Source organism: Dermacentor albipictus, chromosome 2 (assembly GCF_038994185.2).
Source record: "Dermacentor albipictus isolate Rhodes 1998 colony chromosome 2, USDA_Dalb.pri_finalv2, whole genome shotgun sequence".
In the NCBI taxonomy this organism is placed as follows: Eukaryota; Metazoa; Arthropoda; class Arachnida; order Ixodida; family Ixodidae; genus Dermacentor; species Dermacentor albipictus.
The window spans coordinates 74628153-74772331 of NC_091822.1; the positions used below are offsets into that span (position 1 = coordinate 74628153).

The 144179-nt window shown below is 47.4% G+C and overlaps 1 protein-coding gene, 1 long non-coding RNA gene, 2 other non-coding genes and 1 pseudogene across 5 annotated transcripts; 3 read left to right on the top strand and 2 right to left on the bottom strand.

Annotated features, from left to right (window-relative positions):
- Positions 1-9172: 9172 nt before the first annotated feature.
- On the top strand, positions 9173-108340 carry LOC135913121 (cholesterol transporter ABCA5-like). 2 transcript variants are annotated; one of them, XM_065445804.2, is made up of 26 exons: positions 9173-9441; positions 13063-13134; positions 50996-51094; positions 59014-59286; positions 60966-61101; positions 61802-61920; positions 62916-63618; positions 66242-66404; positions 68943-69291; positions 70755-70874; positions 76394-76532; positions 78151-78241; positions 79027-79312; positions 88117-88230; positions 91487-91679; positions 93284-93426; positions 95370-95642; positions 97766-98050; positions 98428-98565; positions 100203-100505; positions 101323-101412; positions 103353-103559; positions 104390-104562; positions 105544-106073; positions 106629-106684; positions 108099-108340. In XM_065445804.2, the coding sequence occupies exons 3-26, from the start codon at positions 50996-50998 to the stop codon at positions 108165-108167; spliced, it is 5052 nt and encodes a 1683-aa protein (XP_065301876.1). In that variant the 5' UTR covers positions 9173-9441; positions 13063-13134; the 3' UTR covers positions 108168-108340. The 2 variants fall into 2 exon arrangements, with proteins under 2 accessions (XP_065301876.1, XP_065301877.1); XM_065445805.2 differs by lacking the exon at positions 101323-101412 and having other exon boundaries at positions 9174-9441.
- TRNAE-CUC (transfer RNA glutamic acid (anticodon CUC)) lies at positions 28706-28777 on the bottom strand. Its single transcript has one exon. It is a non-coding gene; the product is annotated as a tRNA-Glu (tRNA).
- Positions 46011-46082, top strand: TRNAE-UUC (transfer RNA glutamic acid (anticodon UUC)). The gene has a single exon. It is a non-coding gene; the product is annotated as a tRNA-Glu (tRNA).
- On the top strand, positions 81165-86199 carry LOC135913123 (uncharacterized). Its single transcript, XR_010567889.2, has 3 exons — positions 81165-81422; positions 82551-82634; positions 86068-86199. It is a non-coding gene; the product is annotated as an uncharacterized lncRNA (long non-coding RNA).
- A 28330-nt stretch (positions 108341-136670) lies between the features above and the next one.
- Positions 136671-136840, bottom strand: LOC135913133 (U2 spliceosomal RNA; annotated as a pseudogene).
- Positions 136841-144179: the final 7339 nt, after the last annotated feature.

A 144179-nucleotide genomic window follows, 5' to 3' on the forward strand; every position in this document is an offset into this window, starting at 1 on the left:
CGCCTTGCTCTTGGATGGAATTGGAAGTGGCTTTTGTAGAAGTGGGAGAGTCCACTTCAGTGCATATATATATATATATATATATATATATATATATATATATATATATATATATATATATATATATATATATAGCAACCACATTGCAAATACAGTAACCGTTGGCTGGAGAACACTTACGTGATCCATAACAACAATGCTGTACCAAACCAAGCATGCTTGGCATTACGTAGTTTTCAACTGTACTTAAGTATGCTTCATTTTCTAGAGCGTTCATTCTTCGTACTCCCACGCGAGAGAATATATGCAATAGAGCTAGTTGCGAGTCGTCACTGGCTCACCGGTCGCTTCCGGAGAATTACGTCAGAGGAAAAAATTCGCCCGGGCCGCGAGCTTGTCCTACCGAGCTGCTGTACCGAAACGCCTACGACTCCGTGTTTGAAGTACGCGCACGCTTAGAAGCAGCGTACGCAAACATCCCGCGTGTGTTCGACATGTTGAAGTCTGGCCGTTGCTTGGGCGTTTGCTCTGTACGTGCGCCCACAACTCGGCTGTGTAGGAGTACATACTTTCGCACCACCTGCCTGAGACGTCGTGGATTTAAACAACGTCTACCCGGGCATTTTTTTCTATATGGCAAATGTAAATGAACTGCACCCTATTCTAGACCAGCAGGGGTCTGAACTTGCAGAATTTCGAGAGCTTTCACCGAACCACAATGGGCCGAAATACTATAGCAAATACTTTGAAATCCCCGACGTTATAGTGAACACGGCCGCTGGTTAAAAAACTTTTTTTTAATCCAGCGGTCGTGTATTGACGTACCAGATACGGCTCGAAAAAGAAAAAAAAAGTTTTTTCATCATTCTCGGTGATACATCAACATTTTTGTTCTGTTTTTATCTTTTCATAACATCTTCTTTTTTTTCTACGGCTCATCTTACTTTCAGTTATGTCTATGTATAACTTGCCGTGTTACTTGTCATGGTACTTTCTTTCTTGTCATGGTACTTGGTAGTTATCGGCCCTCAAACACGTTCCAAAGATATTGGCGTTAGTCTCGCAGCCTTTGATGAAGAAGGAATGGGTCTCAGATTTACTCATGAATTGCCGATTAATAATGAAATTCCATTTTTGGATTTACAATTAATATCAACTGCACTACATATTTCTTGGCGATATAATCCCAGGACAAGCAAACCCAGGACAAGCAAACCAATTCTAAACTACGCGTGGGCACACTCAAAACTAGTGAAAAGAGGCATTGCTTTGACGTGCATGCACTTAGAAAGTCATGTCACCACCTCGCCAATCTGAGTTTTTTGCAACAACTTAATTGTCTAGAGAAGACCCGTTTTCCCAAATCTATTGTATCAATATGTGAAGGGCTAGTGAAGAAAATAAAAAGAAAGGGAAGCACTCCAGACACAGATCGATACGGCAAAATAGTTTGCAGTCATTCCTTACGTACATGAGATGGGGCATGGGTTTAAAAAGACAGCCATGAAAATGGCGTTCAACTCGTCTTTTCAGCTAAAATCTCGCTAAACAAGATTTGCAATCGTGCGAATAGACCTAAACAGGCGTCCAAGTCCATGTGCCGCGTCGAACATATGGGGCAGCTCCTGGCATGCTCGGTAGTAGTGGTCTGCGTTATTCAACTTTCGTGCGGCAAAAAAATACTTTAGAGAGCGCCAAGGTGCTATCAGGAACGCAACAAGCTTGAATCTGGCCGCGCATTATAGAAACTGCTCGTGCAGACCACTGTTTGAAAAAACTGAAATATTGTATAAAAATGGAAGTCAAATCAACCGCCATATTGTGGAAGCCTACTTCATCCATGTCAACTCAGGCGCATGCGTCATCCAGACTTCAATCTCTCTGCATGGTAAAGGAACGGAGCTTTTGAATGGCAAGATAGGCTGACACCCTTTCACTACTTGTAATCTTCACTTCATAAACATGATCACAATCTCTGTATATTTAATCGCTTGTTTGAAAAATAAACCAGTCGTTAGTCTGCGCACGTATCGTTCACTTCCTTTTGTCTTTCGTCAGGGTTGCGGTGCCCACTCCTAGGAAAATGTTCAGTCGCCGACTCGCCCAGCTTGCTGCGTTAATCCACTCTTACACTTTCTCGCTTAAGGTCCTCACTCGTATGTTGCAATTCGTAGCCAGCGTTGCTGAACAGGACAACGTCATCTGCAAAGTGAAGGTTGCTGAGATATTCGCCGTCGATCCTCACTCCTAAGCCTTCCCATTCTAATAGTTTGAATACTTCTTCCAAGCATGCAGTGAATAGCATTGGAGAGATTGTGTCTCCTTGCCTGACCCCTTTCTTGATTGGTAACTGTCTACTTGTCTTGTGGAGAACCATGGTAGCTCTGGAATCTTCATAGATATTTGCCAAGATATTTACATATATCTCCTGTACTCCTTGATTACGCAGTGCATCTATGACTGCTGGTATATCTACTGTATCAAATTCCTTTTCGTAATCTATAAAAGCCATATAGAGAGGTTGATTTTACTCCGCAGATCTCCCAATTACCGGATTGATGACATGGATGTGACCCTTCTGACCTTCTAACATGTGAACCTTCTAACATGATATAGCTAAAACACAATAAATATATATTTTCTAACGCTATAATATATTTGTTTTCAAGCTATGATGCTGGTAGTCATCGTAAGATGGGTTCTGCCGGAATTAGCTTAATAGATACCGATGGGCTAGCTGGTGAGCCATCGTACTGACGAAGCAGCGCGCTTAAGAACGGACAAGTTCACGCACACACGAAAAAGGACAAGCACAGCCGCTGGACTGCAACTCAGCTGCAGTCCAGCGCCTACGTATGGCCGTTAATGTCTTAAGTCTTAAGTCGCTGCTTCAACATTATCATTCTGCCGGAATTTATTTCTCATCGCTTTTGCCCTTTTCCCTTCTGAAGTGTTAGGGTAGCCAACCGAACACGCGCCTGGTTAGCCTCCCGGCCTTTCCCTCTTCGCCTCTCTCTCTCTCTTACCATCGCGCCCGAGCCGACGAGCGTCGACTGGATGGAGGGCGTACGCGCCGAAGACGTCCTTTCGGCAGCAGTGTTTCGAAGTCGACGCCAAGGGAGCGGCGAAGAAGCCGCACGGCCGAGTGGGTTTCGGGGTCACCGGCCCGACGGCGCCAGGCCCCCCTACCCTCGCCTGTCCCAACAGAGCATCCCGCACGTTCCCCGTAGAGGGAGATGTCTGCCCCCACTCTTCTGGCACCCTAAAGGCCGCCCGCACACGAGACGATCGATAAGGTCAGGCGCCGAAAGGGTGAGGAGGCCCCATGGTCGAGGAGAAAGAAAGGGAGGGCGCGAAAACACGGACACATGTACTGCCGCCATTTTCTTTCTTTTTTCCGCGTCGCGTCGCAGTTAACGAATACAATGTAGCATAACATCGCGTTTGTGTATCGACGGTAGGGGTGATCTCGGCGCTGGAATTTTTTAGCGGTTGCCTTTTTAGAAGCGGAGGAGTTTGTCTAAGGCAAGATGCAAACAGTGAAGTGAAAATTTTGCGGTGGTGCTGCCTTCAGTCTATAAACTATAGACAAAGCAAGCGGCGCCAACCACTTTCATCGACTTCAGCGTTTGCTTCTTCTTTCTTTCACAAGTGAGTGTTTGCCGGCCATTTCATTTCTTGTTACTTCTTCTTCCTTATTTATCAATTTAATGTATTTTGAACTATTAAGTTTTCACTTCACGTCTCGCCATAAACCGCCGTGGTTGCTTAGTAGCTATGGGGTTGGGCTGCTAAGCACAAGGTCGCAGGATTGAAACCCGGCCACGGCGGCCGCATTTCGATGGGGGCGAAATGCGAAAACGCTCGTGTACTTAGATTTTGGTGCACGTTAGAGAACACCAGGTGGTCCCAATTTCCGGAGCCCTCCACTACGACGTGCCTAATACTCAGATCCTGGTTTTGGCACGTAAAACCGCATAATTGAAGTTCAATTTTAATGCTTCGCCATAATAATCTGGAATAGTGTGGGAGGCTGTAGGCTAACGAGTCCGCTGCTCTCCATAAATGCTCAATAATGTTAAGGTATTGTTTTTTTCCTCTGTCATCGGTGGATATATATATATATATATATATATATATATATATATATATATATATATATATATATATATATATATATATATATATATATATATATGCATGCTTTCAGAGACGCCCTGCCGCTCCATATTTAGGATGGCTCCGTTCTCTGGCTATACCACTAACCTAAATTTCGACTTGTATCTTCTAGCCACATTTCAGTAAGTACTTACAAACACGGATGAGGGCGATACATGGTTCGCGAACCTCCCAATTGGAGCTTGTACTTCCCAGATCTGCAACGTTACTGTGTTTGCACAAATGGTTTTGCGATCACCGTTCGAATATAATGTCACTTGATATAGGGTGTCCCAGCAACCCTAGCAAAGCTGTTGAAAGAAAAAGAATGATTTAAAAAAGCATAGTTCCAGACACGACTTTAAGGCCTTCGGTGTTCGGTCGTCAAAGGCCTGATGACCGAACGTCACAGCTCCTAATATCGTACCTTGTATTCTGTCTTTTCTTAATTATTTTTTATTTATTACAGCAGCTTGGCTAACGTTATCTGAAACACATGGTATAGTGGCGCGCTTCTTTTGCCTGGGAGTGCAGCCAGAATATTGTTGCATGGCACCAGAAACCATCGTCGCTAGAAATCATGGCACTTTCGTAAACCGACTACACTGACAGAGCAGAGACGCCTTGAAACTCTCAGAGGTTTGTTGGGAAAAGAAAGCTGAAGACCGTATAGCTACGACGAGCGCGATTTGCCAGATGTGTGGCACGAGTATGTCCCTTGTCTTTTTCGTCTATCCTCTATTATTTAAAGCCCAGCTACGCTGTGTTTCAAAGCAGCAGCATGGTTGATGCCTTGTGATACTTGTAAGAGGGGGAGTACTCTAGACCCATTTATTGCGTTTTTGGCTTGGACAGCCAGGAAGACACGTCAATGAGTAGCTGCTGGACGTGATCTTAGCGCCAAGCGGACGTTATAATTTTATAGTTTTTCTTTCTTTTTATTTGAGTTTTACATGATAGCAGCTGATGTGGCGCAAAGAATAAATGACGCGGCTTCAGTTATTGCTCACTTTATCGGGTAATTGAAATTTCATTGAAATCTCATTGAAGAAAACGATACGCTTTGTCGAAGAGCTCTATACGACGATCGGAAACGCGTCGACGGTATGTGTCCCAGTATAGTAACATGTGGCAAGTTGTCTCGTTGTGTTACACTCACCTGCCACCATAACTTGTTTTGTGATTTTTTTTTTGCATTTTAGTGCACGTTTCTGTCTGGTGTAATGGCGAAGTGCTATCTGCACCGACCTTGTAGTCTTTTTGACATTTTGGGCACGATGCTTGTGTTTGTTCGACAGTAGATCTCAGAAGTACATGACTCTCTTTTGACTTTTAATTTTTATAGCAGCTGAGATACTGTTCTTTATGAGAATTCGGCGTTTTAATGTGGATTACTCGCCTCATCTAGAACAAATTCTTTGCCTTGGTTCTTACGCGAACTTAGCTTTCTGCTTCGCATTTCCATTTTGTTTTCGCGACGCACGTTCAACATTTTAAATGCGTAAGCATTTCTATGCCTACCCAACGAGGGAACATGTCCATCCGTCACGTAGGACGAACTGCTATAAAGCAAGTACTGTATAAAACAACAAGATAAATTCGAAAGGAAAAATTCACTGACAATTACGATACTCCTGTAATGCGAAATTTGAGCGCAGCTCTATACGTGTTTTCATTTCGCGGTATATTGAGGCATCGCACCGACTGGCAGAGCCGCGACGGACGGCACTATATACAGGGTGTCCCAACTATCATGCAGCAAGATTTAAAGATATGCAAGCGCCACGTAGCTGGACAGAACCATGGTAACGTTGTTTGCCGTCGCTTAGAGATCCCCATATTTTTTTTTGCATTCCGCCTAATTGTATAATTAGTCTTCTATAATTAATCAACTTCTCAACTATTATAATAAACAAATAAATAATATAAATAAATAAATAAATTACTTAAATGAAAAGTGCCATTTGGAAAAATGTAGAGCAACATGAAAAACACCCGATACAACGTTGTGTCGCTGAGTACGCGTTACATAAATGTGTTTTTCCGAGCGTGATAGGAACCCCGGGAATACATGCAAAGTGCCTTGAGCGGCCAGTCGCGCGGCAATTTTGCGTGTTTAGCCCAGTGTCTTACCCACTGAGCTACGCAACCACGCTTGCAGGAGGTGAATATATCTGAACCATGCGAAAGTGTTGTACCGGCGGTACAAAACAAATGCCAAACGAGGCTGGTTTCTATGAGGGCTGTCTTGAAATATTTGGCGATGACGGAATAAAAGTCATCTGCAGGACCACGTGTGGACCCGACTTAGAGCATCGTAGAGATTTGTGAAATTCCGATCTTGCGAAAATAATATGCCAAACACGCCACATCCCCGATGCGTTTCGGTGGTCGCGTTCCGCTGGGGCGTTCCTTCACCGACCGAAACGCCACCGATCTCTGAGGGCTCATGCGCTTTACGTCGGGCAACACAGACAGACAAGCAGTCAATGAGTTGATAAGGAGCGATGAGGGGTTACACGGGTCTCATTACGGTTGATACTGGTTCGACGCCGATGGACAAAGTTCGAAAGAGCGATAAGGACTTATAATGGTCGGAGCAATTCTGGCAAGGTTGATAAGGACGGATAAAAGTCGATAAGGGTTGGATCACGTCCGTTAAGATTGATAATTGATAAGGACAGATCAAGGGTTGATAAGGATCAGATGGATTAATATGTTTGGATATACTAATATGTTTGCTTTGTATTTTCTACTTTGTGTGCTTGTGTGCCGCGCGTCTTCATTCGTGCCACAAAACTGTGCAGCTGTATAAAAAAATTTCCCACACGCATGGTCCTTCGTGACCGCAGTATATTATAAATAAATAAATAAATAAATAAATAAATAAATAAAAATAATTAGGTTGATAACGACCGATAAGGGCTGATAAGGGTCGGATCGAGTTCGATAAAATTGATGCCAACCGCTAAGGGCCAGTTAAGGGTCGGATGTAGTCCGACTATTTTGATAACGACCGATAAAAGTTGAGTGTCTATACTGGTCGGATCATGTTTGATAACATTGATTATGACACATGGCTACGTGGAGATGAGCAAGTGGCACAATGCTTACGCACACTTACACAAATCCACAAGAGTTTCTGCGTGATTTTTTTTTTTTTTTTGCAAGCGAAATTGAGGGAATCGGAAGTCGAAGTCAAAATACAGCTGTGAACATGACCTAGATTTTCACTACTGACCCAGGGCACATCTTCACATTGTGGAACGCTTTTTTTTTTTTGTGGCACAATTATTCAAATAGGTGTTCGTTAATTTCTGCGCTTCTTTAACTGACCACAACGTCTTGCGTGCATCCGTTTACTGTCACAATTTCACCGGTCAAACCATGTTCTTTAATTCCTGCAGCGTTTTTCTTAAATCGGTTGTTTTAGCTTCGTAGTTATTGACGGGCCTGCTCTCCGTACGGGTAAATGCAGCACAGATTAGGACTATTTGCCGAAACTTTTGCTAGTTTTACAGATGTATGCACCGGCATTTTTTCGGGTTCGGCCAATCGGATTTCGAGCTTTTTTTTGTCGTGAAAGATACCGGATTCAATTTGGATGGAGCCTCTATGTCGTTGGCTATGTCCCTCTATGTCAATAGCACCGGAATCTGCCGCTCTAGTTTCTTCAGGCCTTGTCACACTATTCTCAAATGTATTGAAACATCCTCGAGCTTGCCTATTTTCGGTGACGTGGAGAGATGTAATCTATCATTTTAAATTTACGGCCTCCTCGATGTCTGTGCCGAAGAAGCTCCCTCGTTCGGCTTACCACCTTGGCATTTGTCGCGGAAAGACAATGAAAGAAAACGAAAAGGAAAAGGAAACGCATGAACAACAACATGCGCTCTTTCTAGTCCTTGTACCTTTCGTCGTCTTTTATGCAAAATACCAGCGCAGCAGACTCAGTGATGTCTCAGTAACTGGTCCCAGTTGAAACCTTATTGAAGGAACTGCGCATAAATTTCAGCTGCGCCGTTTTCTGGTCCTCGGTCCATTTTATCGCCTGAGCGTATGCGAGGCAACACCTTCGCCATGGCATAGAAGTCACGCAATGCTGTACTCAGGGCATGGTAGCATCGACGAAATTGGCTCGTCACAAACTTTAAGTGCTAAGAGACGAGCGCTAGCGAGAGTCCATCTTTCTCGTTTTCCTGTGTCACACGTAGGCGTTCTGCGCGTTTCGTGTCCGTCTCCTCCTTGAGAGCGCCTCTGTTTCATCGTCACTTCCAAGAACACGTTGAGAAGTGGTTGCGTAGGGCACCACGACGCTGTCTATATGCTTCGTCACCAGAAGTGTACTTGTTACCCTGCGACAACCCGCTGTATCCTTCCTGGTCGAAAATCTCCCTTCGACTGGACCCTCGCACCTTATAATCCCACTCCCCTTCCGCCCGTGCGTCTACTCCCTCCCCGCAGTCTTTTTCGGCGGCCCTCGAACGTCTCGCCACTTGTTCTTGAGGTCTAATTCCCGGAGACACAGTGAACTGTGCAAAGTGCTTTGCTTCAACGTCCTGAGCCCGTGCTAACGAGCTGCTGGGGCACGGGCTCAGTAATGAGGACAGCACAACCTCGAAAAAGACACGAAGAACAGTGAAGCTAGGACTGAGCGTGCACATATTGCCTGAAGCACAGCTTCTACAAGCCGCTTTCACAGTTATTGCACGAGATGGGCCTTCACCCTTTCAAGTAACTATCCTCGCATGCCGTGTTTCAGCCCTTCGGAATATGCTGAAATACCACGAAATACAAAGGTGTTGATAAGAAGAACGAAGAAGACGCGTCTCCGGAGAACAAGCGAATACTGTTAATGTAGAAGGTCGAAAATCGGTGCACACTGTTACCTCTGCGAACTTTGTCGAATGCCGCCTCGTGGGCACGTGGTATGCTTAAAGATCAACAACAGCCACAGCAACAACGATCATCATCGGCAGTACGAGCATCCCCCCCCAGCGGCTCGGTCAGTGCCCACAGCAAGGAAGACGAGGAGAGTCGCGTGGCGCTCGAGCCCTTGCAGCGACGCAGGATCGGACTGGGCAGCCTTCGAACCGCAAGAGCTCGGGCTCCGGCGGGTTACCCCATCCGCACCCTGCGACCTGAGAGAGGTCAGCGACGAGCACGTTGCGTCCGCCGCCCTTGCGCCATGGCGGCCGCCGTCCTCTGAGGCAGCCGCACGAGCAGCGGTAGGGAGAGCGCGCAACCGTCGACGACCCAAGACCCGGCGACGACCGGGCACAGGTGAGCGCTGCCGCGACGCGAGACGACGGCCGCGGTTTGTGCGGACGCGGCGTGCACTGGGGCGCCAGCGGCTCGGCTCTTGTCCTTTCGAGCCACTCGAGGCCGCGCGCCTTCCAGCGCCCGCAGTCGAGCGTGGTGCTGGGCCTCGGAGTTGTTTGCGAGAACCCGTGGCTGCGGTCCGTTTCAAATGCCGCTGCCCGCTTGCCTGTAGGGCACGTTGGCGACGCGATAAACAGCGGTGAGCACGTTCTTATAGGTATACGTGTCCGCTTTCGTTCCTGCTCGCTATAGTGAATGGTTGTACCACAGCTGACACTGTTCAGTCCGCCAGCACCGTTGTCGCAATGCCATTGTTTCCTGAACGCCATCGCTGAACATCCGAGTATACTGTCCGTTGGCGCGTATTACCTGAATGGAAAGCCGTTTTGATTCAGACGTGGGACATAACTGACCAGTAGTGGTTCCACAAAGTTAACGGCAAAACCCCAATTTGTTGGTTGCAAACAACACCGCGCTTCCGCATTTTTATCGGTAGCACAAGCAGACTTCAGCAAATTAGACGGCAACAGCTTCAAGGTGAAACTGCTACTGCACGTGTGAAAGTGTTCTAGTTTTCAACTGACCAATTGGCCGACGAAAGCGTTACTAGGCTGTACCCTACGTGGATAACTCTCATTCCACTAAGTCACGGGAGAATTTAGTCTTGTAAGATGCGTGTCCTAAATTATAAACGGAGGATCGTAATAGCCCAGCGGGTCATTCTGCCGGGTAACGGTTCCGGTTAAACAGTCCTTTCTTGGGATACCGCTGTGTCTACTTTAGAAGGTGACGTGCAGTATCGTTTTGGCATACCTCGAAGCGGATGCATGCCTTGATCACTGACCGACTTCTAGTCCGCCTAGGTAACGTGCGGTATATGACAAAATATTTATCACAAGAAAAGTGGGCGGGGAATGACGCTTTGGTCTTCTGTTCACAGGTTATGAGCGGGAGGAAGTATATAATTGAGTAAGCTTGCTCCTTCGGAATGTCATCTGCGACCGCGATTCCCCGAGCCAAGAGTTTGTCATAGGCCGCGTGATGGACCTTTAGAGCGCCAGATATCGGTCGGATCCACTGGTGTCTTCTTGCATGCCGCACTGCGGTCCTCGAAGTGCCCAGCGGAGTGATCCGCGGTGTAGGCTGCACGGACTCATCCGTGGTCAGAGCAAGTGTAAGAGTGGCGCCTGTCGTTGGATATTGTCGATCGCCACCGTGTTTCCGATGGCGCGCTGGTACTTTTCCGGAACTTCATTTTTATTGCCTTTGCATGTAATTGGCTTTCGTCTGGCGCATGAACACCAGTCTTCTATGCTCCGTTTCATGTAGATAGCAACGCTACGGAGGCTATAGAGATACTACATTCACGGCACGCATTCGCGACCAAGAAAGCAGTGCGTCACATACGAAAAAAATTGATATGTGTAATATGCGTACAATGTCGTGTAATTCAACCTAACGTTAGGGACCGTGTAACGTAAAACTATTCCAATCTGCATTTCATTCCAGTCTCCGGACGTCGAACTTAACTCACCGCTGACAGAAGCATCGAGCGTTGACCCGCAGCGTTGTTTAAACCTTATAGGAGGTCACTTTTGTATGCTTTCAAGACGAATCGCATTGCCTATTCTGGCAGGTTCTTATCGAATTGGCTGACTAGAGGCGAGGAGCACGCGGCAGTGGAGAGGGTTTCGGTTGGGCCGAGCTCGCGCAGTGAAAGTTGATCACCGGATGAAGAGGGCAATGCCGGCGTCTGCGATTGGCCTGCTTCCCCTGGCTTAGCTTGCTGTGGCTGGTCGAAAATATATCGCCGTAGCGCGCAACGGTAGGTTAGATATTCTGCTAAAGCGCATCTTCAGCGAAGAAGTGTTGGCACAGCGATGTCATAAACGTGCTGAAAGGACTCGACAACGTAACGCGGCCACGCAGTAGCGTGTATTAACAGCAAATAAATCTCCGTCAACTCAGAGTAGCCGATGTCTGAGTGACCGGTAGGCATCTTCTATTTCTTTCGAAACGGGGCAACCTACAGCCATTGCAAAAAAAAAAAGAAAATCAGTTACCTTCGTCATATTAATGCATCTTTATTGCCTATATACGTCACTTTGACGTGGTGAGTTTTCGTGGTTTTTGGAACGTCACGTGACACAAGCGATGTGAGCGCATCTCGAAAATTTTTGACCCATAGATAGAAGAGGGCAAATGGCAAAAAAAAGTGTAGAATCGGAAATAATTATCTTCGCTTTATTTGCTTTAATCATGCATAATCAGAGGGTGCACGTCATATCGCATGGAGAGTTTTAAAAAAACGTGACGTCGCGTGTCAGACAAGCGAAGAGGGGGTGGGCCGAAAACTATTTTTTACCAGTCGTGGAGGGCTGATTGTAGAAATAAAATAAGAACACTTGGAATAGGTTTACGTTATAGCCCCCTATAGATCTGATGCTTTCGTGTGACAATATACGACATAATTAGATTAAAAGCGTCGCAGATATAAGTTCATCAACCAACGAATGAGGGAAGTGACACATTTCTGCGACCAGCGGCTGCAGTGCACAGGTTGCGCACGTTGCCAAAATATATTGTACACCTGTGAGCAAAAGTATACGGACCACAGGGTCGCCGAAAAAACTTAATTTCTTTGTAATTAACATGCGTAAACTCAAATTGACGAGTACACTGGAAAGTTCACAATGCCAAGTTTGGGCTGCAGTCCTCAATTTGAAGTTGCATTCACAGGCAGAGGGAAAAAATGGCTTTATCGGACAATCCTTGGTCCGCATACTTTTGCTCACGGTTGTACGTCGCACACTGGAAGCCCGAAAGTGCGTGCATAAATACGTGGTTTGACGTCACTTTACTTCCACGAGTTATACTTCTATGATAACGAAGAAGTTGTTGCGCAGAAAAGGTCACGGAGCAAGAGCAACTGTGTACTGGGAAACGCGCGGAGTGCGACTTCTATGACCGCACTGTACTTGCTTCCGCTAGCGTTGCCTGCTGCTGTGTGAAACAGAGTGCAGTACGCATGGCATTAGAAGAAAACTTCACTGCATTCTGCAGCAAGAATTGGTCAGCATGTGCCAAAACGTACTGAATATTTGAGTGGAAAATTTGCAGTAGATATTTACCGCGAGACAAGCGGTTAATTGAAGATCACTGAGAAAAGGGCCTTCACCGTGTAGTGGACATAAAACGGGCTTACGAGGATGAACAAGCTGCAAGATAATTAGGCATTTTAGTGTTCTATCGCTCAGAAAGAAGGGAAAAGGAGAAAAAAATTAAACTTATTGCGGCATGCAACGTGTATATAAGATATCTTGAAAATTAAACTTTGGCATGCAACGTGTAGATAAAATATCTTGAAGAGGCCACATTGGGTCGCGCATCCCTATATCCGTGCACCTTCTCTAATGCACCCCTCGCTAATCCCCCTGGTGCGAGTAAATGAGTGCACTGCACAGTACCTTTTACATCATCATCCAGTAAAGCCGAGTCTGCTTATTTGTGCACTGCTGCTGCCTGAAAGCTGTTTGATGCATATAGATGCATAACCACGCGGCAACGCTCGCGACTCCGCAGGACTCTCTCTCTCGCCGGCAGGCCTGCCACACTGAACTACCAGACACGTGAAACCTGCGAGGAAACCCTAAAGTGAGTGGAATGCACCACTACCGCGCAATGCGTGATTATAGTGCAGTATGTGGCAGACAGATGGCGCGCATTTCCGCGGTATAACTTATTTTTCCCTACTCAGTGTGTGTATTGAAATATTTCGAGTAGAAAGGAGACAGTTATATGTGGCCATTTGAGAATGACAACGTAGACCGCAACATTTCCTGGGATATTCTGCAAGGGGAAGGCTTGGGCGATGGTTGTATAGTCTTTGAAAGAGATTTACCTAGAGAGTATCGTTTGCGTTGAATTCGTTACTGTGTTGCAAACACAGTAAATTTGAAGATGCGGGGGGAGGGGGGGGGGGTCACACATTAAACCTATAAAATATGCGATTGGCAAAGTCTTACATCGTTTGCTGTACTTCATACGTATCTATTTCGGTAAGAAGTATTTCCGTGCAATATGACGACCGCGAAAGATTGTTTTATTCAAAACAGGGGCAACAGAAATGATCTCTAACTACTCACCGATGTCAATTCTGGCTGCATTTCCTAAATGATTCGTGAAATTCGTATGAAAGCGCCTGTCATCTTTTATTGACCCATACAATCTCCAGCGCAATGCGAGTTGCAGAACAACACATTGACTGGGCTAGCACTACTTACCCAAAAATAATATATATTAGAAATCTAAAAATATTAGAAAATCTAGAAAACCGGAAGTTAGTCTTGTGCACATTTTTGTACTTCACGAATGCGTTCGATTGTATAAGTCGCCAAATTTTTGCTTTAAAAAAAGTTGACCGTCATGGCAACATCAGGCAACATAGAAGACACTTCGTTCATATCGCCAATTACTGCTCCACTGAAAAGCAGGTCCTTACTGGCATCCCACAACGTAGTGGTCTCTGTCCTTTCCTCTTGATTATTCACGTAAATGAAATAGCGAACATTAATGATTCAGCAAAATACAGTGTCGCCGATGGCACTACAACTTTCTTTTTTACTGGTCATTCAGTCTTAGAAATTTTCAGTCATGCTAATAAACTCTGCCACTAATCAAAGACTGGCCATACAGTAACAATATAAGACCTAATGCTAATAAATGTAAGACGTTATTGTTTCAAGTTGATATTGTTACAGAAGCAAGATATTCACCTAATTTCTAAAGTTTCATACACAACCATGGTTCCGAAGATTTCGTATAGTCAATGTAAAATCACTGCACGATTTTAGACCCTCCCGCCTTTACAAGTTAGGATTAAGTATGAAAGATCCCACTCTCACTGACATAGACAAAGTACCAAAATATAAAACACGCAATATGCTGTGCAAATAGGTCCCGCTACAGTCTTTGACTATGGGACCTCCTCCTGCATACTAAATAATTGTAATGTGACCCAACTTCTCATATTATATTCTAATTCTGATTCTGATTGCCATGTTAGTACTCGCAGCGCATGTTACGGCGCACAACTGCTCCACCTTAGGCTGCCCATTGTTCTGAATGAATTCTCTGAAGAAATATGCAAATAGATACAGAGTTCGTTTCTTTCAGTGTTCTTAGGGAATTGAACTTGTAAACGTGTAAAAAGTTTTGCACTGGTAATTCTCCCTCGGAGAAGCTTGCACATTCATCTTCAGTCCGTTTTCTCTGATTTTGGTTTTGTTTGCTTGCCGTGTTTTCACTGCACGATCATTCAAATTTTAGCTGATCTGCCACCTGTCACTACTGCATATACCTGCTTTTTTTTTTCGTGCCGTGTGCGCATCCGAAAGTGGGCTGCTGCTGTTGCAGTAGCTGATATTCAAATAAATACTGCTGTAAACGCGCGATCAAACCTTGGGGGGCAGCCGCCCCTTCGAGCTGTTGTATGCAGCAGATCTTGTGCGGCTGTTCCTTCTTTTCGACGGAGGAAAATAAACACGGCTTCACTTGACGTCACGTTCGAGCGTCCGGACCTTTTCCTAACTGGGCCTTTCTCGTATGACACGAATACTGTAACACATCCCTACGTACTATTTTTCTGTACAACGAGGCAGTTGTTGCACTGTCCCATCGGAAGAGCGATAACAGCACAAAACCAGAGGTATGCGATTCGCTGCCTCTGTATTGTTTTGCCTGATTAGCACTCTTCCGAAATGATTGTTGTGTGACTTTTTTACTGCTTTTTGCGTTGTCGACGAACGTCCGGTGTCAGTTCCACATAATTTCCGTCACAATAGGGCGTTTAAGGCTAGGTACGACGAACTTTTGGGGAGTCCAGAAAAAAAAATGCCATCGTGTCCACCACGCATGCGCGAGCCGCAAACTACCTTTGGTGTTTGCGTCGGGCGCCCTGTTTTTTCGAATTTGGTTGACCTGCCGAAACTTGACCTCAAGACACTGGGTCGTTGTTTGTAGCGGCACCCACCTAAAGGACGGCTTTCCCTGCTCACGCCGAATTCGAACGGATCACCTGTTGCGCTAGCAATAGTGTTTAGTCACCTCGCGTGCTGCGGGCATCGTTTCCCACAAAAATTGCTAGAGGGAACCCTTGACGCCTACGCGGGAGCTGTAAGTATTGGTTTTGCCAGCGTGACAATTGTAGTTTGTAAAGAAATTTGCCTGAACCTGACTCTTCGGCATGCGGCTTCGACCGGCATTGTATCTTGGCGAACTAATATTTTTCAACAAAAAATTTCCAATTATTATGTCTGTGCGCAGAAACTTACGCTCTTCATGCGTTGAGAAAAACATGACTCCTTGGAAACACAGCAATACAAAGCACAATAAATAATGCCGCACGAATGTCTGTCTGAAGCCGCGGGCACAAAGCTTAGGCAAATCCATGTATAAAAACCATCATCTGTGCAGTGCTAGCCGAACGATCGAAGCGCCAGAGTTTCCTCCGGTGAATTTCGCAGGAAACTATGTGGCTTGGGGCACGGTCTCCGAGAGTGCGTGCGCGCGAAACCTCGGAGGCCAGCACTAGCGTATAGCGTACGCTATAGTTGCGTACGCTAAACTAAAGCTGTCTATTCTTTCGGCTGCGCCACGGGGAGACGGATATTTTTATTGACGCGGTTCCATAAAACCCCCTCCCCACCCCCCTCCACCTCCTGCCCGCTATCCTTTTCACTTATGATGTTCACGTTACGGTGTTCGCTGCTGCCTCCTTCCGAGCTTTTGTGCGAGTGGCTACGGGTGCGTGTTTTTCCTTTCCCCTCGTCGTTTGATCTATTATCGCTCGGCTACCCCTTACCCGCCTGTCGTTAAGATTTCCGTCACCAGCGCGCGCGTTTTTTCCCGGCTGGTGGATATAAGTTTTCTTGCGATACATCGTCGGAATGTATGTACATGATGGTTGGGATGTGCGGTGCGAATAAAGCCCGATGACAGTGCATATTCAAGAGGCCATTGCCCTAAACGCTGGCGAGCTCGCATAAAGCAGCCCCAACATTATGAGCGCATTAGCTCGCGGGACCCGAATTCAAAATATCTTTTTCTTGTTCACTACTGTGTGCATACAAGCCGAGTCGTTGATATGCACGCTGTGGCCAAATGGGACGAATGTGGGATAGAAGAAGGTGCGGGACCGATATGAATTGTGCGCGACCAGACATTGTTTTCCACCACTACGTCTCCTGGACGTTTACCTACAGCCTCTCTTTATAAGGGAAGGTGATAATGTAAGTTCGACGAAAGGATTTCTTTTTTCCTTCGGCAACTTACCACTGGAAGTATAGGGGAAGGTAGTGCACGATACGTTCTAGTGAGTTGTCTGGATAATCAGCACATGTGCGTCGCACACATATACAGACAGCTGCGTTTTCTCCCCTGCATATCATAATAATTAAAAAATATATCCCGCAGAAACCATCTCCCGATGAACGTCGACGCTCATTCGATTAGCATTGAAGCAATGTGTCGACACACCGTATTGGAACAGCCCAAACGCGTCATGTGTATGAGGCGTGTGTGTATGCAGACGGGATGCTCTGTCGCGCTTCTCTCTGAACACGCTGCGCCATCTGGCAGCGCCGCAGCGAAGTCCCCGCGTGCCGCATGTGAGTATATGTACATATTCATAGGGGCCTTATCTGAGTACATGTGACGCCAGTACGACTCCGCCCAACACCGGAAAAATTTAAACGAATTTTTTTTTTTAGTCATTGAAGACCAACCAACGTGACCCGAGTCGGCGTCACAGAAGCTCGCTGAAGAGCGGCACGTTTGACAGTGGCATATACCCCGCGGTACATACCACGGGGGTCGGCCAGCATTGTTATACTGCATTACCTCCGCGACCGTCCCATGAGAACGTCGAGACAGTCGCGAGGCATTTGTTACGGACAGCTGGCATGAAATCGCCAAGAATGCATCGCATCAAAATTTGAATTCGCCCTCGTCTGCGCTCCTCGTGCAAACATATATATATATATATATATATATATATATATATATATATATATATATATATATATATATATATATATATATATATATATATATATATACGTAGTCATAAGAAATTCTCATATTACCCTCAAAGGACCCCATGTATACCAGTAGAGAGCATCGTGTCACGAGTTACAAACGGACGGACATATTACTGAGGGCAGTAATAGACAGTTTTAGTTACACGTACGTAGAGGCTTTGCGTACGTAGAGAGTCTACGTGTGAGCAGTGCGCATGCGTAGAACGTAGCGGGCGCGCGCTTCTCACGGACGTACGTGAGATTCAATTCTTTGCGTGCGTTTACATGAATGTAAACGTTCATGAATGTTTACATGAATGCGACAGTGGCGCATCGCATTTCCAAGCGCATTTGGGAAAGGCGATGCGACGCCGTTTACATGTAGCGCCTTAACGCTCGCGAGAACGTAGCGCCACATAGTGTCGTACAAGGGAAGTGCAACCGACTTCCGGTGCAACTGGTTTCCGGTAGTAGGCCGAGTGCACGTTGGTGGTTGAGTGCCGAGAAATAGACAGCTTTAGTTTAGCGTACGCAACTTATAGCGTACGCTATACGCTATAGTGCAGCGTACGCGAAGCAGCGCACATTTGTTTAGACTTTTCATTGGTCAGCGATATTTTCGGATCTCAGAGGCCATATGCCGTCGTTGCGGCGATTTCCCGACTCTAGCGATAGGTAGCGCTGACATCCCGAACGTTTCTTTCGTTAGGCTTCGACTCATTCGAAAGGAGAAGCGATCTCGAAAACACCACGAGATTATCCATAATACTCTGTCGTCGAAGCAACCTGAGACAAAGCGAAAGCCGTTTACACATTCATTTGCTGCTAACGAAGTGCATTTTACAAAAGCAACGCCAAATTCAATTCGAAGCGGGCAGCGGGGACCGCCGCCATGTTGGAGGCTAATTCCTTCCCATCATTCCTAATGCGACGAACCTGCGTTTACATGCTCCGCGAGAGTCGACTCGCGCTTGTAAATCTACCCTCGCCTGGCGCATTAATGCGATGCGCCTTCCTAGCGCATTACTGCTGTTTACATGAATGTGATGCGCTAGAAATGCGATGCGATGCGACAGTGTGCGACAGTGTGCGACAGTGCGCGGGAGTTCCGCAAGGTCACGAACAAGCGATAGCGGTCCGCGCGCGCGCAAACGGCTCGTATCGAAACACGGCGACAGGATTGAATTGGCTACCGCCGTGTTCTCATTTCACGATAGAAGGGGCTACGGGCTCCCTATGGGCGTGCGTCGCGTACGTGTAGCTAAAAGCGTTTCAGATGGCGTGCACGTAAGGTACGTAGGCTTTTAACGTTTGCGTACGTGAAGCCTCTACCTACGTGTAACTAAAACTGTCTAATAAAATCGCGAAGGTCACCTTTTGCCATATGCGCGCGCACAGTCCTGTCCGGCCGTGGTTCGGCGTATCTGACTTCTAAGGAATCGCGGCGTAGCCGTACGGGTTTCCTTTCTCAGGAAGAAAACTTTTATCTTCATTGTCAGCTGGAAGAACGCGCTAGCTTATCTGTGCGCCGCTGTGTGACTCATGGCGAGCAGCGTGGCGACAGAGTCGTCCTATCGAGGCCAGATGTAACGCAGCAGCTGCAGGCAAACGTGTGTAGGGGTAGGCAAATGAATGCTCTCGCATTTAAGTGGAGATGGGCGACTCTTGGGCGAGAGGGGAAGAAACGTTCAAAGGAGAGGATTAGTTCGGATGGTGAGATCGGGTGGGCCTGGCAGGTGCTTCTTTACAGGTTGTAGCCAGCGGACCAGTAACATCCCAGTTGGGAATCTTCATTCTAGAAAAACTCCGGAAGATCTATTACGTGTGCGTTTGAACACTTGTTCGGTTGCCATTATGCGATCAAAAATTGTACGCAGTACGCATCTGACTTTCGAAGTCTCGCTAACTACGTCAAAGAAAAAAAAAACGAGAAAAAGAACGCCCGTGTACCGTGCATTGGGTGCACGTTAAGGAAACCCAGGTGGTCAAAATAAATCCGCAATCCCTTCACTGCGACGTGCCTCGTAATCGCGTCGTGGTTTCGGCACGTGAAACCCCGCAATTAAAGAACACACACGTATCCTATAGACAGCAAAACGTGTGACGCCACGTAGTTGTAAATGGGCAGGAGCACCGTCACGCCCTGGCGCGCCGACACACATTCTTCTCCTGTCTTATCAGACTCGCTGGCGCTGCCCAAGTTCTCTTGGCTGGCTTTCCGGTCGACGCCAGCATGTAACAATCGCTGGAGCGTTGTAGCGGCATTATTCGGCCAAGGGGCGCGGGAAAGGAGTGTGCGATATGTCCGGCATCAGCGAGTACAGATAAACGCCTGCGAATGTTGCAGCCGCGGCGGTCGGAGAGAACCGTTGCACCGCGAACGGGGCAGCTGCCAAGCGAGCATCAAACCTTATCGCGCTCTCTTTATGAGACTGCGCTTATCTTACTATACTACTGATTTATCGCACAGAAGGAGCAAACGATTGAATTTTTATACGTGCAAGGATAAGAACCTACTGCAAGACCCTCAGAAATATTTCATGTAGCTTTTTACAATACATCGGCTTAAATGAATAAAGCACGCGTCACGCTAGTTTCGGCACGTATATTACTGTCCTCATACCGCCAACATTGGGGAGACGTCGCTCAAAATCGTCACTCGCATGAGGTACGACTTGAAGGCGACGAGCGAACGCGACAGCCGTCTTGTCGCTGTCGCGCGCAAGATCGCTTGCATGGGGTTTATACTTAACAGAGTACTTTCTCTTAACTACGTGCAACATCTTATCAACGAACCGTTCTTTTTATCGTTGCATATTACGATTCTGGGCAAATATATCGCATTGAAGGCACGGTCCGACTATCTACTGAAAAAAAAAATTATTTTATTTGGTACATACTACTAGCCTTAACGAAGGCTTTGGCAGGAAAGGGTACATTCATAAAGGGGAAAATACATCATTCACACAGGGTTTAACGATAATCGTTTACAAGGGGCCTTGGCTTTGGTTTGAAAACAAGCTTATTCATACAGCGCTATAGACAACGCTATACAGCGCTGTAGACAATGCACATTCTTGGTGACAATAAAACACAATCTGAAAACCACATTTCATCCCGTAGCAACAAATATATGGTCAGAAAGTTTAGACAAAAAAGAATCGAGGGTCGTACAATCAACAACCTCATGTAGTAACAGATTCCATTCTCTGATAGCTTGTGGGAAGTATGAATACCTGAAGGTGTCATTGTGAAATCTATACTCAGATAATTCTTTATTGTGCTTTGTTCTTGAAATTCTAGGGTTAGAGGGTACTAAAAACTTGTTTTTTAATCTAGTTTTAGTGTATTAATTATACGTTGTAGACAAACTACTCCTAAATTCATGTTGGTTAGGGTTTATTAAAGAATGACTTTCAATAAAAGTTACGATGTGTTTTAATACTAAATGCTCAAAAATTTTACCCGCTGCACAAGTGAGGGAAATAGGACGGAAGTTTGAAGGATTTGTAGCATCACCTGAATTATGTATAGGAATAATCTGAGCAATTTTCCATTCTTGGGGAACTTACGAAGTTTGCAACGATATTGTAAAAATTAGCAATAAGTATTTGGAAACCCATTCAGTGTACCTTCTGAGAGAAGCATTTGGAATGTTATCTGGGCCGCTGGATGCTTTTATATCAAGATTAAATAATAAAGAAAGAATTCCCGCTTCCGTTATACTTAGCTCACATGGTACCTCACCTACGTCACTTGTCTGTGCGACCTTGTCTGGGATAGTGTTATTGTCAACTGTGAAAACCTATTGAAAAAATTGATTAAATTGGGTAGCCTTGGTTAAGGCTTCTGTTGGCAATAAGTTGCTCTTCTTCGGAACTCTAGATATTAGGTAGTGCCAAAATTTGTGAGGGGATTTTTTATTGAAGTTATTTAAGGTTTCATCTAAGTACTTTTGTTTAGCCGTTATCGCTGCTATCTTCAACGCATGAGAAAGTTCGCTAATTTTGCTTGAACACTCGAAGAAAGAAGTTCTTTTGTTTCCAAGTTTTCTGAGCCTTGAAATTCAGCGTTTTAAATGTATAATCTCTCTTGATATCCATGGGTTCGTTTTGCGTACGGTCTTTATTTTCTTAGGAATGAATTTTGTGAGACAGTGCTCAACCTTGGCCCTGAAAAGCACCCATAGGTTGTCAGTTCGCATGCTTCCGTCGTGGAAACACCGAAGGAATTCGGGGTAAGATTCTTCTAGGAAGTCATCTATTGCATGGTATTGGAGGACATCGATATCGATCATTGGCTTGAAGACTAACGACAGAAAAAAGAAGTTTCAGCCATCTGTAAGGTACATATTAGAGAGTTTTAGCAGAGCGTTTACGGTCCGCTCCGCTCAGACCGGCTTATCACAACAATTGGCACGCAGCCGCTCAGCAAAACACTACCGGGAACTCTGACGCGCGTGCGCACAGCACACATAGCGGCAGCGGAACGTGGGACGCTGACCACGTTCCGCTAGGAACCTGATTTAGCGGTGCGTCAGGGAGCGTGTAGTTGCTTTCGTAATCGTTTTACCGCCAAGCTGAGAGCGCGTCAGTGGCGTCTCTGGGAGACGTGCTTGTTAGATAAGCGAAGTCAATGCATTCTATGCAGCCACCGGTGCGCTGAAACGTGTGCGGAGCGGAGCGCAAGCAAGCGCTCTGCTAAAACTGTCTATTTATATCACTTAAACAACAACATTCCGATACTGTTAACGTGTGTGTGTGAAGTGATTTTTGGAGAGGAAACGGAAGAGATGAGTGCAGCGCCGTAACTGTCTCTCACAGGAGGACACCTCAACAGCACTGCACGGGGAAGGGGGAATGGGAAGAAAAAGATGGAGAGAAGGACAGGACTAACGTGGCAAGGGGGAAAAATGTGAGTGCGGGGCTCAGAGCCGCGCTCCCAAGTGCGTCGCATTGCAGTAGTCTAGCAGTGCCGAAAGAGCGTGCTTCACGATGGACGAGTGGGCTGCAGGGAATAGCAGTGCGGTCGCCGTATCGTAAGTCAGTCCCAGTCGCCGATAGACTGTACACAAGTCCGTGCGCTCCACATCGAAGGCAGGGCAGCGAAGTAGCAAGTGGTCGAGCGTCTCCAAATCGGCGCAGTTACTGATAACAACTTACGCAGCATTTGATACGATGTAATTATTTATAGGCAATTGCCGAAAAAGAACGAAACTTTTTATTCAAGTCAGGGGGAAAAAGTCACCAATGACGATAAGCAAATAAAAGGGTGTGGCTTTCGTTGAATGCTAAAATGTTGCTCGCAAACAACGTTGAATGCTTAAACGCCTAAATGACGGTGAACGACGGTGACGAGATGCGCGTGTTGCAAACGGCTGAATACACTTTCGCGCGTCAAGGCGCCGTGACTCTTCACATTGGTTGTAGAAGAATCTTAACCTTGCGGTTTTTCTTCGTTGATCCAGTGTGGGAATGCTGTTCCTCGCGCATAAGTGTTGGTGGCGAATCAGTTGACCTAAACTTAAAGACGAACAGCACGCCTTTGCACCATTTCGAATTTATGTTTATTGTAAAATGGATCCCACGCACTGCTTCTATATTCTAATTTTGGTAAAATGAAAGTGTTGAAAGCTAGAAGCTTAAGCTCAGGAGGCGCCCATTTCAAATTGTGTCTTAAGAAACTAAGCTGGCGGGTTGCAGACGCGCAAACGTCATCAACATTCCATATTGCATATTCCATATTCCATTCTTCCATATTGCTTATGGTAATTCCCAAATATTTGTAGTCGCTGACTCGTCTTTTTATAGCGTTTATAGTGTAGTTGAAGTGGGAGGATTATTTTCTGTTCGTAACGCGTAGTAGCAATTTTCTCTGAATTTAATTTCATGACCTACTCATAAACTTCATAACTTATTAAATAAGAACACACTAAGCTGCAGTGCTACACATATTAACAGAAAACATTTCCTGAATGCAGCAGTTACACATTTTTGCACTTGTATTGGCTTGTTTTTTACGTGCCGACGCAGCTGAATAAGTAGAGCATCGGAAGTTATTTTTTTTCTCTCACTTTCCCTATTTAATCGCACATTTTCATTTGGAGAACAGACACTGTTAATGTTCCCTGTGTTTTCTTAGATTTCGTTTGGTTGAACTATTGACAATAAATCGAGACCTTTGATTATCTTGGTTTTTCTCCACTTTTTTTATGACTGGTGCAGTTCTACTGCGTTTCTTTCCCCGACGTGCCAATGTCACCGACCGCACCTCCTCCACCCCCCCCCCTTTTTTTTTGCTAACGTTCCGCGCATTGCTTTATTAATTTAACATAGATTCAAATAAATATTTAGGCAGTCGCTGTGCTGACCCTGCGTCTCGCTTTCGGTTCGTTTTTGTGTTCGTTCGCGGCCCATACGAAAAAATCACGAGGTACTGCTACGTTCCCATTGTCCTCCTCTTGCCGTCAATTAGAATGCCTGTTGAGACGCAGCTGAAACATCGCGCATTATTTTGGTGTGTGTGTGTGTGTGAAAACTTTTATTGGAACGAGGTCCGGAGGCTCGACTTCTTAAGCCAAGGAGGGCCGCTCCCACGTTGGCACTGTCAGGCCAAGCCTTTCAGCGACATCATGGGCCCTCTGGACTGCCCTTAGTTGGTCTTGAAACAGTGGGTTTTGAATCCTTTACTCCCACTGTGTCCATTCTTCAACGAGGTTGGGGAGAGTCGCGGGACACCCCGCCAGCATATGTCTGATTTCAATGAAGCCATTACAATCATTCCAGTCCATCTTAATCTCCCTCTCTGGATATATTTTATTAATGCTGTACGGTGTGGGATATGTACCCGTTTGCAATAAGCGCAGTGAGACTGCCTCAGCCCTGTTCAGTTTTGAATTTGGCAATGGGAATTGTCTGCGTCCTAAATAGTAATGTTTGGTAACGTCATTGTATGCTATTAAATGATCTCTAGATTCCCTGGCTTGATGGTGAACGGCTCGATTGTGACTGTCACGGTTAGCAAGTAGAGAGGATGTTCGCAATGTGAATCTTCAAACACGTCTGTAGTTTTCCGCACTTTAATATTAAGCTCTCAGGTTTGCTTTCGGCAAATAAGTAATCTTGTGAGTATGATTTGGCACGGAACGTAGCGGCAAGAATGACTTCCACATCTGTTAAGGGTCCGCGGTCGCTCGATCGCTTTATTGAGATGTTTAGCACTCAGACGCGGGTTTGAGCCTGTATTCCCGCAGCGGCGTTTCAATATTCATTTAAGAGACTGATTGCGTTAATTTCCTTGTTCGGCGCGAACAGTTGTCCATACGGTGGAAACTAATCCGCATACCTCAACGGCAGCTGTTCTCCCAACCGCGGCGACGTATTTAGGAAGTCAAACTAAAGAACCAGTCACTCAACATGTATTTCATTAAATCGTGATGTTTAAAGTCCCGAAACTGCACAGTATATAGGTGACGATGGACGCTGCATATAGTGAACGACACTGGGTTAATTTTTACCATTTAGAATTCTTTAATGCGGCTGAATATAAATAAACCAACTTATCACTAACACAAATAAACTCTCCGTTGAAATACAACTTGAACGCCACGCACGATTTTTTTGCTAAAGGACGCTGCGACGAACATAACGGGCAATAATAATAATAATAAGCAACATCTGGCACGGAACAGATCGCTCACAACGGCGTTTGCGCCTCCCTATACCTGCGCGAGCAGGTTTGAGCTCGCCGAGATCAAGGTGTCGTGGCTCCGGTCCAACCGATACGCTTGCCTTGGGGAGGCAGGATCGTTTCGGGTACGGGAGTTATTTCGAGCGTAAAGACATCCGAGTGCCGCCGCGTCGGCAATGACGTCGGCGCACGCAGCGCTTTAATGCGCTCGCATCAAGTGCCCGCTTTCTTTGCTTCGGTGTCCATTTTGAGGCCGTCTGTCTCCCTTCGCCTCTTCTCTTTTTTCGAGCTTATGCCGCTCAAGGTTGCAGCTGTATGTTGTGGCCGTGTGGCGGCGGGTTATCGTATACCTTTCTAATTTGCGTCAAACTTTGGCAACTTATAACAGCGTGAACGCTCTGCGTGGAAATGGATACACAAAGAAGACGATGGCGCTTTTAGTTATTCAACTCTGCAACGCAGCTACGCTGGCGCGTCATGCAGCATGCTCCAATTCCTGCAGTGAATAAATAATACGTGTCGTTGGTACGTTAATACGCATCAAAAGCCTTCGGTGAAAAACGTTGACACCTGGGTGTCTTATTGGTATCGTAGGCATTGCACGTAATTTACCTCTTACTTTTAAGGCTGATTGTTCGGTTAAGCTACAAGTAGTAGCAGTGTTACCACTCTTACGCGAGGCGAGGTTGGTTTAGTAAGCCATCGAAAGGAAACCCAGTACAGCTATTAAAATGTAGAAGATGCAGGAATGAACCGCGGGTGTTGACGGCGTCCTGAACCTACTCGCACTAGTTTGCCATGACGCCATGAATTTTGTCCACATCTTCTTGGGTGTAGTTAACGCTTTAATAACGGTAAGGAAGGAATGCATAATATGATAACCGAACCAGCAGCTCAGTCCAATGAGTATCGATAACTGTTTTCTTCACGAGGTTTCTTCACATTAGGTTTGAACATACAGCAGTTTGCGAATTGTAGCCGGGTACTTCGCAAGGCGGATTCATTTGGAGCGAATTCTCAGGGTGACCCCAGTTTCGAAGTATGAATTGCCGAACTTTGCGAATAAATGCATAGGCAGCCCAGTAACTTCTATGCTTCCATGCGTAAAACGACGATTTCTTAAGAAAGTAAGTAGAACGGCAGTGCAGTTTTACCGCAAGTTTGATTGCGCATATTTCGAAAATGGTGTCATCCGCACAATTCTTTTCAATTTGATATGCCTTACAATCGAGGAGTCCACACGAACAAAGACGAGACACAAAACACGAATTGCGCAGTACTACAGCGCTTGTTCCAGGTGGTGTTGAGTGTAACTCTAGAACACGGGGAGGGTGTTATTGAGAGAGAGGGGCAAGCGAGTGTTGTGTGGACACAACTGCTACGCGAGCTTCTCACTGTTACTCAACGACTGACACAACAGGTTGCAGAAGGAATTTCACTGACATTCAGTTCACTTTATTTCAACATCAAAATGTTGAGGACCGCGAACAAAAAGCCTTTTTATGACTTGATGAGGTCCGCAGCCCTTCTTTAACAGGCAGTGACAGAGCATAGGGTAAGGTGTTACATATTCAGTTAGAATCACCTAAGTCCCAATAACATGAGTGAGAGACATAATGCATATGCGTGTATATTTAGAGTGAATTTAAGTGAAACAGAAAGTACATGTAGTACATATAGCACTCACGTACAATTGAAATCGAGAGAAAAATAAAAAGAATTAACGCTAATTACTTAATGCACATTATACATATATGAAATCGACAAATGTGTCACACAATACATACTGCAGTGCACAATTTTGCAAATACACCAAAAGCACAATTTCTTCCCTTTTGTGGAAACAAAGAAAAGACAAGAAATGGAAGTTATACAGTGTAGATTTTGTTTAGACAAGACGGTAATTTAAAGCGCAACATTTGGTAGATGTAATTAATCCTTGCCCGTGACATCTCCCAGAGTTCGCAACTGCACGTATTTAGCTTCCTGTCTCTGCGTTCGAAGTTCGAGATATTATTTAACGTGTTATTATTTCTGTTAATACCTGTCTTATACCGGTGAATTAGTGTTTGCTCATAAATATCAGGCATATGAAGTAAATTCAGTTTTTTTGAAAAGTGGGTGCGTATGTGTGTCGTGGGGAACATCCAGAATACTATGCGAATGATGTCGCCGTAAGCTGAGCTAAACATAACAGGGCAAACGCGACACGGTGGTGAGGTGGTGGCAAAATTACCCGCAGAAGGTCCCTCCCGGTACCCTTGCGCTGTCTGTGGGACTTCCTGCATTGTACTCTGTGACACGCGTGAAAAATAAGGCAGTTATTCTACATATTCACAGCGTGACGCGTACCACTGCGCCTTTGATGTTTATGTAGCCCCAACTCGCATCTAGCCATATATCATCGTTAAATGTTGAATCTGTACTTGTGGCACATCGAAGCTCTGCCTTCCGCAACATACTTTCGCGTTTCTCATATCACGGATACCGCAACACCGTTGCGCAGTAGGTCCGGTGTTTGTGCATGTAAACTCCACTTCGCTTGACGCCGTGACGTATCCGTATTATTTGCTTGCTCGGCCGCATCATTATATGAGTGGCTTCTGAGAAACCATCCGTCAAAAGCCATTTGGAATCTAATGCGAATCTCGACGGATTTCCTGTAATATTCAATGCGAGGGATAAGCGATCGCCGCACGACGGACTAGCGTGTAGCCTTGCTCGACGGCATCTCTGCATACATGGTCGGAACCCCAAGCCCCGAGCTGAGCCTAGCTATCCCATCAGTATGGCGTCCGCATTGCTCACGTTCGTCAGAGCCAGCAAGTGGTTACAAGCGCACGCAGACGCATCTGGCACCGTTTTGAAACGTCGACACAATCGGAAGTGGCTGGCGTGCGCGCACGACTGTGGCAGATAAGGAGATTCAATGTGCGCTCACGAAAGAAGCACAGAGATAAAGTTCACGAGGGTTGCAATGTGGGCTTCTTGTTAACGCATCTTGGATAGGTTTACGGAGATGCGATTAAAGGACAGGACAATAGAAGACACGCAGGAACAGACACAGCGCTAACCTTTATTCGCGCTACCATAAACCTATTCAAGAAGCACGGAGATCCGCGAACAGAATATCCACTGCCGGATCACGAGTGGATCCTGGGCGAGATATGCAACCGTCCCTATGACGTCATTAATGACTTTGTCGCGTGCTACAGAAACGTAAGAGTGTATGCGGATCATAAAGGACAATTGATGAGCAAACGATACCTAGCGATTTACGTTGTGTCCCGTGGCACAGCGTATGCCATCAAGACGTTGTGCCGAAAAACTATCGTCGCACAAACAATGAGGCGCACCACGACTTCGTTAAAATGGCGATCACTTATGATGCAATTTGATGTGATGCAAGGTGCGATTAAACTTAATGCTTGAGTTTAAAAAAAAAGACAAAAAAATTGTTCCGACACCGGGAATCGAACCCGGGCCTCCTGGGTGAGAGCCAGGTATCCTAACCACTAGACCATGCCGGAGGACGGAGGGCGGAGGAAAATTGTTCGTACCGGTGCGGGAGCAAGTCCTCGCGACCTGTGCATTTGCTCGAGAGGGGAAAACCGGTCTTGCCCGACCGGCTGGAAGCCTTTTTGGCGCGAAGTTCAATACCGGTTATGGTGTGTGTGGCGCCACTCTTTGCACTACCTTAGGCGCTTGCGCGTACTTGCGTGCACTTGTGGGTACAAGGGTGGGCCACATAGCTCACTTATTGTCGGTTCACGCGTAGCTGGTCGCGCACTCTGAAAAGCAAGGTAAAATAAAAGGCGCTGTCGTCGAGCCACAAAAAGGTTTGATTTCGAACTATTCGTCCCTCTTAGTACGGTCATTTTTCCCTGAACGTGTAAATTATTTATTTATTTATTTATTTATTTATTTATTTATTTATTTATTTATTTATTAGCCCCTAAACCACTTCTGAAGTTGCGAACACTGCTAAATAAACACGCGTAACGAATACTGCGACGAGCATCACTAGCGAATATGGCAGCGCTACGCGCCGCGGAGAAACCGCAAAATCAAAAAAAAAAAAGTAACAATCCGGTGCTTCTCTACGTGCTTTTCCGGTTCCTTCTTCCCACGCTGCGATGCCTGCAGGTATAGTGTACTAGATTCTAGTACACTATACCTGCAGGGTTTTGCGCGTGTGATGTTACCGTGACGGGAGCTGTCGACGGGTCGGTCGATGATGATGAGTTATAGACATCCCCTCTGAAACGGGGCGGTTAAAGATAGTCACCTAACATACGTGAGTTAATCAGGTATGTTCTATACATGATTTTCATTCTCGCAGTGTTGTATAAACCTCCTCAATCTTTTTTTATCTTCTTGTAAACTTCTCTGTGTACCTTGTACCGCTAAACTCCCTGTCTTTCCTCCTCTTTGTCTCTCTCTCTCTCTTGTACCACTACCAATGCATGTAACGGATCCGGTCGTATCGATCTCTTCCCTGCTTTTCTTTTTTTTTCTCACCAATACTCTAAACGTATCTTGTCCATACCGACTGCTAATACTGGTTGGCGCTTCCGTCCACTTTAAATCCAAGCCCTTCTGGAATCTGTACGTTACCTACGGGTCTCACCGGGTGAATACCTTCGCAAAAAGTGTTTCCGACACCGTGGATCGAGCCCGGGCCTCATGGGTGAAAGCCAGGCCGATCCCAGCCACTAGACCACGCCGCAGACCATATAGCAGTGACGCTTCACATGATTATTTTTCTTTATACCCGATTTTCAAGAGACTCCCAGCACATTCCTTTGTCTTTTTTTCTGATGCAAGTGCTCTCGTTGCTTTGATTTGTAAAATTCAGATCGGATAAAAACGTGGTGCTTAGCGTCCCCAAGCAACGCGCAAGCTATATGAGAAACATTGTATTGGAGTGCTCCGGATTAATTTCGCTCACCTGGTGCGCTTTGAACGCGCACCGAAATCTAACCTTACCAGTGACTTTGCATTGCATCCCGATCGGAATGCAGCCGGTAGTCGAACGCGCGACCTCGTGCTCGAAAGAGGAACGCCGTATCCACTGAACCACCGCAGTGGATATTCAATCTGCAGCACCCCGGTCTCTGCTTTTCACGCAGGATCAAAAAAAAAAAAAAATAAGGAGTCGCTCATATTCGGTCCAAATTTAGAATGTTGGGATGAACAGTCATTCATGGCAGTTTTAAGTGTTTCGAAAAAGATGCGACTTGAAACCGCTGCGCACTTGTAACCGAGGAACATTGGAACCTCATAAAAAGCTGGGAGCGACAGCCCCATCATATACGAGTTACGTTTACACTAACCGGATAAGGTCAAGTGGAGTCGGCTTGTCGCGCTGAAATCCGGTTGTCGGATTCACGTGGACACTAGAGGGCCGGATCGAGACAGCGTCGAGACGAGTTCGGTGAAAACCTCCTTTGCAAAGGGTTGGGTTGACTCGCACAACGCGCTTGGCAATGTGCTGTAAACGCGGCCGGGTCCGACTGAGTCAGTTCGACTTCGCGTCGAGCTTATTTTTGCTGAAGGCTAAGCAATACGATTACTGGCATTATGAAACGTGCGTCGTTGTAGCTCTAAGGGAAACGAGACACCAAACTCATAGTGCATAGTGTCACATTCCGTGCTTGTGTTTCGTCTTCATTAGCGTCGTATAACAGTGTTTCACAACGGCGGCCTCGGTCGTTCTCGGCACTCCGTTGCACGCAATTTGGGCGAAATCGGTTTGCGGCGGTGGAAAATGAGGCGCGGTAAATGCGACCGGATTGTAAGCGCCACGATGGGGCGAGGGCTGTCGTGCGTGCAGATCATAAAGCCGCGAAGTCGTTCGCACGCATCGAGAAAAGCAGCAAGGTCACCGACGAGTGTAGGAGGGCCATCGCAGTCGGAGGCTATCGATCGACCGTAAACAATGGCGCGTGTACACCATGGCGTGTTGTCCACCGCAAGTGCGGCGATCGCACATAACGCGCAGAACATCTGCTATAGGCACGGAAGCGGACAGAGATTTCGCTTATTTCTCCTGCTTTCTATAGCACTGTAGTCTTGAGATTGAAAGCGCCTGGCAGCCGCTTTTGTATACAACGCTTGTATATAAATTTGGCACACTCTCTGAAACTGAGAGAGTTTTACAGCGAAGCTGTTTATGGCTAGGGTTCCGCGAAATTTTCATGTGTGCGAGCAAAAACCATCATCGGCAATGGCTCGTGTCACTGTTCGCGCGTTCCTCGTCGTCTTCATCCTCCACTCCGTTGCCGCTTGTCATGCCAGCGTTCCCATACTGCCCCTCTCTCTGCAAAGGCGCTGACGGCACTGGCCTACTGCCAGTAGGTGCGATGATTTCGATCTCAAATTCTTTGACTCAATATATTGCGAAATGAAAATGCGAATGTTGGAGGGTGAATCAGAAAGTCCTTGCGCTTATTTTTTAGCCAAATTACGGCTGTAAGTGCGAAGTGAGCACATCGATTCCCAGCACTGGACCTTTCTTGGACCGGTCCGGCCTTATCTGCCGGTAGCTCCGCGGCACGGCGCTGCTATCAGTTGATGAAGGTGTCGGTTATGCTCCACACGTCCGCGGCCTACGAGCAACGAAGTGTGATTCGTTTTCTTTGGAGCAAGGGGCGAACGCCCATCGAAATCCACAGGGAAATGCAGCCCACATATGGGCAGAGGTGTCCCGCTTTGAGAATTGTGAGGTGGTGGTGTTGTGAGCTCGCAAAAGGCCGTGAAGACTTGCATGCTAATGAGCGTTCGGGGAGGCCCCGCGCGTCGCTGACTGATAGCATTTCACTGGGAGAGTCGCCATATAGTCCGGACCTCGCCCCTAGTGATTTCAACGTTTTCGGCCCGCTGAAGAAATTCCTGGCAGGACAGCGATTCACGTGCAACGATGATGTCAAGACAGCAGTCGGACGGTGGTTCCAGAGTCAGCCGGACGAATTATACCGCAGGGGCTTCTCGTATTCAGTGCTTCGATGGGACAAATTTCTGAACCGGTGTGGAGACTATGGGGAAAAATAGTGTAAGGCACGTAGAACAATACGTATATTTGTAATTACCTGCATGTACCTTATTTTGGCTAATAAAAATTAGGGGCTAGGACATTCTGGTTCGCCCTTGTATATAACGAATGCATAGCACGAATAAAAGCCAATGTATAAAAATAAATGTGTGCGCGTACCTTTCGTCACGATGACAAACCGATCAAGAGAATAAATTTGTTCGTACCTTTGTTCGAAATTCTGTCACCTCTTTGTCGTGTGCTACACAGCTTCGCTGGTCATCCACCTTCACAGAGTGGAATGGTTCATGCTTTGCTTTTTGTTTTTTCGTTCAGTACGAAGTTCGTTAAAGAGAGGAGTACCCACACGGTGGCGTTCTATCGGAGAGTCTGACGATGTAAACAAGTTGCTGAAATGTTTAACGTTCGGTGTCAGGGACCACGACAAATATGAAGTGCACAGGCCCGTGAAGAACTGCGGAATAAGAAAGAAAAAAAAAATGCGGTGCGAACGATTGTCTTCGGGGGTGCGTGTACAGGAAGTAGAATAACCAAGCGCACTGCGCACAATGTCGCCATTTCAAGCGCCCGTGAACGCGTTAATTTTAGAATGAAGGCCATTTTGTCCACCACAGCACGGACGACAGCCTCTCCCGCCTAGCTCCATTTGGCCCCTGTCTTGCGCCAGCTTTCACCATCTTATGCCTGCAAATCTTCTCATTTCAGCACACCACCTGATTCCAAATATACTCGAATATACTCTTTATTCGAAAATACCTTCCGGTCTGCTCATTGCATGTCCAGTTCAGATCGACACTTTCTCTCTTCAATGTCTATCAGAATCTCAACTATACATCAGTATATCAAATACTACCTCAATCCTCATGCAGCTGTTAACGTTACAGACCATTTCTCATTATATACCTCGTTTTAGGTTTCTTCATCCTGCGAGTTTCAGCTCCCGCATAATAACATTGGCAGTGTGCACTGATCCTTTTCCTTTAGTGACATCGGCAAACTGCTGTTCACGACTCTTCCATAGGCGCTCCAACCGTTGTTTATTCGACTAGACTAGTGTACTCTTGCCCGAGAGTGCACTTGCCTAGCTCATGTAATAGCAGATGATCCTAGTCACAAGAAGGAACTTTCTAGCCGAATAATCGAGGGTGCCAACGCAAGGCAGTCCCAAGTCACGAACAGAAGTTATCATTCACAGCTTCGCGAGCCTGTGACAGCCACTCACGAACTTTTTTAAACTTGCCGATCTAAAAAACATTACCTCAAACTAGCGTAGAATAATCCTCAATGCTACCGTTTGACGTGTCCCGTTCCGGTCTTCAATCGTTTGTCGTAAGCCGAAGATTGATGGCGAAGTCGTGTACCACAGGCTGAAGGACAGCAAGAGTGCGCGACCCTTTTCGCGCAGCCGGGCACAGGTGGACGACTTGGGCGAGGCGTTCGCGTTTAAACACGGCACGGACGCTAATTGATGGAGCACGGCGCGGGAACAACAGCGGCAGCATGAGTCATGAGATCCGCGGCACCGGCCTCTTCGACGAGTGACGGGTGCGGTAGTCGGTGGCTCGGGAGACCCAGTGCCAAAGCGCTCTCTCTCTCTCTCTCTCTCTCTCTCTCTCTGTCTCGAAGCCACTGCTGCAGGTCTCCCCAAGGTTGGGTCTTTCCCCCTCCCTCTCTCTCTCCCTTGTACACACGACGCACGCCCACATGCCGTTTTCCTCCCGGAAATAGCGCACGCCCTGGGAGAGCGCACGCTTGAAGGTCGCTGCTGCGGCGGAAGTGCGCCCACGTTTGGAATGCCCTTAGCCGCGCGCGTAAGATGAAAAAAAAAAAAAATTAAACCAAAAAATGGCGGGAAGATGGGGGGAGAGAGAGAGAGAACACAGAGGGGTGTGGCATACCGGCGTCTCTTCTCGGACTAATTTTCATCGTCATCAACTTTTTTTTTAAATGATATTTCCGCCCGGCTTTCGTTGAGATTGTTTTCTATCAAAACACGGGCGAGCTTGCGAGTTCTTTCTGCCACATATTTTTTTTCTCTTTTTTACCTCTTTCGTACTTTTTTAAACCTTCGTCGTGAGGGAATGCTATGCTGGTGCCGGTCGACGCCGCAGTCCGAAGAGAATGGCCTGCCCACCACGTTTATAATACAGACACGCGGGCTCCGCCAGCGAGTGCCTCTCGAAATCGGAATGAGTAAGTGAATTGGGGTTTGTTTTGCATTCCTGAGACCTCGCAGGAAGCGCTTGTGGGCAACTAGGGGGAGGTGGAGGAGCTCGTTTTCTATAAAGGCGCACATCCCTCAAGTTCAGCCGGTGCTCCAGGTATACATCAGGATTCTCTTAATCGATCAACCAGAGCATACTTGTCCACTGTCTCTATTTTTAAGGTGCCATTCATTTTTCAAGAGCTGAAATGCGCCTGGGAGTTAGAGCAACGGCCATCTTGTTCCGTGTGTTCTAGCTCGGCTCGCGGGGGTTTCCTGATTTGATAATATATACCTTAGATGACTAAGTGTTACGGTAACCTGCGTAATTCTGAAGCCACCAGCGACTTATGTGTACCCAGAAAAAGACAATATATGTACGTTTTGTCGCCACTCTTCGATTATTTGTACTACCGTGCCGTAAGGAAACGCGAACGCGGAAAGACTAACTAGACGGCGCATTCTTCTTTTCTTCTTTCTTCGCACTCGCCAGTGTGTGTGTGACACTTATCTGCTTTGTTTGCAGGTAGAGATACTCAGTTACGGGGCTAGAGTAGCATTCTGCTCCATTACCACTTGTGGCAATTTTAATTAAGCAAAATGTGTTTTTCTTTACTTCTTTACTCAGTTTCTTTCTCGTTTATTCGACGGTGACAGTGTTTGCGCAGCTAACCTGACGTGACAGAGCGCCGGCTCCGTTGGCATCGTACAGGCTGTTTAATGGTCCGCGGCGAATTATACAGAAAAGAGGTCCACGATATAGGAAATGCATCCCTCTGCCGGGATATTCGTAGCGTACACGTGAACCGGCTTTCACTTTGACCACTTGGGCTCTGCTCGTTCGCTTGCGTCAGGGCACTATATGCTTTATTGGCTCACATATGTAACGTTATTGTGACATTATTATGACATTATTGTAGTGGGGGTGCATTACAAGCAATATTGAAAAACAGAACAACATATAGCGATACATGTCATAGTGTCAATTGCAATCACACGCGTCAGATAAGCGTGTCAAAACGGTAATGCTTATAAAATGTGCTGGGGCATAGATTAATGGCTGCGAATGTACATAACTGCTCATCATGCTGGCGTCAGTTAAGCTTTCGAATAAAGTGAAAGGGAACCATTCACGGAATCTGCCGGAAGTTGCAAGCCTTCCCCGATCTTGTCACCAGCGCGTCATGTTCCCGTTTCTGTACATTAGATGGGACGGTGGCAGCGTTGGTGGCCGCGGAGCGTAGCAGTAAATAGCGGGAGGAGCGGCGGCGCTGCTGTCGGTACTTAGATCGGCCTGCACTGGCGCGGCGTCCTGTGCGAGCGCGCTGCAAAGGCCGACGCTCGACGTCGTTCTGCAAGAAAGATGGAAGCGACGTCTGCACAGCGTGGGCACATGCAGGCAAAGCGTGCAAGAAATTTTGTAAGAAAAAATGTGTTACGCGCCCGGGACGCGTAGCGATAAAGGAGATGAAGCATCTACTTCGGCTCACGACCGGAAGACAGACAACCCAAGATGGATATTTCATTCATTCATTCATTCATTCATTCATTCATTCATTCATTCATTCATTCATTCATTCATTCATTCATTCATTCATTCATTCATTCATTATTTTTTTTTAAATCTTGAATTGTGTATAGATGGCCCATAAAGTGGCTTAGAAAAAAATGGCCAGGCTTAGCTTGGTTAAGCCAAGAATGCGTTGCATATTGCGCGAGTTGGGCCCCAGCTTTTCCTCCGGCTGTCGTGATGTCACGTCACGTGGTTGCGCTAAAGGTCAATGGTGGCTGCCCGGCCGCGCCCAAGGGCTGAACTGAGTGATTGCAATATGCAACGCATAAAAATGCGGCCGAACGAAGGAGGAATTTACTGTAACATCTACTTTCAACCAGTCAATACAGACTTTCCTAATTTTTTAATGCTTTTGATATGTTTGCGCACGGATGCCACAGTCAATTGGCACTCATTTTGCGTAGAGCTATTCCTTTCACACTGCTTGCACCGCCGTACATAATTTTTTTTATAATTTCACCTTCCTGCACTTGACTGCTCCATTCACAATGTGGGTTTGACGTCGAAGGGTGAACATCGGTTTTGGATGCAGTTCGCACAGAACAGATAATTTATCGACAGCCTTGTACAACTCTAAGGCGTGTAACATATCAAGGAACACTGGTTGATGACAGGGTGCAGGAACTTTTTTTTTGTTTTACCCATTAAACGATACAGGAACACAACAGTATGGATTAGAAACCCAGTTTCGTAGGTATGTAATAGAATACTCAGGAAACATAAAACATAATGCACAATGAGGAAACAAAGCATCACGTCAGAACATATGTCACATGACCAAGCATCAAGTATGTCTAATTCTTCCTCTCGTCTCACAAGAAAATGTAGCCTTGTCTAGAGCCTTGAACTTTACAATTCCTTTAGTTACATCTGTGCTGTGCTTGCTGTAACTGTGCGGGGCCGATTTCTTATGCCTCGTGTCTTCAGGGTGCACCGAAGTTCTAAACAAACTGACACAAAGGAATACGCCGAGAACACAGGAGGCTCCGTGCCGCAACAGCCAGCTACTGCGGTTCCGCCCAAAAGTAGGCATCTGACGATGATGATGATCGGTGTTTGTTGACATCTCATATGAAACGGGGCGAAGACAGATAGCGATCTGGCCTGTTTTATTTATTTCGGTTTTACTGCATTTATCGCCGTCTAGCTTTTTGTCTATCTCATCTTGATTTCAGTCTATCTCACTATTTGGACCACAAAGTATGCCTATAACGGATCCGCGGCTATCAACCGCTTCCCTACTTTTTTTCGGCGCTACTAAATCGTCTCTTGTTTATCTCGACTGCTTATCAGTTGATCCTTCCATCTTGTTCTAATCGCAGCGCTTCCGAAAGGTGGACACTCCCTACGTGCCTAACTGGGTGAATACCTTGGTATTCCATTACGATATTCCGAGTCGCTCCCGGCCTTTGTTTGTTTGTTTTTTTCAGCACACACACATGCCTCATCCTGTGGCACATATTTGCTCCCGTCTGTTTTTGTCCCGACACAGCCCAGCTAGGGCCTGAAAAGAAAAGCAAGGCCCTCCCCTTTGTCTTATCATAGGGGCTTTCCCTCCTGATTTCTTTCATGGCCGTGTTTGTAAATATCTGCGGCCTTCTTTGTTTCGATTATTTGCATCTAATTTACCGCCTCAGTTTCTCTCAATTTCTTTTTTGACGACTCCTGGTTGTCCGTTTACCCTATTCATCTATTTATCTATGACTTCTGGCTATCTGTTATCGGATGATGATGATTTATTGACAGTCCCTTTGAAACGGTGCGGTTACCAATAGTCACGTGGCTGGATTAAGCCAATCGTGTATGCTCTACATGCTTCGTGACGCCATACAAGCCGCGTTAGCGCCCCCTGTCGTCATGAATTGCTCCTAGACTCGGCACTGCGCGCTGCCCACCGCGATGCTCCCACCTCCGCTTTTAGCCACCATAGTTATGTGCAGAGTTTAACGCTAAAGCTGCTAGAAAAAAACAAGAAATGTGGCACTGCAGTCGTTCAGCCACTCTGAAATTCATGGGCAGCGGGTAGACTTCAAATGCTTGCTTGTATCGCGTTGTTCTGCGTGGTACAGTTGCGTCGGGTGCTGGCGGCCCAAATTTCTTTCTGAACCCTTGATTGTTTTACGTTTGTCTCCAATTCGTTCTGCCGCTAAACGTCAAATAAATAAATAAATAAATAAATAAATAAATAAATAAATAAATAAATAAATAAATAAACACGACATTGTTTTGAGCATGCCTGTGTCCAGGTGTATAGTTGGGCACTAATACATCGTCTTGCCAATTTTCAGCGCAAGAGGGACATGGACAAAACAGAAGCACACACGGACATCGCTATCTGCGCATGCTTCATTTATCCTTGTTCATTTTGCGCAGAAAATTCTAAACCTGAATCGCGATTAACTAGCGCGCGACTTATGAGTTATACTTTAACATTATTCGCGAACAATTGCATTGGATGAACAGTTCTTCTTTGTAGGCTTCCGAAAACAAAACGACTGTACGAATTAATGACTAAATAAGGCTGCTCATTGATCTTACCGCGAATATTAGATAACAGATTAGGTCGATATAAGAAGCCAGAAGGTTACTTGAAGTCAAAGGGGGCGAAGTACACGCAAATAATTTTCGTGCTCTGCGGAGCGTGTTGCTTAAAATACACGCGCAAACACTATAATCAGATGTCATATCTCGGCCGTGTAGTTAAGCATCGGCTCCGAGGTTAAGCGGCGCGCGGTGTTTGCCCGCGCCCTGCTCGATCCCGGAGGCGATGAGCGCACGAGAAGGGCTCCTCCAATCTCCGCCTCTGATCGCATTTTGTTTCACGCGGACTGAGTAGGAACTTTGAACAAAGATCAGTGGCGCACAATGGACGATGCCTTCTCCCTCCCGTCAAGTAAGCAGCCTTCTCTCGTTATTGTGTACATGGGTGACATAAGATGCTGTATCAATACCCCAGAACAGACGGGTAAATTTAGTGACACTTCGACCGAAGGACACTTCGCCTTTAGTGCCACTCGCAGGCTATCAGACGGAAAGGTCTAGTGACACACATCCTTGCCAGGGTGTTGTGTGTTCGACAATCTCACTTCGCTGTGCTGAAGTTGGTGGCACAGATAGCTCTGCTTCAAGAATATATACGTAAAGGCTCACGGTAGAGCCGGCCCTGATTGTAAGACCAATTTTTCGCACGTTCAGATGTGTGAGCGTCTTTGCGACATCAGTGAAGCCGAAACGAGCTTGCAACGTTCACGTTTGGCAGATTCCACCATTTTGACCCCGTGGATGTTGGTTATGTTGCTTGCTTTGTATTTGCTTAGAACAACTAGACGTGTTAAGGAGATTACGGCATCTCTATTTCATATTGCGAAGGTTCTTATAAATAAGCTTTTTTTTCCCGTAATGTAACAGTTTCAAACACGCGAATGCCGAGAATCACATCAACCCCTGTGAAACTTCACAAATCATCGTTGTCATCAATGCCGAATGGCATTTCGTTCTGCCGTCTATTGCACCCCGCCGCCGAAGTGACACTCAGCGAGCTGAAGTGCGCTCGCTCGCAGTGTCACTAAATTTGCTCGTCTGTACTGGGGTTATTACAATGATGCGTATGTGCAGGATTCTTAGAGTGAAACTCGGACGCTTTACGTAACGCTCCAGCTGCGTCACTCGGATCGCAGGCAGCATGATCGAGGAACGCGACGTCACCCTCGCGCGCCAGTCGATGCGCAAGCCGCGATTGTTACCGCACGAACGTATAAAATCTCGTGCTTACACCACGCCGTAAACTCGCGGAGGGGAGAATGGGGATGCCCGGGGTGCGCAGCGTTGCGCGTCTTATTTTTATTTATTTATTCCCCGGCAAGGCTGTTACCTCGGGAACGCGGTCGACCCAGTTTCGCATCGACCGACCCGGCGTGTGTGTGTGCGTGCACCGCCCGCGGGTGTGAAACACGGCGCCCTCCGCGCTCTAACCATTGCACTCGTACAGCGCGTGACACGTGGATCTCTGTTTATACGAAAGGACAGATATCTGAGATGGTGGCGACCGCGTCGCCGTTCCTTTAGGCGCCCTGCCGACACGTGTAGACGCCTTGCCGGGGCCGCGGAGCGGAGCCTGTGCAAACAAGGTGAGATCATGCTGTTGTGCATGTATGCGTGTGACGAGAACGCGCACGCTATGGTCAGCCGCTCGGGTGCCCTGCCGGGTGCACCCGACCGGTGCTGACCCGCGGGGCGGGAGCTGTCGAGAACCCGGTCATGGGGATTCAGGGGCATGCGCCGTGCCCTGGCGGTCGAGCACGAGGTCGCGAGTTCGACTTCCAACAGCGGCGACCTCATTTCGGTGGAGCCGGAATGCAAAGACACTCGCGTACTCGGTTTTATCCGCATGCCGAAGTACTCCCAAGTTGTCGAGAGACTTTGATGTGACCTGCATCATATAGCCTTCGCGTTGCTATGAAACGTGAAACCCAACGATTTGATTTTAAAGCGAGGCAACTTTCCTGGCCTCTCCCCGGGATGCGCTGGCAGTCTCATCCTAATACAGTGGTCTCACCTCGGAGATGGTGTAGTCAAAACGGGCGAGATGCACGAGACTGCATTAATCGAGGCTGCTAACTTGGTGGACCGATCGTGGCACTAACCTGCACGATATACGCGTCCTTTAGAGGGTGTTAATGTGGCTTCTGCAACAACGCGGGCCGGCGTTGGTATCAGTGCCATCGAAGGCGTGGAGACCGTTCCCTATAAGCTCGGGTGCGGCACGTTGACCTACGTCCTTTGCCTCTTTCTCCGGATTTGGTTTCGTTGTCTCACCAAGTAGACGCCTCACACAGCTAATAGATGGAGAGATGGAGAAAGCACGAAGAACACTGTGACGTTGGCGTGAAACGGTTCCGAAAGGGAGCACTTGCATATACTGGCGCTGGTTTATAAGTAGGGTGTTTCGTTTTAGGCTTTCATATACACATTTGATTTGATTCGGGAGCTTTATATAGGGTCTGTAATTTAAAGAAGAAAGCTGGGAAGACGTTGGGATTTTTCTTGGCTGGTAGCCCAAAGTTACGCAGGCAATAGGTTCCTTTTGGACATAAACGTTTATTTAAACTAGAGTATGTAATCATTCACATGAACGCATATTGATGGAGAACCGCTCGCAAGTCACGTGGCCAACCTATTTATGAAATATTCGTTGCCAGGCATAATTAGCACATTTATTGCGACAGCAATTATATGGACACTCCAGGCGCATTTTTGCCATCGCCGCTGTCGTGATGTTCCGTATAAAGTCCAAGGGCGATAACACCGTTGGCGCGCGTCGTATGCTGTATGTGCGGTGCGAGTGAAAGCACGCAAGGGAAGCAGACGATCGCAGCTCAATCTGGCGCGCGCGGAGGAGGAAAGCGGAGAGGAAACGTGCCGTCTTCCGTCGCGCGAAAGGCCGCGGGGGCAGCGGGGGTATGGGAGCGAGGGAGGGAGGTAGGAAGGGGGCGGCGATGTGCTCGGGCAGCAACTGCGCATTTCGCGAGCAGAACTGACGATCGCGGTTCAGTATTGCACGCAATACATGGACGAAAGCGGGGAGGCAGCGCGGCAGGGAGAAGGGGGGCGGCTTAGACTCCACCAACAAGTGCTTACGTTGCACGGCCGCGAGCGGTGGCGCGCGCCGTATCTTGAAAGGGGTCTTCAAACGGCTCCACACCTTTGTGCGCGCTGTGTTCTCGCCGCTCTTGCGTTGAAGCCATAGACAGCATGAAGGTCACTTCACTCGCGGCTGCTGCCGCGCTTGCTCACACCAGCGTTTTGATATCGAGTGTCCACGCTCATTGAGTGTGATGTGCTCATGTTTGCTTGTGCGCGCTGACACCGTACTCGTGAAATTGCCACGCGACCGGCCGCTGGAGGCACTTTCACGCTCGGAAAAACACTTTTATGTAGCGCGTATTGAGCAACAGAACGCTGTATCGGGAGTTTGTTTCTCTACAGTTTTCTCATTGACACTTTTCATCCAACAATAGTAATTAAGAAGTAAATTATTTAAAACTAATTATCTAATTAGGCGGAATGCAAAAAATAATCTGGCTATCTCCAAGCGATGGCAAACAACAATACTTTCATTCAGTTGAGCTACGTGGCATTTTAATATTTTTTAAGCTTTGGCTTAAGTTACGTGGGATGCCCTGTTTATATAACTGTGTGTGCGTGAGACAGAAACGCTTCAGGCTAAGCCGAGGACCATGCCACGAACAATAGAACTAAGTGTACGTAACGCTAAGAGACATGAATGCGGGGTATTGACTAGACAACAAACGGGTGTAGCTGATATTCTATAGATTCTATCGATATTCTAAGAGGAAGTCGGGTAATGACCGGTCGTCTATTAGAGGAACAGGCTTCGTAGCAACGGGAAACACAGTAGATAATGACTGAGGATCTGGTGCCAGGATGAAATAAGGTAACTGGCCAGCGTATATAGTGCAGAACTGAAAGAAAGGGGTGATTTAAAGTCGTAATAAGCGATAGAGAAGATCGTCCTTCTGCTGTAAACATTAAACGAAGATTGACGATTAGGATAATGAATATTACTCCCCAAAGCTACAAACTGACTATCAGACAGACCTTAGTGAAATGCTCGGGGTCAGTCACCCTCACATTGGCTCAATTCTGAGCGAAAAATCGACTTATTTATTAATGAAACATGAAAAAAAAACGAGCGTAAATCGCCCATGTGCACAGGATATCGTCGTTTTAATGGTGCCGATACGCATGTTGCCAGACCAACATTCCGGGAAATCGCTAACATTCAGCCATTCTGTAAATGAACTGTCTTCAATTTGTGAAACAGTCCCGAAGGCACGTCGGTAGTTTTGTCACACGTTTGCTACATCTTGCTACATCTACAATGAAGAGGGTAGCAAACCGGATACTCATATCCGGTTAACCTCCCTGCCTTTCCTCTTCATTCTCTCTTGCTACATCTTGGAGCGACGGTCTCTTCATTACTGGACTCTCCCTCCAGCTTGATTCGTCGTGGGACCAACGACTACATCCACAATCGATCGCTTCAGTTGACTAACATGTGCTGAGGCCGAATATAAGCACGGAATAACTTCGGTGACATTTAGTGGTCCTCTGAACTACACCTGAGTCTTTGTTGGAGCAATTGTATGTTCAGGTAACCGTCGTGCCACTACCGCATCACCAACAAAGAGCTTCTCTCCAGCAAAGTGTCTTCGATCAAAGTACTCCTCTGATCTTTCTGGTCCCATCATAGTCACTTCGAACTGCCTCTTGAAGCTGCTCAGGGCAAATTCACTCCTTACTCGCGTTTTCCGTGTTCAGCCATCTAAGGACACCGTCAGGCATTCTGGTTTGGTACCCGTGCAGGACTTTGAGGGGGCTTGTTCCAGTCAACGCATTATGCGCCATGCTAAGGTGGTTTCCCATTTCTCATGTGTGCAGATCCTAGTTCTTGTGAGCTGAGTCATGAATTTTTGCAATAATGCTTGGCAAAAGTGTTCGGTTTACTCATTCTACTTGACCATCTGCCCTTAGGTGAGGCGGTAAGTCACATCTCTTTCACGAGAAAAAGTTCATGCCGTCTTCCTTCGTCCATCGTTTTATTTGGCGCCTTCGTCGTAAACATCCTTTCATGTATATACACGCTCTGGACCGCCCCTCCCCCCCCCCCCCCCGACGCGGTGTGCCAGGCAGCAGCAGCCATAGCAGCCAGCAGCTACAGAAGCGGCAGCAGTGGGAAAGTCGAAGGAAAAGGCAAAGAAAGCTGCTTCGCTTTAAAAGCGTAGTGCTGCGCAAGACGGGCTCTGCGGCGAGGATGGCGACGATATGACGCCAGAATATCGCGCATCGTCTGTTCACCGATGACGCCACCGATACCACACATGGAAACAAAGCGCTGCATGAGCGGAGGCCTGTCTGCGGCTACTGCTGTTACATTACGTTTTTATATATTATTATAAAAGACCTTGTATATTACGTTTACTATATCATTATATAAATATATTATATACATCACGCTGACGATATTAAACTTTCCAATGAAATACAATCAGAGCAGACTTGTGAATTATTACAGAAAGACGTTCATTCTGCTGCGGAGTGGTGTGCTTCCAAAGTTTTGCGCGTTAATCCAACTGAGACACTTTTTGTGTCCTTTAATCGCAATATGTGCCCTTTACTATACGAATACTCATTTGACAACACTCCTTTGAAAAGAGCGAGTTGTAGGCGCGACTTAGGACTATTGGTTGACTCTCGGCTAACTTTCGAAGAACATGCTTCAAGCATCATTAATGCATCCTACAGGAAGTTAGGCCTCGTATCAAGGATGACTAAAACGTTTACGAATGTGAACTGCGTTATTCTCTTGTATTCTTCTTTTGTTCGCTCGAAGTTAGAGTTTAGTTCTGTTGTATGGAACTGTATTAATTTGACCAATGTTGCAAGAATTGAATGTGTTCAGCGACGTTTCATTAGTATCCGGTACGATCGATTTCTTTGACGCCATGTATTTTATGCCTACGAGCGCGTACTGCGCATGTTTAATATTAGACCCCTAGAAATAAGGCGGAAATGCCGTGATTACTTATTTTTGTATAAACTAATTCACAATCACTTCTCCTGTCTGCGGTTACTGTCAGCTGTAACGTTCTGCCTGCCTCGGCCTAACCTGCGTAATCCTAGCATTTTCTGCGTGAATTCCTCTTGCCTTCCAACGCTATAACACGTCTTGCAACACAACAAAATAACTTGCGTGATTATCTTGATATATTCAGTTCTACTGTTTGCTCATTATATGACTTCTGTCTCTGAATAATTCCATATTTTGTTGCACTTTGTACCACTGATGTTTGAGATATTCTGTTTTGTCTTTCAGTTTTATGTTCGTTGTGTAACACAAGCGCACTGATATTAATGCGTAAAGCTGTTCTTCGGCACTTTAAGAAAAATAAATAAATGAAAATAAAAAAAATATAAAACGCTCTGTATATTACGTTTTTATATATAATTATAAAAGGTCCTGTATATTACGTTTTTATATATTATTATAAAAGGCCCTGTATATTACCTTTTTATAGGTTATTACAAAATGCCCTGTATATTACCGTTTTATATATTATTATAAAGGCCCTTTCTATTACGTTTTTTTTGTGTGTGTGTTACTAAAGGCTCTATAAATTACGTTTTCATATAATATTATAAACGACCCTGCATATTACGTTTCTTTGTATATTATTATATAAGCCCCTGTATATTACGCTTTTTATATATTATTATGAAAGGCTCTGTATATTATGTTTTTTTACATCTTATTATAAAAGGCCGTGTTTTACATTTTTGGTAAATGGAATGGTTCATGAGCCCCTATGTGCGGCTGCAACGTAAAACCGAAGGGCCGAAACTGGTCCCAATAAGCGTTTCTCATGGCTCGAAAACGCCTATAGCTGCAGAACTAATACCGCGGCTGCTGAACCCTGTGCAACAGGTAAGCGCAGTCTCACCGTTCGCACACAGTGTTCATGCAGGCGGACTGGTAAAGCTGAAAAAAAAAAATAACTGTAGAGTTTTACGCGCCAAAACCACTATGTGATTATGAGGCACGCCGTTGTGGCGTTCTCCGGAATAATTTTGACCACCTGGGGTTCTTTAACGTGCACCTAAATCTAATTACAGGGGTGTTTTCGCATTTCGGCCCCCACATCCGGGCTGGTAAAGTGGTCCTGTGCAAGTTCTCGTTGTTTGGCATATGCTCACCGAGGAAGCAGAAAATCGACTGTGGAAGGGGACGAGGAAGGAGGAGACATCTGCTTGCTTTCTGGTGAAACGCTCCCTGCCACTTCAGCGATAAATCCGCGATACAAAGGATAAGCGTCCCTCTTCCACATAAACGGCTATCGCAGACTCTGCTCTCGTTCCGGCATGGTCTAGTGGCTAGGATACCTGGCTTTCACCCAGGAGGCCCGGGTTCGATTCCCGGTGTCGGAAGCGTTTTCTTTTTTTCCAATAGTTTTCGCATTTTTGGTACGCTGAATAAGTTGCGAATCTTTTCGTTGGTTTGCGCACGTCTCCTCATTCAATTTGTTATTGACATAATTTGCGAATCATCTGAAAGCAAATGTGCTGGCTGGATAAACGCTTTCCTATTGTCGGAAAATTCCACTGTGTCCGGATTTAACGATATGGCGTAAATGCAAGGACGAAGTGTATAAGCACGAACAATTGAATCGCTTACTGCGTCGTCGCCGTTTATTGATGTCGTAAATCGGCTTGCAAGCATCCCGCAGATTTCCATAAAGATGCGCTGAGACCGCCCGCACAACTCGGGGATTGCCTTTCATGTGTTTGAGCACGGTGGAATCCACGATTTACTTGCTCCGTAAAGAACAGTGCCCCGTATATATTAAGGCCTAATAGTAATGGTGTTTCTGTGTGAATTGTTCTACTGGACGCAGTGTCTGCTGTCTTTTGCGGCGGTCACCAGCACGAAAGCGGTTTACTTAATCTACATCGCCATTTTGTGCGGCAATTTGTCCACACGACTAAGGGCCGCGATGCTTATTTTTCACTAGGAAGCGGCGATGTCTGCGTTGTCGGTGGTTGCAGCTGTACTCTTGGAGCTGATGTGAAAGGTCGGTTAGCGTGAAAGAGAAGCGACGTCTTAACAATTAAAAGTATTGCGGTGGCACACTCGTCCGTGCCCTATAGGTAACAAAAAGTACAATGGAAGTCGTGAACACTGTCCGGTTGTGCATTATTATGATTTTCTAGAAACAGTTCCTGTAAATAAAATCGTTCGTGGGCCTACAAAGTGCGTTTTTGATAACATGATCAGCACCTATACTTAAGAATACCTGTTCAAGTTTTTTCGGGTGGCGTGAGAACGGACAAATAAACGTAAGCTTTTAACATTAAACATTGAACATAAAAGACGGTTGCTTTGTGCTTTCACAGACGGTCGTCTCCTTCATTATTTACCCATTTAAAGTTCCTTTGCAACGGGTATCGGAACGTAGGAATCGCGGCTACCTTTTCACCACCAACTTGTCCCGTTTTAATCACGTTCACCTAGCTTGTAACAAAGCCGCGGAAAAGCTCGGATATTTATAGGCTACTCGTTATTAACAGATAAAATGGAAACAAAGGCGAAACTTAAAAATATCTCTCAGGGCCGAATATTGAGTGGGGTGCCGTCGTGGGAAATCCGTGCACTATTTGGCAGAGTGAAATTCATCCTCAAATACTATTAGGCTCACCTATACAGATGCCACTTTTGGCCATCTCATTTCTCATCTAAACGCCACTTGGTCTTACTTCTCTTTCTAAACCACACAACACTGAGTCCCTTCTTCAGCTGATCCAGATACGCCTTCCCGAAGGATTATATGCCCGACACGTTCTAAATCGTTGTCCGCCAGAAGCTGTCTCGAGCTAAATATATCTGTCTTTCATTCTCGGGCCTGTTACTTTTATACGTACAGCGCTCAGGCGATTCAAACGGGACACTCGAAGCGCATAAGGTAGAATGCATGTATGCATGTTATGAGCGTCCATTTTGGAACGGGACGGTGGTTTGCGCCACCAATCTCTTGTTATTCTACTGCCTAATCTCCTACCTAGGTTAAAAAGAAATGAAAGAAAAGGAAAAAAAAAACACACGATGGATTCTCATAGCCAATGTTTCTGACCTCCTGTTGTGAACTTTGCTTTTGTAGGTCTCCGTTTTTTGTCTTTCCCTACTTTTCTTCCACCAATCTTTAAATCGCCTCTTACTAATCTCTACTGCGGAAATGTTTACTTTCCCCCTGCTCTCGCTCAACCCAAAAGCTTCAAGGAGGCCAGTGATTCCTAAATCGACCGCTGGGCAGATAATCTTCACATTCTAATGAAACATGCTCCCTCGTTTGCCTAGTTTTACCGCAGCAAGCACATGCTTCTTCTTCCTTCTTATATCTCGCTTTATAGGTGCGTGTTCTAAGGCATCCTGATCTCGCTTCGAAAGTAATGAGCTTCCCTTTGAGTTATCATAAATTGTTTCTTTCGTAATTTTGTTTTTTTCCTCTTGAGTAGGTACTCATGGCAAGTTTATTTTTCATTGTCGCCACCCATGAGATTATCTCAGACGCTCTGACTTTCCGCTTGACGTTCTTCGTTGCTGTGTTGCTCACCATACAGGCCTCATACTTGCTGGTAATCTTCCTAGTCCTTTTACTTGACTGTGAATCAATGTTTTTCCTGTACAAATATCTAAACACCCTCCCAGCCCATCAACTTTCTTCCATGTTCCTCAGTCGTTCTTCATAATTTTACTGTGAGCGTCACTCACTTAAAAAATAGTCCAGCCTATATCACCCTGCACAGCTTCATTTGTAGTCTTCGCGCGAGCGCCCAATGCGAGGCGGTACACTGACCTTTGTTTGCATTCGAGTCCCGCTTGTACCCCTGACTTCAAGCAAACAACCGCATTTCCATACGGAAGTCCTGGAACCATTACACCTTTCCACATACCCTGGAGCACCTCGAACCTATTGTATTCCCTAAGCGCTCTGTGTTTCAACATGGCCACATTTCTCTTCCCCTTTAATGTTCTTGTTTTTTCCTGTTTCCGTATTTCTATTGCCTTCGTTTATCCATATACCAAGGTATATATATACTTTTACGCGGGGTAATTACTGTACCTGTATTGTCACTGCTGGTTCACTGTTTTCATTGAACACCATAACACCTGATTTGTTAACGCTAAATTTCAGACCTAAATTGTTGCCTTCCTGCCCCCAGATATTAGCCAGACGTTGCATGTTCATTTGCTTGTTAGCTAGCGACAGAATCTCGTCCGCATAAAACAAAGCTGGAAGCTGCTGCTCTACTACTGTACCCGCCTATTCGTATGAGAGACTAAACCCGACATTACTTTCCTCTAGCGCCCTTTCCATCCTCACCGTGTACATCATAAACAACAGCGGGGATAAAGGGCACCCCTGCCTCAGTCCCTTGTTGATATCGACTTTCTTCTCGCTCCTAATACATTCTCATTCAACGCAAATGGCATTTTCTAGGTAACTCTCTTTTAAAAGCTGTAGACAATCGTCGCCTAAGCCTTCCCCTTCGGGAATATCCCATAAGATGCTGCGGTCTACGTTGTCATACACTCCTGTAATGTCTAAAAAGGCCACATATAACAGTCCACTTTCTACTCTTGATATTTCAATACACTGAGTAAAGACAAATAAGTTGTCATCCATACACCTACCTTTTCTGAAGCATACTAAAATTATCCCAATATGCCATTATTCTCTGCATGCCCATGCTTGCAGCTTTAACTTAATTGCCTGTATTGCTGACCTGTATATTACCGCCGTAATGGTCAATGGTCTATAGGAGTGAATTCTATCTCCCCCTTACCTTTATAAATTCATTCTACTTTGTATTCTTCTATATTTTAGACTTTTCTCTGCTGCTTTCACCAGAGCTTCTTTATTTTTTGGTCCTAGTTGAGTAATGAGCCTAACGGGAATTTCGTCCAGCCCTGTGGCTGTGCGCTTACGAATTTTCTCTTCGGCTTTCTTCCATTTGAAATTTGTCAGCACCAGCTCCTTTTACACCTGGGTCGCCTTCACGCTCTTTTTTTTCTTCAAGTACAACCTCGTCATTGCCTTGGAAAGATTCGGCTGCCATTTTTCGGATGTAATGTTTTGCCGCTTCTCCTTCAGTCTGTTTTCATCTTCGTCTAGGATACCTGCCTAATAATTTTATGTGGCTGAAAAATATTCTAGGTGCGGCCTTCTTTTTCCCACGTATTTCTGACAACTAACGTTCTCTTTCACCTTTTTGTCTTTGCTTGAACCAATATTTGAAGGACAGATGTTTCCTCCCGGTATATTTCCCATTTTCTGGTTACTTCATCTTGCATCAACTGCGCTTTTTCGTTGCCTGTTCATGCATGGCTGCCAGCTCCCACTGGTGAGCGCTAAATGGAGCCAAGTTCAGTTAAATTGCGCCACGAAGGCCCTCGCTTTCTTCGTGCACCAAATTACGTCAGCTCAGTGTCTCCGTAGCGCGACAGGTGGCGCTAATAGCGCCGGCAGCCACGCGCCCGCTCCGAGCGCCGCCACTTGAATCTGAGCGCCGCATGTTTCGCGTGAAAGATATAACTCGGGAATCCAACACCTGGCAACACCTGGTCATACAGTGGCAAGACGGTTTGCAAGTTCTTTGAGTGTTCTTTATTTTTTATGCCTTGAAAATAACTTGGATGCCTATATGCTTATTTGCCATTAGACATGTTTCCTTTATTTTACGTCGTATTCCACATACCGCGATAACGCTGTTACAGGGGCGTAGTACTTGAAAAAATGAAATGGAATAAACGTACACACCATCGCGAGGGGCCTTGAAAAAACCTGGCGCAATCGGACTTGACGGAAACCCCCTCTTTTTATCGTTTCTGCGAAATTAATTGTTCAGTTACTTTTAGTCAGTTATGTTTTCTTTAACCGCCTTAAAGTTGTTGTTGACTTTCTTTTTGTACAGTTCCGCTCTCAAGTGTTCTACGTTCATGACTTCGGTGAAGTTCTCGACATAAAAAAAGAATTCGCTTGTGCATTGTTACCTTGCTAAATTGCCTTATACTGAGGCCACTTTGACGAAGAAGCGTGCAAGACAAACGCGGTGCCACTTACAACTGGCGTAAGTCCCGTCAGCAACGCTATTTAGCAAATGAATGACCAAAGCACCCAAGTTCACACACTATTAATTTTCTGGTTCCCTCCCACTTCGTTATAAAGACGTTTCACTGTATCCGAATGCTGTCGTTGATAAGTGTCGACAGGGCTCTTGTCACATGCGCCCGTGGCGTTCACGCGTCACCCCCCACGTGACCTTTTTTTTTCTTTTTTCTGCAGATGGCGGTGCCACGACGTAACATGTTCTGGACTCAGCTCATGGCCCTGATATGGCGAAACTACTTGCTCAAGAAGACGGAGAAGGCCAAGACCTTCTGGGTGAGCGAACTGGGACTGCTTGACGATAAGCCTCCGATTTTCGTTTTTTTATTTATTTTTTCAAGTATTTCAGCAAAGTTTTCCGAAACGGAGAAGGCCAAGACCTTCTGGGTGAGCGAACTGGGACCGCTTGACGATAAGCCTCCGATTTTCGTTTTTTCTTATTTATTTTTTCAAGTATTTCAGCAAAGTTTTCCGAAACGGAGAAGGCCAAGACCTTCTGGGTGAGCGAACTGGGACTGCTTGACAATAAGCCTGCGATGTTCGTTTATTTATTTATTTTTTCAAGTCTTTGAGCAAAGTTCTCCGAAATTGCGTTTGGGCACTCCACCTGTGAGAAATCCGCTCTTGTTGATGTGACCACGCTGGTGCTGATATCGCGAAGCATTTCGTTCATAAGCGCTCTTAGCGAACGGCCAACCACCTTCGCTAATGTTATGTCCAGCATCAGGATTGGCTGGAATTTTTTCTCTAACGAACAATTATTTTTTTTGCGTGAAGTATATTTTTTAAAATTCCGGCCCTATTTTTTACAGGTGCCCTTGCGCAAGTGCGGCACAAGATACACAGTACAATAACTTCTGGATCAGTAATTTTTATTCACCAATTAGCCGCCTGAATTGACGCCCTAATTTTCGACTCTAGCTTTCGCAAATTAATTAAAGATTACATTTAAAGTTCTCATAAGTACTTTTTAGAAATATTAAAGAACAGATGGTCATAACAAGGTACTCATTTGGGTGACTTGGAATTTATTAATCCATGCCTGGCAGGCTTTCAGCCCTGAATTGTACAGATATCACAGGAACAAAAAGATAGACAAAGCGCCTGTGTTCCATAATTGTTTTCCAGAAACATATGCATATATATTTCCACACTCATTCAAATAGTCCACACACACACACACACACACACACACACACACACACACACATACACACACGCACACACGCACACACACACACATACATACATACATACATACATACATACATACATACATACATACATACATACATACATACATACATACATACATACATACATACATACATACATACATACATACATACATACATACATACATACATACATACATACATACATACATACATACATACATACATACATACATACATACATACTGACACGTGTACTTATCTTTATCGGGCAACTACGTTTCGCCGCTTAACAACTGTAATCGCAGAGCGAGGGACGCGCCTGCATGTATCCGACGTTTCTGGAAAGTTATCGACGCTTCTATCCGCGTGTCTGTTGTCGCCGAACCTTGTGGTATCAGATTTCATCGCGTGACACGAATAGTGTAGAACTTTGTGGAAGACACGCGGGTCCCATCCGTTAATCTGGAACATTCGACGACTGATCTATAAAAGCCGACGCGCTTGACCCGCTGATGAGATTTTCGACGATCGCCGACTGTGTTCGCCGCTATCGTTGTGCTTTAAGTGTAGCCTGTTTTGTGGGCACAGGTTCGCCCAATAAAAGCTAGTTTTGTCTTTCACAGTACTGCTACTGTGTTCTCTCTTTACCGTCACTACCACGTGACATCTGGTGGAGGTGCTTGTGCGTTCATGTACCGAACGCCCCCGCAAAGCCGCGATCCAAGTCCGAAGCCCGAGGACAAAACCAACGTCGACCAAGACCAGCCACCAGCCAACCAAGACCAGCGAGCTAGCCGCCGGCTGCAAGGACTGCCCCCAGAGCACGGACTCCTACCTGAGACGAGCAGGAAGATTGCCACCAAGTCCTCCCCAATGGCAGCCCCAGCATCCCCCGTCGTGCTGCAGCAGCCCAGGGAGCCCCCCACGTTCCGCGGTTCAACATTCGAGGACCCGGAAACCTGGCTCGAGACGTACGAGAGGGTCGCTGCATTTAACAGCTGGAACAGCGACGACAAACTGCGACATGTCTTCTTCGCATTGGAAGACGCTGCCAGGACGTGGTTCGAGAACAGAGAAGCCACGTTAACGACCTGGGACCTTTTCCGAAGCGCCTTCCTGAAGACATTCACAAGCGTCGTTCGCCGAGAACGAGCCCAAGCACTACTGGAAACCCGAGTGCAGCTGCCCAACGAGACCACGGCGATTTTTACAGAAGAAATGAGCCGCCTATTCCGCCACGCCGACCCGGAAATGTCCGAGGAAAAGAAAGTCCGGCTACTAATGCGTGGTGTTAAGGAGGAACTTTTCGCCGGTATGGTACGAAACCCGCCGAAGACTGTCGACGAGTTTCTTCGCGAGGCCACTAGCATCGAGAAGACACTCGAGATGCGAAACCGGCAATTCGACCGCCGCACCAACGCTACAAACTATGCCGTAGTTCAATCACTGGCCTCCGAAGACCTGCGCGAGGCTATCAGGGCAGTCGTACGAGAGGAGCTTCAGAAGATCTTCCTGTCGTCGCAGCCTCAAGTGGCCTCGATCGCTGACATCGTCAAAGATGAGGTTCATCGGTCGCTTGGAGTCTCGGAGGTGCAACCTCAATTACCGCACCCCCAACCCGAAGCGATGACCTACGCCGCCGTCGTACGCCGTCAAGGCCCTCCTCAGCGACCGCGCCAGGGCCCTGTAACGCCGCAATTTCGTCGTCCGCCGCCGCCGCCGCCAGCACGACCACCCGTCGCCCAGCGCACCTACGCGAGGAAGACTGACATTTGGCGTGCTCCTGACCACCGCCCGCTCTGCTACCACTGCGGAGAAGCGGGTCACGTCTACCGACGATGTCCGTACCGGGAGATGGGACTGCGAGGTTTCGCCGTCAACGCGCCGCGTCCACAGCTTGGAGAGCGCCCACGTGACATCGCCGATTACCTCGCCGCTACTCAGTGGAGCCCTCGACGGCCATCCCGTTCGCCGTCACCAGGACGCTACCTGTCGCCGCAGCGCCGACCATACACTGGCCCAGCCCGGGGCCGGTCAGCGAGCCCATATCCGGAAAACTAAAAGCAGCAACCGATGGAGGTGCGGTTGCTGTTCGTCGAACTGACGAAGATACTCCGCCGCCGACGAAGACGACGACGAAACGATCTCGACGACATAACAACGACACGCCGCCGCCCCGACGAAGTCAGGAAGGCAAGACTACACTGACGAATGACGACTTGACGACGCGACGTTCCAACTTCAGTTCAACACGACGCAGCCGTGATCCGACGCCACGACCTAACTGCAACGCCAGACAAAGAACCACCGACCTCGACGTGCTTCTCGACGGCCACGCAGTCACTGCCTTAGTCGACACAGGGGCTGATTACTCCGTCATGAGTGGACACATCGCCGCCCAGTTGAAGAAAGTTAAGACTACGTGGGAAGGCCCTCAAATTCGAACCGCTGGAGGACACCTCATCACCCCGTCTGGAGTCTGCACGGCAAGAATTACCGTTCATGACCGGACTTACCCTGCCACCTTCGTTATCCTCCAACAGTGTTCACGAGACGTCATTCTCGGTATGGACTTCCTGAACCAACACGGCGCAGTCATCGACCTGAAGTCGAAGTCAATAACGCTGTCGGAAGATAAAGCGATACCGCCGGAGAGCCCTCGTAGTCACCACGCCTTGAGTGTGCTCGAAGACCAAGTGAGCATCCCGCCCCGCTCCAGCATTGTTATTTCGGTCGGCACCGAAATACCCGCTGACGTAGAAGGTGTCATCGAAGGCGACCAACGTCTCCTGCTAGACCGTGAAATTTGCGTCGCAAGAGGGATCGCTCGACTGCATGGAGGGAAAACTGAAGTGTTGCTGACAAACTTCAGCCAGGAGTTCAAGCACATCAGCAAGGGCACGACGATCGCGTACATCGAGGAAATTGTGGAAACCGCTAATGCGTTTGTCCTCTCGGATTCCGCCGCATCTACTCCGACGACCATGGTTCCCGAACCAGACTACGACATTAATCCAAGTCTCCCAGTGATTAAGCAACAGCAGCTCAGAAGTCTGCTCCGACGATACAAAGGCTGCTTTTCGACGACATCGAGGATTCGACAAACACCAGTCGCCAAGCATCGCATAATCACCGACGAGTACGCTCGACCACTCCGCCAAAGCCCTTACCGAGTTTCGCTGCGAGAACGCGAAGCTATAAGAGAACAAGTCGACGAAATGCTGCGCGACGACATCATCCAGCCGTCGAAAAGCCCGTGGGCATCCCCTGTTGTCCTGGTGAAGAAAAAGGACGGAACCCTACGTTTCTGCGTCGATTATCGTCGTCTGAAGAAGATCACGAAGAAGGACGTATACCCCCTTCCACGGATAGACGACGCATTGGATCGGCTCTGCAACGCTAAGTACTTCTCGTCGATGGATCTCAAGTCTGGCTACTGGCAAATAGAAGTCGACGAGAGAGATCGCGAAAAGACCGCCTTCATCACGCCAGACGGCCTCTACGAGTTCAAGGTCATGCCATTCGGACTCTGCTCGGCACCTGCAACTTTCCAGCGCGTCATGGACACGGTGTTAGCAGGATTGAAGTGGCAGACCTGCCTTGTTTACTTGGATGACGTCGTCGTCTTCGCCGAAAATTTCGACGATCACCTTAGGCGGCTTACGACAGTACTAGAGGCCATCAAGTCATCAGGGCTCACTCTGAAGCCAGAAAAATGCCGCTTCGCTTACGACGAGCTTCTGTTCCTAGGCCACGTCATCAGTAAATCCGGAGTACGCCCCGACCCCCAGAAAATAGTTGCCATCGCAAAGTTCCCGCAGCCCACCGACAAGAAGGCAGTGCGTAGATTCCTTGGCATGTGTGCCTACTACAGGCGCTTTGTCAAGGACTTTTCACGCATCGCCGAGCCGTTGACACGTCTAACTAAATGTGATGTTGAGTTCAAGTGGGAAACGCCGCAGGCCGACGCATTTGAAGAACTCAAACGACGCATGCAGTCGCCGCCTGTACTTGCGCACTTCGACGAGTACGCCGATACAGAAATCCATACTGACGCCAGTAGCCTAGGCCTCGGTGCCGTTCTAGTCCAGAGGAGAAACGGGGTCGAACAGGTGATAGCTTACGCTAGCCGGTCGCTGTCAAAAGCGGAAGGCAACTATTCTACGACCGAAAAGGAATGCCTCGCCATCGTTTGGGCTACAGCTAAATTTCGCCCTTATCTTTATGGCAGGCCATTCAAAGTCGTCAGTGACCATCACGCGTTGTGTTGGCTAGCGAGTATAAAGGATCCTTCAGGACGACTGGCGCGGTGGAGCCTCAGACTACAAGAATACGACATCACTGTAACCTACAAGTCCGGACGAAAACACTCCGATGCCGATTGCCTATCACGCGCCCCCATTGACCCGCCGCCGCAAGATGACGAAGATGACGACGCCTTCCTTGGCATGATAAGCGCGGAAGACTTCGCTGAACAGCAACGGGCAGACCCGGAGCTAAAAGGCCTGGTGGAATATTTGGAAGGGCACACCGACGTTGTCCCCAGGGCATTTAAGCGCGGATTATCTTCCTTCACGCTTCAAAACAATCTCCTCGTGAAGAAGAACTTTTCACCAGTCCGCGCCAACTACCTTCTTGTTGTCCCGTCAGGACTTCGTCCAGAAGTATTGCACGCCCTACATGACGATCCGACCGCTGGACACCTCGGCTTTTCCCGGACACTATCGAGGATACAAAAAAAGTATTATTGGCCGCGCCTGACCGCCGACGTCGCCCGTTATGTCAGAACATGCCGAGACTGTCAGCGACGCAAGACACCGCCAACAAGGCCAGCCGGATTACTACAGCCAATCGAGCCTCCTTGCCGACCATTCCAGCAGATCGGGATGGACTTGCTGGGACCCTTTCCGACGTCAACAACCGGAAATAAGTGGATCGTCGTGGCGACAGACTACCTTACCCGCTTCGCTGAAACTAAAGCACTGCCGAAAGGTAGCGCAGCCGAAGTGGCAAAATTCTTTGTCGAAAACATCCTGCTTCGACACGGCGCCCCAGAAGTCCTCATCACCGACAGAGGAACGGCCTTTACAGCGGAGCTCACCCAAGCCATTCTGAAATACAGTCAGACAAGGCACAGGAGGACCACGGCCTACCACCCGCAGACGAATGGTCTTACGGAGCGGCTGAATAAGACCCTCGCCGACATGCTAGCGATGTACGTCGACGTCGAACACAAGACCTGGGATGCCGTCCTGCCGTACGTAACATTCGCTTACAACACGGCGGTGCAAGAAACAACACAGATCACGCCGTTTAAGCTGGTTTACGGCAGGAACCCGACGACGACGCTCGACGCCATGCTGCCCCACGTCACTGATGAAGAGAATGTTGACGTCGCTAGCTATTTCCAGCGCGCCGAAGAAGCCCGACAGCTCGCCCGCCTACGGATCAAGACCCAGCAGCGTACCGACAGCCGACACTACAACCTCCGACGACGTTTCGTCGAGTACCAGCCCGGCGACCGTGTTTGGGTATGGACCCCGATACGCCGGCGAGGACTCAGTGAGAAGCTGCTGCGACGCTATTTCGGACCCTACAAGGTCATCCGACGTATTGGCGCACTAGACTATGAGGTCGTGCCAGACGGCATTTCGCACTCACAGCGGCGCCGCGCACGATCTGAAGTGGTCCACGTGGTGCGCCTTAAACCATTTTACGGACGCTGATGAACTTCCTTAGTTTGTTGTTTTCTTTGCTACGAGTGCTTTTCTTTGTTACTTTCGTTTGTTTGCAGCATCGGGTCGATGCTTTTTAAGAGGGGGGTAATGACACGTGTACTTATCTTTATCGGGCAACTACGTTTCGCCGCTTAACAACTGTAATCGCAGAGCGAGGGACGCGCCTGCATGTATCCGACGTTTCTGGAAAGTTATCGACGCTTCTATCCGCGTGTCTGTTGTCGCCGAACCTTGTGGTATCAGATTTCATCGCGTGACACGAATAGTGTAGAACTTTGTGGAAGACACGCGGGTCCCATCCGTTAATCTGGAACATTCGACGACTGATCTATAAAAGCCGACGCGCTTGACCCGCTGATGAGATTTTCGACGATCGCCGACTGTGTTCGCCGCTATCGTTGTGCTTTAAGTGTAGCCTGTTTTGTGGGCACAGGTTCGCCCAATAAAAGCTAGTTTTGTCTTTCACAGTACTGCTACTGTGTTCTCTCTTTACCGTCACTACCACGTGACAATACATACATACATACATACATACATACATACATACATACATACATACATACATACATACATACATACATACATACATACATACATACATACATACATACATACATACATACATACATACATACATACATACATACATACATACATACATACATACATACATACATACATACATACATACATACATACATACATACATACATACATACATACATACATACATACATACATACATACATACATACATACATACATACATACATACATACATACATACATACATATACACGTCGCTCGGGGAGCCAGGTGTTTCTAGCCTAATAGTGCAGCATTTGTTGTTTTAAGAAACAATGAGTAATTATAATGTGCAACGTAATGACAGAAGATCGCTAACGTTGCGAATCCACTAGCACGCCAAAATTTGTTTTATAAAGCGGCCCCTCATTATTCGAAGACTCTTCGAAAAGTACTTCGTAATTGGTATTTTCTTGTATTCGTTTCTGTCGTAACTTACTATTCGCACCCTCGTGCTCGTGATACCAGAGCAAAATTCGAACTCGTTGCCTGGGGAGTTTCGCGCGAAGGAAGAGATTTCCGCGTGGTTGGCCCGTCTAAATGTCGTCACACTATATCCCCAACCACACAGAGCAAACGCGCAAGCGTACAGAAAACGCAAGTTCTTTTCGGCGCAATTTCTTTTCGTTCTTCGGTCGTATAGTCAGGCTCGCCACCTTCGCTCTTCCTCACGCGGTGCCTCCCCCCCGCGCAGGAGGTGGTGATGCCGCTGCTCATGGTGGCCTCCCTGATGAGCATCCGGAGCGGGCTCAAGCCCAGCTCCAAGCCCGCGCACTACACGCCCGTGGGCCACGTGCGGCTGGTGACGCCGTCGCACCTCGCCCAGCTCACCACCGAGATCATGGCGGCGCCCTCGACGCCGCAGACTAGGCAATTCATGCGCGACGTCGTCAACTTCCTCAACGCCAACACGTACACCGTCGGGTTCAACTTCTCCATGTACAACTCCTCCAAGGACATGGAAGCGGTACGTGTTTGGAGATCGACTACGGAGATTCATTTCCCTTACGGTCCAATCCGACTGGTGGCTTTCGATCGTTGTGTATAGCACTCTTGTCGTCTGCTCGCGCTGTTACTCTGTTACCCCGAGTTACCAACTAGCCCTGACCTACACTTTGCTCAGCGACGCGCGGGCGGCACGTTTACATTCTCCCGGTTCAACCAGAGTGCCGCGCTCCGACTGGGAGCGGCGTACTGACCTTTCCCTTTGGCACCGCGACCTTGATCTGATAGAATTGCGGTCACGTGACTGCTCCGATTGCGCTGTAGCATCTGAACGTCAAGCCGAAGTAGGCCTTCTCTGACTCCGGTCGGTAGAGGTCTCCGCATCACTGCTGCGAATCGAGTCGGAATGCGGTATAGGAGCCTGTCGAGTACAGCACCGTCTGTGTACCCTTCCGCCCTCAAACACGCGTACCAGCACGTGACATTTAGGCATGTCAAGTGCAAAAGCAGATTCTATGAAGTCGGCTACTACTTCAAATGCATATTTCTACCCATGGGCTGAATTTAAGAAAGACGTTTCGTTCGTAAGTGCCACTTGGCGCTGGCCGTAAGGTGCCTTCGCGTGTAATACGTCCGACATCACCATTGGATCGCGTTTGCTCCCACGAACAGATTTAATGGATGAATTTATTTGTGGACGCGAGCCCCCGTCCTTTGCATCAGTCTTGAGAAATGTGAAATTACGGATTAAAATGCGTTTTTTTTTTTGCAGTTTCAATTAACATTTTTTGTGATGTATTTTTGGCGCAGTGCGCAAACATATGTTCACTAGAACGGCAGTGCTCTTAGCTAGAGATTTAACGTGTTGCAAGGGACTGAGTTTAATGAGACGGAGTTTCGAGAACGGGGTTACGCTTCGAGTACAATTCTGTCAACGTCTTCCGGTTCATTGGTCAGAAATGGTAATATTAAAGCTTTGTTAGTAACGGGTCGCATCAACAAGTATCGCGCTCTGCTGATATCAGCCACTGGCATGAAGCTTTGAAAAAATTAATACTTTAAATCGAGTCCCCCGTTTTTTCCTTATCAGAAGCATTGCTTAAACACCTGGTCGATCAGTTGTCTAATTGAAGTGGAGAAAGTCGCTAAAGAAGAATGCATCCATACTTGGGACCTAATTCCAGAATTATTGTAAACTGCCGCACTCTTCTGTTGTCTGTCTCTCTGTCTGTCTGTCTGTCTGTCTGTCTGTCTGTCTGTCTGTCTGTCTGTCTGTCTGTCTGTCTGTCTGTCTGTCTGTCTGTCTGTCTGTCTGTCTGTCTGTCTGTCTGTCTGTCTGTCTGTCTGTCTGTCTGTCTGTGTATGTATGTATGTATGTATGTATGTATGTATGTATGTATGTATGTATGTATGTATGTATGTATGTATGTATGTATGTATGTATGTATGTATGTATGTATGTATGTATGTATGTATGTATGTATGTATGTATGTATGTATGTATGTATGTATGTATGTATGTATGTATGTATGTATGTATGTGTGTGTGTGTATGTATGTATGTATGTATGTATGTATGTATGTATGTATGTATGTATGTATGTATGTATGTATGTATGTATGTATGTATGTATGTCCTGTCTTCCGGTTTCCCTTCACCCTCCTGCCTCATGCCTGCGCCGGCTTCCGATACGCACACAGGCATTCCGGCAAAACTCGACGCGGTCCTTAGTGGGCGTGGTCTTCGAAGGCGATGACCTAACCAAAAACGGCTCCTACCAGCTGCGTTTTCCCCTACGGCACCTGCCCTCGCCTGAACTGAAGCACGTCGGCATAGGTAAGAATACGGAGGCTTCGTGCGACTCGGTTTCCACGCGTGGAGTTCGGTTCAGCAAAGCTATAGCGTGTTGTGAAAGTTGGAGCACTTTGAATCGGCGGCCCATATATGTAAAACTAATGTGCCGTTGTCTGTACAGCTTAGGTAATGGGCACGGTGTTACCATTGGCCTGCGCCTATGCGACCCATGCGCCTTTTTTGAATCGCTCTAACATGAATACAGCTCCTGTCCCTCAGAATATTTACAGGCTCGACCAGTATAAGAAGGAGAGCGAGTAAAAGACGCTATGTGGTGTAGCAGCCCTTTAGGGGCCACCGTATGTCTGTGTACCCTATCTCTGCTTTCGTTTTTTCTATTTCGAAACTATACGCTGCCTTCTGTTTCTTCCAATCTACGCATGACTCGTCTGATCGAGAAGTGGTGTCTAACTGTGCTTCCATTTCCAAGTGCCGCGTATTGTACACTGGAGCATTTGCCCTGCTATATTACAAAGCAGTCCTATCCGTAGTCACTACAATTGCTCTGCTACTATCGTTTAAAAAGCTGACTAGTCCTCGAAGGAGCGGCGAAAATTTGACCTTAATGGGTTCGTCTTAGCGGGAGCCCAATTCTTATTCGCATCTTCAGGGTTCAAGGGCCAATGTCGCCCTTGTGAAATGTCTGGGTTTTCTTTTCTCTTTTCTTCCTCCCCAATGGCAGAGATGTGCCGGATAAAACACTTCGTGCACTCGTCTGACACGACGCTGTGCCCTGCCGGGGCCTACTACTCGAGCGGATTCAGCGTTCTACAGGCGGCCGTCGACTACACATTCATCAGGGTGAGTAAGGGTACACGAACGAATAGGCCTGGCAACGTATCGATGGGATGCGAGCACAGCAATGCCGCACGTGTTCTCGATGCTCAGTTGGGAGGCGGTCTGTTATTGCGAATAGCTTTCTCGAGGTTGTCAGACAAGTCTCTTTTTTTTTTGGCTAGCTATCTATCTTTTCTCCTGGGCGGATCCCAGACGTAGAGCAGTTTCAGAATGAGGGCAGGTTCCAAAGTTAGCTCAGCCTGAAAATGTGGGCCTAATCTCGTTCACGGCGCTCTTCAATAAAAAAAAAGCCTTAGAATTTTTCAGAATTCATTTTCGTCACAGAAGAATGCTACTGTCATACTTGCAGAATCGTCCTCAATGAGTTGTGCCCGAATTTTTCAAGTGGACCTTTTTCGTCTACTTATGGAGGGTCTGCTCCTGAGTAAAACATTCAACAGCGTAGACGTACGCGTTGTCCCGAAAGTTTTGATTGATTGATTGATCGATCGATCGATCGATCGATCGATTGATTGATTGATTGATTGATTGATTGATTGATTGATTGATTGATTGATTGATTGATTGATGTTAACATCTCCCAACTGGTACCTGCTCTGGGAGAGACGTCGTAGAGGAGGATGCCGAATTACCGCGGATCGGTTGTGTCTTATTTTAACGTGCGCCTTCGTGCACGGCGCCTTCTGTAACGAAGGTGTATCGTATGCGGAAACATGGTCCAGTTGATATGCGCTTCCCTTTGAGAACCTTAAGAGAAAGATGACTCACCGTCGACATCGACTATTGCGGCCAACCACGCAGCACCTCGAATATCTCCCATTTCGAAAACTGCAGACACTGGAACCCTCCCAAATGAAAAAATAAAAAAAATAAAGGTTCACGCTTAATGTTTCCGCAAGTTCGCCACCCCGACGTAGCACGTGCGAGACCTCGGTAGTTGCAAATTCGGCACGACCAAGCTGCCTCACTTGACGGCAGTCTTCCCCGTCCTTTGCCAGCTGTGGACCAACAGTACCGTGCGGCTGCCCGAGGTGGTGGTGCGGCTGCTGCCCAAGCCGGCCTACGTGGACCCCGGCACCACGTGGCGCACCCTGGTGCCGCTCTACCTGACGCTGGCTTTCTCGCCCTTCGTGTCCGTGCTGTGCGTCAACATCGTGCTCGAGAAGGAGCGCAAGATCAAGGAGGGCATGCTCATGATGGGCATGATGCCGTCCGCCTACTGGACCGCCTGGGCCCTGGTCGAGGCCGTCGTGGTGGCCAACGTGGCGGCCATCATGACCCTCATGGTGTACGTGCTGCACATCCTGCCCAACACGGACATCTCCATCGTGTTCGTGCTGGCGCTGCTCTACGGACTGACCATCGTCATGTTCAGCTTCATGACGACGCCCTTCTTCAACAAGTCCAAGGTGGCCGGCTCCGTGGTGGGCCTGCTGATGCTCGTCTTCAGCTTCTTGTACATGCTCGCCGTGTTCCTCAAGAACCGCGTGCCCACGTGGGTCTTCTACGCGGTGTCGCTGCTGTCGCCCGCCGCCTTCACGCTGGGCGTGGAAAAGGTGAGCCAGATGGACGTCAGGGGCGGCATGCACTGGAGCGACCTGTTCGAGGACAACTTCTCCGTCGGCAGCGCCATTATCATGCTCAGCGTGGACGTGTTCGTGTACGGATTCCTCGCCTACTACTTCGACGCCATCGTGCCAGGTGAGAGAGAGACCCGTGCTTGATGATTGCAAGGAGGTTCTTTGCTCAAACTGGAGAGATCCGTGAGCGACACGCGTCCGTTCCATTCATCATTAACACGACAGACGAAGCAGCAGGGGCTTTCGTGCGAGAAGCGAGCGCCTTTGTTAAGAACCGGCGGGTTCGTATCAGCTAAATTCGAACAGTAAAGCGCGGCTGTAGCATCGCGCGCAAGACGACCACGCACAAGGATGACTATCGTCTGAGCTTTGTTGTAACAGATGGTTCGCGCATATTAGCGACAGAAACAGCGAACCCTGTAGAGGGTGCAATACTGCACGCAGGGCCTTTCTGCGGAAAAGTCACCTTTACAGTTCGAAGTGCAGTGCAGGGTTCGAAATATTTTGCGATTGGGACCACACAGTGTCTGAGGTAGACTACAAGGCCTTCTCAAATCCATCGCAGTTCTGTTAAGGTGCCTAGCCGATTTACGTAGAACTCTCGAAGCTGTCATATTAAGCCATTGTATTTCAACACTTCTTGTGATCATGTGGCTGTACACATTTCTTTTTCTTCTGTTTCGCCTGACTGATCTGTATTTACTTCTCTTCCACGTTTTCTCCTCGCACCGGTTAGATTTTAACGTCCGTTCTATTGCATTTCGTTTATTCTGCACTTGCACTAATACGTTTTGCTTTGCTTTGACCACACGGAAATCCCTTCTACGATTATGATGCATCTCTTATTCGACAACCCAACGGCGTCCCGTAAGGTATTCCCAAAGAAAAATAAAATAGACGTACTTTGGGCAAGAAAAAGCACAAACAGTGGGCATAGTCGCAACTACATGCCACTGTTTGCATGCGAAAGGCGCGAAACAAAAAAGCGGCTCTGATTTCATTCGGGATAATTTGAAGCGCGTATTACCTGTGACGTATCGCGACGATGTGGAGTCACCGAGGAGCACTGGATTCGAATGATGCTTCACTGAAAAAAAAAAAAACATCGCGTATACGTGCGCTTATATTCATTCCATCCGTCACATAGGCTTATCACTTTTTCAAAACAACAGCCGGGAAATTTAGACTCTGCGACTGCGCGGCGCCATCTCGGGGAGGTCGCGGGCATACGCTCCGAACTAGCGGTCGGCGACGACGCTGGAATGGTCGCTCATATTCTTCCTCACACACGCAAAATATGACTCGCTAACATTGCGTTTTTTTCGTCCATATTTATTTCGCTTTGCGTTTAACGCTTCAAGTCCTCCGAAATTCATCATCACTTTCGTCATCGACAACTTACCGTATTTGCGCAAATATAACGCGTTTTTTTTTTCCTCACGCACCTCGCGTGATATTCAGGTTCGCGACAGAAATATACCGTGTTTTCCTTTGTTCTCTATTTTTATGCAGCTTAAAAGTGCAGTGAGCTTTAAAAAAAAACTATACGCACCACCGCAATTACCACCACGTAAAGAGCAGTGTTCGGACGCACCAACTTGAACACGTCTTTCTCATGTTTGAGCATCCGCACTTATGCATTCGTTCCCGTTTATTTGCGGTATTCACTTCGCGTTATAATCGTAATGTACGTATTCTTTGTTTTCTTCTTAGTTGCGAAATGTACCCCCTCGCGTTATGTTCGGGTTCGCGTTATTTGCGAGCAAAAACGGTATTTTACGTTCACAGCAGAGCGAAAGTATCTGCTATCCATCTCAAGTCACGCCCTGTCTCTTGCGTCAACCAGCTCCGTCTTACTAAGCTTGCAAATGTTCTAATTTCGTCGCACCGCTTAATCCTGTGCCGTCTTCTGTTTCCTTCTATTGGCACTCATTCTGTTGCTCTAATAATTGACGGACCGTTATTCACCCTACGCATTACGTAGCCTGCCCAACAGCACATTCATTTAACTATATAATATCAGCTAATTTCTTTTACTCTTCTTTTATCGCTCATTGTGCGATCCTTAGCTTCTTTACAAGTTTCTTTGTTATGCTGCAAGTTTGGGCCTTGCAATTTTCTACTGCCATGGTTTGCATACCTTCCTTTTCAAGCATATAGGTAAATAGGCGTTTATTACTCGATGCTCACTGTCATGAGTGCTCCAATTCATTTTTATCCGTCTCAAAATGTCCTCCTTACAATACGACTCCCGGTATGGGTACTTGACCTGGATAAACGCGCTGCTGCACAGTTTCAAGGAACTGATTCTCTGTCACGTACTGCCACCTTGCCACGGCAATAAGCATTACCTAAATGTATTTCCATTCCATTCCCGTAAACTTTACCCTTTAAAGGCCTTTGATGATTACTTGTAAGTCATCTTCACCGTTTCTGAACGGTAAGATGTCATCTTCACGACGCAGGGATTGCCGATACAATCCCAGCCAGTGTTCTCGCTTTTTTCTCGCACGTAATCTTTTCAATCTAACATTTGGAACGCCGTTTCAAAACACCAGATGAGCTAGCGATGAAGAGATTGCGTCTTCCTGCATGACACCGTTCCTAATTGGGTGTTTTTCTGCTTGTCGTATGCAGAATTACACGGTAGCTGTAGCACCTCCGTAGGGCGTTCATTAACGTTTCCTCCGCGAACAGGCCGTCGCGTTTGAACGCACGACACGGCCCTCGACTATCCTTCGCAGGCGAGTTCGGCCAGCATCGCAGCCCGTGGTTCATCTTCCGCTGGCTGTGCTTTGGCCGAGGCGGCAAGTCGACCGAGCCGGACGACCTGGTCAAGCCGGAGAACACGCCCTGCCCCGACGTCGAGGACCGGCCGGCGGAGCTGCTCGGCAGGGAGGCCATCAAGTGAGCAAACAATGTTCTCTTTTTTTTTTTAGCCGGGGTGTCATCGCGCCGCGATGCGCGTACACAGTTTCCGAGACGGAGTAGAACTCGAGCGGTGCAATGTGTCCATGTTTGGGAAGGCGAAGCAGCGCAAACAGAGAGTACAGCGGAGAAGAGGTGCGAAGGACAACTTGCGGCTCTTGTGGCGGGCTCAGCTGGCGTTAACAGAGAGCTAATTACCTCGTCCACCTGTTACCGCTTACGGAATACCGCGGGCTACCCGAGAAGCGTGTGCGGCAGTAGTGACGCGCCGGTAGTGACGTCTTGCGAGGCTCAAATTAACTAGAGTACAGACAACGCCGCAGTGCCAAGAGTTGGCAGCGGAACCATCGTTAACGTGCGCTCATTTGATACGAGGACGCTCGCGCAACGCAAGATTTTTCAGGCACACTGTAGTTAGACAAAGCGCCACAAGATGTCGCTGCCAACTTTTTCTAGCGTAAAAGCGCCTTAAACTTCGTAAAGTAGTGCCAGGCTTTGAAGAATGCCGCTTCCTCCTCGCGCGTTCTGGCCGAGGCCACCGCCGCGTTGCTATTGGCCTAATAGCATCACGTGGGTCCTCGCGCCTTGCTTCAGCGCCATTTTTTGCATGAGAACCACTTACGGAGTGGCGAGGAGCGCATGTTGACGCCATTGCTACGCTCGAGCAGTGTAGGTGGCGCCACGGTCGAGGAGGGAGCGTGAAAGAGAGGAGAAACGAAAAGGAGTGAAGGCGGAGGAAGGTGTGTTGCTACTTTACGAAGTTTTAAGGGGCTTTTATTCTAGTGTTTACGGAATCCTGCCCGTCAGCCAAAGGACCAGGCATTATTCCGTAAAGGCTACTTAACAACAGACCATATCCACACTATCAATCAGGTGATAGAGAAATGCGTGGAGTATAACCAACCCTTATATATAGCTTTCATCGATTACGAGAAAGCGTTTGATTCAGTCGAAACCTCAGCAGTTATGGAGGCATTGCGGAATCAGGGTGTGGACGAACCGTATGTAAAAATACTAAAAGATATCTGTAGCGGCTCCACAGCCACCGCAGTCCCTCACAAAGCAAGCAACAAAATCCCAATAAAGAAAGGCGTCAGGCAGGGAGATACGATCTGTGCAATGCTATTCACAGCGTGTTTACAGGAGGTATTCAGAGACCTGGATTGGGAGGAATTGGGGATGAGAGTTAATGGCGAATACCTTAGTAACTTGCGATTCGCTGATGATATTGCCTTGCTTAGTAATTCAGGGGACCAATTGCAATGCATGCTCACTCACCTGGAGAGGCAAAGCAGAAGGGTGGGTCTAAAAATTAATCTGCAGGAAACTAAAGTAATGTTTAACAGTCTCGGAAGAGAACAGCAGTTTACGATAGGTAGTGAGGCACTGGAAGTGGTAAGGGAATACATCTACTTAGGACAGGTAGTGACTGCGGATCCGGATCATGAGACTGAAATAATCAGAAGAATAAGAATGGGCTGGGGTGCGTTTGGCAGGCATTCTCAGATCATGAACAGCAGGTTACCAATCTCTCTCAAGAGAAAAGTATATAACAGCTGTGTCTTACCAGTACTCACCTACGGGGCAGAAACCTGGAGGCTTACGAAAAGGGTTCTACCTAAATTGAGGACGACGCAACGAGCTATGGAAATAAGAATGATGGGTGTAACGTTAAGGGATAAGAGCAGATGGGGTGAGGGAACAAACGCGAGTTAATGACATCTTAGTTGAAATCAAGAAAAAGAAATGGGCATGGGGAGGACATGTAATGAGGAGAGAAGATAACCGATGGTCATTAAGGGTTACGGACTAAATTCCAAGGGAAGGGAAGCGTAGCAGGGGGCGGCAGAAAGTTAGCTGGGCGGATGAGATTAAGAAGTTTGCAGGGACAACATGGCCACAATTAGTACATGACCGGGGTAGTTGCAGAAGCATGGGAGAGGCCTTTGCCCTGCAGTGGGCCTAGCCATGATGATGATGATGATGATGATGATGATGATGATGATGATGATGATGATGATGATGGGCTAGTTCATGGTTATTCGTATAATGGGACATTTGCACTAGCGCGTAAAAAAAGGACATGGACAGGAACATGAAAACCTAGCGTTCGGTGTCTCTTTTTCATGTTCCTGTCGGTGTCCTTTTTTACGCGCTAGTCCAATGTCCCCTAATACGAATAAGGGATGAAGACGGTAACATCTTTGAAGGAGACGATGCGCTGTGGTATATCAGAGACGTTACTAAGGATAACTTTGGCACAAAAGAAAGCATAGTTCAGACTCACAGATCCAGCATCAACAGAGAAGTCCGGGAGATCAAAACTTACCACAAAAAAAAAGCTTTTACTCAAAAAAAAAGCAGAAGAAAATTTTCTTAACACCGTCGCAGGACCCAATGAAATCCCTATGCAGTTGTTGACAATGCAGCAAATGACGCCAGTGCATTCGTTGCACTGCATTTAGAGGTCATCGACCTCTGCGCGTGACGCTTGCTGCCCGCTTCCTCACAACGCAGGGTGCAGGGCCTCCGCAAGGTGTTCACCTCGTGGCGCAAGGGCCCCATTGTGGCCGTGGACGGCGTGAGCCTGACCATGCACGAGGGGCAGATCGCCGCGCTGCTGGGTCACAACGGCGCCGGCAAGAGCACGCTGCTCAACATGCTGGTGGGCACGCTCAAGCCCAGTGCGGGCTCGGCGCGCATCTACGACCTGCACACCGACCGGCCCGAGGACGTGGCCCAGATCCGATCCATGCTGGGCGTCTGCCTCCAGGAGGACATCCTGTTCGACACGCTCACGGCCCGCCAGCACCTGCGCTTCTTCGCTCGCATGAAGGGCGTCCCGGCAACCAGCATCAACCTCGAGGCACGTCTCTGCACGTGGCCCAAAATTTTAGGGTTTTTGTAAGAGAGAAACCCACCGCTCGCTCGCACGAATCTACGAAAGAAGCACGTGCGGTTTCCTCAGAAAGGAAGCTTCGCAGTTGAAAATAATTAAGAAAAAAAGAACCGCCCAGGTATCGAGCCATTGGCCGATGCCTATCTGTGGCGGCCACTCCACTACCTGAGCTAACCAGGAAACTAGCGCGGGGCCAGTCAACTAGCGATTGACAACGCAGGAACCCCGAGCATAGGCATACCAGGTATCAGGTTCGATTCCCAGACCTTAGCGAATATTTCTTCAACTGCGGAGCCGTGTTTCTCAGAAACTCGTGCGTAGGTTCCCTTTGTATTGATTCAGCTTTGGCGTTGAATTGTTCTTCGCCGCCACTACAGCGTGACAGTAAGTCTGGCTGCAGTTCCGGGTGGATCACTGGATTTACTTAATTAAACCCATCTACCTTGCAGAGTTTCGCGGAATTTAATCAGCTTTGAAGGCTTCGCCTTGTCAAACAAATCACGGTCAGACATAGGTGGCATCAATATACAATATACGGTCAGTACATACATACGGTCAATATACTACATACTACATACGGTCAGGGCATCTTATAGGATTCGCAAGAAATGCTTCCACGATAACTCAACGGTAAAAAATCTTGTCGCGGAGTGTTCGACATGCCTCAGCCCGCTTACGCAGACGCTGACGGTTTGCGTAAAGGACAAGTATACGCCTGCGCCAAGCCACATTTTTGTGCATAGAAATCAAGAGTTTGACGAAAACTTGTCTGGTCGGAGTTGCTCATAGTCAAGGGTAAAACTGCCGCTGACCGAAAACATCAAACGAAAAAGAAACCAAGATGATTAGGCTCCCATACGGGGGCCTTGTTCACAAGTTTTTCATTGTGGACAGGACCCCCGTATGGGAGCCGAAACGCCTTGGTTTCCTTTTCTTTTAATGTTCTAGGTCCGCGTCCGTTTTACCCTTGACTATTTCCGTGCATTCTTCAGAAAGCGCCCACGAGCGAAACAGGTCGAATTCCTCTCCGTATGGCAGCGTAGCGTATTAAACCTATATCATCGATGGGAACAGAGAAGCTACAGTAAAGATAAATATCTTATTTCTCGTCGTATGTTACGGCGCGATGCGACAATAAACGGCAGCTCCGTAGAATGTATGTAAAGCGTAAACCCGACGTGGACGCATCAGCGCAGTGTCGCCACCTTCGCAACCATGTCGCCCGATTACCGCGCTGCTGTGGCCGAAACGCATAAAATTTCCCATACGCTTGAATTAGTAAACCACCCGAAAGATTAGTTGAGGTTGGATACGGATGAATGAAGTGTGCATACAAGGTTCCAAGAACTGTTTTGTTTACGGCCTATAAAAACCTGCTTTCGGGCAGCCACGGTATAGGCGCGTGCTGTATGTGTGCCACTGTTGCGCAGGTCAAGAACATCCTGCTGGAGTTGGACCTGGCGGAGAAAGCCGACGTGCAGGCCATCAAGCTCAGTGGAGGACAGAAGCGGAAGCTGTCCGTCGGCATCGCCCTCATCGGGGACCCTAAGGTGTGCAGACATGGCGCGGTCCTTGCACAGTGCACTTGTAACAGGCCGCAGGCTTAACGCGAAAGCCTGGCTCACTAGGTCACTTTTCTTTTCTCGATTACTTAATGCGAAAAGTGTGAGCGGATAGTATTGCGTGCGGTTGCGCCATCTACAGATATATCGTTAGCTCTTGAATTATGTAATTACTCACTGGCGCTATTGGGATTAATATTGTTACCGTGTGAAAAAACAGAGACACAAGAGATTATTTACACTGGAGCAGACCGCCAGGCAGACACGCGCCTGTGCCAGAAGCCCAAGCACTTCATCGTCTCTCTCGCGACGGCTCGTCCCTTGAGCATCTGTCGAGGGTATCGTAATGCTACCCCTCTCCCACCTCCTCCCGGCGGCAAAGGCGCCATGCCGGTGTTGTTAATTATCTAAGGCGCGTGGAGAGTTCTTAGTAAGGTTTGAGTCTGGCGACGTGGACAATGTTACTGGTAGTCACAGGGGAGGACGCAGTGGGCGTGGCTAGAACGATTTCATTGGTAACATCGGTCACTTGGCGGAGCACGTGATATGGGCCTGTGTAACAGGAGAGTAGTTTTTCCCAAAGGCCAGCTTTACGAGATGGTGACCAAAGCAGCACGCGGGTGCCAGGTGAAAAATTGACGTCACGGTGGCGGAGGTCATAGCGGTGATTCTGTTTGTATTTAGGCTCTTGCCGACGAGCGCGTGCAAGTTGGCGAGCATGGTCAACACGGGCGATAGCATCGCGAGCTTTATCACTAGTTGAAGCTGTCGTGGACGGAAGCACGGTGTCTATTAGTAGCGTTGGTTCTCGCGAATACAAGCGGTAGAACGGACAATAGCCAGCAGTTACGAGACGGGAAAAATTGTAAGCAAAGGTAATGTGAAGTAGACCAAGGTCCCGGTAATGCTGGTGGGCTGAAACGTATTTCGATAGCATGGCTGTAAGGGTTCGATTCGGTTACGCTGTATAAAGCAGACACGCATGATTTCGTCAATTACTTTGGACAAAGACGTACGGCCACAGTATGTGAGTATTTCCGTAAAAATGATATCGTGTAACAGGAAGTCCACAAAACCAGTTGCGCAACTGGTCGCAAGAGCGCATGTTATGGCGCAGTTATGGCGAACCCACTTGTTCCATGATGTAGATTCAGGAAAGCGGCCGGGAAGGTCTACGCTGACACGGTGGACGGGCTCGGCCTGGATGTCGAGTAGCTGCAGGTAACCGGTGGGGAACTGGGATGGCTTCTTGCGTCGCTGGCATACGTCACAAGCGACGACGTAACGTCATACGGAACGGGCAAGGCCCGGCAAGAAAAAACGGCCGCGTACTCGGTCGTAGGTTCGAGATACGCTGAGGTGACACGCCGCTGGTGCGTCGTGAAGCTCTTGTAGAACGGTTGAGCGGAGGTGTTTAGGTATTACAAGTAGGAAGTCAGAACCGCTCGAATGAAGAATATGACGATCCAGAATACCGTCGCGGAGGACGAAGAGGCGTAGAGTAGCGTCGGTTGGAGAATGTTCAAAATGGTCGATGAGTTCTCTGGTGTAGGCGTCACGACTTTGTTCCTCGGCGATATGAAGTAACTGTCATATCGAGAAAACTCAAGCAGCACTGTCAGGATTTGAGTGGTCAGAGTCGTCAGCAGGGTAAGTCGACAAGATGTCAGCGTCTTGGTGGAGACGGTCAAACTTGTAAACCAAGGAACATGAAAACTCTTGCAGCTTCAATGCCCATCGACCAAGCCAGCCTGTAGGATCTTTCAGGGTTGAGAGCCAGCAAAGAGCATGATGATAAGTGACTACGGAGAAAGTACGCCCGTAGTTCCGCCCGAGGGGCGGAACTTAGCGACCACCCAGACAGGCATTCCCTTTCCGTATTCGAATAGTTGCGCTCCGCGGCTTTGATAGGAGGCGGCTTGCATAAGCAATAACGCGATCCTGGCCACGCTGACGCTGGCGCCAGCGGTCATGGCGTAGGACAGCACCTACGCCATGACCGCTGGCGTCTGTACGCAATTCTGTAGAGGCGTCGGGGTCGAAGTGGGCAAGGATGGGTGGCGAGGTGATAATAGTGACGAGACGAGAGAAGGTGGCGGCTTCTGAAGTACCCCACGAGTATTGTGCGCCTTTCTTCAAAGTATTAGTGAGATGTCCAGCAATTGCCGCAAAACCTTGAACAAAACGACGAAAGTACGAGCATAGCCCGACAAAACTCCCAACGTCTGCGGCTGTCTTCGGAACCAGAAAGTCTCGGATAGCACGAGTTTTTTCGGGATCAGGCTCTACTCCGGAAGCGTCAACGAGATGGCCCAGGATAGCAATTTGGTGGCAGCCAAAACGACATTTTTACTTAGCCTCGCCTTTCGAAAAACATCAAGTATAGTTGCTAGACGTTCAAGGTGAGTGTCGAACGTTGTCAAGAAGATGATGACGACGTCGAGGTGGCAAATACATGTGGACCATTTACGCTCAAAGATGGCCGGAGGGCCACTTTTGTCTAAAGGGCATCCCTCTAAATTTGTATAGGCCATCGGGCGTTATAAGCACGATCTTTTCTCCGTCCATATCGAGAACGAAGATCAATAGAAGAAAAAAATTATCCGACGATTACGATACTCCCTAATGCGAAATTTGAGCGCAGCTCTATACGTGTTTCCATTTCGCGATATTTTGAAGCAAAGAATTTGAGAGAGACATGTAGCAGAGTCGGTAATGGTCGAAAATCTGATCTGCGGATCAAGCGAGCCGGCGTTTATACATGACTCGTCAAAGGTTCCAGTGTGATCGCTGGTGCCGCATGGCTTCCAGAAAGTACTATACAATTCGCATAGCGCATACAATCAGATTAAGAAACAATCTCACACAATAACAACCAAAACAAGCGCGAACGAGACCGACCCAACAGAACCAAACAGGCTCGGGCGAGAGCTGTGGCGCGAGCAGACGATAGTACGAAACGAGCGGATCGGCTGAGACCAGACACGAGTGCGCATCGAGCCGTAAGGAGGGTCCGCATGACACCAGCATCGCGCGCGCACGTCACTGAAGGGGCCGCTCTCATTGGTCTCCGCCATTCGCGGCTCGCGTCCTTCGTCTCCCACTCTAGCGAAGGGGGGCGGAGCTGGTTACGAGGCCGACGACAACGCCGACGACAACGACGACGCGAAACCCAGGAACGGACGCCAAAGAGCTGCGCTCTATAATAACTGGAACCGTGGAGGCAGTCAGTGGCGTCGTCGATACGTGGGAGCGGATGACGTTCTGCCGTCGAGCGCGAGGTCGTGGGATTTATGGCCGAGCCGCCCGCGACCCCATTTCGTAAGCCGACACACTGCAGAAACTTTCGTACAGGCGCCGACAAAAGTGGTGTACCCCACGCAGCGGGAGCCGGAGCAACGGCGAACTAAAGCCCCTTGATAATTTGAAAGTAGCGACACTCTCCTCCTCACGGCGCTTTCCTCCTCGATTCTCCTCGCCCGCCGGCTGCGCACGGCACGCTATTCCTCCTGGGCTCCCGCGGACGGGCCGCAGGATTCTATGGAGGCGTGTTATATTGGGCCAGTTGCGCGCCCCAGTGGGGTTGAAAATTTTGAGAAATGCTAATAACAGCATCGATAATGCTGGAGGCAACGTTTATGAGGAGGTAGGGTTTTCTTAAAGCCGTATAAACGGGGTATACTGATTTAAAGGGAGCTTTGAGGCGAGTTGTATACTCCAGACAATTTTTCTGCCACATGATCAGATGCTTTACTTCGTGCGTCTGGTCTAGTATTGCTTGTGACACATCCCTTTGTGTGTGGCTTATTAAGCGAAAGCCTTAGACCTCTGTTTCAAGGTCCCGTTGTGAGCTACAGAAAATATCACGTGACCGAAGGAAGGCGGGAAGCGAACCAAAGCATGTGCAGCCGCGTATAAGAGGGGATTAATGATTACCAAAGTAATGATTGATTAGTGATTGGATTGTTGTTCATGCACCCTAATCCACCCCAATCGGTCTTAATACCCTTTCATCAACACTTCACCTTAATCCGCCTTAATTCTCCTCCACGCACCTAAATCTTTATTCATGCATCTTAATCCTTCGTAATGCACTCTTATCCACCTTAATCTTCTTTAATACACTCTAACCAACCTTAATCCTCCCTAATCCACCTTATGTCAACCACTAATAATTCATTAATTAACTTGGGTAATCATTCTCTCATACAGAGGTGGACATGCTTTGGGTCCCCTCTGGCCTTCCTTGGGTCACGTGATATTTCCAGTTTAGAACGCGACCTTGAAACATAAAGATCTAAAGGCTTTCGCCTTAAAACTTTAAAAAAAGCTCAATTTTGACTAGTGAACGCTCATCACCTACAATACTACGGGGATACTTGCCACTAATTTTTTCAGGGCGCAAAGCAGAATCAATAATACTGCGCTTCCGACTGAATAACAACAGTTAGCGACGTGCGAAGTGATGGAGCCACCCCAGAATATTAAGCATACTGAGGACAACCGCAACAAAAACGCTGGTGAGCAGGCCGGAAGAATGATAAAAGAATGCAGCATTACGGGATGCTTTGCTACGAGCTATAAGAAAGACTCCTCAGCTCGCAAACAACGCTGTTCTTTGTCAGAACATAGTTGCTTCGGCCAATGTCATGCAGCCACTGCTTCCTACGCAAGCCGTTACGCTTTCGTTGTGGTATCATAAAAACGGCATAACCATCTTCAGGCTTCTTGCTGCAGTTATATGCGCAACAGCCCGGCATAGCGCCCGCACATAGACCAGAAACACTGCGCACAACGTTCGCTACGCCGAGCTAAAGCACCGAGCCAGCCGTGCTCAGGAGGAAAATGGCGCGAACGAAAAAGAAAAACAGCAGCAAAACTCAAGATCCGCGCGTTTCCAAGGGCAACGGCAGGGAGACCAATCGTCGTGCAGAAAAACGGGGGCATAACTGGTTGCCGCGGGGGGGGGGGGGGGGACACGCAAGGGGCGAGGAGGAGGCGAGGAGGTCGCGCGGCGGCGGCAGAGTTCAAAGAGTGGCGGTACTTTCAAATTATCAAGGGACTTTACGGCGAACTGCATCGCAACGCCATCTACAGGCAGCATCTGGGATCATGTCTGCCGATAATAAAGGGCACCCATTGGCTGTCTCGATCCCAGATGCCGCCTGTAGATGGCGTCGCGATGCAGTGTGCCGTTGCTCCGGCTCCCGCTGCGTGGAGTATGCCACTTTTGTCGGCGCCTGTACATACCGTGCTTTTCCGTTAACGTTAAAGAACGTCAGGTGGAAGAAAATTAATCCGTAGTTCCCTCCTCCGTCCCCTTCTACCTCGCTACGTTGCTTCTCACAACCCCGATGATTACTTGGCAGGTTAAACAGCACCGTTCAATCAATCAATCAATCAATCAATCAATCAATCAATCAATCAATCAATCAATCAATCAATCAATCATCAATCAATCAGTCAATCAATCAGTCGATAGATGGATCAGCCAGCGCCGTTTGCAGATCGTGTTCCTCGACGAGCCGAGCAGCGGCATGGACCCGTACTCGCGGCGCCACCTGTGGAGCGAGCTGCAGAAACGCAAGGAGGGCAAGGTCATCGTGCTCACCACGCACTTCATGGACGAGGCCGACATCCTCGCAGGTGCGTGCGCGCTGTGTGTCGCGAGGCGAAGGGCGGAGAGGAAACGCTGCGCGTCGTCGGCGCTGCTATTCCGTCGCGCCAAACTCCGGAACGTTAAATTGAATCGCTCGTTCATTTGACCCCCAACGAATCGGAGAGCGCGTAACCGTCCGGCACGTTAGCCTCTCGGCGCGGACATGGTAGCGAAAAAAGTGGACGCTCTTATATCATTGTCATCCACGCGATAGCAGCGCGAGGCCGCGAGGAAAATTCTACGCGGGTTCCTTAGAATTTCACATTTTAAGAAGAAAAACTTGTTCTGGTCCGGAAATCTGACCCAGAACCGCCCCTTTTCCGGGCCAGTCGCTCTGCTAACAGGCCTAACCAGACGCATGGTTGATGACAGTACGAGAACTAAGTGTTGGACAAATTGAAGCGAACCAACATCGAGTAAACAAATAAGCTCCGCGGAAATCTGCAAAACTCGCTTGCCTAATCAGTATAACGAATCTCCGGAGTCGCACTTCAGCTGTTTATAGAAACAAGGCTCCCACGAGACTTACGGCTATAATAATAATAATAATAATAATAATAATAATAATAATAATAATAATAATAATAATAATAATAATAATAATAATAATAATAATAATAATAATAATAATAATAATTATTATTATTTATAACAGATAAAAATAAGTGGCATTTGTAAATGTTTGCCGGCACAAACCGCGTTTCTTTCTCGACAAAATCCACATACGTAGGAAAGCGGACTTCACGAATTTCTGCCGCTGGCTCTTACGAGCCTATATAGACCACTGTTATAGCTTCGGTTTCTCGATGCCGTTGTCCTAGGCTGTAATACAAACGTTTTCGCATCTGACAGCATCTATATGCAAGGCGCATATGAAATGCCGGTGTGTGTGTTGCTTTAGAGATGCCCATTACTCAGCAGCATTACCATGTATTCGTCAATAGAGGGTTTTAGAATTGGGGACCCAGAACTCGGTCCCCACGCCGCGCCGGGTAGGCTGTTCTTTGCGTTTAGAGGAGCAGCAGAGTTTAAGAAGTGGGTCAAACGCAGACAGCATTGGGTCGAGCGCTCGCGACACCGCAATGGGTAAAATAAAAAGGTGCTCGAAAGCAAAAAAAAGGAACCAAACAAACAAACGAGAGCTTTTCTTACCAGTCAAAACTAACGGGATGAATTTTTGAGCATAAAGGGCAAACAATAAAATCTACTAAACGTAATAACTGTTAGTATACGAATGAAGTGTGCTGTTTTAAGGCCGAAGACGGCTTGGAGACCCACGCTAGTTTTCGATTTTTGGCTCGTGGGTCAACGCGGACGCAAGAACCCAAGACTGTCTTGGGTTCGGCGCGTACCCACTTGCAGTCTGCAATTTTCTTGGGTCCTCAAGCCGCTAGGGCCCCCAATTCAAGATCTCTGTGATAGATGCAGTCACAAACTGAGCGTCCAGCTGTCCGTTACGGTGGCTTTTCAGCGTTTCCTCAAAATCGAATTGATGGATGCAACCGTGCACAGGAACACTATTGGCTTAAATGAGGAGCGCTTTGTTTCTTACCGAGCAGCTACAAGGATTAATTGTCATTTAACTGTCACTTAATTGTGTCGCAGACTGGAAGGCTATCCTGTGCAAGGGCAAGCTGCGGTGCGCCGGGACATCACTCTTCCTCAAGAATCGGTTCGGCATTGGCTATCACCTCACGTGAGCGAGCTTGAACTTACCTTTAATAGCAATGTTTTATTCAGAGTTGCACTGGTCCGGTGGTGACTGCATATGGCGCGGCTGCACGAGCCTAATCTTGAAAGCGATCTGCGTTGGGTAAAGAGTCTCGGCACACCGAGGGCTGATAGCTTCGTGTGCGCTCTGTTTTCGCCGCTTAATTTAGTTCGCATTGAAGCAAGAGGCAGCAAGAAGAGCAATTCGCTCGCTGCTTCTGCCGCTCTTCCTCACGGCAGCGTTTTGACAGCGAGTGTCCGCGGTCATCGAGCGAGATGTGTTCACGTTTGTCTGTGCGCGCGTGACACCATGTTCGTTAATTTAATTAGTAACCGAATATTGAGAAGCGTGTATACGGCCGATGAAACTACTATCCTTAGTTAGTATAGCTGTCTACTAATTTGCTTTGGTAACCGGCGCTTCGCTTTTCGGGAGAAATTCTTTACTAATACGAAGAGCAAAGCACCCTCACAGGCACCTCGGTGGAAGAAAGCAACACAAGCTGTCCTGCAACTTTTTTCAGCGTTAGCACAAAACAATGAACATATTAGCACATGCTTCTAAAGCGTGCATTAGAAAGCCGCCAATCAAAGCCGACAAATGACAAGTGACGACGGCTTGCTCTCTAGAACGCGGATGTATTTGACGAACGTAATTTCGGAAGACTTCGCGATTCGGCGCCATCGCCGGTGCAGTCTACGCAGGGCGGCGGAGTCTTATTTGCCTAATTATTTACTTAATTATTCCGGAATCATTTCCCTTCGGTGCAGCATGGTGGTGGACCAGACGACAGACAAGGCCCAGATCAGCCAGCTGGTGCAGCAGTTCGTGCCCAGCGCGACGGTGTACCGCTCGACGGGCACCGAGCTGGCCTTCATCCTGCCCATGGACTCGACGTACAACTTCGCCAACCTGTTCGCCGCCGTCGAGGAGGCCATCGCCGAGGGGACGACGGGCGTGCGCAGCTACGGCATCTCCATGACGACGCTCGAGGAGGTGTTCCTCAAGATGGGCGAGGTGGAGAGGCCCGACGAGGTGCACCTGCGGGACATCCAGGTGGGTGCCGAACACCGCGCGCCCTAGCCCCCCCCTCCCCCCCCCCTCTGCTGTGTGCGCACTCGCGTGCCAGCCGAGCGCTGTAGAGGTGAACATTTTCACGTTGGACGGTGTGGTTCTACCCAAACCCGCGAGGTGGAGTACGTTCCCAGAAAAAAGAATGAATCCCACCTGACGACGAAGCTGTGGTCTGAAACATACGCAATTCATCCCACCTGTACGTAGCACGAACATGCGAAGGAAACCCGTACTGTTCTTGAAAAGAAAGCTTCGCAGCTGGTAAAAAACTAAAGAACTTGAACCCGGGATCAACGCCTATCTAGGACGTGTGCAGATAGGAGCGCTAACAATGCAACAGCCTCACTAGATTAGGTGTCTTGCTAATCTTTCTTCCGGTTTATAAGTACCAGAGTAACGACTCCAGGAAAAAAAACAGTTAGCAAGTGACTGTGGTGCCGGATGTCATGCTTACGGAGTGATCATGCCGTATGAACACTTGCTGTAACTTGACGTGCCGCGCACCTGAGCAGCCTGCAAGTTTGGTGAGCTGCCGTTACAAATTTGACTTCGATCGACGTTACCTTTGGACATAACGAGTGTTCAACGAATGAATGAATGAACGAATTTATCTCGCGGAGCATGTCTTGTGTCTAAACTGGAGAAAAAAATAGAAGATCGCGAGAAAATGGGTCAAGGGGGGCCGCTCTGCAGATTAGGGAGCAAGAATCTCGTATATGTGACGGAGAAGCACTGCAGTCTCCCTAGGCGTGTACTCTTCAGGAACACCGACGCCATCTTGGTGCCGAGAAAGGCCAACACATCAAATCTGTAGCGCATTGCTAATATTGTTCAAGATAGCATCCTTTTATGTTGGAAAAATGTGTATCTTTACATAAGTTCCTTTTTCTTCTGTTGTTCTTCTGCCATAATTTCCCACTTGCTTTCGTTCCCCTATGGATTGAAATTTTCGTTTTCGCTGCGCCGTCAAGAGCCCCGCGGTTTTGCACCAGCTGTGGCGCCACTGCGAACGCGCCACGTGCTCTCGGCTCATTTCGGTGCAACCAACTGCTGCCACGCTGCAACCGCGAGTGGGACACGCGGCGCTTAGAGTGCATTGTGAAAGGGGCGCGCACGAAATGTGTAAGGCGAATGTGAAGCACGACTCGCACGTCAGAGCTGAACTGTCATTCTTATTTTTTTTTGCGAAATACCCCACGCCATTACTATATGAAGTGTTAGCCTGCGTGTCTCTCGGTATCGGCTCAGCATTTCCAGTAGAGATGGAATTGAGAACGCCATCACGGATGTGACCTCGCAACGTTTTCCTTATTTTTTGACCCGTTATGGACACAAACTGTTCTGACCACGTTTTTATTTGGTCGCAGAAGAAAGTTTCGGGTATCCAATTATCGCGTTGTGCGCGACTTTGATTACCCAGACTGTTCAGTTGCGATTCGAAATTTCGAATCTTCGCATACCCCTCAAAATGTGCAAATGCAACTATACGCACAGGTAAGACGCAAATACGAAAGTGAAAGAAAGCGAAAGAAAGGCACATTTGTCAATATTGCGCAAGTTCGTTATGCACACGTAGGAGACTAAGCGTACTGCGCACGTAATTTAGAAAAATAACCAAAAACAAAGCGTCCCAAACACTGGAACCCTAAGTCGTTCCCAAACGGACGGCCCGCAGCGTAACGAGGCACCCCAAAAGACACAGTGAGTCAAGACGCAAATGCGTAAGATAAAGAAAAAGAAATATATTTATCAAACGACATTTCCAGCTTAATCATGCATACGAAGGGGACTAGGCGTACAACAATAACAGATTAAAAATTTAGAAAACAATAATTCGTACAATCGTGCACAAAGCGACCGAACGACGAGGCCCTCCTCCCCGACGAGCCAGCGTACGTCGCCTAATAATAATTAAAAAAAAAAACACCGACGAGGTTGTCGCCAACTGTCGTGCTCCCGAGAAAGGATGACTACATCGGCTTGTTCACGACAGACGGACATCGTCAACTCGGCCGTGCGGAATGCACCCCCGCCTACGAGGAAAACGCCTTCTCCAGGGGAAGCAGTTGGCTCCGTCTCGTCGACGCCTCGGGTAAGTGGTGCTTGCCAGTGCTGCCTCCGTCTGCGCTTCCATCCGTACAACTAAACAGCAATATAGTTGTCTCGGCGACAACTTCGATTTTGCCTTTTGAGATGCGTGTAAAACGCAGATGTGATCTCGTAAGACAAACTGTAGCTCAATAATCGATTTCGTATAAAAGTTGTTACGCACGCTTAAGAGAGAAAGCTGGATGCTACTGGGACTCTAGCGAGCATGAAGTTTGGTTTAGGGCCTTGATATCTTTTTTATACGAGAGTCGTTAGAAAAATCGATAAGTTTCATAAAAAGAAATAATAATAGGCTCGGTGTTGGCAAATCTTTAGCTCAGAGCCAATATCAGATGTCTCAGTTCCGTGAACTGCATCTGGGTATAATGGTTAATGGCGGCGCTAACAACAGCGCGTTTGTTTACAGCGGCGATAGGCATGTATGAGTAGCCGGGTACAACAAAGCGCGAATGAAAACTGCACAGATTAGCTGCGTCAGTAAATAAGGCGCATACCTGCCATGTAAAGGGACGCTAAAGAGAAAGATAGTTTGAGCTATATCATAGTAAACCACCTTCCTTACAATGGTGGAAAAGCCACTCATGGAGTGAGAAAGGGACTCTGTAAAAAGAAAAAAAAAAACATGCGCTGACACAAAAGACGGCTGACGCGACTTCCCCTTGAAGTTCGCGCATTAGCTCGTAGTGACGTCATATATTTAGATGCCATATGCGAGAGCGAATAGTTAAATGATTACCGGTAAAAAAATAACCGATACTATACTGCATTCTACGGGAGCCAAATAGTGAACGTCCCAAGTTTCAAGGAATTTTGATACAAAAAAAAATCTATTTTGAGATCCATGACATCATACTCACGGATCAGCGCTGCAATTACGGCGTGAAATTAAATAAGAACAGCTTTGACCCTTTCTTTATTTTCTAAACAATATGTTGTTTCGAAAGTGACGAGAATGGAACGGTGAAAAGATACTTCATCAGTGTATAAACTAACCTAGCGTTTGCCAACCAACTTATTTTTCTAATTAGTGTCCTTGGAAGGCACGAACGACAGGGATTTTTGGTTTTATAGGAAACCTTTTTTTCTTTTTTCTTCTCCTCCTTTCCTGCAGCACAAAACGACTCGGCACTCTGGCGCCTCCGCCAGCCCTGCGGCATCCAACGGGCGTCAGCTACTGCATGCAACGTCTTCACAGGTACATTCGTCAACAGGCAACCACGCAGCCGTGCCAATCCGAGCCGCTCGTAACTCTCCGAGCCGCTCCTTGTTCTATTTCCTGGTCCGCTGACGCAACCCGTAGTTTTTGCTGCATGACACGGAGTTATTGAGGCGGATTATAAGCGCATGACGCATGCACCTGGCGGCTAGCGGATACGACGCTAATCCCCAGCCCTTCGCTTCCGAGTCCCGTAGGTCACGCCTAGGAGCCGCGCTGGTTCTTAACGTTCTTGGTAATTCTTCACTTCTGGCGATCAGTAATAACGATATTTTTTCAATTTCGGCATCAAAAACGTCTATTTCGGCGGCATTTTCGTCACGCGTCCACTCATTTCAAGCGTAACATTTTTGCGTGTATGCTTGTCTATGCAGGGTGTTCAACCTAAAAGTAACCCAGGATTTGTAAACGACGGAGTGTGCTAGAGGGCTGAAATGAACTCTGCAACGTTAAAGATCACGCGACCTAGTTTGCGGTATTCTTTCCTTTTCTGCAAAGACAATGAATTAGTATGAACTAATTCCCTAACTTTTTTTTTCAATATTGTCTTCAGCATGAAATTACCAATGTGAAAGTTGCAGGTCACATTTAAAAATAGCCGACCGAAGTGTTTGCAACTAAGTACCGTTGATGGAGCTTCCTGTACTAGCCCTTAAAGAAAGCCAGCGAAATAAAAACAACAACCGCGCGATAGCGGCACTGTTTCAGCGACCCCCAGACGACCGATCAAGATACGACATCCGCTTGTTTCTGCAGTCGCGTTGCCGTCGCCTGCAGAGCGAGCGGCGGTGATGGTGGGTCGGGTTTCGATGTGACGTGGCATAAGCATATCATTCGCTCCACTCGCGGAACGAAGCCCGAACACACAAGGCAACAAACAGTCACCGACGATGCGAAATGCGAAATTTGCGAAAATAATGCGAAATTTCAGGGCAGCTCGGTACGTGTTTCCATGTCACAATATATTGAGGCATCGCACCGATCACCGCACCGACTGGCACAACCGCGACCTGAGGCGCTACAATATATAGACCGGCCACACAGTTGCTGCTCCCGGCAACTGCAGCTTCTGCAATCTTTGCGAGAAGGCGAGCTTTCTGGGTTTTTTTTTTTTTCTTCCCCCGCTCTGCCAGTGCCACCGCTGTCGCGGATGCGCGGACGTCTTTCATCGCCCGCAAGTTCGTTCTTTCATTCTTCGCCCTGCTCATTCGCTCGGTTACGCCGAGGGACAACGCCGACGGTCGCCGCAGGAACGGGCGCCTGAGAGCTGCGCTCTAAAAAATGAAAATAAAAGAACCGGCTTGAGCAAATACTGACCGCAGAACTGTTTAATCGGGAAGGAAGATGCAGTTGTCACGTTCGCGATTGTATCTTACTAGCGAGAGTTGTTGGCGCGTAATTTGCGGCCCAAGCCCGTCTCGGAGAGCGCCGCAGAGACGAGCGGAATTTGTTTTCTGATCGCTCCCCAGGGAGCACTGAACAAGCGGCGCTATCACGCGCTTGATTTTGTATTTCGCGGGCTTTGAAGGCAAGTACAAGAAGCTCCATCAATGGTACTTAGTTGCAAACACTTCAGTGGCCCATTTTGAAATGTGATATACCAAATTTCGTATTGGCTCTTTCTTGGTGAAGCCAATATTTTAAAAGTTAGGCAATTCGTTTCTATTAATTCATTGACTTTGCAAAACGAGAAAAATACCGCAGACTAGACCACACGATTCTCAACACTACTCAATTGGTTTCAGCGCCCCTAGCACGCTCCGTCGCTTTTTAAAACATTCGTTGCTTTTATCGGGGACACCCTGGGCGTATACTATGAAACTAGGCTTCTTACGCGGCCCAAAAATTTTGTTGGAGTTGGCATTTCGTTGTTTTTCTTGAGCAGTTTATTCGACGCGTAGTCGAAACATTTCACAGCCAACTACGACCCCCTCAGCAGACAATTCCGCACTCTATTTTTCACATTGCTGATAAGTATTAATTGGATCATTGATGCATTTATGGCCGCTTATTTTTAGGACGTATTTCTCGAGACTGCCGCTAGCACCTAATTTCTGCTAAATGCATGTTACTTCGTTACTACTAGGCTTCAGTTGGGCATTTCGAAAATGTGTGCTCCAAAGGAAATTATTACAGTTAATTTGTGAAACCTCGGCCCCTATACAGCAAGACTATTCCAATATGTTTTTATTCCAATTTCCTGACGTAAAACTTGTGTAGCCACCGACGCAAGCATCGGGCCGTCACCCGCAGGGTTGTCTCAAAACACCAATAGAACGCTCTCCTCGATCATAGGAGGTCACTTTTGTTTGCTTGAAAAATGAATAACACTGCCTACACTGAGCGGCTTGCCTTATCTAATTGGCCGACAAGAGGCGAGAAGCACGCTCAAGTGGAGAGGGATTCAATGGGGCCGAGCCACTGCAATGAAAATCGATAACCGGATGAAGGGGGTGGTGCCGGCGTCTACGATTTGTTCGTTTTCCCTTACTTAGATTGCGGTGGCTGGTCGAAAATCGCGGCGGCATGCAACGGAAGCTTAAGAATGACGTTAAAACGGATCCTCAGCAAAGAAGAGTTGGCAGAACGAGGTCGTGAACGTGCTGAAAGTGCTCGAAAACGTTACATGGCCACGCAAAAGTTTTATTATACGCATATAAACCCATGCTCTCCGGCAGGTGTGAGCAGCCAGTGCCTGAGCGATCGGCGGCAGCCATCTTTTATTCCTTTCGGAACGGGGCAGTCTATGGCTATTCAGACACAAAAAAAAACAGTTTTGTTCGGCATGCACAGGCATCTTTAACGCGTACACGTCACTTTGACGCGGTGAGTTTTCGTGGGTTTGTGACGTCGCGTGACAGGCAGGTGAAGTGGGTGGAGCCTTAAACTTTCGACCAATAGCCGAAGTCTAACGGCGAAGGCGTCTAATCTCAAATAACTATTTTTCTTTTGTTCGATCCAATGATGCATAATCAGTGTGTACGCGTCATGTCAGATGGGTATCTATCGCGGTTTTCGTGACGTCGCGTGGCAGACGGGCGAAGTGGGGTGTTTCAAAAAAGTTTTTGACCAATCGTGGAGGGCTGATTGCAGAATTGGAATGGGAAAGTTTGAAATAGCTTTATGTTATAGCGCCCCTCATTAGCCAAAATTACTCTAGAATTTACCTTGCAAGCAGCGTCCGCCTCTCAAACTTTCCCGCCTGATGCGACAGAATTGCGATATGTGCCGCACGAGGTCTTTAACGTATCCGCATCCATTAAAATAGAAAACCTGGTATAAATATGTACGCTAAGTGCAGATGTCCCTATATAGATTACCCAAAGAAAGCGTACTACTTACGCCGTGCGCTGTAATACGTACGAGAACGATCAAAACCTCCGTGACGATCTTGGTCTCGCTTTCTTTCCAGAGCTGCGCACCTGTTCGTCTCCTCCAGAGCTTCGATCGTGCTGTGCTTCTGTGTGCGTCCTGTACTACGCTCGAATTAAAGCGACGTACTAACATGGCCTGTCTCTGCTTCTCTGCTTTGCGATGCTGTGCTGTGAACGCTTTACGTGCGTCCTCTTCTTTCTTTTCTCTCTCGTGTGCCACTTCAAATGTGTCTGTGTGTGTCTTGACATTGTGCATGTCGAGGTGTCACAGCAACAAAAAACGCCCGCTGCTACTTTCAGTGTGCCGAATGCGCTAACCTTGTCGGCTTGTCCTCTCACTCTTTTCCTGCTTCGTGACGAACAAAAAGTTGGCCCACCCCCAAATTTCAAGTTGGCCCACGCCTACTATGAGCTTCCCCGTGCATTTTCTAAGGAGCCCCATGTGTCTCCATGGTCATGCTCCTTTGATCATTTATTTTTTGCTTTAAATTGTTGCTTATCACTTAAACGTTACCGATAATCTACACTTACACTATCATAACGATTAAATTACGCATTCTTTTTGTGCAGATGCCAGGCATTACACTTTTCGCGGGATAGGGCTGGGGAGCTCGCCAAAACATGCTTACGCACCAAACACCTGCGTCTTTCCGTGTTCTTGTTTTTTTACTTGAAATGGACAATACGTTGCACATTCAACAAATATCGCTGGTCTGAAGCCATATTTCAGCAAACGTTGTAAGTGCGCAGTGCCTTAGCCAGTATTTTTTTTTAATGCGTAAGCATTCTAGGACTACTTCCATTGGAAATCTGTCCGGCCGTCTGTCTGTGACATGTGACACGATGCGCTCTGCAGGTATACATGGGGTACTATGAGGGTATGTATGACAACGCCTTATTGCTGCGTATGACTACGGAGGTTTACGATTGTCAAAAAAAAAAACACAGCGAGCGTCGCCATCATACGACTAGATAGGTTCCGACATGTCAGAATATGTGCAAGGTGAGCGACTGGAAAGAATGCATATACACGCCATCTTACAAGTCCCGCTTGGGAGTTGCAACGGTAATACTTTTTCGGGAAGGAGGTGAGGGGTTAGGGGGAAAGGAAGGGGGGGTGGAAGGGGAACGCTTGCATGGCGTGCTCTCCTCGTGGCTGTGCCTGTGTACCTGCTCTATAACAGAGTCGCGTGAGACAGCGAGTAATCTTTACACAGCACGTTATCTTTCTGCAGCGGCAATTATGAAGTGCCGTTATCGCTATATTATAGTCCGCTTTCTCTCGCTATAAAGTTAGAACGCCTGTTTTCACGACCTCTCACATTGTCAGAGTGATGGAAAACAATCAATCGAAGGCGCCGTTAGGTACACAGGAACAGGGTGAAGTTTGTGAGCAGCGGGCCCAAACAATTGGATGAATAGCATGTAGAAAAAGTATGCACGTAGAGATTGCGGGAGAATAATTCACGTATGTCTGCGTGCACATCTTTGGATCGAGAACACGCCAATGCGCGATGGAAGGAATGCGGTAACAGGCCACGATGTAAAAGGTCGGCAGGTTGCTAAAATTTTGCACATATCTTTTTTGTTCTTCTAGTTTTCGCATAGAGGGCCACGTTGTGGGGCTTCGATCGGCACCGTCGTTATCGCACTGCGGGATGTTGAGTCGCTTGCTTGTTTAGTGTGGGGCCAAATTTACAATTTCTTCGTATGTATAATGTTAACGTGGACGCAGCTGTGTTTTCGTGCGTGGGCCGAGCCATTTCGGATATTTTCATTCAGAGCATGTCAGGCTTTTCACGAAGGAGACGTATTCGACGATGACAACACCAGTAACCTTCTTGCCACATTTTTGCTTTCTCACGCCCTTCTTGCCTAACACCGAAACTACCAACAGCGCCGCCGCATCCCCGCGTCGTCATGTTTTACGCTGTCACGCCCGGCAGCCTTTGAAATGTGATGTCAGCAGTCTGGGTTTTCTTAAGCGCTTCGAGCTTCCGAATACGCGTGGAACGTAGCAATAGACGGAAGTGACGTCATAAGTAACGGCTGACATCGTTTTCTTTTTCTTCCGGTTCGGCGTGCAGACCAGCTACCAGAAGGAGATCGAAGAAATGGAGCTGCTCAAGGCCAACAAGGAGACCATGCCCGTCAGCACGGTGGAGCCCAACGCGCTGCAGGCATTCATGGCCTTCTTCAAGGCGAGTACGCGCGCCGGCATCGGGGGCAGCTGGGACGCTTGACTACTTTTCGCCCAATCTGTGTGAACATACCGAAATTTCGTCGACCACGCCGTGGTACAGTATGTTCGGACCAGATAAAGAGCGTGCTCGCGTGTGTGTATAGGGGATTATTTTAAACTTTGCGTAATATTTCCGGTAGAACCCATGTCACGATGAATGTCGATGTTAATGCGATTAGCATTGAAGCAATGTACTGACACACCGTATGGCCACCGCCGAAACGCCTCACGTACGAGGCGCGTACTCCAGCCGCGCTCCCCCCTCTCGCGCGTCCCTCTGTACATGCCGAGTCATCTGGCCTCCGAGACTGCCGCCATCAGGCCGCCGCCGCCGCCGCCAAGTCTGTGCGTGGCCTCCCAGATGCGTGGCGCGCCGGTGCCTGCGATCGCTTGTTCCTTCGCTGAGCGCACGCGTTCGTGGTGCCGCGCAAGCGTCGGGCTGCCGTGCTTTAGGAACCCATGTGACGCCGATGCGATCCCACCCAGCACCGGATGAATCTTAAAATGGTTTTATATTATTTATTCATTTCTTTTTGAGAGTATGGCGCATGCCCATTCTTGGGGTTTCGACCAAGAATGGGTACATGCCACCTAGTGGCGCATGGCTAGCTGTGCACAGCCAGTCGTCCAAATTGTTTGTCTATTCGTGCACAGACCCGGTGGCGCGTACGCGCAGTGACCCAGGTTGCGGCGAGCGAGAGGTTAGATACAAGTACCCCTCAAAGTGGGGTGAAGTTGCCGAAGTGCTAATCGCAGTAACACATGCACACACAATGCGCAAAAGAAAACTGGTTGCTCCTGTGTCGTCCATAAATGCCGCTGAGGAACAGCAGTTCGAGGCGCGCGTTCTCGCGTTTATATGCAACGGTGCAGGATTTTTGAAACGTATTGCCAGGGCAGAGTGAACGAGACACAGCGAGCCATTATAAACTCCGCAGAGACAGGCATGTGCAATGTCGTGCGTCTACATAGTCCTTGTGTCCCACCTGCCGAGCTAACTAAGTGGCTGTAGCCGTACCTGCCAACCTGTGAACCTTAAAATGTGAAAGAAAAAACATCCCGTCTACGCGATGACACGGACATTTCTTAAAGCTTGCCCTGACCACGCACCAATTACCGGATACATACGTACTTTATATTAACGACCATTTATCTTTAAACGCGACACTCAAGCAGCAAAAAAAAAATCTAGTACAGGAGCCACTCGCAAGCAACACGTTTCACCTGCTTAAGGAACCTTCCTGAATGAATTTTCTCCAATTAGGCGAGCACACTCTGGTATACGTGGCGCCTCGCTCTGCCGCGGGAGGGCGGTAATCGCAATAAGCTCTTTATTCCGCGCACTGCTTCGCAATCTTGCACCGCTGAATCTTTCAAGAGCTTTAGAACGTGTTGGCGAATGGAGCATATTTTTGGCAAAAGTTAACGCTACATTCGTAAAATAGTAAAACGAGCCCGAATTCGCAAATTTTACGAATGATTCGGGAGAACTGGCAATTACGCCGTAGCGTTTTATTGCTAAGCGCGAGGTCGAGGGTTGGCTTCCCGCACGCCGTGACCGCATTTCGAGCCTCGCACGCCTAGGTTAGACGGCGCGTTAAATTAAGCCCGAGCCTTCCACTACGTCCGTACAAAATGCGCGTTGAGTTTCAGTTGACGCCGTGTCGAGTTCTTCTTCAGTCTGCAGAAAATCAATTCAACGTCAGTTTCTAATGTGTGCGCTCGGTTGAGATTTAATTGACTAAAGTTAAGAAAGCGCCAATCGACTACTACGAACTCGCTACGAACGTAATTGACTAAAGTTAACAAAGCGTCAGTTGACCGACTCGATAGACATTTAATCGAATGTAATCGAGAAAAGAAACGTCAATTGACTCGCAGACGATACCCATTTGACTGGCTGTACTTAAGACAGCATCAATCAGCCATGCTCGATGCACACTTAATTGACCAGTTATCGAACACAATCAAAATGTGAAAACACGAAAGGCATTCGAGTCGCTACTCACTAATCGAAAGGCATTCATTATACTGAAGCTTCATATTAACAGGATTGTGGGCTGTTGAGTCGCCTGTTATACTGCTATAAACATGCAAGCACATTTTCGAGATTGATTAATTGCGCAGAGCAGAGAAGCCTCTACCTTTACTACTTTGTAGGTTAAAAGACCACGGCTATGTAAGTCGGTTGAAAGGTCTCTGGTGCAGGTAGCGCTTTATGCGTCAATGTGTCGTGCGTATGATCTGTGTAGGGGTTGATCTGTTGTTTCCCTATGATATGCTTGTATATGTAAAAGTGCTCATACGTATATCAATCCTCGTGCCCCGTCCAATTACAATGGTAAGGTATTCCACACAATACTAGCAACTAACTAGCCCATCTTAGCATAACCAACAGCACCAGCTACAAGATAAATGTAAGCACTTCGACCGCTGAAACTATACATGTGTATACGGCGGTACACAGGGCCGCCGTCACGTGGTCCCGATGTCTGTCTCCGCTAAATTCACGCCCGCCTGCGGCTCAAGCGGGTGGCATGTGCGCTTGCTGGCGCCAGATCGGGAACCCTCGACTTGGCACTCAGAGTGGTTTGTATCGTAAAGTCAGTGGCAGGTGGATATTGTCAAGGTGCCCCCGGCTGTCCACCTACGGGCCCGTCCGTGCGTCATGTTTAGTCTGGAAACCGTTTGCGACGTTGTGCAGCTGCCCGGATTCGAAAACCGAGTGGAACAACAACGGTTGGAAGTAGCAACAAAAACACCAACTCTTCTTCCTCTTACCCTACCGTGCAATACAGCAGAGCTAAACATTTTTATATCTGCTATGGCATAGCGTTCGTATCGTAAACGTATAAGTGTAAATACCGATAAAGACGCACTACATTTCTTTCGGACAACGAACTAGGAAGTCAACTGAGTAGGTTTTGAAAGGTTATATCCTGCTACAAAGACCGGTCTAAATACGAGAAAATAACTCGAAATCCGTGTCGTCACGCAAGTGTACCACACGCACTGCGTGACGTCAAGAAATTAAAGAAAGACTAAGAGCCCGGCCTTTACCCAGAAAATAATCAACCGATTTCCTCAGCAGCAAAACATTATAAAAGTTGGATATCTAACAGCGGAATGCGTGGTGTAGCACTCGAATGTCGAGGCCCGCCTGGACGCCGTGTTCCGTGCTAATTAGTATGCACGGCGGCGCTGCGCGCGTGCAGGCCCGGCTGCTGCTCTTCGTGCGCGCCCCGATGCACGTGGTGCCGCTGGTGGTGCTGCCCGTGATCATGGTGTTGCTCAGCTACTGCTTCCTCAGCAAGAGCGAGGTGCCCGTCAACCGGCTGGGACTGTTCACGCCCGACTTCTACCCGGAGGCCAGGGTGATCGAGGCCTACAGTGCGGCACCCAGACAGAGTGAGGCTGCTCTCTCTCTCTCTCTCTCTCTCTCTCTCTCTCTCTCTCTCTCTCAACGCGTCCTGCGTACTGTAGGGCATATTCGGCGATTCGTGCTCTTCACTGCGCATAAAATGTTTTGTACTCGCACCCGCGCCGCGGTGGCCTATAGCGTTGCATGGCTAAGCACGAGCGGCCGGATTTCGATGAGAGCGATATGCAAAAAAAACGCACGTTTGCTGTGCACGTGGTGCGCGCTAAAGAACCCCAGACGGTCAGACTTAATCCAGAGTGCCTCATTATCATATCTTGGTTTTTTGTCACTTAAAACCCCGCAATTTGTTTCATTCGTTTTTTTTTACCCACACAACATGGGGGACGACGCCCTAAAATGGGAAATTAAGCAGGAGCGCACGGGCTGGTGCTCCTAGCTTTGGCACCTACTGCATACTCGCTCTTTGCAAGGCACCCCTCCGCTATTTGGTGCCATGGGCGGCCATCTTGTGTGGTACAACCCAACAGTCTGAAAAAGCCTACTTCCAGCATTTCGTACATTACCTATCCTTGCCCTGAACACCTGCGATACTGTATTGAAAGCAGAGGGGACCTGTAAGCCTAGCCTGTGCTTATTGATGCCCTGGCGCAGGCCGCCCACGACCTCGTTCGCGTTGAGCACTACAACCTTTGCAGAGTGTGTTCCAATATTCCCTGCAGATGGTTAGTTCGCGAAGCGAACAGCGGCCCTCCTATATAAGGTCTCTTACCAACCCTGACAAAGTCGACAAAGCAGCCAGCTTTGCGAAGACATCATCGTAGTCAAGATACGCGCAGGTTACCTTGCCGTTTCAAGCAAAAATTGCAGTTAAGAAGCCTGCCTGGAAGCTCGACGGCAAGTTTAAGGGCGCAAGAACTGCGTGACTGCCTTTTCTTCCACGCAGGTGAACTTGCTGCGCGTTTCCAGATGGCTTCTTAACCGCCATCTTGTTTGGAACAACCAATGTAACCTGCTTCTTTCTTGACTGCGATGAGTGTTCGAAAAGTTTTTGCCTTGCGAATAATAGTAAACTTTAGCATACTGTCCTTCGCGTCGTACTTCTATCTGCATACACTCCACGTCAAACATTGCCTTTGTCCTCGTGGCACGGCTGCTTCGACGTCTGGCAGCATGATTTCGCACGAACCGCCGTTTGCATTTCGGCATATATATAGCTTGTGAACGGTGTAGCGCATTAACGCAAACCTTGCATGGTACTAAAGTTGTGACCTGTGCGGTGCATAAACACACGTTGCACAGGATGACAATAAAGATAAGTGCACGCATCGCATTTAGTTTTATAGCATTTGATTAACCGTTTCACAACACTTTGCTTCACATAGTGCATTAAACATCCATGCAGTATTTTACACGTGCTTTAAATCCTCAATTTATGACAGCTCGAAGGGCATTACGCGAAGATCCATTTCCGATGTGCAAACAAAAGCTGTTGACAGTCGACGCTGTCTTAATTGTGCCGCCTTTCTGCCTGCCCAGCTATTTCGCGCTGTTTCCGAGTGAATCACAATCAACTCGCCTATAACTTCCCACCCTTCCACGTCTTGCCTCTTTCCCATTCTCACCCGTGCAGGCGAGCAGGTTCGACTGTACGAGGAGGCCATGCGCAAGCAGAACATGAACATCTCTTGGAACAACAACAGCGTCACCCTCGACAACGTCAGCCCCAACAGCTACTACGCCTCGGTGCCCGAGAACCTTGGCGGGGACTACAAAGTGCGTGCTCCGCATATTGTCGAATGCACTCATTGATTGATTGATTAGTAGGGTTTTTTGGCGCAAGGGTCAGATGTGACCAAAGAGCGCCAAGTCGATGATCTGTACTTCTGAATGATATATGGGTGTTAATTGCGGGGAGTAATGAAACACGGCTGTATAGTGGCCTAAAATATTCGCTAAAAAGTTCAGTATATGCATGTGGTGCGATGTGGCTGTAAAAGGGCCTAAAATTTATTAGCTCTAAAGTGCGTAAAGTACAAGTATATACATAATATAAAAAATGACTGTGATTGATCGTTTCTGTGACGACAATAGGGGTGCGATCTTGTACGCGTTCCAAAATAGAACGGAGGCGGTTCGTTCCAACGAGCCAAATACGATTCGTCAGTTTGAACCTTGCCGAACGCCATGACGGCAATTGTGACGTGATATCTGCTGTCGATCATTCCGTGTCGTCTGCTATCGGACGAACGGAACGGAACATACCGCCTATTTCGTGACGAAAAGAACGAACCGCCTCCGTTCTATTTTGGAACGCGTACAAGATCGCACCCTAGATGTTTCACAAGATGGGGATGGTCAGTAAATTATGTAAAATCTGTAGCACTAGTGCTGGTGTGCCATGGACATCGAGCGAAAGTCCCATGACCAAGCGCTTCTATTACTTAATGCATGCCGAACTTTCTTCCTAAGTGACCGCCGCGCAACGAATTGGGTATTATACTTGTATCTCGTCAGACTGCGTTCACTCTGTTCCGATGTGGCGACTTGTGTGTATGGGGATGAGCCCCGTCAGGTACTTCGCCTTTCGTCTTCCTCAAGCGTACACGTATCCGTACGCCAAGAATTGACGTTTCACTTCGCATATTACGGCATGATGGAAAACGTAGGATAGGTCAGCCTCTTAGAAAAATGGAGACGAGCCAGAAAAAAAAAATAATAAGCGAGGTCTGGCACCAATGGACTACGCGCTTACAGTGGGCAAGTTTTTTGTTTTAGTTTGAAGCTAAGGTTATTCGTTGTTTTGCGTGTGCTCCGTCCAGCCAAGGGTTAGCGCTTTGCAGCTGCTTTACGAGTTAAGCGTATTATTGCAACGGGTAAAATCGCAAGTTCACCGACCCGGCCGACGCACATCTACTCCCAGCTTATCTGTGGCGGACTCTCAGGCTCGTGTGACGTTCCGTGCTCTTCGTGCCCACCCCGGCTGACGTGGTAGCGGCCTTTGCGCGTGCAGCATGAGCATGTCCCCAGTATCCGTACAGCATTAGAAGCTGAGTGCAGCTGCCTTTTTTTTTCGTTATGTTGAATCGAGGCCGTCCAGTGTGACTGGCGAGGCCAATTGTGGCTGTCCAGTGGCTGAACCGTTCACCTATCAAATGGGCGCAATCCATTACTCACCGCATAACGAAAGCGTAAAGCCGCCCTCCACATTCGTCGGTGCAGTTTTCGGTGAAGAGGCCTCGGCCCGGACGACGGGTTTCGCACCGCATCGCAGAGCTTCCGCGTACATTTTTCGCGCAACTGCACTGGACACGCAGGACAGTCGCATGGTTGATCGCATCGGGGATCATGTTCTCAGGCGGTGCACTTGCTAACGGCTTACGGCGCGTTGCTTCGCCCTGACAACATGTACGCGAGCACAGCTTTCATTTCAACGGAAGATGTCGCAACACCTGACTCCCTCACGAGTCAACCGTGAACTCGTCAGACTCTCTGTCTACTGAAATAGAACTTCCAGCGATGCTTCTGCATCTCGCACATAAACGCTTCGTTCAGGAAGAGCGTGTATCGGAGGACGGTCCGTGATCTCTAGGGCTTTCTTTTTTTCTCGGGAAACGTCTCTTGCGCAACGCGTAAATTGCCAAAGTGTTGTCCCGGCGTAACGCATACAGTCACGCGTGTGCCGCCCGTGATGCCGAGTCCTCCCCACCCCGTTGCAGTACACCAACCCGCTGACGCTGCTGATCAACGACTCGCACGTGCACACGCTGCCCATCCTCCAGTCGCTGACGTACAACGCGCTCTACGCCGCCCTGGAGAAGAACGAGTCGGTGCTCGACGAGCGCCGCCTGCGGGTCTCCTCGTACCCGTGGCCCCAGCGCGGGGTCGACCGGGTGTTCGACGCGCAGCTCTACACCTGGACCATGATGATGAGCGTCGTGCTCGCCTACATGCCCTCGCTCATCGCCGTCGAGGTGGTCGAGGACCGGCAGGTACTGTCTTAAACACTGTCTCTCTCTCCTCTATTGGGGTAAGGCTGTCGGTATGGTCGCTTCCTTTGTCTAACGCTGCGTGTCTAATACTTTCCTGGCATTTATTCATTTATTCCCTTTTTTTATTTGTTTTTTGACAATGGAATGCATTGGCCACAGGTCAGGACAAATACGAAACGGGTACCGCTAATAGCGAACGCCATGAACGCGGACTGAGCTTCTGACAGGACAGTACCCGACACGCTGGGTAAGAAACGAGAACTTCCCGCAGACAAGAGGATGATTGCTGTTTTTCAAACGAAGTCACATCCTATAAAGGATGAATAATTTCAACAGTTACCGGCTCGTAGCCGCGTAGCAGGTCTGACGTTGCGTTTAAGCTCCGTGTAGTGCTCCGAGAGCTCTGGAACGCGAAGGCAGGTTGCCCATCAGAGGGGTCTGAGACATTAGCGGGGCATTTAGCGGGTTAGTTTGACACACAACGGCTATAATGCGTGTGCCAGTCGCATCTCTGCTGACATCGTGTAAGCTCGTGAATTTAGGCAGTTTGCTAGAAGTTCACAGAAGTATATACGCGTGCTCGCACGTCTAGTACTATTCGGCATTATTGTGACCCCGCCTACAAAAATTCTACATCCTACAGTTTTCATAAAACAAAAAAATACTAGGCGGAACTCTGACGCTGCGATTGTTCCGCCGCCATAACTATCATGGCTAGTATATATTTATTGACCTAATATTCGTGCTTGCTGCTTAAAACATTCTTGTGAAGTTATTTATTACATTTTATAAATTTGCAAGCGCTAACAGTTTTCTAAACACAGTGAGGACGCCAGTCTCTGCCGACACATGCGTAATCGTCGTGAATTGTTGCGTTTACAACACAGTATACTGTTTAAAATAATCAGTCTGCAAAGTAACGAGGTCGTTTAAAGCCAAGAGAACAACCTTCAGTAGGCAAATCTGTTTTTTTTTTTCTTACAATTCCCATGCTTACGGCAGCATCCTACTTGCAGCTTCTATAGACACTGTAGCGCCATGTTTCCCTCTAGTAAATTTTGGTGGAAACTTTATATGCTGCACTAATGAGACAATAATAAAACATGAGCCAAAACTAAGAAGAAGAAAAACGCGTACTTGTGTTTCTACCGCCATTGAACACGTCTGAGACTTAACTAGCGCGATGCATTCTCTGTAACGGTTTTCGTCTGGGCGGCTAAAGCATGTTCAGCGCTGAGCTATGTACTGGTATCGGTATAGCATCGTAATATATTGTGCAATTACGGCGTAAGGGGACGCTCTGTTCCCTCGGCTTTTCTTTTTTCCTTTCATTCGATGGCTTCATTCTGGCGTGGCAGTTCTGCCTCTGTCAAAAGGTTCAAGAACGGTGCGTATATTACCCGACATGCACCGGGGCCCTGCACGTAGTACACGCAAAATGAGCACGACACCGACTGCGAGGAATGTTCGTTTTACCGAAAGCGACCCTGCGCTCGAAGAGCTGCGGTTATTTAATGATCTCAAAACTTTGTAACGTCGCCTTTAGTTACAAACATAAGCGTCACCACGTGGTGGCGCCTGGGAACAAATGACTGCCTGTTTCTCGGTAATATAAATTCGCCTGAACTTTTACGCTTTCTTTTCGTTAAAGTCTAACAGCAAGATCTTTATTTATTCCTTTTAGTTTTTTATCCGCGTTGTTCAATAAAACGCTTCTGTGCTTGTCCGGTTCGTGCGAACAAAATTTAATTAGGAAAAACGTTGTAGTGTACGGGGCAAAATCAATTCTGTGGAAATCTTGCAAGGTGGAAGAAGTTTCACTGAAAAGGGGAAAAAATTATTGTCGCAGGAAAGCCAGCGCTAGAAGGTGGGACCCAGATGGGAACGGGCCCACGCACACACATGGCGCTCGTCACTTTTGTGTCGTTCACCCGAGTGTAGCGAGAAGCGGCAACGATAAGTTCGTACGGGCTTCTCAGAAAAAAAAAATAACACTTCTCGGACTTCACTCATCTTCGTGAAAGCTTGTGCCTAGAAAATAACTTATGCTCCTTCTTGGAGCGGTGGGAAGAAAAATGAGAAAGTCGCGTCTCGGCGTTCTTCTTCTCGTGCGCGCGCCGCAGAACAAGGTGAAGAACCAGCTGCGCGTGTCCGGCCTGCTCTTCTGCGGCTACTGGTGCACGGTGCTGCTGAGCCACGCGGCGCTGTACCTGCTGTCCGTGCTGCTGACGGTGCTGGCCCTGGTGGCGCTGCAGGTGCCCTTCCTGACGGAGCCCGTGGCCCTGCTGGCCATCGTGTCGCTGTTCCTGCTCTACGTGCCGGCGTCGCTCGTCGTGTGCTACGTGCTCACGCACCTCTTCAACAAGCACGAGACGGCCAAGGGGGTGCTGCCCTTCCTCGCGCTGCTGGTGAGGGCGGTGCTATTTAACGACAGAACGACGGCACCGGTACATTCTATACCATCGACAGAGCCTGTCGCGTCTCATTCGTTCACTTCTCTGTGTTGGAAAAACAAAATCTAGGTTCCGTAAGAAGAAAGTTTGTTTTTCATCACTCGTGTGCTTAGATTTAGATGCACGTTAAAGCACCCCCAGCGAGACAAAACTAAACTGGAGTCCCCCACTACTGGGTTCCTCATAATGACGTTGTGGTTTTGGCTCAAAGCCCCCGAATTTTTTCATATGCAATAACGAAATGTTAAAGCAATATTTAGGGGTACCACGTGCTCGTGCTGAAGATGTTAAATGTGCAGAGCCCAAACAAATCACTCTGCTTTCTTGCTCAGTGCTCCATGTTCCCAGCCGTGCCGGTGACCATTCTGGACATGATGGGCTCGTCCCGAAGCGCCACGGCGTTGCACTACACCCTCTGCCTGCTCGTGCCCTTTTACATTCCTAACGGCGGCCTCTACTACATCACCAAGGTGCGTACAACATCTGAACTGCTGCCGGTCCAGGAACAGTAGCGAGGACGAGTGCCCTTTCTGTTGGACGAGTAGACCTCGCTCCCTTCGTCTCAGCAACGGCGACCATCTTTACCACTTTCACTGTCGTTGCTGCGTATTCTCTCCCCCGATGCATGTTTCTCGTGAACTATATTATTGCCTCCTATATGCGTCTTTCAGCCCCTGTTTTGTTCACATCGCCATCGCCATTAAAAGTATACAATTTTTTCGACTCCACCTTACATTTTCCCACTTGCGCTGATTACGTTACGCTTGGTCGCAGTGACGCTATCACGCACTTGTTTTTTGTATTTCATGGGCTTTCTTTAAAGGTCAGTGCAAAAAAAAAAATCCGTCAATGCTACTCAGTTGCAAACACTTCAATCGGCCATTTTTAAATGTGAGCTACAACTTTCCTATTGGCACTCTATTGGTGAAGCCAATATTTAAAAACTTAAGTAAAGAGTTACCTAAGTTTCGCCTAGCAAAACGAATGAAATACCACAGACCAGGCCGCGCAATTTGCAACACCACCGAGTTGGTTTTAACTTCCCTAGCACACTCCGTGGTTTTTAAAACATCGGTCACGTTTAGCAGAGACACCCTGTATATACTCCAATGGATTGCTCCGGACCACCGTCAGTTGCACTTCGCTTCTCGTAGAGGCAGGACGCGTGTCGAGTGATCCCTTGAATGCCGTTTAAATCGTGCATCCGGGACCTCAACAGGTGCGACGTAACGCTCACGCATTTCTCTCACATTTACCGCTAACTCTCCACTGAATTTTTTTTTCTGGCAGTCCAGTCTTAAGTACCTGGCCTGGAAAAGACGATAAAACCAATCTCACTAGACACCATGAACGCAATTAATGCATCGATTGCCATCAGAATGGCGGGGGGACATGATTCCTTGTCGAAAAGGCTCGTCCAACGCCGCGCAGACATTACGTGTACGCCCACTCTATGAACTGCAGAAACGAGCGCCGTAAGTTGTAAATATGCATAGCTGTTGGAAGATAAGCGCCAGTTAACGACACACTTAAAGGAAGGGCGAGTACCTGTCTTCTTCGTGTGCGTGTGTTTTGTTAATTTGCGCTCATCTTCTAATAGCTATGCAGTGCCAAATAGCCCAACAAGAAGTATTCCTACTTGTAAAGATGCCTTTTTCGCACACCGCCCTGTTGTGCGGCGGTGCACGCTTTACAGGCAACAAAAGGAACTAATAATTTGAGTAGCGCTATTTCACTAATATGGTTATGCTCGTTCCTAATTATTGAATTGTTAATGGTGTAACTTGTCTCTAATTTATGGACACGGTTGGTGAATGCTATGCAGCAGCGTTTCCGGACGTTTAGACTGATTTTTTTTTTTTTGCCGCCATAGCGATATTGAGCGCAAGTCGCTCTGCAAAGTTTCGGTACCTCTCCGTGATTTGATCACCCTAAACACTAGGCAGTCATCTGCAAATAGTTTCAATGGGTGAGGTAATATCTACAACGAAGCTATCAATATAAATTGAAAACAACGGCGGTCCTAACACGGGCCCTCGTGGCACACCAGACGTCGCGGTGTACCGCGGAGGCGTTCGCGCAGCGTGACGCCTAGCTCTCGTCGCAGACGTCGGTGGTGATCGAGACGAAGCTGTCGAACGGCTACGAGGCGGACAAGTGGATGTACTTCGACTGGGACAGCAACATCCTGGTGACGTACGTGGCGTGCGTCATCCACACGCTGGTGTACTACTTCCTGCTGCGCATGGCCGACATCGGCAAGGCCGGCGGACGCATGGCGGACGCCTTCTGGATCACGCGCCGCATCATCGACATCACGCCCAACGGCGACCTGCCCGAGAAGGAGGACGCCGACGTCAAGGCCGAGCGGCAGCGGGTCTCGCAGATGGACATCAGCCTCATGCCCAAGGTTGCCACTCGGCACAGCTTCTTTTCGCAGCTTTGGCTTGGCTCTTGGCTTGCCGCTACATTAGTGTGCCGCCCGCTAGTTCGCGCGCATCGCGAGGTGGAAAACAACGCGACGACGAGGTGTGGTGGAAACAAGTTTTTGGTGCTTTGTTGCTCTCATAACTTGAAAATTTTTGTTAATGCAGTTAGCAATCTTTGGAACTTGTCCTAGCTTGTGGTATGTCTCCGTGTCCTTATGTATCCTATCTTCGCATCTATGTCCGCGCCCAACCTCTTTCCCGTCAATCGGTCACTCTGTAGTCCATGGTCAAATGTGGGTAGAGGACCGGGCTGCTGTGCTTGTTAACATTACGATACTTGTGGGCTCGAAACGACGTCCCATTTTCGTACTATTAATGTTTCAACAGTATTATTCCGTACGCCTGCCAGCTACAAATAGTAATTAAAGTGCGACTTCACCACGTCTCGTCGACATGCTGTTTTCCCGCTGACTCGCAATTGCTGAACGTCACAGCTTGCTTTCGACGCCATCTGTGAAGCCGTAAGCAGGAGGTTAACTTGCGTATAAACTATGGTTCAAAACAAATGACGCTATCTCACAACAGTAATGACCGTGCCCTTGAAATTTTAATTACTTTCGAGCATAAAAAGAGCGGGACAAGCCGAATGACTTTGGCCTGTACAAATGCATTTCACGTACGTGTAGAAATCATTTCGAGACCAAACTCCGCTAGATGAACGCAGCGCAACGCGGCGAATGCAAGTTTCCACGGCAGCGGTCGCGCCGCAACGGATTGTCATTGTTGTGTTCCTTATAGCTCCATAACTCAAGGCTGCTGTCTCTGTTTCTGCGAAAACCAAAGCCCGCATCGGAGCTCGCAGGGGGCCCCGAACAAAAACCGATAAAGGTACGCAGAAATGTGAGAGCCTTTAATTGCTCCTTTTGGGAAGTTCGCAAGACACGTGTTTGATTATTATTGTCAGTTCGTACCAACCTTTTTTTTTTTTCTTGTCTCCAGTGGAGAACAAAAAAGTTAGAACACATCAGAAGCGCGCGTGCATATTGGGTCAGTATAGTTCGCGCCGCATTCTCGGCTCTTGCTCGACCTCTTCTACAGCTTTGACACGAGAATTTTTTTCCAACTGCATAAACAGTTTTGTGAGTGCCAATCCGCTCTCGCTGGTACATTTGTTTTAAGGCACAAGAAATTGAATCTAGGACACGCAAGGTACGCTATATTCTGCTATTGGTTCAAGTGCGTGAAGTCGATCATCGTAGATATAGCTTTGTCGAGAAGCGATTGAACATGGAAGTGTGGCGGGTGGGGTTAATTCGAGGTTTTGCATTGGGCTAGAGTAACAGCGGGAAAGTAGGACGCGGGACAACTCAACGAGCGACGGGGACAAGTACTAGTGTCCGCCTGTTGTACAGCCATCACAAACGTGTGCAACTTCGCGAGTCAGGTAGATCATAGCGGATTGTACAGTGGCGCGTCTCTCTGACGTTCTGCGCCGACACTTGAATGCATGGCACTTGTAGATGAAGCGAAACTAATCGGCGCTTCTATTCAACAATGACTGCAACTGAGAAGGAGGCGGACCTCTTTTGACAACAGTTGCCGGAATAAGTGTAACGCCGTCACGTGGCTGTGAATCTTTCTGCAAATCTTTCACTCGCAAATTACGGGCAAACGAATTTGAACGCCCCATGTCTTTCTTTGTTTTTTTACGGGCCCCTCACCAGGCCCCATAGCAAATTTCGATTATACGCTGGAAGTTGTTACGTGTTCTCTGGGCAACGTTCTTCCGCAAAAAAAAAAAAGCTTCAGATCGGCTCATTAACAGCCGACATAGAAATATTTCAGTATCTCGAACCCATGATTTCAGGAGGCGAGCTTCAACGCAAACATAGACGCTCTCTCCACTTGCCGCATCTAGCCTCCGCAAGCGAAACCCCTTCCCTGCGTTCTCCCATACCGGAGCTCGAGAAACTCGTGTCGCATACGTGCTGGGTCCCGCCTTTTTTCTTTTTCTCCTCACTTTTTTGCGGCATGGCGCACTTCCGCTGAGGGTGTCCCGTGCAAGCTGTTGCGATTGTCTCGTTCCGCGCAGCACACCATTCTGCGCGCTGTGAACGAGGTCACCTGACTAGCGGTATGAATACTGAGGCAGACGCAAGCGGACTACAGAGCATGATCGTGCGCTGCAACGCGGTAGAAAATGACATAGTTTCGCTGTCTGCGCGCGCGACTGCACAACGTTGGAACAAGCTGACGAAACGGAAGCACATCTCTTTTGCTACGATGTGAAGTAAAACGAAAGCATGTAGACATTCGGTTTGTGTGTTTTATTATTTCTCTAAGCTTAATTCGTCTATTCTAGCAACATAATTCACAAACAGCACATGTTGCCTTGAATAAATCTCAAACTCACGTGTCACCACGAGCGACGTCGCAGCGCGAACACGTCTACGTAGGCGTACTATAGCGCGTGTGCGTCGTCCTCCGACTCCTAGCTTCGCGGCCGCGAGGGGAAAAGAGAAACGGCGTTCGGTTTGAAGTTTCAAGGTCTTTCCGGTGCGTGTAGCGACGTAATACTTTGCAGACACGATCGTTATCGCGCACTTCATGCTCCGCGCTTGTCGGCTCAAAATGGCCAGACCTGGTGTAGGGGCCCTTTAAAATCGGCGTGGCTGCCTAACATCGGAGCGTGCGCAGATTCAGCGCGAGGAGGGGAGTGTGGCGGTACAGAGTATGGCAGGGCGGCAATCAAATGTTTGCGGGGTGACTCAAAGTAACTCGTGCTTGGGCTCTAGTTGGCAAACACTCGGCGATTGTTGTACGCGCAGCCTCCGGTGGTGTACGTTCACGAGCTGCGCAAGGTGTACGAGGAAGGGGCCCGGTGCCGGCCGCGCAACCACGTGAAGATCGCCATCCGCAACCTGTCGATGGCCATCGACAAGGGCGACATCTTCGGCCTGCTGGGACCCAACGGCGCCGGCAAGACCTCGACCATGAAGGTCATCGTGGGCGAGGAGAGCCCCTCCAGCGGAAGGGTAATCGCCGCCACTCGCCCGGTTTTCCCGTCCGTGCCTACACGCTTGTATTTGATTTACTTCGCGCGCCCTGCAGGCTAAGGTTGCGCGCAGGGATCACTCTTTCTTCAAGAACAAAAAAAAGAAAGACGCGCATGAGTGCAGCTTCCCGCCACTCCTCGCGCACGCTAAACATCAGGGTGTTTACATGAATGTGACAAAAGCGGGTCGACTCAGCTTTGCCGGCAGAGCGCGCATCGAGTTGGGCGGACCCAGGCCCGCTATAGAACAAGGGTTGCTACCCAGGACATTTTTCTTTTTTAAATTGCGCCATACTGTCAAAATTGCCACTTTGTCTCTTCTGATTGGAGTGTTGCCACCGCCTCAGGCGCGGCTGAGGAATGGCCAATCTTGTACACGAACGCAAATACTCAAGAAAGTGTACGGAGGGATGGCCGCCGCGTTATCTTAACTGGTAAAGCATCACACGGGTAATATTGAAGGTGCGGGTTCGGCTGGCTCCAACCGTGCGAGTCTTTCAATCGACTTTCATTTCCCTCTTCCTTGCGATTTCTACACTTCAGTTAAATATTGTAATTAGCTTCTGGTTTCTCTGGCTTCGTCGTCTGTCGCCTTCACACGGTTGTCACTAACAAGAAATCGGGCCCCCCGACGGATCCCCTTGGACTCCTCGCCAACAGCACTGCAGCAGTCGCAGCCACACTGCTGCGTCTAACGGCCGCCTCAGAGTATAACCTGCCCGTGGTAGTTTAGGATCAGCAGCGAAAATACTTAGTGAAAGGCCGGACCTCCTCGCCTCTTTTACACCGTTCTGCCGCTTCGCGCTGCAGGTCGCTGTGGGAGGCTTCGAGATCACCTCCAACCTGTGCCGGGCCTTCAAGATGCTCGGCTACTGCCCGCAGCACGACGCCCTCTGGAACAACCTGACCATCCGAGAGCACCTGCAGCTATTCGCGTCACTCAGGGGCATACGCTACAACGAGATCGATTCCGTCACCGACTGGTGAGCCCGCACGAAAGTGCTCGAGCCACTCTGGTGCAGCAATGATGCAACTATAGCATTAGGTCGGTATCGGGGTCTGGCGGGCGCTTAACGATAAAGAAAGCCCGGATGAAGCGTATGAATCTGTCAACGGATGGAGCAAAATGCGCTGAAGAGCAGCAATGTTTGAAAGAGGTCGCTAGGTCGCAATGTTTGAAGAGGTACACTAGCTCGCTTATAGCCCTGCTTCAAGGATTTGTATATATCGCTGTACAAGGTGTGTATTGGCAAGCTGCAGAGCGTGACGGCACGTTATGTGCTGTCACATTCTGTACGGGCAAAATTATACATAGAATAACTCAACTATAGCGCACATTTTCTCGGCAGGCAATGTTCAGAGACGTGGCGTCAATCTTTGCAATGGTTACTTCTCACAGACTGCAGCTAGAACTGGTGGAAAGCGAAGAACCGTTAACGCGGTCAGCAGTCCTTCTCGTCTGAACCATGACTGCTATTTTTTTCCCTTTGCTATATACAAGTACACGTACTGCCTGTACAAACCTTTCTGTTTCGATAAGTACCACTGGTGGCGAGTTCGAACACGTTTACGGCGGTCGCGTTCCTAAGAACGCCGGAATAGGAGAATTGCATGAGACCGGTGCATGATTAGGAGCCCTACGTGGTCAGATATTATTCAGGACACCTAGACTGACGCGTCCTTCACAACTAATGTGTAGCCTTCTTTATTGTTTTTCGTTCGTGTTGCATCATCTTCATATAATCGCGGTTTTTATTGCTTTTGAAAACTACTGTCGGACCATCTCAGCAGCAAAAAAAAAAAAAACAAGTCGCAGAGTCTTCCGTCAGTTAGAGGTGCCGTCCATCCCTTCGGGCGACAAAAAATAAAATAAAATGAATTGCGACCCTCTGCCCCATAGAAGAGCGCGGGCTGACCGGCGCCGCCCCTTCTCCCTCCCCCCCTCCTTCCGCCTCCGCGCGCAGGCTGATGGACAAGCTGAACATCCGCGAGCACGCCGACAAGCGCGCCAAGCAGCTGTCGGGCGGCACCAAGCGCAAGCTGAGCTACGCCATCAGCATGCTGGGCAAGCCGCGCATCGTGCTGCTGGACGAGCCGTCGACGGGCATGGACCCGCAGTCGAAGCGCTTCCTCTGGGACACCATCTGCTCGACGTTCCCGCAGGGCGGCGACCGGGGCGCCCTGCTCACCACGCACTCGATGGAGGAGGCGGACGCGCTCTGCACCAAGGTGGGCATCATGGTGCGCGGCGCCCTGCGCTGCCTCGGCTCCACGCAGCACCTGAAGAACCGCTACGGCGCCGGCTACACGCTCGACATCAAGATGCAGCGCCAGGAGGGCGCCTGGGAGAAGAACCTGGGCGACCTCAAGGGCCACGTCAAGCGGGTCTTCCCGTCGGCCACGCTGCGCGAGGGCTTCCAGGACCGGCTCACCTACGACATCCCGCAGGCCGGCGTCACGTCGCTGGCCAACGTGTTCGTCGCCATGGACGAAGGTAGGCGGCGGCGTCAACTTATACGTGCGCACGGCCTGCACGTGACCTACATGCGTTTGCACGCAAATTTCATAACTTACGACGCTTAATTCTGCGACTGACCTGGGGTCGAACGATTGTCATACATTATCGATATTGCAGAATGGAATGTTCGGTAGAAATGAAATCGGAAACGTACCCAGCAAATGTCTGCCTTGAATCAATCACAAATTCGAAGCACCTGGGCAACGTGCGCAACGTTAGAACGTTGTTTTATGTCGGTCTGCTTTGAGGCGAACTTTTACCGAGGATGTCATTTCACTCCTCTTTCTCGTCTCGTGTCTGTTTGGCACGCGGGAGGCGGTGGGACGTGGGAGGTCATAAATTTCGTAAACGGATAGAAATTCGTCCGCTCGTCAATTTTAAGCGTATAGCCACAAGCCTGTGCACCTTTTCAGTCAAAATGCAAAGACAAATTCTCCCGTTACAACGGCTGTTTTGTGCCGAAAATGTGACGACCACAGGCAGTGTACCTCACTTACATGGCCATGGCCTCTTTCTGTCTTGTCGTTTCAGCCAAAGCCAAGTTTTCTATAGAAGAGTTCAGCTTCAGCCAAACGACGTTAGAACAGGTAAGTCAACACTCGATGTGCCCGAAGCTATTCATACAGATTGCCTAACGAACGACCCCGGCGAGGCTTCGTTAAGTACGACGAGCACGTGCTTTCATTAAGTCAGCAGTCATGAGTCGTGCACCGTTGGTATCGCGCAACACAACTGTCACACGATGTCTCCCGTGGCAAATGCTTAATGGACCTACTTTTAGCCCCAAAGCACTGAGCAGGACTTTAACGTGAAGCCAGCGAAGGCGCGATCATTTCCGCTAACGCGAACCTCCTAGTATTGGCAATTGTGTTCACACATACAATGCCTGTTTTCTTCCTCATGTTTTTTTATTCCATACAACAACTTCACATAAACAAAAAGCATTATGCGATACCGGCGCGTTATTTCGCTCAAATTTCGAAAAAAAGAATGTTTGCTTCTTTTTGTCTGCGTGGCTCGATAAATAACTTGATATATATTTGTTTGTTCGTGCACTCGTACTCATAGTTGCCGACAGGCGGTAGCGGTAGCCCACGTTTGGGCAACATGTCACTGCTCCGAAGGCGACGTGGAAGCAAAATTCGAGCGACAACATCACTAGGCGCAAAAATTTCGTTGGAACTCGTTAGCAAAGAAGCTCGCAGGACATTATAAAAAAAAAGAGCACGCACGCAACTGCACTGCGCTTAAAAATTTTGCATGAAATAAGATGTTTCGTACGAAGCATGGCACGATGAAATGCCTATGCGAGATTTGCGGAAATCGGCTAGGCTTCGGAGAAAGTTTCACAAGAACAAAAATCTCTCGTCCACGTGACTACATTCATTCCCGGACGCAAAGCCAGTGCACGCTTGCTCTTCAATGACCGAAATAACGGCTCGCGAGCACACCCAAACGGACCACGTTGTCGCGCCTTAAAGCGGACGCTCTTTCAAAACGCTACAGTTTAGACTTTTAAAAAAATTTTTCAACTATCATACCATTCATTTACGAGAAAAAAGGTCGCAGAAAATGAAGGCCGAAACTTCCGAAAATCGCGCGCCGAAAGCCCAGCGCCACTTACGTCAGTGTGACGTCACGAATTTGCGTGTATTTGGTTGTATTTGGGCAAACCTTGGTCAAGGAGGTTTATTTTGTTCCTTTTTAAATGCAACGTATAGTTCTTTGCCGCTAAAGAACTTGCCAAGAGTCACTCACTCCGTTTCTTTGCACCTGTTATGGCTTTCCAAGGCTCCTTCCACACGAAGGGGCCATTTTGCTATTGCAAAAGTGTAGTCTATTTCTTTTTAAATACAGTTAACCACATATACATCTTTAGTAGCCAAATATCGCGAAAACGCACGCGTCGCCGTAGTTCCCTTGCGTCCCCCAGCAGCCTCACTGGGACTCGCTGGAGCAGGGATTACATCGCTTGCCTGATGGATCTTTCGTGTCGCGCAGGTGTTCCTGGGATTCGCCAAGGAGCAGGAGCTCGCGCAAGAAGACGAAGACGTCCAGATTCAAGCCTGAAAAGAGAGTGTGTGTGTGTGTGTTTCCTTTGTGTGTGCGCCCCCCTCCTCCTCTTCTACTTATGTTCCATCGTTTTCACTTTGACGCTGCCTCTTGTGCTCCGAGTCGGGATGCCTCATCGCTGCATTCGCAAGGAATAAATCATGCGCATGTCATTGCCACGCCACATCCCACCACTCGCCTGCGCCGTCACTCCTTCGGCGAGCAGAACGCGCGGTGGGCGCGCTTGGTCGCAGGGTACGTATACGCTGCACACTTGCGCGTAACGAATTACGGGTAATTAAGTACTTGTTCTCAATTGCGTCTTTTGTTCCGTAATTTAACGGTCGCCTTATTTACTCGTTAACGCTCACAGCAATTCAATTTTCAGCAAGCAATTACGCGTAACTAGTTTTCGGGAGAAAAGTTATAACGGGCGATGCTGCTTCGAGCACTTGAATTTGCCAGTGACTACGCGGTGTCCAAAGGGAGAAAAGCAGGTACCTTCCCACCACGAGCGTCCTGCAAGTACGCTTGAATCACCTGAACGTGGCAGGCTTGCAGGTTTGCACACCTCTCTTGGAAGTACTACCTCTCCTCTCTCCCCTGAAAGCGGCATTCATAAGCCGCAAGAGCTGCTTCTCAATTCTTCTTCGCTTATCAATTGCTTTGTATGTATCTCCGGTATCAAAAGAAGTTCTTCGTCATTATACACATGTGCCTAATACACAGGGTGCCCAAGCTAACTTTAGTCAAGCTAAAGTTAGTTAAAGAAAGAAGCTAAACGAAAGAAAAGATTTAACAAACACGATGCATGATGCAATTGTAAGAGCTGTGTTCGGTCGTCAGATCTATGACGACCGAACACCACAGGCTTTAAAATGTCTTGCACCATGTCTTTTGTCTTTTGTCTTTTTTTGCACCATGGCGCGGCTACAGTTAGCTGGGACATCCTATATACTTGACTCGTCTATACCTATTTTTTTTTTTTGCGGTCGCAACACACGAGCACTACTATTAGGGCTGAATATTGCGCAGCTTTATATTGAGCTACATTTCAGATTTGACCGCCTTTTCAAGGAACGAACGTTTTCTGTCGCCCCTCACAGTTTAATTAGGTTTAAATGGCTAACGAGTTAAGGGCGTCGTGAGGAGGTCCGCCGGATGTCGACCGACAAATATAAACTGCTCTTCTGTGGCCCAATAGCGTTGATGCCAGGCAATCGCCTATGGGTTATTCAGTTTTTCACTGGCCTATCGGTAACGCCCTCCCTCAGCCCCGGTAACAGGAAAGCGCTGTGCTTTACAGAGGACCCAGGCCCGAGCATCCCAGCATTAAGTAACCACAACCTTGTGCGCAAGGTTTTGCTGCGTTACAACACAGCCCTTCTCTCCAGTCCTCAAATCGGGCGAGTTTTCACTGACCCTGCCCCCAGTTGTCTTCACACGAAAAACGCGGAAAGATTACCGAAGAAAATATTGAAGGTGGCGACTGTCCCGCGCGAGGCCGTGAGATTCGGATGCTTGAGATTGCGGAAAAACGCAATTGTTCCCGTGCGGAAGCAGTAGCAGAAATTTAAGAGTGTTGTGTAGGTTACTCGGCCACTGCATCCCATCAGTCTACATATCTAGAAGCCACAGTTTCCGCCGCAGTAGACGCAGCTATAGACAAGGCAATACCAATAGTTACGGAGCGACTTTTTTAACACGATTGCCGAAGGTTTTACCGAGTTGCTAAGTGCCAAATTCAACAGCCTCCTACAATCGCCCACTACTGCTGCTGCCCCCAGTTTAACTAGTATTTCTGCTCAACACTAAAAAGAAACAAACTTTGACAGTCAGACAGAAATTGAGTATGATACTTCCGTGTGTTCTCCACAATCTGTGACTACGATACCCAGGCACTCATTTGGACAAGCGAGGCTTCGAACCATTAACAACAGACATAAAGAGTTCCCCACTGTCTCCCACTGATTCTCCTAAATCTAAGGCAAAAAAAAATAAGGAGAAAAAAAACGGTGAACAGCATTAGTAGGTTGCGTTGCGTTCTGCCGTGGCATCGTCTATACTACGATCAACTTAGCATCAGTAAAAGTTCTTCAATTGGATTGCCGCTCTATATCCGGTTGCGTTTACCTACTTTTATTTAGTTCATAATCTAATTCCTTATGTTATTTTACTTCACGAATCATGGCTTTCATCACACTCAGCGATTTACTATTAATAATTTTCGAACATTTCGTTTAGATCGCCCTGGTAGAGGCGGTGGTCTGCTAGCATAGCTCGTAAGGTAATCACTTTTGAATATGTGTCATCAGACTAGCGAAATTTAAGGATTATATGTTTTACTGCGTCGTTGGCTGCGTTTACAGTGGTTAATACCTACTTCCCGAACGGAGTTCAGTGCACCGATCACCTGGACCCACTGTCCCGAAATCGTTCAAGTACAATGCTCCTGGCGTTCAGATTTTAATTCTCATCACACAGCTTGGAGAAAGAAAACGGATGTTTGTTGAAACAGGTTGTGGAATTGGGTAAATGATAACAATTTTCAATGTCACAATTCAGGTCGAATTACTTTTCTTCGAGGGCGATTCTCACCTGCATTAGATCTCACTTTATGTTCTGCCTAGATGTTTATTTCATCTTGGGACACTTCTTAATTTTTTTTTAATTTCATACTGCAGATCATGTTACAGATCCAAGCAGATCAACTACAGTAATTGATAACGTAGAGTCAAAGGTAGCAAGTACAAAAAAGCACGCAGCATCACAATGCGTTGTCAGTCATTGTGTTGACGGAACAATGGAACAAGTAGCAATCACGTACCCATTACATATGAAATTATTCTTTCACGTCAGGCTCCTATTGTACAGCAGAGACGGCTCGTTAATTGTAAAACTTGCATGTCAACTATAAATTCAGATTTGTCATCGACGACCACTTGTGATGAACAGCGGAGGGTTGACTCGTTGGTACACCCTTTTAAATTCTGCGTTTCAGCCCGCTGAGTTTACGGTTATGTTTGGCAGCTCGCCGTCAAACTCGTATTGGTGGAATTCAGCATGTATAAGGACTCATAGGCGAAGAAAAGCCGCGTGGAGAAGTCTCCCAACATAATCATTCACCGAAAAGTGTATTGAGTATAAATTCTATGCAGCTCTGTTTAAAAGAACTGCGGTAATAGCTAAATATGAACAAAAAGAACGCACTACATGCATCTTTGTCAAAACCAGGAAGAAGATTGGCGCAGTTTATGTTTGTACGGAGCAAAAAATCTTTCCAACAGTCCGTATGGTCACATTCCGCTGTTCTACCCCCAAAGAAGCGGCGGATTCACTAGATGGTATCGAAAAAATGGCTTGAAGCACGCTTTTCTTAGCAGTGTCCCACAGCTAGGAGGTTTTATAGTTCTACATATGAGTTAGTAGAGGTCACAATGACGGAATTATCCGGTGTCATTTTAACTGCACATCAGTCGGCTCCTGGACCAGACCGTATCACAACAGCTGTGATTAAACTGTTATTTAACTCTTTTCTTAATAACCCTTTCAAGATAGTTAACTGTTACCTTCAATATACATGGATCCCGGACTATTGAGAAATTGCAAAAATGATGCTTCTACTTAAAATCTCAGATGCTACTCGTCATAAACACTCCCTAGCAGTTACCCCGTTAACACCGCACAACAACTGCTTCAAATACTCTTATTTTACAAGAACAATAGTTGATTGGAATAAACTTCCTGATGAAGTCGTTACACAAAATTCTTTATCCCGTTTTCAGGCGCACCTGCATTCATGAATCAACCGCACATACTTTATTTGCTCCTTTCTTCATGCATTTTGTCCTTTTGCCATTTTGAATTCAAGCGTTGGCATGATTGCTTGAACTGTATGTTTTTATGAATGTACTTGTATGTTCCCACCAATGGCGTAGCAACAGGGGGGGAGGGGGGCCGTGGGCCCCGGGGGCACGGGGCCAGCAGAGGGGGGGGGGGGTGTCACATACGTCTGAAGACACCCGAAAATTGTCGATATCATCGCCTTCCTCGACTACATCTGAGGGGGGGGGGGGGGGGGGTGACAGAAGAGCTAAGGGCCCCGGGTGCCACACGACCTAGCTACGCCACTGGTTCCCATCCTGCTAAGATCTTGTAAAAGATCGCAGTATCTATAAATAAAATATATAAAAATAAAATATGTCTTGGACAACATTGAGGCAATAGTCCTTTCATCAAATCCAGTCAAAATTGTAGAAGTAATCCATGTCCGGCTCAACAAATTCACTTATTCCCAGGGTATTCTCTGCCCGAAACAAATTGTATTTTGGCCTCAATGTTGCATGTGGTCAGCTCGCGTTGATTTATACAGCCGCATTTGACTAGCAGGACTACCAGGAGATATGTATCAGCTTTGGTAAGTTTAGATATTGCAAAAGCTTATGACTGTCGAGCATGGAATTTTAATTTCTAGATTAGCAAGCTGTTCTGTTCCAGCTGGACTATATGGTGGCCTGGATACAAGATTTCCTTTCTGATAGACAATTAGATTGTTTCAAGGATGGGGTGACATTGGGTACATATAAAAAGACGAGAGGCGTACCGCAGAGATCAGTTGTGTTTAGAAAAAATTTATTTCGACAAGAGACGATACGCACACTGAGTCATAATCACGGCACAATTCCACGCGGACGATAACACGTAAGACACGAAACACAGCGCGTTGTCAACGCGAGTAGTGTCCGAGTCCTCACGCACCAACATATAAACACGTATACCCACGGAAAGGCACAGTTACACATAAACTAAATACCACATGTACAAAATGATTTTCAATATATACAGTGTGCACAATGGTTATATACAATGATGATGTGATAGAACACTTTACACAATTTTGAAGTGATATGCACGAGATGTGTATATACAAAAATGATCATGTATACGAGAGGACACACACACAGAAATCACGGGCACCTGTATTCTATGTGCATTAAATGAATAATTCTGATGGTCTGGCTACAAGAACCAGGCTGGACGAAAATTCAGCCATACGCGTCCATTAGCCACCGACAGGAAACGACATGACCACTGTCGAAGGAACTCTTCTTCTCCAAGGAAGAACAACTCCTCCGACAGAAACGACAGTAGCTCAGAGTAGAGCCTCCCCATAAGTGGAAACAGAGCGCGGTGACGACGTCCCATGGCAACTGCCTCGCACCGGTTACGCCATAGACAGAAGGCCCCCGCAGCAATTAAAAGTCGCGCGAAGCGGCCACGTGAGCAGCGACCAGATGTAATAAAGCGGTTAACTCCAAGGCCACGAAATCCAGTATGCACGGCCCTCCAAAATATCCTGGCAACGACGCATTGCAGCAGTACATGTTTATTGGATTCTTGAAGGGGGCAATTGGGACACTGCGAAGATGGGACAACGCCCCACCGCTCAAGCCTGTCCCGAGTTGGAAGCACTTGCCACCCTAGACGCCACATGAAGTCGCGTAGGTGGCCAGGCAAAAATGACGCCGTTATCGCATCCCACGACACATTATTGGAACGTGCGAGGCGCGCTGGGGGAACTAGAGGAAGCAGTAAGGCTGACATAGTATCTACTACACGGTTTTGGAGAACGTCTACATCAGGACATACCTGTTGTATGTGTCGATAAAATGCCACGGTCGTACAGTAAAATGTAGGCGCCTTTGACACTTGTGGGCCGCGATTTAAGTGTACGCCCGGTAACATGTAGCGAATTTTCGTGCCAAGGAAATAGCAAGCGAGTTCACGCGCTGGACACTGATCATGCTGTAACAGACGGAGCAGAAATCGCAGAGCAAGCAGCCGGCAGCGGACAGACACGGATGGGAAGGCGAACCCACCGCGATAGCGTGGTTGCCCAAGCGCCGCGCGACAGACTAGTTCTGTACGGCCCGACCAGAAGAAGGCACCAAGAAGGGACTGCAAGGACCTAGTAACCCGTAATGGTGGCTGTACGACGTGACAAACGTACCACACTCGGCCGCAAAATACAGACTGCGCTAAGTACCTTCTTTCTGATAGGGGTAAATCATAACCTTGAACATCTTCAATATTTCGCCTTACATCTTCAAGAATTGAGAGCCACACAGAGTCTGATATGCCATTAGAGGTGTAGTCAAGGCCTAAAATGCGAAGAGAATTGCTCTTTTGAAGACGGAAAAGGGGACTTAGGCGTGTCTGTGGTGAACCAATGAACAAATAGCGACATTTTGAAAAATTTAGCGCAGCACCTGAAATATTTCCGTACTCAGTGAAAATTCGAAGGCTACGGGTTAAGCTATCTTCATTCCTGAGATATAATGTGATGTCATCGGCGAAGGCTGTCACCTTTACAACACCGCTACCAGGCAGTGGGAGACCACATACGTAAGGGTCTCTCACTATTGAGCGCAGAAATGGTTCAAGACTGAGCACAAGAAGTACTGGGGATAGAGGGCACCCTTGTCGAACGCCACGAGTAACGGGAAATGGTGCACTTTCTCGACCATCAAGGAACAATGTACTTCGGATATTTGAATAGGTATTCCTAATAAGTTGAACAAAATTTGACGAGAAGCCGAACGAGGTCAGTACATTAAAAATGTAGTTATGTTCAAGGCGATCGAATGCCTTTTCTTGATCCAGTGAAACTAAGAGACCACGTGCCGACCTGGTCAGCGTGTATGTCATTATGTCACGAGTAACGAACGAAAGACTGTGTATCTCTCTGCCAGGGACTGAGCATGCCTGATGGTGTCCTATTAGGGAAGGCATCAGGCTTCTCAAGCGCCGGGTGAGAACAGCTGTGAAGGTTTTGTAGTCAACGTTGAGAAGCGTGATTGGCCTCCATTCCTCTGGACGAACTGATGACGGATCGTGCTTAGGTATCAGCACAATACGACCGTCCCGAAAACTGAACGGGAAATCAAAATTCTCAAAGCATTGGCTGATAACCGATACGAAAGTGGCACCAATATCTTCCCAGAACGTTAGATAAAACTCCACGGGTAACCCGTCCGGCCCTGGGGCCGAGCCACGCTTCATTGAAGATAATGCTGCCTTCACTTCCTCGGCTGATGGTCGTGCACAAAGACGGTTAGCTACCTCAGGTGGAACCTGAGGCAGCCCACTAAGCAAAGTATGAAGTCCTTGAGAGCCAGAATCTATTTGCATGGTCGTACGCGCCATGTTTTCAAAATGCGTTACAAAGAGCGAATAATCACGTGTGGGAGGTGGTGTAACAGGAAGTGCTCTTGGGGCCGCAGAACCGAATGCATTCGGCTGTCTAAAAAGCAAGTTTCTTGCAAAGCGCATAACTTCGGGGTGTGCACACGGATTACGTCTGCATCGCCAAGCAACAGCTGACAAAGACGACACCGCGATGAGGCGTTGGAAACGCCTCCGTAGCTCACGCTGCCAGGACCGCATCAACGGAGTCAGTTGATTGACCCGAAGGGCGATGCGGAACTTCGTGGCAGTATCCGCCAGTTCCTCTGACATACGTCGTCTGAGTGCACGTCCTTCAACTGAACAGTGTAGACGCCACTGCACCTTAAGCGCATCCCATGACTCTCGGTTAGATCTAGAAACAGAGGCGCCCAAAACTCGTGACAAACAAGAGCGCGCGCGTGCGTCATGTAGAACGCGCATGTCCAGACGCCAGGGTTTTACTGATGAGGAAGCAGGGAAGCGAATTTCAAGTATTACTGGTTTGTGATCGGAAATATAAACGGGACGAAGGTAACGTTATCACATCAGACTGGGTGACATACTGAGCTAAACTGCTTGGCACATAGGCACGGTCTAACCTGCTTGACGACGCACCGCGTCGCCAGGTCCAGGCAAAGAAAGAACCATGAAAAAGTTGATATGTATCTAGCAACGAAAAATGCTGGACGAGGCGACGCAACTCCCGTGCGTTCCAATCAGGGCGACCCCAGCCCGGGCCCTGCACATCTGCTCGCGTGTCTAAGACGCAGTTAAAATCCCCAACGAGCACCACGTGACGACCGTCAAGGAAATACACGTCCAGGTCACGGAAAAAATCATTGGACTTAATGGCCTGCGCGGGTCCATATATGCACAAAACCCGTAATCTAAATGAAGATAGTACACAATCAAATGCCAATATTCGCCCAGTCCCATCATAAAAGACATGATGATCTCGCAAGAGAGCTCTGTTGAAAATAATAATACCAACTCCGCTAGATCGTGATGTAGCGAAGGAGAAGAAACAGTCTAGGTTAAAAGTGCGTTTGAAAGTGAGGACATGTCCAATGGTGAAAAAATTTGTTTCTTGTAAACACAGTATGTCACACTGTTTTGCGCGGGCCACGCTAATAATTTCGGCTTGTTTTACAGGACTTCGGAACCCTTGTGCATTTAATGAAATAATTTTCAGGGTGTCAGCCATAATTAATTAAATGTATCACCAAACTGACCTGGTCGTGTTGTTCAAGTCGGCGCCCCGGGAACAAGTCCAGGGGTTAAGCAGTCCACGCGTCACTTCTTCGACCCTCTCGAAGAAGGCCGAGGTTTTTTGGGCCGCTGTAACTCGGCACGGCGATCGGGGCCGCCGTCCGAGCCAGAGGCTGACGCATGAGCGCGCTTTACGTCTCGTGGGGCCGCCATTTCTATGTCGAGTTCATCCAGGCTCGGCGAGAGTCCAACGCTGCTATCAACTCCGAGGCTGAAGCTGTTTTCTGATGAGGATGATGTCGGTAGCGGTAGGACGGCGGGATTGGTTTCATCGTCACCGACAACCTCGGCAGCCGGGGGCCCACCCAGATGCAATGGCTGCGCCGCTGTAGGAGATGCAACTGAGACTGATGAAGCCGCAGCAGACTTCGTGGGTACACCGACTGCGGCGATCGCAGGGTCAGACGCTATATCCGCGTTCAAAACTTTGCTGCGATCAGGAGGAGTGATGGTAACAGCCGAAGTGGAGGCGCTTTCGGCTACAGCACGCGTGTCCCCTGCTTGAAAGGCCAGCGAACATGGCGTGTTGCGATCCGCCACGTCACGGTCTTCTTTTTCAGTAGAGGAGGCCGGCGAACATGGCGCGCTGTGACTTCTCGAGCTGCATGCCTCTTCTTTTTCATTTCTTGACGCTAGTTCATGCGGTGTCAGTGCAATTTCTTTGGTTGTGGCGTCACGCGCAGTCGCAACCGCAGTTGACGCCGGCGGTAAGGGGGGAAAGGCTCCAGTAGCAGCGTCTGAGTATGAACGCCGCACAGGGCACGCGACCGTAGGGTGACTATCCCCGCAACGCCGACAAGGACGGTCACACCCGTCGCTTTCGTGGCCATGGACGCCACAACGGCCACAGAACGCTGCGGTGCACTGTGCACGGTAGTGGTCGCTGGAACCGCACCGACGACACACGCGTTGCAAGCCGCGGTAGTCAAACGTCACACGATGACCAGAGACTCGCAGATAATTTGGGACCGGGGTTGTGGCACTCATTTCCATACGCACGAAGCGTGTGCCCGTGAGCACGCCACGTCGTCCGCTCATGAGACCAGCGCTGACAGACAGAACCTTGCCGTATGGTGATAGTGCCTGGACGAGGACTTCGTTCGGAACGAAGGACGGCAAAAAGAGGCAGGTTACGTTGGTTACCTGCGGGCCAACGGGAACGACGGGACAACGCTCGCCACCGATGATGAGGCAGCCAGCATCGACGATTAGAGTCATGGAAGCCATGCTCTTGACGGTGACTTGGAAGTTGAGGCCTCCCATGTGCTGAACGCAGTAGACCTCAGAGAGGCCAACTATTGAGGCCGTCGCGTCGACGACGGTCTCGGGACCATTCCCCGTAGGGACAACAACATCGAAGACGTGGGCTTTCGAGGGAGTCCATGACGCTGTAGGCGCCATGGCGTGAGAGGTGGACGTCCCCGACGTGGAACACGCAGGGGCGTCGGTAGAACCGCTTGTTCCGTGCGCCTCCAGTTAGCATCGTTCCGAACCACGCGTACCCTACCACGCGGGCCCTCCGTGTAGCGCAGAGCCGTTACTGAACTAATTGATTTTCTCAAAGTAAAATGCGTGAGAAAAATCGTAAAGCACGACTTGCACACAACCTACAGACATGATAGCGTCGGATTGTAATTGGTATATACGAGAAAACATGATTCTGTCACGCGGAAACCCAAACCCAAAACCCTTTTCCAGCGTTTCCACCGGCCATTCATAGAGCGGCGCGCGCCCGGTTCCTTGCAACACCTTCAGGTGGCACTCGCCTCCACGGCCCTCGCAAGAGGCCGGGTGCATATAGCGTTCGCCGACAGCGTTTCCCAGTAAACGTCGCGGTTACATAAGCTGCAATTGCAGGGAAGCGTGAGAAGCAGTCAATTATTTTTGTATGTCATCGCGTTGCACTCTTCAAGGCGAAGCCCCCCCACTTGAGCGTCCTCCAATTTTTTTCTTCATTTCTTCTTATTTGTTTTAAATAAACCGGGGCGATTCATGTGCCTTAGTACGTAAATTATAATCAGCATCCTCATCAACGACACGCGACGATCATCTCAAAGACCTTATTGGCGTTGACACTATAGAAGTATATGTGCCATTGTGGCCTAATAGCAAAACAGGCGCAGAAAGGTTTAGGAAAATTTAACCGAGGATTATGATACTCCCCAATGCGAAACTTTGAGCGCAGCTCTATACGTGTTTTCATCGCGACATATTGGCTGATGCGGACAACCTTTCTCGTGCGGCACGTTGAAAACGAAAAGTCTGGCGCCACTGCCTCGCTAATTGGGCGATCGCGTGAGGCAGCTCGTGGGTGACGCGTGGGCGCGATTCGCAGTTTGTTTGTACGTGATATGCTTGAATATGCGTGTATCCTAAATATGCCTGTTGTTTTAGTGGAAGATTTCAATATTGATATTTTGACAAACAGCTCCCCACGACGTTTCTTTTTTATTACTTATGAAGCCATTGATACATTTCGCTGCACCAATGTTATCCAGTCACCAACAAGAATAACCTTAGAGAACGACACGTTAATAGATCAGTGTGTCACAAAACATGAGTTGTCTAGTGTTCTATCTTGTGTGCTGACATTTGATTTAAGCGACCGCCTACCTATTTTCTGCTTTTTTCCCCGGTTAATAAAAAAACCAAAGAAAAAAACTGCCAGCTCAACAAATCGTATTCCGAAGTTTCAATCAAGATAAACTGGCTACGTTTAGATATATGATAGCATTGAATAGAGCGATGTTTACAATGAGAAAAATTCTAGCATAGCGTACAATATTTTCCTTGAGTTAGTAAAAAGCAAATATAATAGAATATTTCTATTATTAGTAAAAAAAACTACAATAGTCTCGAAAGCCATAGGTAACAAGGGGGTTGTATAAACGAATTGTAGCACATGACACGCTTTTTGATAAATTCATCCGATTAAAAGACCCAGTCATACTTAAGGAATATAAAAAAATGAAGAAACAAGTTAAGTGCTGATATAAAAAAAAGCTCAGAAAGAATACTAAAAGAATAAGTTTGCCGCAGTTTCAAGCTGTTTTAAGAAAATCTGGGATTGTCTTAGTAACCTTATGGTAAGGGCTACTTATGTTCCCAACACATTAACACTCAATAACGTTGACTAGAGTGGCGTTGCCTTGGCAGACAAATTTAATGCGCATTTCTTATCCTCTGGTGAATCGGTTCAAAAACAAGATAGAAAAAATGAAATTAATCAGTACATTGCCTCTCCAGTTGTAAGTTCAATATTCTTAAAGCCGTGCAGTGAACATGAAGCGTTGACGTTCCTTCGAAACCTAGATAAATCCACTGCGGCTGGAGCAGACGAAATTAAGTCCGGACCCATTATTGCTGTTGTCGATCTAATCAGCTCGCCACTACAGCATATTTGTAATGATGCTTTAGACCAAGGTGTTTTTCCAGATTGCAAGAGTGGTTGTTTTGCACAAAGGTGGCCCAAATGTCAACATAAATAAGTATAGGCCTATATCTGTCCTTCGTTCGTTTTCTAAACTACCGGAATATTTGATAAAACAAAGACAATGTAAGTTTCTTGACACCAGACCAATTCTCGTGAAAGAACAGTTCCGGTTTCGGGAGAGGAAGTCAACAGAAATGGCACTGCTTAGTATAAAGGAAAAAATACAAATTTAATGCGCATTTCATATTCTCTGGTGAATCGGTCCAAAACAAGATAGAAATCATGAAATTAATCAGTACATTGCCTTTCCAGTTGCAGATGATACCAGTGTATTTTTTTCTGGTATGCATCTCGATAATATACATGTCGAGGCTAATGCATGGTTAGAAGAATTATCATTATGGATGAATATAAATAAACTCGAATTAAATGTTAATAAAACAGAGGTTATTGTATATAAAGCACGCAACAAACCAGATGATTCGGAACCTCAACTTACATTTGAAAACAATGTAATTGAACGAGTTTCATTCTGCAAGTTTTTAGTTGTCCTTTTCGAAGAACACTTGAGCTGGTCCGAGCATATTAATAAATTCATGCCAACGCATAAAGATCACTCTGTGTGTTCTACAAGGTTAGAAACCCTGTTCCCAAATGGCTGAAATGGCAGTTATATTAGACTATGATTCATTCACATCTTCCCTATTGCATACTGATTTGGGGGTCTGCAACCAAAACTAATCTTATGAGGTTGATAACATTACAGAAAAAAAGCGATACGATATATCGAAAATCTCTCGTGCAACGACCATACAGGTTTGCACTTTTTCGAACACTCTGTTCTAAAAGTGAATCAATTATATGAGTTGAAATCGTTTTCTTACGTCTATAACGAAATCAAATTCGTTCCTTCTAAATACCTTGAATTGCACTCTAGTAGTAATGTGCCATACAAATTAAGGCGCGACCATTACAGAACTCCACTTGTGAGGACCAACTACGGAACCCAAATGCTTTCATACTTAATTCCCACTCATCTCAACAGACATACACAGGCCATAGAAATCATTCAGAAATGCGTGTCCCTAACTCTTTAAAAAATTCTGTTAAAGCTTACCTCCTGTCCTGTTCTAATGATCTATAGGTTGTGTATACATAATTTTTTATGATCCTGAGGTTCCTTATTTGTACGAATTTTCCTTTACGATTGCAAAAGTTTGTACCTGCTTCCGTTCTTTATATTGCATAAAACTGAGTTCTGTATGTAACGATGGCGTATTATGTTCTTGCTTCTGTTGCTACATGCTCTGAGTGTGTGTATACGGGTGCTGGGGTCCCGTCAGGCAGAGCACATCTGCCTTTGGCTCTTGTATCCGAGACCTTGTTGTCTGAAATAAATAAATATTGTTATTATTATTTAGCTCATGCACTTCAGGTGTCACGCGGCGTCCGCCACAGTGGTTACCGACGGGTATGCGTCCGCTCTCAGAGCAGCATTTAAATGAAAGATTGACGTTATCCAAACTACATAGTTCCATTTTTGTTCCAGGCACTCATTTGCGAGACGTCAGAGGTCTACCGTAAGTAGACCTGTCTATCGGATCTTGGTACGCAATACCTGGTGTCTTGTGTGTACTACATCCTGCTGCATGCGATACGTTTTACTATACCAGGATGTGAAGTCGTTCAGAGCTATTTATGGGGCTGGCTATCAAGTCCCGCAAGGATGCAAGAAACAAAAGCAGCGTTTCTTCGGGTGCCTTTCAGACTTCTTAGCTCCTTGTCTCCGAGGGTTATACGCACTTGACATGTGCAAATACACCAATGCGGCTTCGAGAATGATTGGTGAGTATGCATTTTTACCGCAGCGGAGTTCTTGTTCTCCAGCCAAATTTGAGATTAACTTGAAGGAGAAAAACCCATGTTGAGCGAGCAGCCACTTGAGATGTTCTTAATGGCTTATCTCAATGGTAGAGAATAAAGTGGCATGTGTATATTGGTGGCTTGAGCGTGATAAACATTCTGATGCATAAACTGGACGCATTTTTGGTGCGCCATGCTCTATCCGAGAACGCATAATGATTTTTTTGTGTATTTCATGTCCAGATTTTAGTAACGTTCTCGTCCAGGTTGTCCCAACCCTATATATTATTATACATGCGGATGGCATCTCTGACCAGCAGAGAAACCAATATACATCTTTCAGTACTGTTATCTCTTAAGGATTTCCGTACTCAAGTTTTACAACTCGTTGAGTGGCTGATCGTTGTAGCTGCTTTTGCAAGCTTCGTGTGCCCGACCATCAAACCCAGCAATACGGGTGCATCACTAGCTTTGTTTACATACCCCAGTAAGACGCACGAATAAAATTTGTCAGCGTAGATGTCAGTATTTTATTTCCCATTTTTACACGTCTAATGTTCGTACACGCACAATTGAGGAAAAATACAAGGCATTCCGGTGCAGACATCCTTCAATCCCACCGTGCGATGCACCTGCATAACATACTCTGCGAGATCACTTACCTTGTTCGGGGCAGCCTGGTACTTCTCGACAGGTGTCCGCAACTGATCTTGTGCCTTCTCTCTATTGCATTTCGAGCTTGCTTTGCAAGTACGTCTCTCTAGGTCAAACTCACGGCACATAATCGGAAGTCACCCAAATGCATGTAGATAAATTTTAAGTATACAACAGAAGAACAAGTAGCTGCAAGCGCAAACGCATGGCGGCTCTTGTCTTGCAACGAACATATCTCACGTGCCACCGCTTCGGCTTCAGCCAATGTGCGACGTCTTGCCTATTTCGATTGCATTGCCAGGCAACCCAAGCGTTGCTCGGCAAAAGACTTACTGCACACTATAGCAACAGCCACATGAGGCACCAGTGGCGTAGACAGGGTGTGGCACATCCTGCAATCCCCTCCCCCAAATTTATGTGCTGATATGCAGCCTGCCCAGCACCGCCTCGCCCTAAAGTCCCTACCTTGCCCCACCTCCCGTTCCCCGACCTCGGTCAACTGCATGTCCTCCCTCCCCCTTGAAGATTTCTCCCTACGCCACTGAAGCTACAGACAATGAGTCCAAAAAGAAAGAAAACTAGACAAATAAAACGCATCACTTTTTTTCTTTTTGATTTTCCACTGGGACGTAGAACTAATCGAAATAAAGTGTGACTTCGGCTCACACCAATCTAAAGTTTAAGCCGGCCTCGTTCGTAATTAATTTTCTATTTCAATTTCTTAAGTTATTCCTTCAATACTTTGCTAGGCTTCACGCGGCTGTTACTTAAGATCGAGCCTCCCAGTTCCACCAATTCTTCTCCCTCACTGCATAGCGATGGCAGCAACTCTGGCAGCCTTGATGCCCTGAGGTAGGACGGCGAGCGTTTGTTGACTGGTTGCCTGTTCCTAAGATTGTGTACTATACATGGCGCCTTCTTCCCCATGTGCTGCCAATACCGATATAACTCGGGCGCCTACACTCGCACTACTTCCCTTTCTCGAAGCAACTCGTGAAAAAAAGAAGTAAGAAGACATCTCTCTCTCTCTCTCTCTCTCTCTATATATATCTATATATATATATATATATATATATATATATATATATATATATATATATATATATATATATATATATATATATATATATATATATAGAGAGAGAGAGAGAGAGAGAGAGAGAGAGAGTAGCATTGAATGTCCGCTGTACCGATACTCAAAAATGGAAAACGGCAGGTGATGAGGCGAGCAGCCATAAAAGGTGAACAGAAATGCCAAAATGGAAAGCGGGACTGCCGAGCCGGCGCAGCTCACGCGTTAGCGGAGCTTGCAGCTGGATGCTTTCCTTGCTTTCGAGCGGTTGTAACTAATGGTCGAGCCGTTCGGTTGAACTGACCATTCTCACTTCACTGCATATTTGGAGCAGCTTCGAATAGGAAGTCGAGCAATGCATTTTATGGTGCGCTGAACCGATGCCGAATGGTAGGGTTATTAGTAACTATTATTTTCATTATTTTGGCAGCCTGCCAAAATAATGAAAATAGGAAGGAAGGAAGTCGAATAGGAAGTCGAGCAATGCATTTTATGGTGCGCTGAACCGATGCCGAATGGTAGGGTTATTAGTAACTATTATTTTCATTATTTTGGCAGCCTGCCAAAATAATGAAATCAGGAAAAAGAAATGGGCATGGGCAGGACATGTAATGAGGAGGGAAGATAACCGATGGTCATTAAGGGTTACGGACTGGATACCAAGGGAAGGGAAGCGTAGCAGGGGGCGGCAGAAAGCTAGGTGGGCGGATGAGATTAAGAAGTTTGCAGGGACGGCATGGCCACAATTAGTACATGACCGGAGTTGTTGGAGATGCATGGGAGAGGCCTTTGCCCTGCAGTGGGCGTAACCAGGCTGATGATGGTGATTTTCATTATTTTAATAAAAAACATTCTTTTTTGTTACTTCAGCGGACATTCGCCATCTCATTTAGAGCCGTGAAAACAGCGAAGTCTGAAGTCACAGATTTCGAAATATTTTCTCGAATTTGGGCGGATTTACCGCGCGAGGAGTTGTAAAATTTGCTAGGTTCAGTCTGCGATTCGTGTAAAGCCAGAAGACATTTTTTGTTCCAGGTGGACCGGGCTTCGGCGAAGGACCCACAAGGGAGCCCAGAGCGGTGGGCCTTCTGGATAGAAGCCCAAGCGTGGGCAACGTATCGTTTTTTTTTATTTTTTGTTGATGACCAAAGGACCACCTCTCGAATGTATTGCAGCACGACGCAACCGTGGTCCGACGCTCCTCCTCCTCCTCTCAACGCGAGGAGTGATGCGTAGGAGTGCCGTGCCCAGTGCCTTCAGAGTACTGCATCGCCTTCGCATCGGAGGAGGGGCGTGCACATGGAGAGAGAGAGAGAGAGAGAGAGGCGCTCGCTCACACGGCTTCGCATTGCCATGCCGGGCTCGAACGAATTCCTGACCGAAGCGGACTTGGATGAGCGAAAGGAGAAACGTGCAGAGTGTCAGACGTCGGCCCGGGGGCTATGCGTGCACTCAAGAACAATTTAAGGGCGACTCAACGTCTATATATATATATAGTTGACATCGATCATACGTTGTCGCGCTCCAGCATCGGCTCTCACAATAAACTACGCGTATACGATTCACAACACCCCGTTGTCACCCCCCCCTCCCCCCAACTCGGCCAGGAAGGCATTGTCTTTGATCGACTCCAACGAGAGGTAGGATCGTGTTCCAACTTCCCGAAGGTTTTTTCCAGCTCACCAAGCTTCTGGTTATACTATACAGTGGTGCGTAATATACTAGCACAGCTCAACGTCGTTCGATCCTGAACGACGCTTTAGGTGCCATCGTGCGCAGCAACCTTCGCCGAATTACTCGTGCTTGTTCGGCAGCTCTTCTCAAAATATTTCAAAAACAACAAGTCGCGCAGATTATTTGCGGCGTTGACAAAGCGGTTAATTGGCGGTGTATGCTTTCTCGCGTGTTTTTGCTCATAAATATGCCGACGGCCTAGAATAACTGCTGCGTACACTGATGACATGTAAAGTTGTGCTGAAAGGTCCCCTTACCTGCCCCGTAGAAAAGCTTCTAATACATCGTAAGAGGTAAAATGCCCTCCAGAGAGATTTCTACCGCGCAATCTTTTCTTCTTTTCTTTTTTTTAAAGAAAGGTTCAGTAGTAGCCGAGATAGAAGGAAATAACATGTCAACGGAATTGGTGTATAAGGAGGGGAGTATACGTTTCCTGCACCATAGACTCCCTCCGGTGAAGATTATGAGACGTCTCGGGGCAGGGTCACGAGCCACCACGCTCCCGCATAATATCGAAGCTCTTTTAAGCAAATTTAATGACCTTGTTGCCTACAATAAGCGCATAATTCGAATACTGCGCGGCCCTGTACCAATCCTCATTCAACATCACTCAGGTCCTTCTCTACTTTTGAGCACCTATCTTCCATACGTGTCTTCTCGTACTCCCTGCACTAATGTTAATCCTCTCGTTAGTGAGTTTAAATCCCGGGGTACACAGGGCTTCACGGAGACTGCCCGCACTTTTATCCAATTCTGTATGCATATTTACTCTGACATTTCAACAACTGTATCCGCAGTATTTTGTTTATCTTGTTGCGTTAAACAACTTGGCGCTCTTAGCATGTCGTAGGCTCAGAAAGAAGCGCACTGCACGTTCAGTTATTGTAGCACATTTCCAGATCTCTTTCGTATGTGCGTTTATGGTATTTTTAATTTTATCTTGCCACTTCCACACCCCTGCCTGTATTTAAACTTTCTGCTCCCTTTCTGCCTCACACCCCGTAACACTATGGCCTGCCTATGAATTAACTGGCAAGTTTTCTCCATCTTTTCCACCCCTGGGAATCGCCATTTTGTCTGTACAAGTACTTAAATGCCCTTGCTGCCCATCTGCTGTCCTCCTTGTATGTCTCGGTTCCCTCTCACAAGATATCTTCCTCTGCGCTTCCCCTACCTCAGAAGATGCCCACTTCATATCCCTGGAGAGAAAAAAAAATCATGGGACCCACAACCTCTAGCTATACCAAATAAGACTACGTGAACATGTGGCGTTCCCATATACAAGCGTGCATGTCATCATACATCACAAAGAATTGTTGGATATGGGAGTCAGGGCGGCATATATGTTCTTCGATAGGCATGGGTCTCCTTGGTACCACTTCATATGTCGTTTTTCCACGAGTTACTAATGTTAATCTACCTACTGGATTTTGCTTTATTTCCAGCTCCGACTGTATTTCCGACAAACATATAGCACTGCATTTTCAAACCTAACGCGCAGTAACATTGTACTCCCATGACGAAGCCGAGAGTCTTGCGAAATCTAGTCTGTTCGGGAATACCCACGGCGAAATACAGGCCGACGCCGACCAAGGTAGAAATACATTACTAAGCGCTTCCTCACACCTCGGAATAGTTGTTTATTCATTGTGGACAATTTAAACACCTGTGTGGAAGCCAGATCGCCGTTTTCTCACATGAAAAAAAAAATAATGTATATAATAATAATTGTTCATCTCTGTCGGCGGCTACTCTTGTTTTTTCATCTCGCCGCCTTTTCAACTGTCTCTGTACACAACGCTTTCACGCATCTGCGGATGTTTTTTGTTTCTTAAGCAATCGTTCTTAAACGTACGACGCTTGCGTGGATCTACAAGGACGTTTAATAAATCGTTCCTCTTCCCCTGCATGAGTGATTGAATCATGGAATGGTTTGCCTGGTGAAGTTTTCAGTGAACGTGATCTTCCAAAAAATTTAGACGCGATTTCTCCGCCCCCCAATGCAACGCACATCAAAGGGCTTTTTTTTAAGGTATAGTAAAAGATGATGATGACGACGACGAAGACGACGAAAAGTTCATAAAAAAAGGCACGCAATTATAAAATCCTCCACGGTTGAGCAAATATCCCTGTGGCACTGTCCAATTGCTACAAAGAGATTTCCTTGAATTCTTAAACATTTTATTTTTGTTCATTTCCTCCAGTTAGCTTTACCATTTTCAGTTTTTTTAATAAAGATAGCCTAATTTCATCCAAATCTTGGCCAATCCCCCACAGTGGGTGTGCGCCATCGCACAAGGAATACCATAGCATACAAAAGGCACGCTGCGTTTACTGACAACTGATTTATTTTTGCGACCAACCAATAAGTGAGCCGGACAGGTTCGTCGTTAAGGCATGAAGGGCCACGGGGCGGTCACGCCCAACAATGCATGCGCGCGGAATGCCGCGTTCCTCTTTTTAGGCCTTCGACGAAGCTTTCCAGCGTGCTTAAAGGTTTGCCTCTCGCAATAATAATAATAATAATAATAATAATAATAATAATAATAATAATAATAATGATGTTTATTGCCACACAATATACAAAACAACACAAGCAGGCCGGTCTAAGCCTTAGTTGGCTTGTAGGACCGTGCCAATGAATATGATGGACAAGGCAAAAGATGTACAAGAATTGATGAGAGATGAATAAAAGAAAAAAACACAAAAAAATGAAAGGCAAAAAATTAAGAACAAGATAACATTTGTTTATCTACATATAACAAAAATTGAAGAGGTAAATATTGCGATGAAAAAAAAAAGCGACGTACAAGAGGGTAATTTTACTCTAGCTGTTTTAAGATGTGTTTGAGCGTTCTTTTTGATGTCGCGTTAAATAACTCTTCAGGTAGTTTGTTAAATATGTCAGGCACATAAGCACAGCGTCTGGCCGCGCCATACCTTGTGGCTGAACGTGGAACAACATAACGGACATGTTTTCTTAGCTCCCTTGCGGCGGCACGTTTTTGTTTGAAATCGGAATTCCAGAAATGTTTAACGACAACTGTTTCTATAAGTAATGAATGGAAGTTTGGTAGCCCAAGTTCACGGAAGATGTTTGCAGATGTTACTATTGGGGAATTGTACGCAACGTTTTTAAGAATGTTTTTTAGAATCCGGTCAACTCTACATCTCCAACGATCCGAGCAAAAGCCAAAGACTGTAATGCCATACCTTAACACACTGTAACCTAGTGCCTGTGCTATAATCTTTTTTACACACAAGGGTGCAATACTTTTGATATTAAATAACAGCCAGGCTACTGACCTCAGTTTGGAACAAATAAGTGATAAGTGATGTTGCCACGATAAATTACTATCGAAATAGATTCCGAGATATTTCACACAATGCACGTATGGAATAGGTGCGCATTTACAATGAACACAGTCTGACTCATGCAGGTAGAGAGGCAAGTTAATAACAGTAGTCTTAAGTGGGGAGCGAAAACAAACAAGTTTTGTTTTTTGGGCATTTACAACAATTCCATTATTAGAGAACCAAAGCATTGCCTTGTGCACGTCATTTTGCAACATTTCAGTGGATGTTTTATAAGAAAGGTGTTTCGCTAATAATACAGTGTCGTCAGCATACTGGAATACTGAACATTTCGAAATTGCCAAAGGGAAGTCGTTAACAAAGATATTAAACAACAATGGTGACAAAATGGACCCCTGAGGAACTCCAGCTTTTACCGACAGCTTAGAACTAAATATACCCTTATCATCGGTAGAGACCACCTGAAATCTGTTGCTCAAATAATTTTCGAGGACTTTGTAAAAAGGCCCACGAAATCCCCAAAAATACAGTTTACTTAACAAGATTTGATGATTCAGGGTGTCAAACGCTTTCGCTACATCTAAAAATAGCGCACATGTGAAAAGATTCTGATCAAATGCCGAAAACAGTTCATCTGAAAATTCCTCAAGCAGTGCCACAGTACCACGCCCTAAAACAAAACCAAACTGTCGATTGGTCAGGATAGAAAATTTGTTAAGAAAAGAAGACATAGTGTGGAAAAGAAATTTTTCTAAGACCTGAGCAATAATCGGCAATATTGAAATTGGCCGATAGTTTTCAATACTATCTTTCTTCCCTGACTTGTGTAGTGGTATAATAACTGCAGTTTTTAAGCATTCTGGAATTTCGTCGCCTTCCAAAAAACCATTCAGTATATGAAGGATAATATCTGACAGCGCATTGAAATTCCTCCTGATGGTGTGTAAAGAAATTCCATCATATCCAGTGGGCTTGTTAGGACGGAAACTGAAAATAATTGCCCCCAGATCACCCTTCAAAATTTTCGGAAGAAAAGCCGACGCAGATACGGAATGGCCTAACGGTGAAGTGCTTGTATATGGAGAGAGGGCCCTTTGGGACGCTTTAACAAAGTGCCTGTTGAAAGCATCAGCCACTTCTGTGGGAGGTTGTTGAAAAACGCCGAAAATAGAACGGCTATTGGAACTCATTCCTCTGAGATGATTTACCAAAGACCAAGTTTTGCTTACATTATTTGAAGATTGTTGGAATTTATAAAAAAAGTAACGGCGTTTGGCGCCACGCAGAAGAGCAACAACTCTATTTCTTGCCGACTTGTATTCTAATCGCAGTCTTTGGTTTCTGGGATTTCTTTTGCAGCGTTTCCACAAGTTGTCTCGATACGAAATGGAAGCAAGAATTTCCGTGTTCATCCAACAGTGACCCTTCCTTATCGGCTTAGCTATCAGCCGTGTGCAACGCAATTCAAAATTTTTCATTTGCATGCAGAACCTTTCATACACTTTGGCCGAAGAATCTTCTTTGGCTAAGGATGACCAGTCAAACGAAACGATAAGGTTATCAAGCTTGGATTGATTAACAGTAGGGACAAGGCATTTACGCTGCCCAGATCCAGTTTCCACCGATAACGTTCTAGACGTGTCTGGTAGAACTAGACGACATGCTACGAAATAGTGGTCCGCCATGCGTTGTAGAATAGTACATGACCTAAATGAACAGCAGGGAGCTCTGACCGCTATGTGATCTAAACAAGATTGCACTAGGCTAGTATTAACCAATTCCGCTCTAGTAGGAGCTGCAATTGTACATTCCAGACCATAAGCGGACAACGTAGATAAATAATCACAAACAGTCACTTTTTCAGGGCATAAAATATTGATATTCAAGTCTCCGATCAAGCAAAATTGGTCCACTGAGCTCCACTGCCGCAGAGATTCTTCAAGCTCCGCAAGAAAACGTGACAGGCTGCATGAGGGTGGTCGATATATCGATAATATATATAATAATAATAATAATAATAATAATAATAATAATAATAATTATAATAATAATAATAGTTATTATTATTATTATTATTATTATTATTATTATTATTATTATTATTATTATTATTATTATTATTATTATTATTATTATTATTATTATTATTATTATTATTATTATTATTATTATTATTATTATAGAAGATCAATTGTCAATCACCGTACCGTGCCGCCTTTATACGTTCCTTTATGCCGTCCTCGTTCTTGACTGACAACTGGCCAGAACGTGTTGCGAAACGTTGACGGAAATGAAGTGACCACGATCTACAGTGACAAAACCAAGCACGCCGCTAGCGATTTAAGTAGGAATCATAATTTTTTTTAATTGGCAAAGATTGTATTAAAAAAAAACAGTAAGTGGAGCGAAGTTGGCGGTGAAGCCATGGTACTTCGGATGTACAGTACATATGAGTTTACTGTACGTAAGCCGGCTCTTACAAACAACCGCATACACTTATTGCTTATAATTGCAGTTCGCACGTTATTACGCTTTCTGCGCTTTATTTTATGCGTGTCACGAAGTAAAGGTGCGCGCGCTAACACGAGTGCCGCTAGCGTCCCCAAATGCAAAGCGGCGCACACGATCGCACGGCCGCGAAATTCTGAGCACAGATATGCGAGCCAAACATCCTTTGTTCCAGCTCGCTCAGCTCTTCCAGAGACGACATGCTTGGGAAACCGAAAGTCGATACGTTGCTACGGCAACACGTACGCTGCACTGTGTATCACCTGTAAAAGCATCCCCGGTGAAAGAAAGACAAAAAAAAAGAACTGCTCAGACGAGTTGGAAATTTCCAGTTGGGACCAATGATATACTTCCTATTCTGTTTTGACAACAGTCATTGAGAAAATCCAACAGGTCCAATTGGACCAATTGTTTTTTTAGTACAATGGGACCCCATTGGTCTCATCGAAGCGCCACAAGCTCCCATTGGGCATCATGAGAAGTCCGGTTGGTTCCAAGTGGACACCACTGGAGTTCGATATATCAATTGGTCCCAAGTGGACCCAGTAGGAAGTCGCTAGATGAGTAATCTCGTGAAACAACAAAACATCGATGACGATAATAATAAGAGAACAATTATAATGCGAGTTGTCAAATAGAAGACCTTAGTATTTCGGATGGATAAATGGAGAAAAGCATTTGTTTTTCTCTCAAGTTAAAAATATCTCTTGAAATTTTACCAATTTCTCATGAACCACTGGCACCACTTGGTGAACCAAATTTTGCTTACGCATATGAACCGCCTAACCTGTACCTCTTATAGTGAAGTGCTGAATGGTGGGTATGCCAACGAAGAGAATTCCCGTAGTGTGCTCATGAAACGAGTATGCAACAAGTTTCAAGTATAACCGTGTCATACCCAAGATTAGATTAGGCCCATCTTGGGGTTTTTTATTCTTTTCCTCTGTTTTTTGTGTTCAACGAGTTGAGTCCCACTGAAAAATCCAACTGGACTCAATGTTTTCTTTTTTTTAGAAAACTTAACCTAGCGTAGCCAACACACACACACACACACACACACACACACACACACACACACACACACACACAAACACACGCGCGCGCGCGCGCGCACACCTTTCACGTGTTAATCACAGAACCTGTTGGACAGGAAACCACAAAGGCATGTAGCTATTATTGTATAAATAAATAAACTTCGGAAAACACTAATCGCAGTAACATCGGCTCGATAAACAGAATAATACTTTCTCATAGCTGCGACGGCACTTGTCTGCCTACCGCCGATGTCGGCATCGCTCTTTCCAGCGAACGACTGCACCCTCACTGCAGGTGGAAAAATTGATAGAAAATTGTTGCACTGCGTTTTAAGCGTTACCACTCCATGATTCGACACTCTGGCCTGTGAGCTTTCGAATGCATTAAAAAAAATTGGTGCCATAAAGATTGGTTGTCAGCCCATTTCGGCACTAGACAATGCCTTCACATTAAAAGGAGACTAGAAAAGAAACACGACAGTTTGTGTTCCTTTTTAGTGTACTTCATATGCTTTTATTTTAATAATCAATACTATACAATTTAATTTTGAGACCATTTTATCTAAAAAAACATTTCCGTTATTCTCACGGTAGATTGATTACACGGAAAATAGAAGCCCAAGTTGCGATTTTATAATTTCCTGCCGAAACACCATTGCCATGTGACCTCACAGATGTCAAAGTACTTTAATATGTATTTGAGTCGTTGTAGCTCAGTAAACGTTTTCGAGACTTGTCGAGTTCAGTCTTTGGATCGCTTATCATACAATGCAGGCCACGTTAACCGATAACTAGGCCACGATAACCGATAACCGATAACGTTAACCGATAACGCCGCAAACATCTGTGACGTCACCGTGGGCTGGTGCGGGAACTTCGAGATGGTGTAGGAACAGGTATTACCTTCTTGTGTCTTTTTTGCCTTACCAAGCCTCTTGACAGCAAGAAGTTGTTTGTATATTATTAAAGTGTAACTAACTAAAACACCTGGAACATGTTTCTCTCCTTAGTAACAGGTTCCAACAATGTTTGGCGATCGCACTTCATCGCTTGGACTCTAATCCTACATAGGGCGCTTCATAAATCTTTTAGACAGAATTTTTCAAGATCGCCTGAGGCAGATAGTACAGTTAGAGTCCTTGAACTGTATTTCTCGAAGAGGCAGTCGCTACATGCGTGAGAAATTCAGATAGTCGACTAAACAACAAGATTTCACTAATTTTGTTTCAACGAATTACTTTAAGGCACATATTGCAATTTACAAATTGTAGCCGGCGAGTAATTCGCAAGGTGCATCCACTTGGAGCGAATTGCCAGGGTGGAACTCGCTTAGAGATACTCATCCCCAAATAGTGCAACGAAATCCATGCCGTTCCAGTTATTTGTACTGCAACTATATGGACACTGAGGCACATTTCTGCCGTCGTCGCGATGTTTCGCACAAAGACCAAGGGCGATAACATCGTCGCCGCGCACCGTATGCTGCATGTGCGAGGGTGAGCCAACGAAGGTGGCTCAATCTTGCGCGCGCAAGGGAGCAAAGCGGGGAGGAAAGTGCGCCGTCTTCTGTCGCGTGCTAGGCACCGGGGGAGAGGGGGCGTTCTATTCCGGAGGCGGCCGTGTATGGCGCGGCCGCGCGGACTTTCAAAGCGATCTGCGACGAGGACAGAGTTCGCCGAGTGCTGATGGCTTCGTGCGCGCTATGTTCTCTCCGCTTAGTTTGCGTTGCAGCGAGAGGCAGCACGAAGGTCAATTCGTTCGCTGCTGCTGCCGCGCTTCCTCGCTCCAGCGTTTTGACAGCGAGTGTGCGCGGTCATCGAGTGGGATGTGCTCACGTTTGCTCGCACGCGCGTGACACCATGCTTGTTAATTAGTAAGCGAATGCTTACAAGTTCATACGGCCGATAAGACTACCATTCGTACTTCGTATCCCTGTCTACTAATTTGACATCGCAATCGATGCTTCGCCTTTCTGGAGAAACTGACTTTTGCTTCGACGCATAAAATGGCGCATTGCTAAAAATAATTCCACCGCTAACCATCTCAGTATGACTATAAACATTCAAGGAGTATTGTGACAAAATTTTGAAGTAGACATAACGTACAAGATGGGTTTATGTGGGCTCGCACACATCGTCTGCGAAGTATCAACGGCGAACACAACTTAAAACATATTTAAAATCAATTTTAAAGTACCTGCACGCAGCCAACCGCAAAACGCAGCACGTCGCGACGAAAACGCTACGTCACGAATTTTCGTTGCCTGTCGTGCTGCTTACACGTGCTCTCCTTCTCATTTGTTGCTTGTAGTGGGACGCTCTCCATGTCGCTGAAATTGCACAGTTAAGCGGCAATTTCTGACGTGCCCGCAGATTTCCCGCACTATCAGCTTGACTTCCATTGAACGTGGCCGATGCCGGGGGTTCTGAGGTTCGTCCTCGCTGTCGCCGGCCGAAATATCCGAGGCACTGCTTTTTTAGGTTGAATCGAAAGTGATAGGCCACGTCTAATACACGGCGGTGACTCCTGCCTGCAGGAAATCGTCGCCCCTGGACGATGACGACGAGGACATAGCGAAGTACGTGCAGGAGTAGCAGACGAACTAGCAACTCGAAGCTCGTGCGCCAGCGTGCGCGTCAGAGCATACGTCAGAAGTCTTCTTCTTTTTTTTTTGCAAACACGTGTCCAGCTGTGTTTACATTCCTTCTCCAGCCATCTCGTTGCTCTCCAAAACCGAATTGGACTGGCCGCTGGAAACAAGGCTCCAAATAATTACCAGTCGCGCTCTGAAGGAAATGAGGTTTCGTGCCGTGTTTACTGGCTCACTAGCTACTTATTAAAGCAGAAAAAAAAACAGATCGAATTTGTTTGTGTCAGTAATCCTTTAATGCGTCGAGCATTGTAGAAATGTAGCGACAGACCATACTTCCACCACCGAAACTCGTCATGAGTCATGGCGTGTACTGCACACGGGCTCCTCTTTCCCTCTGAACACGCTGAGCGGCGCCGCCTCGACGTGTACGAATATATATATATATATATACAGAGATTAATGACGCGCGGTTGCTATTCTGCCCAGCACGCGAGAAACGATAATTTTTTTTTGTAACTGAAGAGAGGCATATACCCAAAGCCCGAAGTTGGCGCGAAAAATGTTCAGCAATTAGATATCCGCCACCACACAAAGACCTCTCAAAGGAGGAAGCGACCAGCTGGCGCAGACTACAGACAAACTCCTTCCCCAACTTACACGTGCTCAATAAGATGTTTCCGACACAATACAGGGCCACCTGCCCTTGGTGCGGTGCCAAACCTACACTCTACCACATCACCTGGGAGTGCGAACGCAACAAAGCATTCCACAAACACGAACACCCGAGTGCGGAGCAATGGGAGAGTCGGCTCACCAGCAGCGAGCTCACGGCCCAAAGGGCCCTAGTGCAGCACGCGAGCGATGCAGCGCGACTCAGTGGAGCCCTGGAATAGGGGCCCACCCTTGCTGAAGAGAAGTCTCCAGTCGCCAGCGCCAAGAAGATGAAGACGACGGAGACCTCATAACCGCGAAACTCTCGAAAGACTCAAAAGTTTTCCCTCCCTCCCTCCCTCAGCAATCCAGTTCAAGGACGAATTGTAACATCTGCCAGACGCATTTTTTTTTTCCATTCTGCGTAGACCAACAAGTTGGAAGGCGATTCAACGTCTTATTGACATCGATCCGAGACAATGCCTTCCTGACCGATTAGCGAGGGGGTGATGACAGGGCGGAGTCACTGCCCATGACACTCTTGCTGCGTGACCGCTCGAGCACGAGCGCTTCTTTAACGCGACAGCGTGAACTGCCCCGCGTCGTGATAGTCCGGTGTCGGCGTCGTCGTCCGTTAGAGAAAGACAATCTCGAACCACCTAGGCCCTCCGCGTGGCCCATACACGTTAGTGAACTAATTGAACTTCTCGAAGTAAAATGCGTGAGAAAATTCGTAAAGCACGACTTACACACAGCCTGCAGGCACGATATCGTCGGACTGCAATTTGAATACACGAGAAAACATAATTCTGCTACGCGGAAACTCAAACACGAGCCCATTTTCCAGCTGCCGTTGGAGGTTTGTCTTAGCAGGAGCTGAGCGCCCCGCTCGGTTACTTGCAGCGCCATCCAGATGGCGCTCGCCTCCACGCATCCGCGGCGCCAGCCGTGGAGGAAAAAAAAAAGGCAAAAAGCTCGCCTTCGTGCATAGCGTTCGCCGCAAGCGTTTCCAGGAGAACATTGCGGTAAGCTGCAGTTGCCGGGAAGCATGAGTGGTCAGGTATCCTTGACTGCTACCGGGTTCCACTCTTAAAGGCGAAGCGGGTCTAAGTTTTACAGCGAAGCTGCTTATGGCTATGCTTCGTGCATTTTTTCTGTGCGTGCGCAAAACCCGTGGGCCGATCCCGGAAATAGTGCAATACCGGGCCAACACGCGGCGGAGGTGAAGCAGTCTGCAAGCACACCACGAACTTGCAAAAATAATTGTAATTGCTTGAGGACAAATTAGCCGTATCAGATATTAAGCTGATAAGAACATATACGACCCGCGTCAGCCACGTCCACGTTCTCGTTGCCCTTTCTCTGTCTGCGTCACAAGCGCTTGCGTATCTACTTTCCCTCCGCTCTCTCGTGGTGGCGGTCCCGTCAAGACGTCACGTGTCTCTTACCTCCGGCTCCTCGGGGCGGAGGTCCCGTCGTCCACGCCAATGTATATAACCATCGCGGTAAATCTGTTCGTACCTTTGTCTAAAATTCTGTGTCACCTGTGTCGTGTGCTAAACAGCTTCGCTCGTCATCCACCCAGTGGCGTAACAGGGGGGGGGGGGGAGGGGGGGGCGTGGGCCCCAGGTGCAAGGGTCCAGTGGGAGGGGGAGGTGAGGGAGGTGTCATATACGTCTGAAGACACCCGGAACTTGATATCCTCGCCTTCCTCGACTACAGCCGGGGGGGGGGGGGGGAGGGTGACAGAAGACCTATTGGCCCCGGGTGCCAGACGACCAAGCTACGCCACTGCATCTACCTTCACAGGGTGGAATGGCTCATGAATTTTGCCCTGCTTATGTTCGGGATCGACCCAGTTTTAGACATGTGTTACACACGGGAACAATCACAGACTTTTAAACTGCACCACTTTCGTGCTCGGCCCAAGGGACGTTAGAAACATACACACCCACTTTTCCTGATAGTGGGAATAACTTCTTTAAAGAATCCCAAACGGTGTCTACCATTAATGCCTTCATTACATTCTTCTGCCTTATAGATAAAATTCATTCTGATATGCTATGAACTATCCGAGTTTTCTTCAGTAATTATGCGGTTTTCAAATACTTGTCGGAAAGCATCTTTAGCTTATGTCAGTATTTCGTTGCCTTTCTACAGAAATTCCTACTTTTTGTCGCTGTGCACTTGACGTCCACAAGCTGTTTTGTATTTTTCCAGTCTGGGGTGCCTAAATCCCTGTTCCAGTCTAGGGTTGGTAATATCGATGAATGATTAATGGATTAAATGTATCCTGCAAGACAATCTTCATCGATCTCCACCTTTCGTTTAATCAATTAGATGTGTTCAATTAATCATTTTCGTAAGTTTGGCAGGGGTTGCATGTACTGGAATGGCGGCGCACAAGCCGCGACTGTGTGGTTGTGGTAGAGCAACTGTCGACTGTTTTCCCCGAGTGATGTCGAGCCGAGCGCTTCCCCTCTCTTCCGCCACATGCAAACCACTCCGCTCGAAGCCTGAGGCTTGAAATGCCCTTGCAGCTCAAAGGATACTACAGCAACCTAGTCATTCGTCATGCCACTCCCAGTCCACTAACGACTTGGCACTGCATGTGTGCTGATGTGGAGCATATATTTGACATAGCGGTGGAATTCATGCAAATTCCAGCAAACCTATAGCGTCCATCCATTCTCGTATGCTGGCTGTGTGGCCATCAAATAAGGTGTCGGTTTGACCCGATCGTTCCAGCCAATTTAGACTCCTTGGCTCTACAGAAATGAGCATATGGTTTAAAATCTTAAACCGGTAATCTTCTTTTCCCCTGCGCAAATAGCAATTTCTTGAATATTTCAGTTGGACTTCCCCTTGCACATTTGCCATTTTTCTTATTTTTTGTTTAACTGTACTGTACAGGGATTCACTAGTGCCACGAATCTTATTTAATTATGCACCAAGTTTCATTTTATCATATATTGTTGATCTTTTCAAAATCCACTAGCGCCAACTATATTTTGTCCTTATCCTTTATCAAACATTTATATACTTGTTTCAAACTTAGTTCCACCTCTCAAAAATTAAAATAAGGGCCTACAAAAGTAGATAACCGTGCATCAAACTTTTTAAAAGTGCTCGGCAAAAATTTCGATTAATCAAGTAATCGATGACAAAACCCTGCATCGAAAATGATTGATCAATTACAGGCTAAAATTATAAATACCTACATAATCATCAATCGAACAAAAAAATTAACGGACCATCCCTATTCCATTCAGCATTTTCCGGAACCTTGTCCACAGACTCCACATCTTCTTCACCTGTGCTTTTCTAGAGCTTCAATGTGCCGTGCCCTCATGCCTTCACATACAATCACTTCATTTCCCCATGTGTAACTTTTTGCTTGCTCCATCTAAATTCCCAGTGTAGTTCTATATTCTTAATGCTGTTTAGAGAAAATATAAAAAAATGCATTCTCTTATTTTTGCCCGCACTAGAACGTCAAATTTTCTCTGCCAATACTTTCCCCCATTTTTGTATGTTCCACCCAGTTTAGCTTGTCCTCTACATGCGTTACACTTCACCTTAATTGCCTTAATTCCCGCTGTGCGCTCACGTGAGGGCGCATCTTTTTTTTTATGAAACGAGCCTCACATCCTTCATTTCTTTCTCTTTCTATGCACTGCATTCCTTGGGGCTACTGTGCACATTCTTTGCCTTACAGAAAACCTCTAACTCGCACTGCTGCGGGTGTCATGCACAGCACCGCTGTGCACATCTCTCCTGCGGAGCGAGTAGCTTCTCCAAATGCTTGCGGATGTTTGTTCGATTTTTCTGTTTTTAAGGTATAATCAGCATAATTTTCAGACGCAATCATCACGGCGTAATCTATACACTGCACTTGCCAAGTTGCAACATCTAAACCCGAGGACTAGGGGCATTTCTTAAAGAGAGAATGCGTGTGAGGGGGGCGTGAGCACCATTTAGTTTGTGCATTTTCCCCGTTTTCTTCCGTGCAAAGTTGACAAAGGAAGTTCAAATGAGCATAAAACTAGACGTGTCACTGCGCGTTGGTCATGAAGCAGACGAACCTTGCGGATCATCCCGAAATTGGGCTATGGCTGGTTGTATTAAATGTACGGAACAGTGCAGACTACGAGACCCCATCTCACGCCCTCATCCCATTACCTGCACCGTTCCATCTTTAGCGACAGCAGGAACCTGAAGACGGCGCCACAGAACCAGGTCAGCCTCACCTCACAGCCCGTGCATCTTATTTATACCAACACCAAAAAGGATGTGGGCAACAGACTGATTTCACGAGCTTCCCTATGCCACCATTTTTTTTAAATTTTACATTCTAACAAGGCAGTTTTTGGATTGAGAAATTGGTAAACAAAAATGTTTTCAGTGAAAAATTGTCTTGAGTTCAGCGTCTGCAAAGACCCCTGAAGAATTACCGATTAAAATTTCAAAGAAAAACATTCATTCGTTGCACAGAAAACGTTCTTTACACAAGTCAAAATGGTGTTTTCTGAAATCCTGTTTGAAGTTTCGACTTTTCGACCATCCTAGTATACACGTGGGCATAGTCTGCAGCATCATCTGCATCAGATTTGTTTACCAAACCTTTCCTGGCACTTGCCTTCGTTGCTTGCATTACTTTACTTAAAGTGAAAATTGCAACAAAAGCAATCTTTTTAGAAGGCTTTCACGAGCGGGCGTGCATCAGATGCGCTATTTTTTACTCACCTGTGATGCAACTACAAACATCACTCGCAGGACACGTTCTTCATAAGATTGGTCCTACTTAAAAAAAAAAATAGGTATTTGGGGTTCCATCTCCCCTTAAACTTCAGGGGGAAAAGCCAGTTATATTCTCCTGGGCATACCACTCACGCTGCCTTGAACCCAAGCCACAATGACAGTATGTGGTCTGAATGTGGTGAAATTGGTTTTTTCCACCACGTTAGGCATGAAGCAACTTCGTTTTATGCAACAATGGTGATTTAACCAGTGGGCTTTCACAAAGTGGACTTCCCTTGCACGATTCTGGCAAATGTTCGTCTTCCCTAAGGGTTTCACTACCAGTGCTGAAGCTGCCAGTGTGACATCCGGACACAGATGCCAGACTATACAAAATCAAGGAAGAGCCCAAACTTTTCCCCAAAGGCATAAAACAACCCTAGTGAAAAGTGAACGCTGGTGAAACCTTCACAGGTACTATAACATTCTACATACAGTGAAAAACTTGACCAGGCGGCGAGTGCTGCAGAAGCCCTGGACAAAAGGATCATGGCTAGGCCTCCTATGGCTAAAGGTTTTTGCCTCAACCAATAATTGCCTTGTACCTAGTGTAGAAGCAAGGTCTAGCAGGGCTGCCATCTGCATGCACTAATGTGTTGAGGAAATCTGTTCCCTTATGGCCTCGTGATATCACCTGGCACACACTCCATGTCCATGTCAGGCCAATACAGCATGATGTGCAATTCCTGTCCACAAATAACAATAGTGGCTGTCAAGGTACACTGAAAGTGGCAGGGAGCTCTTTTTGCCCCATCAGGCACCTATAGCACGATGTCAATGGATGGGCTGTCGCACAAATACTGTACGCGGTACGCTCACGATATCCAGTACCCAAAGAGTGCTGGCAATGCTGCAATGCCCACTTTCAGAGGCACGATGCAGTGGAAGAGCACCAAAGTTGACAGACTGCTTGGTCATCAATTTCCAGACTGTTGGCAAGATTAAAGATCCAGCCAACTCTTCTGGATGATTACGGAGTAAGGACTGCCACCCAAGAAACAAAGCTCACGGCACATTTCAGGCAGCGAGTGCTTCCGCTGCCGTGCAGGTTGCTTAGGGTGCAAGGAAAGGGAGGAGGCGCGGTGGTCGCCATGGCTAACTCCATCCTCGATTTCCACTGGGTGTTGTGCGTTTAGATGCCTCAGCAAGTGTGGCCAGGGAAACGCCTGCCTTTCCCGATGCCAAGACGAGCATCTGGCAAAAACCTTGCAGAGCCGCCCTGCCAGACCACACACACTGCGAGCAAAGAACTCGCATCCACTCGTGCCCCCATCACACACATGTACACACACACGCACAACAGGAGGGCTGTCCGATATAGAAACGGCTTTTATTCGTTTCCTGTTTGCCGCAACACACACATCATACACAACATGCATCACACACGCACTCCACCCACAGCAATGACCAACTAAAGGTAATACACATCTTTGTTGTGCACGCTCACTTTACACCAAGACCACAGAGCAAGAAAAAGGGAGAGAAAAAAAATGCACACACTCTCTTCTTACTACAAAGAGAAACAGGCTGCTCGCTGCTGCTCTTGTTGTTCCACATGCTTTTTGGCAAGTATGCGCAATGCGAAGGCAAGAGTTCCTTAAACTTAGGTGCCGGAGCATCGGTCAGAAGTCTACGTTGCTCGTCGAAGGTGCTGAAGGAACAGAAACAGGCACAAATAACCTCAACGTGCAGGTGCTTCGGCTCTTGTGAAAGAGCGCCGTCAAACATGAATCCACCTTTTGTCGGTTATGCCAGCGTGCTATACCTTGGCAGAAAGCCCGGCAGCATCTGTCATGCTGCGATATCGCCAACGTCCACTACAGAGCCTGGTCGTTCCAACAGCACTTCTTCTCATGCATGCTAGCAGGTGTGCTACCTCTTACAACAGAGCCACACATGTACACTGTCAACGAGAGCCAAACGATAAGGCAGCAGCACCCGCTGCCAATGATGAAAAAAAGGAAGACGTAGTTCTGACCAATGTGGCTGGTAATTTCCCAGGCTCGCATCACACAGCAAGGCAGCCAGATTTGCACTTTCAAGTAATACAAATGACACACTGTCCAGAGTCTGGTTTTAGGACTAGGTACGTTGGGCACTCGCACTCTCGTTCCAATAACCATGTGCACTCAACAAACAAAGCATTTACAGTTATTCCCCTCTGGACTATGACCATCAAAACACATCATCACATCAGCCACAAGGCATTGGAAAAAGTTGTTCCAAAGATGGTCAACAAGTTTTCTTTGACACTCATACATTTCATTTTGCTCCTCTCACATTCAATCATCATTTCGTACGCATATCTACACACCAATCTCACTTCCTATGTCCAAAATTTACATCAGCTAAATGGAAACCTTGGGAAATTACCAGCCTGCAACACCCGCCTACACAATGTGAAACTTGCCACAAGTCATTTCGTGCTAAAAGCGTCACAGCTCACACAAAAGTGTTATTCAAAACCACACGCACACACCCTTTTAAAAAGAAGTTACAAGCAGAACCCAAGAAGGAAGTCTACAACAATATAAACAGCGTTGCCACAATAAATTCATAATTTTATCTTCATCTGCACAGCACATACTGTCCTTCTGCCTGGCAATTCACTCTGTTAAAGGTGACAAGTCATTTCTGTGAGTGTGTGCCAGTTTGTTTTCCAGACAATGGGTATCATCATGCACACCGCAAGTTAAAAAAAAAGTGAGGATGACAAAAGAGAAAGTTACAATCGTCTTGCTATGTACACATCCACAAATGGGTGCACCACTCATTAAAAAAAATATGTATATAACAGAAGCAAGCAATCAAGGAGGCAAACCACATCAAACATCAAACCCCACTAAAAACAGAGCTAACTGACAATGACCAATTGACGATGCTCCGCAATGCGACAACTCTTACATTGCCTTGTATTACCGCGACGGTGTTACGGTTCCCATGTCGCAGAACATGCGTCGTCGGCGTCCCGCGTCCTGCGTCGACTGTTCTTTCGCGAAAAATCGTTCCGAACCACGCGTACCCAAGCACGTGGGCCCTCCAATATCGGAAAACGTACACTGTTAGCCCCCTACCCAAAAACATGGACCCAAACCTCCACACGGCGCGAAGGGACGCAAGGGCGAAATACGTCGAAAAGTACCTGGCCACAAAAACACAACAGTATACACAGATGCTGCAGTATACGCCAAGCAAAGAGGCACAGACATAGTAAAGACAGCTGCGATAGTAATAAGCCAGGACTACAAAGAGATCAGCAGCGCGTCAATGAAGGACTGCTCGGCAACAGAAGCTGAGGAAATAGCCGTAGCTCTAGCGGCAGTGGAGGGCTACCGATCCGAAAAGTCTTTAACAATACTCACCGACTCGCAAACTACGTGTCGGAATTACATGAACGGCAGAATAGGACGCAGAGCGCTTCACATCCTCCGCTCCTGCAGGGCTAACAACAAAGTCAGGCATACAATTTTCTGGGTACCGGGACACGCTGGAATAGAAGGGAACCTAAGGGCGGACAAGGCAGCTCGAGAGCACACAAACCGAGCGGCCACAAGCACCAACCCTGAGGAAGCCATACCAGTCAACCCAAGCTACTCAGACATTTTGAATTACTATAAGGGGGTCCGAATCAAATGCCCTCCACCCGACAACAGCCTAAATCAGCATGAAGCAACCTCTTGGAGGAGGCTGCAAACAGGAACATATCCAAACCTAAACACACTAAGCAAGATGTTTTCCACCCAGTATAGAGACATTTGCCCCTGGTGCGGCGCCAAGCCCACCTTATATCACATTACATGGGAATGCGTTCAGAATCAACAATTCCTTCAAATAAAAGACCCGAGTGCGGAGCAGTGGGAGAGGGTGCTCCCCAGCA

Bases quoted from the DNA above. Each gene is read 5' to 3' on its own strand.
- LOC135913121 (XM_065445804.2), top strand. From the start codon at position 50,996: ATGGCGGTGCCACGACGTAACATGTTCTGGACTCAGCTCATGGCCCTG. The intron at 100,506-101,322 runs GTTGCCACTCGG...TGTTCCTTATAG, and splicing joins ACATCAGCCTCATGCCCAAG to CTCCATAACTCAAGGCTGCT. The intron at 101,413-103,352 runs GTACGCAGAAAT...TTGTACGCGCAG, and splicing joins CCGAACAAAAACCGATAAAG to CCTCCGGTGGTGTACGTTCA.